Source organism: Lemur catta, chromosome 12 (genome assembly GCF_020740605.2).
Source record: "Lemur catta isolate mLemCat1 chromosome 12, mLemCat1.pri, whole genome shotgun sequence".
Taxonomy (NCBI): domain Eukaryota; kingdom Metazoa; phylum Chordata; class Mammalia; order Primates; family Lemuridae; genus Lemur; species Lemur catta.
Window position 1 is genome coordinate 8,028,743 of NC_059139.1, and position 144,179 is coordinate 8,172,921.

The window sequence follows — 144,179 nt, forward strand, 5'->3', positions numbered from 1 at the left end:
TCCAATTTTTAGTGGGCTTTGAGTTTCTGGGTTTATGCCTTGGCCGCTGAAGTAAATAAATATAATTTGTGCCTTACTTTGATATAGTGCTTCAGTGTTTCAAAGTATTTTTTGTTTAGTTAAAAAGAATATAGTTATAATGTACTTATAATAATTAAAAATTTATAAAAAGAATATACTTCATAAACTAGGAAGTGACTTTTGTTATTCTTGATGACAATTCTTCTTGCAGTTATCTTTTGGAAAAGGCAACTATACTTTGGCACTGAGAAAAAACAAGTTTCCTCCTTACTGTTTTTGTCAGGGAAAACCTATTCTCTAATGTGGTGGATCTACCCTAAATTCTTAAAATGTCCCGTTGATCATCTTCCCAAATATGGCATACAAGTATTTCCCTAATTACAGTTCTTATGCCTCCTGAGATAGACAAAAATATTCTATCCCTAATTTAATTTAACCAGTATTGCTTAGACCCTGTCATGTATGGGCAACATCTTTAATAAATAGAGATAAAAATGAAATAATAATACTAACATATGTTGTATTCTTAATAAGTTGTAGACTTCGTGTATTCAGGACTTAATAAATGTTATCTTATTTACTCTCACTAAAATATATGGGCAATAAGAACTTTACTGATGAGATAAGGAGGGGTAAAAGAATTAAAGAATTTCAAAGGGCAAGCAGTCCTTAAATGGTTAATTGAGTCTAATTGCTATTCTCCACTATTCTAATGAAGCATTCCTTGACCTGTTCCTGAAATTCATTGAATCCACACAAATCTGAATGCCTCACTCTTGCAAGCTCACATTTTAATGAGTTGCCCCAAGAATCAGAAGAGATGATGTATGCAAACTGGCTCCCATGTATGGGTAAGAAGTAGCATTGACTTTGGCATTCCATTGGCTTCTCCCTTGGAAATAACAAAGGAAGAAAAGGTGTTAGAACATCTGCCCAAGATTACTTTCCCTTTTGAGGAACTTAAGGAGAGCAAAGCAAGCCAGATTGCCTTTCTTGTAAGTGCTGGTTCTGCTCATCTACGATGGTTCCAAATGGATGCATTCTATCACTCAGTCTCAATTGGAAAGTTGTGCAAAACTCTGGGAAAATCAAAAGAACATTAAAACGTCAAATAGAGCTAGTGAAAAAAAGGAAAGCATTCATTCTGAATATTTGCCATCTGAGAGCAAATTTTCAGCAAAATCTCTCATTTCTTTTTTGTCTTGGCAAAACACTGGTTGCATTGCAGCAAGAAACTGGCTAAACCAGTGCTTTGAAAGACATTACTCAGGAAATGTATAAATAAATATGTGCACATGTTTTCTTCCTCAGACATCATAGCTTGGGCATTAGGCACTAAAATTATACCATTTACAAGCTGAATCATCAATGGGCATTCACAATAGCAAAGCATTTTAAATATTCTAAGGTACTATGAGTGTGTTAGATGAGCAATTTGATCAAAATTAAAGAAATAAATCTATATCAAGATCCTTTTCCTAGCCTACAGACTGAGAGGTACTCATCCACAATAACTCTAAAAACAAATTTTTAAGAGTTTAAATAATTTGCTTCTTTATAGCCCTCACATTAACAAAAATATATCTGATTAATGCAACTGATGTATTAACTCTTTTATTATTTATTCTATCTTTAGAACAATTTACGTATATAAGTTTAAACATGAGGATCACCATGCCTCATTTGATTTGTAATTTAAGAGCTTATTCTTAAATTCAACAAACTATTTTTACTTATTGGTATGTGTTTAGTATTATGTTAGACCCTGGGAATACAGAGAATGACAAGAAAAGATATCTAAACTAAAAAATGCTTGAATTGTAGTGGGAGAGAGAGAGATGGAAATCAACATGCATAAAAACCTGTTGTAGGTGTATGTCAAACAGACAGACTGTGATAATCTCTATTTTAAATTAAGTGTGTTTATTCCTGATTTCAAACTATATTACAAAGCTATAGTAATGGAAACAGTATAATACTGGCATAAAAAAAGACACATAGACCAATGTAACAGAATGGAGAGCCCAGAAATGAACTCCTATTAATTTTCAGCTGGATTGCTAAGAATATGTAATGGGGAAAGGATAGTCTCTTCAATAAATTGTGTTGGGAAAACTGTATATTCACATGTAGGAGAATGAAATTGGATCCTTATCTTACACTACGCACGAAATCAGCTCAAAATGGATTGAAGACTAAGGACATGAAACTGTAAAACTCCTAGAAGAAAACATAAGGAAAAAGTTCCATTACATTGGTGTTGGCCATGATTTTTTGGATATGACCCCATAAACACAGGCAACAAAACCAAAAATAAATAAGTTGGGTCACATCAAACTAAAATGTTTCAGTGCAGCAAAAGAAATAATTCACAAAATGACAAGGCAATTTATGGATTGGGAGAAAATATTTGCAAACATTATATCTGATAAGGAGTTAATATCCAAAATGTATAAGGAACCCATGTAACTCAATAGTTCTAAAAAATGGAAAAAGGATCGCAGCAGAAATGTTTTCTAAAGAAGACATACAAATGACCGATAGCTATGTGAAAAATTGTTCAATATCACTAATCATCAGGGAAATGCAAATCAAAACTTCAATGAGATATCACCTCACACTTGTTAGAATGGCTATCATAGAAAATGCAAAACATAATGTGTTGGAGAAGATGTGGAGAAAAGGGGACCAATGTACATTATTAATGGGAATTTAAATTGATATGGCTATTATGGCAAATAGTATGAAGGATCCTTAAAAAATTAAAAATAGAACTGACATAAGAACCAATAATCCCACTTATGGGTATACATCTAAAGGAAATGAAAGCAGTATCTTGAAGAGATATCTGTACTCCCATGCTCATTGCAGCATGGATAAAGAAATTGTGAGATATATAAATAAAATATTATTCAGACTTATAAAAGAACACAACATGGATGAAATTGGAGGATGTTAACTGAATTAAGCCAGGCACAGAAAGACAAATACTGCATGCGTTCACTCTTACGTGGAATCTAAAAATGTTTATCCCATAGAAGCAGAGAATATAATGATGGTTACCAGGGGGTTGGGGGCAGAGGATATGGGGAGATGTTGATCAAGGGGCACAAAGTTTCAGTTGTGTAGGATGAACAAATTCTAGAGATATAATGCACAGCATGGTGATTATAGTTAATAATACTGTGTTATATACTTGGAATTCACTAAGACAATAGGTCTTAAATGGTCTTATCAGACACACAAAAGTGAAAGATATGTGAGGAAATGGTTCTGTTAATTAGGTTGACTATAGTGATCATATAACAATGTACATGTATATCAAAACATCATGTTATATACCTTGAATATATATAATTTTTATTAAAACTTAAAATCAGAAAACTAATTTGAGTGTGTTTGGCCTTACAGTTATTTGTCACTTCATAAAAACAATCCATTGGAACAGGAATACACTTGGGTCACACATACTTTGTACAAAAGGGACTGACCACGTTTTAGGGGCTGGTCTTGATATGGAACCTATTCTGTGGTATCTAACTATGGTAAGCACAAGGCTGTTCAGGTTCACATCTAAAAGAGCATGATTATGAAGCATATAGAGTATGTATGAGTGGTGTTTAGGTAAACAGCATACCATTAACATGACTCTAGCAGCCACGCACTGCTAATATCTAGAGAAAGAGGACTGAGAACCCCTGTTTCACATCATCTTGAGCCAGGGAAAGTCCATTACATCACTCAATCTGCACTATTTGGTGTGTGTTGTATAGCAAAACTCGTTGTGGTGAAGTCTCCTCAAAGAATCATGGGAAGAACCTCCTCATCACGATGAAATAAAGAGATAATGGTGAGGGCATCTGCTATATAGTGGGGAAAAAATAATGCATAGTCTCTGAGCAATACAAGAAGTGAGAGGAGGGCCAATTCTAAGGAGAAAGGAAGTGGTCAGTTGTCTGCAGGAATTATGGGGGATTGAGTACAACTGTATACGGCTTTAGTTTGGTGAATTGTGAATATCACACATGTAATGTATGGTACCTGCATGGTACCTGCATAACAGTGAAACATGGCCATAGACAGTACCCTGTGCTCTCATGGACTGATTAGGACTCTTGACACAAATATTCAGAGCACAGAACTTGAAATTCTTTCCAGCATTTCTGTAGAGCCTTAAATCAGCTTCAGTACCACCAGGGGGCAGTAAAAACATGGGCAGACCAACCTCATTAAAAAAATAGTACATACTTTTCATTCAAAGAAATACTATGCTACTATTAAAAATGATGTGGTAGAACATATTAATTAAACAATGACCGTACCTAGAAGGTGATCATAAATTATTATTATATTAAAAAAGCAGGATATGAGAGAGTGTGAAGCGTGATCAGTTTTATTTTATTTATGTATTATACATCCACATATAACATCAGCATACATGCTCCAAACGGAGAGCAGACCTGATTTCTGTATGGGAGGGACATGTGTTCCTTTTGGTTTATTTTATTTTTGCTCATATACATTTCTAATGTTTTTACAATAAGTATATATTACATAGATCAGAAGAAAAATAGTAAACAACAACAACAGAAAGAATGCGTTCTTTTGTTTCGTTCTTCTGGTTTAGCGTCTTCCAAGAAAGGAAATCCACGATTACTCTCCCTTTACAGTACAGTGTCATTAGTGTCAGCAGCTAAACAAGTCCTAATGTAGCTGTTTCAAACTAATGCATGGAAATAGCCATCGTTTTCCCCTAGCTTTTCTTCAGTTTTACTCCTCAAGCCTGGTGCTGCTTACATCCCTTTATCCTCCCCACCCTGCCATGAAATCACATGAAACAATCCATGATGTTAAGTAACATTCAGTAGCCACTGAACAAAAGAGACTCCGAGAACCTGCCATAATCAGCAAACTCTTTCTTATTTTTCCCTCGGGAGTGCCGGTATCCTGTAACAACGAACATGCAGAGAGGCAGCCTCTGTGTGGCTCTGGGTATGCTATGCAGGCCCCAGCATATGAAGAAAGAATCCAGTATTTTAAGTGATAGTAAAGATGATGGGATATATTAAAAGATATTTAATTTCTCTTATGAGAAAGCAATGAAATTAAGAGGCCAAACTAAAGTGGAATAAAAGCGAGATTCCCTGTGGGCTAAAAACTAATGTAGATACAGGGATAATGCATTTGGTTTTCTTCTGTGTTTTAATTAAATCCAGCTCATCTTTATCCTCCATGGATCCCGAATTTTTTAAAAGTGAGGGTAAAACTTCCAAGTTTAGAAGGAAACACTAATTTTATAAGATATTAAACTATTTTTTTTTGCATTTTCTTAGTGTCACCACGTAACATTTTCTTCTGAAAAATAATGTCATTTTTTTAAAGACATGTAGATGCTTTTTAACTGACATATTAGGAATCGGTTTTGGAGAAGACAAATGATATCGTTTTTCTTCTACTTCTATGCTTATATAAATCTTTCTTTTCTTTGATTTCTATTCTTGGAGGAGTTTCTGGAAATAAAATTTCTCCAACTACTTATTGGTGGCATTTGAAGTATTTCAGAGATTCTATCTGGATTTTAATGAAGGCTGTGGAAATTATTCCCATATCAGGGAAGAAATGGAAAGAGCATTGTCTATAGCAATTGTGCAGGCCTCTGACTTTTCCTATCAATTCAAATATAAAATTAAATTTGGATTGTAGGTTATACCCTTTTACATTAAAGTGTTATATGCTACCTCCTTTCTTACATATGAGATTCACATATTCTTAATTTAAAGTTTCAAATGTATTCAATCAATATACTAGCTAATTAAGTCATGTAGATAATATATTAATAGAATAGTGGATAATCTCCCCCAACATAAGAAACAAATGTCACTGGAGAGCTTCTTTGAAAAGGGGGAAAGACCCTATGAGACAGCTGAAGACTCTAAGACTTCCAACAAAATGAAAGCTGCATTTAAAAGAAAATACTGAGTCCTACTTAATTTATTGAGGGTTCATTGCAACAGATGATTCACCTTCTCCAAGCCTGCTTTGTATAATATGTGGCGACAGGCTATCCAACGTAGCCATAAAACCTTCAAAACTGCTTCGCAGACCGAGCAGTTTTGACCAGACCAAGCACCCTTCATTAAAAGACAAACCTGTGCAGTTTTTCAGAACACATATATGTGAACACGAAGAACAGAACCAATTATTGAAGGTCCCCACGTCATCACATGTGTCTGCACTGAGAGCATCATTCTTAGCGGCTAACCGCATTGCTAAAGCTAAGAAGCCCTTTACTACTGGTGAAGAGTTGATCCTGCCTGCTGTGAACTTTTAGGAACTTTTAGGAGAGGCTGCAGTTCAAAAGGTGACACGTGTTCCTTTTTTGGCTAGCACCATAACTAGATGAAATCATGAATAGCAGAGGATATTGAGGCAGAATTGTTAGAGAAGATTAATGTGTCACCGTGGTAAGCAATCCAGATTGAGAAGTCTACCGACATCGACAAGGCAACAATGCTTATTTTTGTGATATATTTTGCATGAGGATAGGTTATGTGTACTTTTGTTGCCAACCAACATCACAACCGCAGAAGTTTTCAAGTCTTTGCATGATTATGTATCAGGAAAACTGAATTGGTCGTTTTGTGTGGGTATATGCACGGATAGAGCAGCTGCCATGACCGGGCAGCTTTCTGGTTTTCCACTACTCGGGTGAAGGAGGTCACTTCTGAATGTGAGTCTATGCACTGTGTCATCGTTACAGAAATGCTGGCTAGTCAAAAAATGTCACCTGGGGTAAACAGTGTTTTCCAGGGTGTGATTAAAATTATCAAACACATTAAAGTACATGCCCTTAATGCACCTCTGAGCAGCTCTGTGAGGAGATGGGCACAGAGCACACACGCCTTCTCTTACACACAGAAGTGAGGTGGCTTTCCTAAGGTAGACCCCCGGCCAGAAGTTTTGAGTTATAAGAGGGACTCCAGAGATTTCTTTTAGAAAAACAGTCACAACTGGCAGCACACTTCAGTACAGAATGGGTCGCAAAACTTGCTCACTTCTGTGACATATTCAACATGCTCAACAAACACAATCTGTAACTTCAGGGGAGAACAACAACTGTGTTCAAGTCAGCAGATGAAGTGGCTGCATTCAAAGCCAAACTGGAATTATAGGATGACAAGTGAACATTGGGATTTTTGACATGTTTCAAATATTAGCAGATATTTTGAAAGAGACTGAGCCAGGACCTTCTTTCTCCCAGCTGGTGCATGATTCCCTATCTCAGCTTTTAAAACAGTTTGAGCATTACTTCCCAACCACAAAAGACCCCTGAACGGGGAAGGAATGGATCTGTGACTCATTTGTGAATAAACCAGGCGAATCAACTTTGTCCATGCTAGAAGAGGACCAATTACTTGAGATTGGACATAATGGTGGCCTTAAAAGTATACTTGAACAACTTCAAATCTCCATACTTTCTGAATTAAAGTCAAGGCAGAATATCCTGAGATTGCCACAAAAGCACTGAAAAGCCTGATTCCATTTCCAGCTTCCTATCTTTGTGAAAAAGGGTTCTCTGAAGTGACAGCAACCAAAACCAGATTATGGAGTAGACTGAACATAGGCAACACGCTTCAGGTGTCCCTGTCTTCCATCACCCCCAGATGGGACTGCCTAGTTGCAGGAAAACAAGCTCAGGGCTCCCACTGATTCTGCATTGTGGCGAATTGTATAATTATTTCATTGTTATTATTACAATGTAATAATATTAATGTAATAATACCATGTAGTAATAATAAAAATAAAGTGTACAATAAATATAATGTGCTTGATTCATCCTGAAACCATCCCCCCACCCACCTCGTGGTCTGTGGAAAAATTGTCTTCCATGAAACCCGTCTCTGGTGCCAAAAAGGTTGGGGACTGCCGCTGTGCAACATCAGTGGAATAGCTCTACTGGAGACAGAAGAGCCACTTCCAAGATGGCTGGCAATTTGGAATTGAACTGGGACAACCAGGTCCATCATGGCCGGTGGCCAGGGCATTTAGCTCCTCTTCACATGGCCTGTTCCATACGAGCATCTCTATTAGCTGCTTGGACTTCCTCAAAGTCTGATGACTTTGTTTCAAGTGGGAACACCCCATCCAAGCCAGGAAGAAGTTGTGCCAACCTTTTTGACCATCCTCAGAAGTTGCATAGTGTCACTTCTGTTGTAGACACTGTAGTTGTAAGACCACTCAGATTCAAGGGGAAGGTATAGAGATTCCACTTCTCAATGGGATGAGAGTCAAATTCACTGTGCGGGAAGAGTAAGTGTGACAGTATTGTGGCCACCTTTAAAAAATATCACTTTCCACAATTGGTGTTGAAAATTCCTTATTTTGAGAGGTAATTGCTTTGTAGTTGCCAGTTTTGGAGCTGCCAGGTGGCCAGCAGGAAGTATGTGCACATAGAATTAAATAAGGGCTTTCGCCACCCATTCTGATTGAGCTTTAAATAAGGAAATGAATGCAGCAGTTGCCAAAGACAATCTAAGATTGACGATATGTTCATCGTGAGCATTCTGTTATAAAATCAAGTTCTCCCTGGGTGCACATCTAGCAGTATATATATTTTAAAAGCATCTAGTTGAAGGTTGCAAGTTTTTATGTTTTTAATAGTACATATGTTACTTCTTTGAGGAATATTCCTAGTGGACTATAAGAATTTTATTTCTTCAAATGTTACTTAAAATTACAAATTTCTTTTCAGGACAGCATTGAACTGATTTCAAATTGATTTCTTTATTCTCTGCTCAGCTCCTGACACGCTGCCTTGCACACCTGGTGCTTAATAATGTGATTCAATGATGAATCCCTATTATAAACCCTTCATGAATTCAAAATTTTTCATTCTATGATTTGAGCTACAGCATTTGACAAAAGTCTTTTCCCTTTATGTATTTAATAAATATTTATTGAGGATTCCCAAGGTCATAGTTTTTAATTACAGGCTTTGGGGGCAGAATAGAGAAAATCTAATAAATGCATGATCATTTTTTTAAAATTAAGGTCCAGGGCAGATGAGATAATTTAAATCTATTTATTCAACTTAACTATATACAAGGCTGAGCATAAATGCCATACCATTGGTCTTTGAGAGAAGGGACAGTGTGTTTACATCATTTCGGAATATAAAACGATTACGTGAATGATCAATTCAGCAAGCTCTGCCCCACAAAATGCCAAATATCTCCTACGAATATCCTTCTACCTTTATCTCAGGGAGGCTGTTCTGTTATTCTGGTCACAGTCATATTTTATGCATGTATTTTTAAATTCTGAAATACATTTTTAGAATATAAAATTAATATTGTGATCACTTAAAGAGGTTTAATTTTTCTTTCATTGATCTGTTAAAAATGAACTTGGGCAGCAAACTGAAACTAAGATTACTTATGAGAAAAGCTTTTGTGTATTTAAATAACCACTTTCCTCACTGTTTAATACAAAAATTTTCCCACATATCACATAGAGACCAGTCCTGCTTAGGCCACCAAGAGTGACATGACTGTTATAAATTATTCTTCCTTGAATGAATGATTTTCTAGAACATATATGTGGCTCAGTGTAGAGTATCAACCTGAAAGCAATACGGTTGCATTTCTTTAGCTATAGGTTAAATATTTCAACTTTCACCATATCAGTCAGACAATGAATCTTTTCTCCATTCCCCAAGTCAGATTTGTATTTTGAATTTAGAATGAAATTAAAGTGTCTACCTCACCCCTTCCCCCAAAGGGCACCTTCTTTAATTTGAAGAGGACGGATGGATGTGTGGCTAGTCTACCCTGAATCCTTGGCCTGTTGTGTCTTCCCTGTGTCTCTGGCCAGTGCCCACGTGCAGCAACTGGGCACATACACACTCTCCTCACCGTGAATGTGTCCTGGTCTCCTGGCTGCAGGGAGGGTGCTATGGGAGAGGGTATGGTACCTCAGTGGTATAAGGTGGGCAGATCATTTATTGTACCTCAGATAATATGCTAAAAAATATTTTCATTTCTCCCGCAAGGATATTCTTTTTCTTCTCCAACTAAAAAATATTAATAGACTATATTTCATTATTTATTTTTTAATTTTATTGTACTAAGTAAACATTATTGTGCATATCTGGGCAGTACAGGTATGGCTTTGGTACAATTCCGTGTTGTCCTTTAAATGGGCATTGCCTTTCTAATGGCCTCTAAATCTTTTGGTGGGAGAACATTTTTACAACTGGAGGTTAGGTGAGATTAATATTCTTTTACCTGTGTTGTAATTTCTCCTATTAATTCAAATATGCTATTTTTTTTTTCTTGCAACTCACTTGAATTGCTCTTTGGCTACAAGTAAATTTAAAATCGGTTTCATTTTGCAATGATCCACTTCAACCTGAGATGATAGGCTTAGAGCCTGGATTTTATAGTTTAACTAATTTGTTCATAAAATGTGTTAGTTACCGACACTTATTTTGTTGTTGCTGTATGTTGAATTGTCTACTGCTGTAGCAAACAATCTATGTGAACTAACAAGGTCTCCAGCCTTGGATGGAAACAAGGTCTTTGGAGAAATTTACCAGGTTAAAGAAATTGTTGTTAAAGTGATGATTAAATTGGAGGGCAGAGGGGATTGGTATCTTGACATTTGAGATGGAAAAAAATACAGATTCTCATAAAGTTTATCCTTTGTACTTAATAAATTATCATTATATTAAAAGTCACTGGTGAAACAGAGATTTGTTTATCCCGTTCTTCCTTTTCTGAGTCCATCTGTCCCTCTATGTTCCCTAATCCTACCATTGGATGAGCTAGTGAGCTCATTAGTTTGGTTTTCTTACTCTCTGACAATAATCATACAACACAAACATATACTCTGGATTCCTTAGTATCATCACATGCTATTTTGAAATAATTGGCAATAAATATACCAGACGTCTAAATTACTTCCTAACAATTTAAAATGGAAAAGGAAACTGTATTGACTTGCTGAACTTGTATAACTCCTGGAGATCGTTAGAATGAAATATTTGAAAACTATTAATTCACTGTTACCAGGTAACACCAGACAAAGTAAGTCATCTATCCCCAGAAGAACTGACCTAAAATCAAAAATTATACTTAAAATCCTACTCTTCTTTCCAAAGAGTAATTAATGTGGCAAAGTGTAACTTGGTATTTATTTTCATGCAAGCTGTTTTCCTTAAATTGCTTAGGGTTTTCTTATAGTTACAACTCTTAGAAAATATAACTAGTCATTTTATTTGTGTATAAATTCTGTGTAAATAACTTATTTAGATAATTTTCCAATTTCTAACTTTTAGGCAATAATTTCATTTTTTATTGTTATAAAAAACACCAAACAAACCAATAATATGGAAATTTTCCTACTACTTTCATCTTAGCCTTGCTCCCTTGTATGAGAAAGTAACTTGTTTGTGCTTAGGGAATATTGGTGAACAACAGTGGTCTCTTTTTCTCAGTCAAATCCATCAATAAGTTCTGTAAAAGATGCAGCCTAACCAATTACATCAACTAAGATTGTTATGAGGTGTGAAGCTGGAGGAAATGTTCAAATTTGATCAGAAACAGTCAAAAGCAAACATTATTGTAGGATATTATGGTTTCATCATTGTATTTCTAATCTGGAATTCAAATAGAAACTATAAAACACTGTAGCCCCAGCTACTTGGGAGGCTGAGGCAGGAGGATTGCTTAAGTTTTTGAATTTGAGGCTGTAGTGTACCAAGGTCGTGCCTGTGAATAACCACTGCACTCCAGCCTGGGCAACATAGCAAGACCCTATCTCTAAAAAAAAGAAAAAGAAAAGAATTAAAAGAAGAAACTACAAAACAATAGCAGAAAAAATATGGTCAATAGCATTGCTTTCTACTATGATATAGTATCTTTTTAGCATTGTTAAGTTTTCTTAAGAAATATTAAGTGGGTGAAATAAGGCTCCCAAAGGATGACTGAATGATTTTATCCTTTCTCAGGGTTTTGCATTGTCTCAAATTAGATATGAAACCAGGTAGTAAAATGAGTTTTGCAAGAAGGGGCTTGTGTTTTAGAGGAACATTGTAACATCTTTGAAGTAATGCCCTTCTTCATCCTGACTTAGGAGTCTTTTGAACTTGTTTTTTTTTTTTTTTACACACTTAAAATAAATATTAGCATACATAAGATTTGCACTTTAGCCACAGTTGCATTAATTAATTTTGTTTTATTCAGGTTTTTGAACACTGACTTTAATAATAAAAATATATTTCAATTTGACCCTCAATAGTGTAGATATTTTCTGTTTGCTTCCTTTTGGTTACTTTATGCCAGGTGTGGTTCAGAATGCTTCACATGTTAGCTCCTTTAATCCCAATCAGGGTTATGAGAAACAGACTGTGGCTGTCACCACATTAGGGATGAGGAAATAGACACAGAAGACTGTTTTCTTGCTTGTCCCTGGTCATGCAAGTCAGTGGCAAAAACAGGATTTGAATCTAGGCAGCCTGACTCTTTAATTCTAAATAAGGCCACTTCTCTAAGTGCAGAATAATTTAGCTATAATTTTTTAGTTCCCGTTACATGGCCAGGAAATGTAATTTCTCTGCAATTGTTCACTTAATCCTCCCAAATAAAATAAGGAAATTAACTTGCACTCTTTAAAGATGGGAAATCGTTGGCTCAAACTGCTGAATAACTTCTCTGCTTGCCAAAATTATGTTGTCCAGTGCCAAACCTAGAATAGAAATCTTTGGGTTAAGTTACTCTCAGGCCTTAGATACTTTAATCTTATTCCAGAAGTTTAGAATGTTACTATTATTTTCCGTTTTAAAAAGATACAGTGCAAGTGATAAAATTGAGATTATGGACAGACATCAGCAAGGAAAGAATGAAGGAGAAATGGAAACTATTATTGCAAACCACATGAAGAATACAATTTTGAGTAACTACAGATTGTTGCCAGGAAAAGCACATGCACAAAAATGAAAGCAGTGTATTGAATTCTTATAATTTTATGTTGCCTCTGCATCCATTTTGAATGCAGGTTTAACATTCTCATACCAGAAGGAGGGGCTCAGTCACCTTTGACACAGTGTCTAGTCCTGTACCACACCCACATGGCTCAAGCCCATGTCCAGAGATGAAAACTTAGAGGCATCTCTCCCACTCAGCTGAATGGGCTCCCACCTTCCTCTCATCTTGAAGGATTACCTGGTAATCTGACCAGACACTCTTTTCTAAGGGGTCTGAGCCCCTGGTCACCATGCCACAGTTGTGTTAGCCAATTTAGCAATAATGTTAAGAGAGTAGTAAGGAAGGCCAAAGTGGATCGCCTGTCACTAAACCTATGCTTCTGTGCCCGTGTTGTGTTATAGCGGCAATATTCCTTGAGATGATGAAGTTCAGTCACCCTTGCTATGATAGTACCCCATTTCCTTCTCTGCTATTCACAGGACACAAAAAGCTCCAACTCTTGGCAACCTGAATGTAGTTGTCTTGTAACTTTGCTTTGGTTCAATCACAGATATAACATTCAGACTTACAGTGGATTGCAGCAGGGTCCATTCAACCTGTAGACTTGGTGGGCTAAGTAGAAGCCATCTCATGATGGGCAGCTCTGGCTGTTTGGTGACTTGGTTTCCCATGTTCAAGGGCTCCATTTCGATAAGGCCCTATAGCACACCAGCCGTAGGTTTTCAACGGTGTCTAATCATTTGCTGCAGATGGTATGGCTAGTGATTCAGAAACTTAGGAGGCTGTGTTGTGACTTTCCCATAGGGCTTTGAATAAATACCACATAGCGTATCCTCCTACAATTGATACCTCCAATGCGGTGGTTCTCACCAGGGATGGTTTGCCATGTAGGGGACAATTGACGATGTCTGGAGGCACTTTTGGTTCTCACAACTTAGGAGGAGAGAGATACATTATAGGTATAGGCCAAGGAGGCCACTAACCACGTGACAATGCTTAGGACAGACCACTCATAACTAAGAATTAGCCATCCTGGAATGTCAATAGTGCCAAGGCTGAAAAACTCTGCTCTTACACCATAAGGAACTCCAGTTTTTATGACTAAAGTCAAGTGCTGCTTTAACTCTGGACAAATCTGGACTGTGGCAGAGACCTTTCTGCTCTGGGTCCCACATAAAGCCGGCACCCCTTTGTGCCAACTGAGTGAGATAGAGCACTATCCCCAGGTTTCGGATTTTCTACCTTCCTAACCCCAAGAGGCCTGCCACGTACTGTGATTCCTTCTTTGTGGTGGGAGTTGCATGAATCAGCAATGACTGAACCTTTATTTCAGGTAAACAGTTAATTTTCTCTCAAAAGTTATATAACAAGAAAAAGGTATTTTAAATATTCCTACATATGTATCCTTTTTGACACTCTTCATTACTTTATGTTGACTCACATTTCCTTCTGGTATCATTTTCCTTCTGCCTGAAAAGCTTTCTTTGACATTATGTATAAAATAAGTATGCTGAAAATGAATTATCTGAATTTTTGTTTATTTAAATATGCTTTTAATTTGCCTTAATTATTGAAGGAGGTTTTTCTCTGCATATATAAATTTAAGTTAAAATTTTTAGCACTTTAAATATATTTAATATTCTTTTGGCTTGACTTTTTCTGATAAAAAGTTCATAGTAATTATTGTCTTTGTTTATTTAGCTGGATATGTGTCTGTTTTTCTTCTGGATGACTTTAAGTTTTTATCTCTTGTTTAATTTTTTTTAGGCATTTAAAATAATGTTTTAGGCAATTAAAAAAATTAGTAGCCTAAAGCCATTGTGGAGAACATGATGGCTATGGACAAGAACAAAAGTGACCCAGTGAGGATACTGAACTCCCCAACATTAAAAAATTCAATCAAACAAATATTCAAACCTATAATTGCACTTTTCCTGCTGTAAAGACAGACTTGAATCTGAAGATCAAGAAGTCGTATCACGTGGCAGGAGATAAGGGTAGGGGGCGAGAAGACAGAAACAAACCTGTCAAAAAAAAGACATGTCTTGGTTAGATTATAAGGAATTCGAATATTGGGGGAATATTTTCTCCACATACTAAATACTATAAGTTATGAAAGCAAAATAATAATATAAAGAAAACTAGAATTTCATAGTAGGAAGGTTGAATGGAGTATAAATGCAATATTTCTCCATTTATCATAGCAGGGGGCTGATCACTAAATCACGCCTAAAATTAAAGCTTCTAATCTCTTAATTTTTTTGTAATTTTTTAACTGTAAAGAGATCCTCTAGTAACTAATATTCTGCTTGATTAAAACCAAGAAACTATTAATTATGAGATGTGCCACTATTTTATATGCCACAAACAAAGAAAATAAAGGCCACAAATAAACCATCACATCTTCTTAAGAGTCCTTGATTGCAAGAGGCATTCTGATTTCAAAGAGTTTAACATGTGAAAAATCAAAAGTCTTGAATTGATGTAAAAATTCTTTTGGAGAAGAAGCATTTAACCAAAGTTCAAAAATTCCTATAGTTTCATGTTAATATCTACATATTATGTTATATTTAAGTAACCTTAAATGTAAGTTCCTTAAGATGACATTGTATAATGCTATTTATATATATATTCATATATGTCTATGTTAGATATTTATCTTTCTCTCTCTCTATCCATTCATCCATTTATTTATCTCCACATATATCTCTACAATAGAAAGATGTGTGTTAATTGTCTCCATCACATAGTAACTAATTTTATCTTGCACGGTTGTATTTAGTGCATATTTATGGGTGTGTATAGCGTTTTTATTTCTTTTGTTCTTTTATCTTCTCCTTAATATTTTTGTAATGGATAGCTACCAAATTTGCAAAAACATCATTATTCTTAGCAAAATTGCTTTATGTAAAGAAATAACAAAGCCAAAAGATGTCTTGTCATTTTTCTCACTAGGCATTGTTTCATTATCTACCAATTGGAAAGATTTGTTCTGATTTGAATGAGTGTGACCCCCTGGATATCTAGTTTGGTGTCCAGGCAATTAATTTCTTTACCTTTTTTTTTGCTTCATAAAATTGTGAGATACACACACACACTCACTTTTTTTTCTCACTGTTCTGTATCTGGAAAATCACTGTGGAGCAATTCTCAGAAAGCTGCAAAGAAGTAGCTGAATATAAAGTATAGCGTAGTGTTTTCAAGCTGCTGAAATGCTGGTGGACATTTTTATTGGTTTATTTTCTTGCTGATAGATTGAGTTGCTCAGTCATAAGGCAGATCATAAGGGTCTCTGATTCGGACTAGTCAATTCACTGCCTCAGAGAAATACCTGTCATGCGAATGATATCATTGATAGATGACTTATGACATAATCATTCTATGAGTAATAACCAAATTTTAATCACGAGTAAATAAACCAATGATCAGGTAATTCTTGGTCTACAGTTAACATTAAATTTGAGCCAAACCAAGAGGGGCATGGAGTAGAAGCATAGAATTCTAGTGTTGCCACTTATTAAAAATGTGTTACTGGGAACAAATTTAATTTCTCAATACCTCAATCTTTTTTATTTATAAAGAATTATTGTTGTGAAGAATAAATGAGAAAATGTATGAAAGCATTAGCAACATTGTTTTTCCATATATATTTATTTACTTAAGCGCTGGGTATATGAACTTCTGTCTAAATGAATCTAAAGAAAGATAATGTTCTCCATTAACTGAAGTAGCACAATGAACAAGGAAAGGCAATAAAACTACCTCAGGACTGGCAGGATTATTACGAGAAGCAGGGGACTGCAGTAATGTCCCCCACATGAGAAAGATGGAGCTGCAGAAGGAGCATGGACTGACAGCACTCACTCTCTTGGGGACACAGTCTCCACCAGTCCTGTGGAATTTATACCCCCCAAGCTGCCAATTTAGGACCTGCTCAGAACTGTGGGACCCTGGTGATCTGGAGATTGCACTCACAAAAACAACCAGATCAGAAATAGTATGCTCCACAATTATCTTCAAATATGAAATTCCCCTTAATAATTGCTTGTATACAAACACTAACATGTAACATAGACAACAAGCACAGGAAATTTAATTCAGAAAGAAAAGTGCAAGGAGAAAGTATCATGGAAAATGGAAGTAAGCATATTTATAATTCACAAATTGATAATGGAAAGAATATTACCTAAAACAGAACCGAATCTGTGAAACAAAAGCAGGATAATTGGATAGGAAATCTAGGCAACAATGATGGAAGGAGAAATGAAACAACAATTATATAGCTGCAACTCGGAGACTTCATTTTTCCCACTAATCTTCACATGTGTGATTAAAAACAATCACATAGTTTTGCACTTGTTGAATATGGTGTTGTTTTACTAATAAATTAAGTTTGTGGCAGGTGATACAGAGAGATCTGGACACAAATTCTAGACTACACTTATATGCCATATGAGTCTGAGGGATTACTCTCTCCATACAACTTCAACTTCCTCATTTGAATATTGTTAAAAAATAGTAACTCAGTGGGGAACATTGAAAATTAATCAGCTAATTCAGCTTATATCATAGTAAGACGTTAACTTTAATGTAATGTTAATTTTAACGTTTACTAATTGACAGTGTCTAGCCTTGAAATAGGCATTCTAAATTAGTTATCTTGTGATTATTTATTTTTTTTATTTTTATTTATTTATTTTTTTTTTGAGACAGAGTCTTGCTTTGTTGCCCAGGCTAGAGTGAGTGCCGTGGCATCTGCCTAGCTCACAGCAACCTCAAACTCCTGGGCTTAAGCGATCCTCCTGCCTCAGCCTCCCGAGTAGCTGGGACTACAGGCATGCGCCACCATGCCCGGCTAATTTTTTCTATATATATTTTTAGTTGTCCAGATAATTTTTATTTCTATTTTTAGTAGAGACAGGGTCTCACTCAGGCTGGTCTTGAACTCCTGAGCTCGAGCAATCCACCGGCCTCGGCCTCCCAGAGGGCTAGGATTACAGGTGTGAGCCACCGAGCCCGGCCTATTTATTATTTTGATAAAGAATTAACTCCTTCCTTTATGTGTAGGGTGTGTGTGTGAGTGTGTGTGTTTACTAATCGTGAAGGCATTTTGCCCTTATGAAGGAAAATAAAATAATTAATATCAAGTTTAAAATCTCTGACCAACACCCTCTTCCAGCCAAGCTAGTGTATCTTTCAGAGGTTTCACAAGTCATTTTTGATTACATGACAAAACCGTCCAGGTAGAATATTGTTCAAACAGTTGTACTATAGTTCCTTGTATTAATATATGTGGCTTTGTTTTCACATTACGCGCCTACCTCCTAGCAGAGAGACTGGTGAATATAGGTGCTAAGTCAGGTTGATTTAATTAATAAATAAAAAATCTTAAGGGATATTGTATAAGTTCCTTCCATAATCGGAAAGATGCTGATTTATTTTTATTTTTTCAGTTGATATTTGGAATTTTACATATTTCTTGGGTATCAAAATAGATTAGAATGTATTCCTAGAAGCAGTAATTACTACACCATCATTTCATATTTCTGCAGTTTTGTCACTGGTTCCTTCTCATTTGGCCTCTCAATCGAGAGCTGAGTGTGCTAGGGCTGGCTTACAGAACTGTCATCAAGTCCTGAAGATTGGTCCCTGACTGTGCCAGGGAGAGGATTGCTGGCCCTGAGTTGCCTTTGGGGTGCTCTAGCAGGGTTGATGTACCTCCTGGGTTATGCAGCTGTGGTAGCTCTGCTCTCCATTTGGGTTTGGCAGGGAATGTGCCACCTTTCACTGGTTTCCCGGCCTTTTTGCATGTGGTCCCTGCCCCTGTCCTCTCTTTACTGTCTTCCCTCCTTTCAGCTTTGCAGCACTTCTCAGTGGGGTCCCTGGATACCTCTGCTGTCTCTCTCCGAGGTCCACACCCAAACCTTGACTGTCTTCTGCTCTCCTCAGCCCAACCCTCTACTCTTCAGCCAGAACAGTCCGGCAAGCTATGTCTCTAGTCAGCCATCTTGGCCTGTTTTCCACAGAGATATTTTGGAATTCCACAATAGTTCATGGGATAGCAGTATTTATTGAATTATATCAACCATTATCACAATCATGGAAACTAAAGTTTTATGTTAAACATTGCATACTTTAAATATGATTATACAAATATAAGAAAAAAAGTTACTGTTTGTGTCTTACCTTTTAAAATGGAATTATAAATCCTTTCCTTATTAAAAGGATAAATTAAAGAACTAAAGAACTAAAGATATTGGAGCTAGGTTTATATAACTTATATATAAAATAGTTTTTATAACTACTTATAAGTCAGGAGCAGTAGGTGACACAAATCATGCTTTGTACCAAATTAAAAATAGCATCATGTCTACAGGTACAACCAATAGTCAATTCATGCATGTTTTTAGTCTGCTAAGTATGTATAATATGTATATATTTAACAAATTATTACCTTATAGAAAAAAGTTTTTGAATGTTAAATTATTATCAAAATAATAAGATCTTAGGCATAAAGTTTAATTAATTTATTTATTTTTGAGTAGAAGGAAAGAGAAGTTTACTAATTTGCCAGCAAAAAAATAATAATAAACATTAAAAATTAAAAAAATCTTAGGGAAATTTTAAACACACTCTAAACAATAATTTAATATTTGCAGCATTATAATTATGTTATATATTTGAATTTAATAAACACATATAATTATAATTATATATTGAATAAATGCTAAGCTATGTATTCAAATACAATCTTGGGATGATTGGAATCATGGAATAAATACATAAGAATTTCCAACTGTAAATTCATTGAGTTTAATCTGCTTCCTTAATTCACTTAAAACAACGTAAAGCACATAAGCCTTGGGGATCCAATGATGAATCAAATCCAGACACAGCTCTTGTGGATTTCAAGGAGCAAGTATGTAATTTGTGAGAGTGCTTTGGCCCCACAATAAAATATACTGTTATTTTTACATATCAAGAAAAAAATTCTCAACTCTCAATGGAATGGACACGTGAAACATGTGTGACGTCACACATATGTAGCATAATGTTCTACATGCAAAAGATACATAAAATTATGGACCATGCATATCTCTACTTAACTAACATTTTGTCAGACTAAGTGAAAATATTTACCATATTGAGTTTGAGGCTGAAAAGTAAGGGAAATGCATAGATCTGTAGTATCAAGATTAAATTGCATAAGTACTCGTGATGCAACTGAATACATAAATGATAACAAGTAGTTAGAACCTGATTATATGCCTTGGTATCACTAATCCAGGCTATAGGATATAGAGATAACATCAACTTTTGGAAAACCTTTCATTTTCAATACTCTGCAAACTAATTATCACATAAATTTTGAAAGAAATCCCTATGGCCCTCCTTAAAATATTTCTGGGTTTTCAAAAGTGAGGGTTTTGCCAAGGTTCTCATCCCTCAGTATGCCTAATTAGCTCTCCTTGTGCATTGAGGCCTACAAAGCTCTTTTAAGATTCAAAGCTAAAGATAGAAACTTAATTTCAAATGATATCAAAACCTGTTCTGATAGCACTGTGGTTCTCAATATAAAATGGAATGCTTGAGAATCTGTAGTCAAATTATCGTGTTAAATCATAGGCACCTGTCAATGTTTCAGCTTTTTAAAAACACTTTTATTGCAAGTTATTGAGATTATGGCAGCTAACTCTGAATTTCCATTTTCATATAAGTATGAAAATTAAAAGCTTAAGTCAAATACTTTATACAAAATGGTGTTGGTTTGTTTTTATTGGATATAAATATTATTGTGTGTCTTATACCCAATTGTGTGCCTGTATTTTACTTAAAGCATTTTACTTTAATGCATCTGAAAAAAAATATATGTATACACAAAAGTTGAAACTATTTATATAGAAGCGGCTCTAAAAAAATCCCATCTCTGATTATGCGGTGGAATCAAATCTGTCCTTGACTCTAAAGGAATCTTGTCCTTTTACCTAGTAGCATTCATTTTTGATTAGCAAACAGCTATTAACACATTTGTAGATTCTTTTAATTTCAGAAATAAAATATTGCTTGGGACATACTTATACTAAAAATTCTTCTTTGTTTATCTTAAGTTCTAATTTAAATGGAATCCTGTGATTTTTTTTTTTCCTAAATCTGACAATCTTACTTATAGTAGAGAAACTTGGGAGGCTTGGAAAGAAACCTAAATATTCCTCCACCAAATATTTGTATATACCAAATAATTATATAAAACTTAATAAATGCCAGGCACTATTCCAATCATTTTGCATATTTTTCTAGTAAATTTCTTGCACTTCTAATCTTATTTTGTTTTTACTTCTCAGAAGATCCAAGGTAACACAGAGAATCTTTTTGTCTAAGTGGTCTAGAATGTTGCTGTTAACAGATCTAAAGTTAGTTATCCTTTATATGCTATGAATTGATTACAGATCTATGCTCATGACTTGAAACCTTTAGATACTCCTGTCTTGGAAGCTAGTGATGTTTTTATTGTTTTAAATCATTTTTCCCTGTGATAATGATTTCTCAACATGGGAAATAAATGGGATTTAACAAAACATATTTCCACTTGACTTGGATATTCTAGTAATTTATATATTACATATCATATATCTCGATATTTATATCATGAGATATGCATCTCCTCACTTCCAAAATCATCTCTGATGTAAAATAAAGAGCGAGGCAGAATACCTGGCAAAGGCAAAAACAGCAACCAGGTTTCCTCAACTTTGCTTGGGTATCCATAGACTTCCAGCACTAGGGGGCAGTAAGGGGGTGTTATTCATGTCTAAAAAGACTCAAAGCAATTTAAAGGAAGAGATTTTACCAGCAGGTGGTCAAGAGAGCTATTTTGATGAGGCTTAGTTTCATTATTATTTGATGCCATATAGTGTTGAAAACTTTCTTAAAAGTTTGAAAAAATTAAAAGTACTCTTCTGAACTGTTCTATCATTTGGAATTCTGTAGTTTCATTTGTTAATTAAAAAATAAAGCATTAATAAATTTGAAGCCTTGAACTAGGACATTTTCTTTAATTTTTGACCAAGAATTAACATAAAGTCCCTGTTTGCTTTCAAAAAAATCATCTTTTTAAAGTAATATAGTTATTTCGATAATATAACGTTCTGAAAAAGACAAAATTATTGAGACAGAGAACAGATCTGATTTTCAGGGGATAAAAGTAGAGGGAAGAGAAACTTTGAGGGTAATGAAATTGGTCTGCATTCTGATGTGAGGGTGAGTATACAACTAAAGTTTTGTCGAAACCGGTAGAGTATACACTAGAAAGGATAATTTTACTGAATAAATGTTAAAAAATAAGTAGATGCTTACATGCTTTTATTGTCCAGCCATTTTGTATATTTTGATATTTATTGAACTATTGCTACTGGATCATTGAAGAATTTTCTGACCATTGAAGCATGGTTTCTACATACCTCTGTATGTAACAAAAATATGAGAATTTAATACTCATGAAACAAGATATAATACAGCAATACAAAATAGTGTTTGAAATACCTAAATGATTATTTTTATAAGATGAAATTATTAAAAGAAAGAAAACTTGAAAATAATCATACAGAACTCCTGGAAATAAAAATATAATGTTTAAAAATAAATAATTCTTCACTAACACTCACTGTATTGCTGGTTATACATTGAAATATTACTGCTAATTTAATGAAGAATTTTTTGATAATTGAATAACACTTCCTAAGTATCACTTTATGTAACAAGTATTTATAAAAAGGATTTGGGTTGGTAAGCTGTAGACTTGGTCAGAGGTCATGGTAAATTCACTCCATAGGTTTGACACCACAAATCAAAGGTAGGTGGAATTACTATGGAAGGTAGTTCTTGCCTAAAGTATAAAGCATATTAAAAACTTCATAGCCATGACATAGAATACAAAAGTATGGGATATTTCATTCTTCAAAAATAAGATGGAATAATATAAAAAGGATTTTGAAAAATTTCAAGATTATTTATATGAGAAAATATTACTAAAATATAAGCAAGAAAACTGAAATATATTTACACAATAATCCCTGGCTGTGTAAATTTAATATTTGAAATAAATATAATGTGTTATATGGATTAAATAATAAAGATAAACACTTTTTGAAGAGACATTCAGTGAATTGGAAGACAGATATGAAGAAATAGCTCAATGGTATATTGAAATATAACGAGAAAAAATAAGAGAGATCAAGTACGTTGTAAAGGAGATGGATAAGATTCAAAATATATTCCAAAATTAATAATTCAGAGTACATGGGTGTGTTCTACTCACTGGGGCTGTTAACGGTTATTCCAGTTCTACTTCTGAGATCCTGGTAAAATTTGCTTCCATTGACTTACTTTTGCTCACTATATGGGAAAAATTGAGTACTTTTATTTCCAGCTAAGACAGAGTGTGTTGCATAAAAACAATTTCCAATTGAGAACAAGAAACAAAGCTGAATGTTAGCTGTAGGTTTCTCATATATGGCTTTCATCGTGTTGCAGTACATTCTTCTATCTCTAATTTGTTGTGAGTTTTCATCATGAAGTGATGTGGAATTTTATCAAACAGTATTTTCCTGCATTCATTTAGGTGATCATATAGTTTTTGTATTGTTATTAAGTATGAAATGTCTGATTTCCTTAAGTACTGTGTTTGACAGTTGTTATCTATGACATTTTACTTTGACACTTCTTATTTTATGTTATCCTTTCAAATGCATGGTTTGGCTTGTGATTATCTTTCACATTTTTTTAGAGCAATTTTTGTGAAACCATGGATAAGTCGAAAGTTTGCGTTATTTTTGAATATGAGTATTCTGCCATGGAGCCAATGCAGTGCAGATAGCTCAAAATATCAATGAACTGTTTGAGAAGAATGTGGCTAATTAATGCATAGTACCTCAATGGTTTGAGAAGTTCCATTCTAGTGATTTTAATCTTGAAAATGAACCATGCAGGTGACCTAAGACTGAGGTGGATAATGATGAGCTGTAAGCTGTAGTGGAAGCAAATCTATTTCAACCTATATGTGAATTAGCAGCAAGGTTTGATGTTACTACTCCAACAATATTGGACCATTTAAAACAAATCAGCAAGGTAAAGAAGCTGGATTGATGGGTACTGCATGAATTAAGAGAGCGTCAGAAGAGTAATGGTCTTGAAGCTTGCCTATCTTTGCTGTCATGCCATAAAGGTGAACCATTTCTGCACCATCTTGTTATACATGATGAAAAATTGGTTCTTTTTGACAATTGCCAGCGTTTGGCACAATGGTTGGATAGAATTTAGCAAGAAAATGACAAGACTCTCTGAGGTACGCTAACTTGGGAAGTTCTTTTAAAAAGGAAATTTTTCAGGCTATTAACTTATCAAAAAAAACCAACCCACAACAAAACAAAAACAAATAGAAAAAAAGTATAGATGTATCAGTATGCACAAGAGTAAAAATACATTAAAACATCTAGTTTTGTCATAATGATATTGACCTCATGCTACTCAAGGTGTAGATAATGCACTATTTCTGGTCCTGAAAATCTCCATTAAACTAGATATACAGAAACTAGAAAATTTTAGAAATTGTATAGAAATTTGATATTATTTTGATTATTTTATTTTATAAAAGTATCTTGCTGGACAGACTGAAAAATATTTTTAAAAAAGAAACAGTATTTCACCAAATATATATTGAGAAGTATGGTCTAGCTTATAAAACTACTAAAATCATTAAGTTAGAATATGTGAAGAGTTACCAATGTAATATATTTTACAAGTAAGCCATTCAAAAATATTTGCGACTCATATTCTCATATTACTGTGGTAATATTAAGAGCCTTGAGAATCCAATTTCTGTAAATAGAGAAACACTAGATAATTACTAGTCAAGTAAGAACTCCCAAAGCGTATTGAAGATAGGTTTATATAATCTTTAAATTTTCTTCCAATTCTATGTACCAAAAGATCACATCTAAGTAGTATTTCTGCTTATTTTTGTTAAATTTCTTTCTGAGTGATATAATTTTTCCCTTAAGTGACTTTGATTCATGTATATGGTGAGTGCATATTTAAGGTTCAGTAACAGCATACAAATTGATTTTTATTTTGTTTTATTATTAGTAGTAGTAGCAGTAGTAGTAATAGTAGTAGTATTTTTGCAAGTCAGGGCATTTGTGGTTTAACAACATTTCTGTGAGTTCTCATTATGAGGAACCAATTGTTTTTACTTTTCTAATGAGAAAACTCAGGTGAAATTGTTAGTTAGCTTGATTTGTAACAGAGACACCTGTTCACCAGGAATAAGAATCTGCGCAGGTCAGGAACCCAATTATTTTCACACTTTCTTGTTCAGAACTGTCAGACAATGAAAATTTATGACCTCTAATAAGAAGCATACCTTTAACCAATGTTTGACAGAAATAATTTTTAACAGGTTTCATCTTTGGTTTATTGTTTTCCAGAGGCTTGTATCTTCTCATTGCATGCTACTAATTTTATTTCATATTGCCATTGTTGCTTCAAACTTGAATATATTTATATTTTCTTAAAGTTTGAAAATGAATCCAGCTGGTTCTTGCCCTCTGTCCCAGGAATAATAATGAAATATGTAACGGAGCAGTGCTTTTTATGGACTCAAAGGGATATCTTTCCTGATTAAAAATTAAAGTTAGCAGTAAAAATTGTTTCTTTTTAAGTAAAATAATATTTTTATATTTTAGTTCTCAGTCATACTAGGTCCATTATCCATTATAAATAGGCTACCATGTAGTAATCGAAGTAACAGTGAGGTTTAGAGGGATAAATTTATGTCACATGTTCTACAGAGGGTCAAGTTGTACAGGAAAGTGAAGTTTTTGATATGGTCTTATTAATCAAGACATGTTTATGGGCATCCACTGTATGCACAGCACTGTGGAAGGCAAACTGGAGGATATAAAGTTATTAAAGCCATCATCAACCATCCAATTTGCAAAATAAGAAACATTTTTATTCAAATGAAAATGAATCATGCTGAGAGTCTCCTAGGACTATGCATAGAAAATGAACAGTATCAGAATTGGTAGAAGAGAGAAATCAAGGTGAGGATGGTTAGGAAAGTCTTTGTAGGTGATAAGGATTTGAAGAAAGAGAAAAATTTATAAAGTGAAGAATTTTTAGTTAAATGAAACATTTGGGATGGCTGTATCAAAAAAAGGAATGACTAACATAGTGGGATAAAAGCAAGGGTCCTTCCTTGGTGATATAGATATACATATAGATGGCTGAAGATCCTAATTTTTCATTCAATCACCTACTTTTTCTGTATAAATTCACTGTAGCTCTGAAATTAAGCAAACTACATACAAATAAAAACATGTCAATAAAAAGTATCAAATTTAGTCTTTTAAATTACCAGTTTAACTTCAAATTTTGATTGATACAATTGGTCAGGATCACAAAAATACCTATGACATATTGAGTATTTACTGGAAGCTTTCAGCAATGTCTTATCTGATGGCACTCAACTCTTCAGGTTTAATGTTGTTATATCTACTATGAACTTTCCTCCTTTTTATATATTTTATGAAGGTGGGATCAGTTTGCACATGGCCACCAAGGGTAGGTTTTTTAAATAGTTTTCAATATACTAAGTACTTTTTTAAAGTAGCTTTATTGATATATAATTAACATATCATAAAGTATCCTCATTTGAAATATATAATTCAATGGCTTTTAGTAATCATCACCATAATCTAATTTTCAAACATTTCTATTACCCCTATGTGAAATCCTATACCCTCTGGATTTATTTTTCCTTTTTTTTTTTTTTTAACCAACCCTCCCAGCTGTAAGCAGCCATGAATCTGCTTTCTATGTTCATGGATTTTTCTATTCTGGACATTTTATGTAAATGAAATCATGTAATAAATTATCTTTTATGACTGGCTTCTTTTGCATAGCACAATGTTTTCAAGGTTCATCCATGTTGCAGCATGTATCGGCACTTCATTTCTTGCTATTGCCAAATAATATTTTATGGTTTGGATGTACCACATTTTGTTTATCCATTCATCAGATAATGAACATTTGGATTGTTTCCACTTCTTAGCTGTTATGAATAATGCTGTGGATGAACTTTGAGAACATTATACTAAGGGAAACAAGTCAGTCACAGAATGACAAATACTGTGTAATTTCCTGAGGTGTCTATAATAGTAACAATCATAAAATTGAAGAGTGGAATAGTGGTTATCAGGGGCTGCTGAGAGGAGGAAATGGGCAGTTTCTAATTAACGGGCATAAAGTTTCAGTTGAGCAAGATGAATTACCTTTAGAGATTTGCTGTCCATAATTGTACCTATAGTCAGCAATAATGTGAACTTAAAATTTGTTAAAAGCATAGATTTCTTGTTAAAGGCTCTTACCAAAATAAAACATTTTTAATAAAAGAAAGCATATGTCCATACAAACACTTTTACATAAATTTTCATCACTACTAAATATTTTTTGACACAATATTCTAGAACAGTGACAGAGTCAATACTGGTGAGATTGTGGAGTTGAGGGAAATTGTTAAAGAAAAGGCTGATGAGAAAATCCCTGAAAAACCTAGAAGAAATTTGCTCCTATGTATTCTTGCACTGAGATTTTCAGCTGCACTGAGAAATAATGGTTTGGAGAAAACAGATTCCAAAAAATATACTAATATGTATCATTAAATCTTAGGTCATAGATAAGACATTTATTTTTCATCGAGAATAATGCCATAAAATTTTCCTTTTATGAGAGAGAAAATTACTCAATGACTTAAAATGTATTGTGACATTGTGGTGAATATGATTGTTAGAACTTATCATTTGAAGTCACCAGAAGAGTACTATGTCATTTTTTTTTAAGTCTTGCTAACAAATTATACAAAAAATAATATCCAGATGAATGTAAGTTCACAGTATCCATTTATATTTACAAACTATAATTCCCTAGATCTTTCATGCTGTTGTGCTAGATTTTTTAATATGAAACATGCAAGAATATTTATCTATTTCAGATCTTCCCAAGAGTAAAACCAGATAACAAAATTAAGGGTTTCCAAATATGTGGAATACATTGAGTTATGTACATGGATATGATATGCAATAAAGCATCACATCTGATGAAGGGCTCTCATAATTACGGCCTTATGAATCAAGTACAATAAAACTGCCCAAGTCTCCTGAATTATGAGGCTAGCTCTTTCACTAAAAAGTGCTGTTTTTTGCTCTAAAGTCACAAATTATATTTTTATTTCTTAACTTGAAAGTTGTCTTATTTGCCATGGGCTTAGTAATTTTCTGGATTTCTTATAAATTTCTACAATATAATGTCACATAGACCATTTATAAAATTTTATAACCAGATATATTTAATATGTTTAATACTTCTATATATGCTACATCACATTTAGTTTAATTATCAAAGAATTTAGCTATACAGCTTTGCTTTGGGTTCTATTTATGAGTTGTTCTTCATGAGATATATTGTGGAAAGGTAACACATGTACATTCATTTATGCATCATTTGTTAATTTTGATGCCAACATTGTGACATTATTGGCAATGCCAACATTTTTAATGGCTCCAGGGCATAGGTTTCTATAAAACTTAAGCCCTATGTTCCCAGTTTGCAATCTGATACACAAGTCAAAAATATAATAATGAGCACCTCACACAGGTTGTGATTCTATGCTGTAAATATTCCAATTATCAGGCTTATAAATGTGAATAAATGCATGAAGAGGGCAAAACATTTTGCTTATCTTTGGAAATCACTATATGAGATTTTGGCTGCATATTTTCCTACTACATCATTTTTGGATATGTTTAACATATTTTACATTTCCTCTCTATTTATTGATACGATAAGGCCAAGAAAGTCTCTAAGTAGAGTTCTGAGAGGATAAAGGATCCAAACTTGGATTCAAATTTTACGATAGATAAGAAGTGGGAAAAATGCATAGATGAGTCATTGGAGAAGTGAGAATTTATGTATATATTAACATAATTCATAATCTGTCAGAAATTCATCTTTTAGTCTTGTAGAAGAGCCAAAAATTCTGTTTGAATTCTCATCCACTCCTCAGCTTTGCATCCTTCTTGGTTTTTCTCCCTGCAAATAATTCAATAATTTTAATATTTAATATTAAGTCTTCAAAATGGTCACATTGAAATTCCAGTCACTTGTGGGCAAAGAATTAGGGTGAATCTTTCATTTTCCAAAGAGCTGTTCATGCAATTGGTGCTATTAGAAATTTCGCTCCTGTGAAAGCTTTCACTTGGTGTTGTGATAATACTTTAGAAGTACAACCTTTTAAACGTGGTCTTCTTTACTGCCAGGCAAATATAGCTCCAAGAGCATTTATTTATCAGAGGTATGACTCAAATTCAATTAACAAAATTGTGGTTTTTGCTTTTTTTGGAACCATAATAATATCGATTTTAATGTTTATAGCATTTATGTTACTTAACAATATTTTAAAGTTGTTTTAACTCATAAAAAATTTAGAGAAAAATAAACTATATTTGGGGTCTGGTGCCCTGGGTTCAAGTTGGTCTCCAGTACTAATAACTCTGTAACTTTTGGTAAGCCATTTGAGTTCTCAGAGTGAATGTTGCCTGGTTTATCAAATGAAATTAAAATGACCTTTGACTTTCTCTCATGACTTCAAATTGGATAACAAAAAATAGTTAATGCACACACATAGTACATAGGAAGTTTACAGAATTCATTACAGTGGAATTATAATTAAAGTCATAATTCTTCTCTGAAGTCATGTGTCCATTAGAATTTACTGATCACATAATATAATTTTAACAACTTTCTAGATGCTTTAGGGTATTAAACATGAAGCACATACATTTGTGTGCATTTGCAGGCACACAACACATACACGCTCTATGATAACTGCCATGAAGCAATTTACAACCCAGTTATAGGTAAAAGATGAACATTTGTATAGAACCCCTATGAAATCTTATATATTTAAATGTTAACTTGGGTAGCACACCTAGAATACATGCACTGTGAAATTTCTAGGTAAAGGAAATTTATGTGAATAGTAGAATGTCCCAGTAGAATGCCTTTGAATAACAGAGTGATTTAGGTTTGAAATTCAACTTGGGCCTCTCTATACTTACCTCCCACCAACACCTCCTTGCTTTCTGATCTGCAAGCTCTCTAATCTCAAGGTTACTCTTGCCTGGACCATCTTCTCTCTGCCTCAAATACTCTTTCTAAAGAGAGTCACATTACTCGCTTCCTCCCATCATTCAGATCTCTGTCCCTATGTCTGTTGTGCACGGTACCTTCCTAGTCCATCTTAGATAAAGTAACTGTTTTGCCCTGAACCAGCTCCCTCTCTGATCCTTACTCTCTTCCATGTCCTAGCACCGATCACTCACTTCGTACGCCCTATGTAGTGGTTTAAGCATTTGAGGTAGTGCTATGACCTGATCAAGTTTCTGAGAGACAGAAGAGTTAAATGAATTCCCAGGGTGACATATTTCATGGAAGAGCCAGCATTTAAACCCATTCAGACAGACTCCAGATTTTTTAAAATTTGTCTAGCTTTTGTAGCTGATGTCAGTGGACACAGAGTGGACTTGACCTACTCTCACCCACAAGCAGACATTCCTAACTTCACATTACATTTATGTAAGTAATATCAGTTCTGAGCTAATATTTCCAGTTCTTTGAAACTGATGTTTGGGAAGAACAGCTCAAATTTTTGTCTCATATTTCAACCTTTTCTGTGTTTCTCTATATTGAATTCCTCAAACCTGTCACTTTAGAAGAGTAAGTAGAAAATGGTGACACTTGAAAGAAGCAACTGTGGAGCCAGAAACCAGGGTGAAAATTTCTGATGTTCTACTTAGGAAGAGCAACTTGGGAAATTCACTTAGGCTCTGGGCCTAAATTTCATCTGTAACAGAATATCAAATCTATTGCATTGCTGTGAGGGTACAGTACGTTGATATATGTAAGTACTTAGAACAGTCAGGTCTGTCCTAAGCACTATACGCTAGCTAGTGTAACAATAAGCATGTATTGCTTTCAACTATGTATCTGACATATTTTTAAAATTGTTATTATTTGGAGGTATTTTAAAATTACATAAAAATGGCAAAGATAGTAAAGAGATTCTCTGTATGCCCATCACCAACTTCCCTTAGTGTTAACATCTCACACAACCATGATTCTTTTATTGGAGAATGGTATTTAGAGAATAACATCTGAGTGCAATTGTTCTTGTTGCTTTTTAAGTATCACTGCTTGTAAGCCTTCTCGGCAGACAGTTAGGATATACATGTGTGTATACTAACACCTATAGGCAGCATGTCTGTATTTATTCTTATATTTGTCTATATGTGTATATGTCTGTGTCTATCTACCTATCATCATCATCATCTATCATCTATCCATCTAAAGATTAGCATTATTTCATGCTACTCTCTTACTCTAGTATTAGAGTTTTACAAGAGGCACTATGCATATATTTTTGTTACTTAAATAAAAGTGAATTTAAAACTCTTCCTTAAAATATTTTTTGCTCCAAACTTTGCTATTTTGTAGATTTGACTATGAATAATGTGGTTTCAAGACCACATAAAATCCCACTGCATTATGAACAAGAGTATGGACATTCCTCAAAAAATTAAAAATAGAACCATCATGTGATTCAACAATCCCACTACTGAGTATATATCCAAAGGGAATGAACTCAGTATGTGAAAGAGATATCTGCACTACCATGTTTATTGTAGCACTATCACAATAGTCAAGATATGGAATCAACCCTAAGTGTCCATGAATGAATGGCTAAAAATAAATGTGGTATATATACACCATACGATACTATTCAGCCATAAAAATGAATACAATCTTACTATTTGTGACAACATAGATGAACCTAGAAGACATTATGGTAAGTGGAATAAACCAAACACTGAAAGATAAATACTGCATGATCTCACTGATATATGGAATCTACGAAAATTGACATTATAGAAGCAGAGAGTAGAACAGTGATTACCAGAGTCCAAGGAGAGGAGTGGGGAGGGAGATATGCTGAGAAGTTGGTCAACAGGTGCAAAGCTACAGTTAGATACGAGGAATAAGTTCTGGTGTTCTACTGCACAGTAGAGTGACCATGGTTAATAATAATGTACTGTATATGTCAAATAGCTAGGAGAGAAAATTTTTAACGTTCTTACAACAAAGAAATAACAAGGGTGCTAATTGTGGTGATTTGATTATTATACAATGTATACATATATTGAAACATCACACACATACTGTACCCCATAAATATCTACAAATATTTTGTGTCAGTTAAAACAAAATAAAAATTTTTTTAAATCCCACTGTCATAAAAATAGTGCTTTTCTCATTTTTAATAACAACTTTTGTTAACAAAGTGCTATACTAAAATATACACGTGGAAAAACATACACACACATATGTATCTACAGTTGACTCTTGACCAATATAGGGTTGAACTGTATGGATCCACTGATATGTGGATTTTCGTCTGCCTTTGCTACTCCTGAGAGCAAGATGAAACTTTCCTCTTCCTCCTCCTTCTCAGTCAACTCAATGTGAAGACAACAAAGATGAAGACCTTTATATTGATCCATTTCCACTTAATGAATAGTAAATATATTTTTTCTTCATTATGATTTTCTTAATAACATTTGCTTGTCTCCATCTTACTTCATTGTAAGAATACAGCATATGATAAATATCTAACATATAAAATATGTTTTAATCAATTGTTTAGGTTTTTAGTAGTTACATTTTGGGGGAGTCAAAAGTTATAGACAAATTTTCAATTTTGCGGGGAGTTTGGTATTCCTAACACCCCATTCTTTAAGGTTTAAATAAATTTTTGTATAAAGTGTATAGAATATCAAATATTGTTCTGAATTTCTTTGATGAGTCATGAGCACTATAAGATTTTCTTTGATAGTCTATGAGCATTTTAAACTCATTTTGCTGTAGCATCCAAATTACACAGAAAAGGGAAAACATTTCAGAAAATTTTAGTTACTTTAATGACACCAATAGCACTGAGAATACTGAAGCCCTAATATTCCTAGCCTCAGCTTGAGGCAGTGGTTCCACACTGCCAGATAGGCCAGACTTCAGGCTGCTGCCCAACTTCCACTATTGCATGGATTTTTTCAGAGAGATGCTTGGCATTGTCTCTGCCCTGAGCCCTTAGCCCTGGTTTAGAGATTTTGCCTGGGGGAGAAGCAGGCCATAAAATAGATAGTTCCTAATCTTTTCTCTAATGAACTGACTTCATTTGCAACAAAGTTTGGGGAAGTTCAAGCTTAATGTGCTCTTATGAATAGGAGAATTTGTGGTATAAGACAAGAAGGAGGAGATTCCAAATAGGGACTAAGCTATAGGCTGGTCAGATTGTAGAAGAAAATTGAGGGATAAAACACCATGGAGGAGCCCTCCTAAGGTCAGGAAAAATGTCAAACCTGACCTCAGAAACTTTTTCTTCGAAGGAGCCAGACTTTGATTACATTGCTTTGCAGAGGAATTTATGCTCCAGGACATTGTTGAAAACAATGGAGCAATCAGCTGGCAATTATTCGAGTTTAGTAGCTGGATGTGGTCAGGTAAAGAGAAGAAGAAAGCCCTACTGAAGCCATTGTCATAAAAGGTGACTGTAGGTATTTCCAAAGCTGAGCTTCCCTCAGGAGTAAAGCTTAACATTTTGGGGAAAAAAAATAGACTTTGCTAAAATAATACAGACAGTCACTAAACAAATAAGCCAATGACAATAACGTGCTTGGGAGAAAGAAGGAGTAATCAGAGTTTTTACATTATATTATCTAAGACTGTGGTCCCCAACCCCAGGGCCGATGCCTGGTACCTGTCTGTGGTGTGTGAGGAACGAGGCTGTGCATCACTGTCTGAGCTCCGCACAACCCCCTGCCCCAGGCCCCCCAGGGCCCACTCCTAGTCTGTGGAAAAATTGTCTTTCATGAAACTTAGGAGCTAGGTCTCACAGCAGGAGGTAGGCGGCGTGTGAGCAAGCAAAGCTTCATCTGTATTTACAGCCACTCCCCATCGCTTGAATCACCACCTGAGCTCCACCCCCTGCCCAGTGGAAAATCATCTTCCATGAAACTGGTCCCTGGTGCCAACAAGGTTAGGGACCACTGATAAGATGTTTAGTTTCCAGTAAAAATCTGGAGGCGTGCAAAAAATCAGAAATGTATGGCCTTTTCCTATGCACTAGGAAAAAAAAAAGCAAGCAACAAAAACTGCCTGTGAAAGTGAACAGATGTCAAATTTATTGGGAAAAGACTTTAAAGAGGTCATTAAATACATGTTCACAAAACTAAAGAAAACTGTGATTAAAGGGTAAAGAAAGTTCTGATGACGATGTTTCATTGGACACAGAATATCAATAAAGAGAGAGATTTCATAAAAATAATGCTAAATGGAAATTTTAGAGTTCAAATGTAAAATAGCTAGAATGAAAAATTCAGCAGAGGAGTCAAAAATATTTAAACTGGCAAAGAATACAAAAACTTGAAGTTGAGTCAACAGAGATTATGCAAGCCGAAAAATAAAGAGAAAAAGAAGGAAGAAAAATGAAATAACCTCAGAGAAATGTGGGACATCATTAAGCACATCAACATAAATGTAATGGTAGTTCCAGAGAGAGAGGGGAGAAAGAAAAAAGCAGAAAAATATTCAAATAAGTGATGCCTGAAAATACCCTCCATACATTGAAAAAACAATAAGCTACACACCTACAAACTCAACAAACATCAAGGAGGATATATGTAAAGGCATTCACAAACACATGCATCACAGTAAACATGTTGAATGTCAAATACGAGGAGGTAATCTTGAAAGCAGCAAAAGAAAAATGACACATCACTTACAAGTGTGCCTGCGGTGGACTGAATGTTCATGTCCCCCCAAAAGTTATATGTTCAAACTCTAAACTTAAAGGTAACAGTACTAAGAATTAGGGCTCTAGGGGGTTACTAGGTCATGAGGGTGGATACCCTCATAAATGAGATTTGTTTCCTTATAAAAGAGACTACAGAGAGCTACCTTATGCTGACATCTCAGCATAAACAACGGAATTCTAAATAACATATTTAATATGCTCATAAAATAAAAACATAAGCAAAAACAAAGCAAAACAACTGTTAACTGAGGATTCTATATCCCTCAAAGCTCATGTTTAAAAATAAAAGGTTAAATACAGTTTTCAAGATAAACAAAAGCTAGGAGAGGTGTTTGCTTTTTTTTTGTTTGTTTGTTTCTAGAAGACTCATCTAACAAGAAATACTAAAATAAGTTCTTCAGCCTGAATGAATTTAACACCTGTTGATAATTTGAATTCACACCAGTAAACATAAATATGTAATTATATGTCAGTATGAAAGCATATTTTCCCCTTGCTTTTCCTAAGTGATTTAAACAATTGTATATGCACTTTTTATATTTTAAAGCATATGTGTCTGCTTTTAAATAAGGTAAGACAAGCAAGGAGAAAATATTGTATATAAAATGTACTGTTGTGCTTACAACTAGTAGAAATGTAATATTTGTGTAATATATGTGTTACATAGGTATATATATTATATATACACACACATATACCACTAACATAACAAATGAAGTGGATTAGAGCAAAGCTGTATCAGTTGAAGGAAATGACCACAGATGGCAAAGTAATAATTTTTACAAGGTTTTGTTAGATTTGTAGCATTCGTGGGTGTAATATGCATAACGATAATACTGAGGATGAAGATGGCTGACCAGAGTATCCTCATAGAGGATGGTAAGAGACCCAGTGAGAACTTTTTTTGAAGGAAAGATTAAGTTTTAGCAATATATTAGAATGAAGAATGAAAAGTCAGTCCTCAGGCTAAAATAAGTTATGTAACTATAGAGTTTTGGCAGGTGAGAAAAGACCTTACCAGCTACTGAGTGCTATGATTACAGAAGAGAAAGGTCAGGTGTGGCTATTTTGGGTTCCAGAAACTTGCCATGACAATTTAGTGATTATAGAGAGAAAAGGACAAGGAATTAAACCTTGTGAGATCCTCTTGTTATAATTATATGGTTTACATAATTAAGATTTAATACACATTAGGTAAAGAATATTAGGGGGACAAAGGGATTAGTCAAAGTGTCTTACTTATAAACATAATTGAAATATTTGAAATGAATTTTTTAAATAAATAATTTTTATTTATAGCAGCACAATTCACAATTGCAAAGATGTGGAAACAAACCAAGTGCCCCATCAACGCATGAGTGGATTAACAAACTGTGGTATATGTATATCAGAGCATACTACTCAGCCATAAAAATATGGGGAACTAGTGCCTCTTGTATTTTCCTGCATGGAGCTAGAGCCCATTCTTCTAAGTGAAGTATCACAAAAACAGAAAAACAAACACCACATGTACTCACCATTAAATTAGTACTAATGGATTAATACTTATGTGCATATATGAAAGTAAAATCCACTGGGGATTGGGCAGGTGGGAAGGGGGTGGGAGGGGGATGGAAGGGATGGGCAAATTCACACCTAATGGGTGAGGTGTGCACTGTCTGGGAGATGGGCATGCTTGGAGCTTTGACTCAGGTGGTGCAAAGGCAATTTATGTGACCAAAGCATTTGTACCCACATAATACTCTGAAATTAAAAATAAATAAATAAATAAATCCTTTTTAGATTATACAAAAAATCATTTATTTTCTTCTGGTTATGATTTCACTACTAGTGGCATTTCTTAATCAGTCAATTATAGCCATGTAATTTTTGTATGTATCAATACTTAAAAACTCTTTGACAAAAGATTATCATCAATACTATAAAAATGTTTAAATAATTCTAAAATTACATTTTTGAATCATGTCTTTGTTGGAAGGAATATACTTCATATGATAGATGTATTAACTCATGGAAAATAGAATCATTATAGAGAGGATAAAATTTGGCATAGAAGTAAAAGAGAGTTGTTTCTACAATTTTAAGGACAATAAAATAATGCTCTAGTACCTGAAAATGACTAGCAACTGATGACATTTTTCATGCACAAGTATTTACCACAGCATTTTTTCATAAAACATGTGTAGACCTGAAGTATCCTGGAGGAAGAAGGAGATACTACCACTTCAATAATTATTTATTAGTGCACTTTGAATCCCACAAAGATCAATTTACATTCAAGTAAACCTATGAATTTGTCCTCCTATCAATAGAGGTTATTTGAAGCAAGATAATTCCTCTTTCAAAAAGTCAAGTAATAATTTTAGCATTAGAATTCTTACCTAAGAACTTTTGCAGAATATTGCAAAGCAGGTTAGAAAGATGAAAAATATCAGTTTGCTTCACTTTCGATTGCTTTGCTATCCTAAAGTGTCATACATAGAAAACACATGATTATTTTCTGTGTGTTGGGTAAGATAATGATACTTATAATTTGATACAGTTAAAGATTTTTTAGACTTTTTATCTTTTGAAATCTAAATGATCTTAGCTGTTTCACTAATTAGCTGTGTGACATAAGACAAACATTTTAGTCTTAGGTAGGGGTTAGCACTTTCTTCTTATCCTTGTCAGTTGTGAACAGTATAATTATAAAATTGGCATGGTGGAGAAGGAAAAACAGCAACTGGGTATAATTTGAGGAAAGTAATTTATGCTGGGTTGCTTAAAGTGGGGTGAAAAAAGACACAAGATACATAATGACACATATATGTGAAATATGCAGGGCTAAAAATATTATTTGTTGTGGTATAAAATAGTATAATTGAAACCTATTTTCTGTTTATAAGAACAGAAGGGAAGATTGAAATATATATCATATCCCATATGGTATAAGATGCAGGCTATTTAAATAAAAATATTATATCTAAAGACAGTTAATCTCTATCCTATAGAAATGACTTTCTATATTTTTATATATTTACATGGATAAATTTAAAAATAACAAAAACCTTAATTGGTGTTTGAAGCTTTTTTTTTGTATTGTCTATTATATCTATGCTAATTTTGCTTAGGGCATTGGTGATGTAGCATCGTCATTCTTCTTTTTTTGTCATTCTTCCTATTGTAAGGAAACTAATAAATTTTATATTTTTGAGTTCTTTAAAAACTGACTACATACTAATTATTACACTTTGTTAAAATGGATCTGGTACACCTGCACAATATTTTGTATTCCTTTGCTACTATCTGCCTATCTCTATTTACATCTACTTGTTAACAATATAACAATTAACACTTGTTAATCAATATAACAAGTGTTATGTTGATTAGTATTATTAAATAGTTTAAATGTAAAGAAAAGCACAAAGTGAATAATCAGGATGCAAACAGCCATGTAACCCCCACTCAGATTGGCTAAGGTTGAGTTCCCTGGAAGCAGATGTGAGAGCAGGCATTTGAGTGCATGCAGTTATTGAGGAAGTTGCTCGTAAGGGAAATCTCAGAGGGAGGGAGTGCAGCCTAAGAGGAGGTTAAACGGGGACATAGTCTCCAGAAAAGTTTAGGCATGGCTGCATCGATAGGAAAAGGGTCCTATCCTAAATTACAGCACAGTGTTTTCCTGTTTGAAGTAGGGTGCTTGGTCACGAATACAGGGGAACAGCCCTACCAGGGTTTTCCTGGTCAGGTGGCTTCTTTCAGGTAAAAGCAGGTTTCTGGAGAAGAGATGTAGCTGGGAGCAATAGGAAGCCAATATTCACAGCAACTGAGTAACAAGTGGGCCAGGACTCGGGCAGGGCACCATAGCGTCCTCCGTTTCCCTCCCACAGCTGAAAGAGAAATCAAAACCTCTCTGCTCGTAGTTCTACATGTCAGAATGTGCCGGTATCCCCTCCTGTTACAGACACCCAGTCTACCTCAAAGACAGGGTGCGTAGAGACTTCCCAGACGTAACTCACCACATATATCAGGATTCTGCTGTAATCATTTTTTTATCCAGATCATCATAATCATCAACAAAAACTGCTGGAACACCAACTACTTTGGTGTCTAAGTAAACAAGAAAGTTTTCTATCTCCTAGAGAAAAAAAACTTTTCAACTTTGGGCAGTATTCCCTCCAAGACTGTACCCTTAAACATGGCCCTTCAAGAAACGAATACACATAATATAACCTCATGTATGATGAGAGAAATTCAAATCTGATTAATCATTTCATTTTTGGAGTGTTACCTAGTCCAGTCTTGACTCACAGGAAAAGTTAGCCAATGTGTATCCCTAGAACTCCATAAAGTTATTTCAGGTTTTTCAGTTGGATTTAATATGGTGATCAACCCCCAGCCCTGCCTTCTCTCGCACCATGAAGTTAGTCCTTAGTGCAGAATATCATTGTGTCCTGAATATAGGGTCTATTTATAGATCTTTCCAGCTTGCTTGTGCTGAGCTGGCTAACAGGTAACATACCTGAAATATTTAGGTACTTATGAGCATTAAGCTATGCACCATTGCCCATAAATTCTGTCAACATTTGCACAAATTCCACTTCATTACCCTCCTCTATCATAGTCATAAGAATGTAAGAATGACAATCACTTTACTTATTCATTTCTGCACTATGCCTACATTTCAACTATCTTCCTAGTGAAGATATCTTTTTGAGTGAAAATGGCCATCCAATATTTCACTAATGGAAATGCATTTCATTTTAGCCATCAAAATATAATAATAAATAGAACATATTAATGAACATAGATATTTTATAAGACATTTTTAACATGCAGAGATATAGATAAAGGTATAGCTGTAGACATATCTCAATAAATTCTTACAAATTTATAAAATTAATTTTTATTATTGTGAGTATCCACAATCAACAAGATGTTGAAATGGATGCAGTATAATAAAAGTCCTACTCAAAACATTAATTGTAAATAAGTGTAAATAAGTTGGATTTTCTCCCTGAAAATCAATTACATATATACATTTATATATCTATAGTAGTAGGTATATAAAGAGCCTATACTAACAATAACTTAATTCCATAATACAATAAGGAAATGAGTTAAAACTAAGATTAATAATTTTGTTCAGAAATATTTATGGAATTCATGGCAGTCTTTTTATTGTATCATAAAAATTCCCCACAAATTATATAAACAACCCTAAAAAGAAAACAAAACTTTCTTGCAGAGAAAATAAAAAATTTCCAGAATTAGAGAATTATCCATTCAATTATTCTATAAAACAATAGAAAATGTTATACATCAGTTAAACTGATGTTTACAAACACCTTTGGCTTGCAAACTTCATAATATTATGATATCAATATGTTTGTTATTTTCATTATTTGTTATTTCAAGGATGGTAAAGTTATATTTATTTTAATTTTTAGTTTATACATTTCTGTTATATCTACAGAAAACGTGTACTTTATACTCAAAAACCAAAAAAAGTATTAAAACAATATATTTGTATTTATATTCTTGCTTCCTCAATTAAAAACAAGCATGAGATTAATAAATTGTTTTCTTTCTTATTTCTCTAACATCTGTTTTCCACACTTTGACTCTGCAAGAGCACAATGTAGCATCAATATTCTTTTCTTCTGTCATTGAATGTGCAAGAAAAATACTGCAAAATGACTGTAGCTTCTCTGTCTCCCTCTCACATAAGCCAGGGCTCACCTGCAGGTCTCTGACCTCATCCATGTCTCCCATGACAGAGCAGAGAGAAGCACCTCGGGCCTGGATTGAGAGTTCGAGCCTGGCAAGGTCCCTGCCTCAACCTAGTGGACTCCAGTGCTGTGGGTCACTGGGCACAGATTGCCTGCCTTGAACTCTGTTATCTGCTACACCCCTTCTGCTTAACATCTCTGAAATTGCTCACCCTTCTGTCCTCCCTGACATAAAATCTTAAATGCTGCCACTGAAATGTGCAGTGAAATCTTCTAGGGATACATAGCTGAAAGCAAAATAAACGAAATTGAAAATAGACAAAAAATGATATTGACACTCTTTTTTAGTTAAGTTAACATAATATAAATGCCCAATTATCATGACAATTTTAAAAATAAGCTAAAATATGTATTTAACCTCAGAAATAATTTTTATACCTATATTTTAATAATTTTGACTATTATGTATCTCTCTGTCCTTTTTCCGTGTAAAATTCTAGAGTTTTTTTTTATTGGTGCACCATCAAGACAGAAAATTTATAATCCAAGTAGGATTAGCAGGCATTGTCTTAACATCTTTTGTCAGAAAGATCTGTTTAATTTTTTAGCTTAAGAAAAAGAGACTTCATAAAGTATCTCTCACAATTGTAATTTAGAATAATAATGATGTCAAGGAGTGTGCACAGAAATGGGATAAGTTCATTTTTGGAGGGAAGCACATGGAAGAGGGGAAATTAAGGTTGCTAGAGAGAAACAGCCACATAGTATTGGGAAAAATACCTAAGAGACAGTGAGTTAAAATCATGCCATGTACTTTTTTTTAATTTCTGCATAGTATGGGGGTGCAAATGTTTAGGTTACATGCCCTTGCCCACCTCCACCCCCGCCGAGTCAGAGCTTCAAGCGTGTCCATCTCCCAGACGGTGTGCATCACGCTCATTATCTAGTTTTATATCGAGCATTTAAAACACTGTAGAAAGTTATTCTAACATTATTTTATTGGTTCTGATGGAGGATCGGAATCTTATTATCTCTGAATACCTCAAGTAAGAGCAAGCATTATCCATACCAACTGCAAAATCACAATCTGAATTCATAAATATGGGAAGAAACTCAATAGTTCTTAGTATTTGAAACAACTTTACTCCCAATTTGTCCAGCAAGTGTTAGGGAACAATAAAAATAACTAAATTGTTCTCCTTATTAGATCCTTGAAGACATTAGATTTATAAATCAATTACTTCCTATTCGCCAGAACATTTATTTCTACCACTGAAGACACTATTTTTAATGTGGTGTGAAAGTGAACTGGATTATTAAATGACACAGTGTAAATTAATCAAGGTTTTCAGGACCTATGTCACCACACTGATTTGTTTATGCCTCATTTTGTCTGTCTGGCCTCATCTTCAACTAAACTTATACACACACACACACACACACACACACAACACAATTTGTTGAGTTGGAAAATAAACACTGAATTAATTAGATACTTTTGAGAATCATACTACTTTGTTATTTAGTATTTTGTTTCCAGTGTAGTCAGGTATGCTATTCTGTGTCAGACAATCAAATGAAGCATTGTATTGAAACAGAAAAAATTAAAAGGTTTAAAGTCAAAGTGTACCACATTTGAATTTTTGAATTTTTAAATGCACTACTCTTATTTTCAATCTGCATGGAGTAATCTGATTATAAAAGTACATTAAAATAGAGATTCCTTTTTATGGTCAATGGAAATATATAGACAAAGACAGTGTGTACTGGGCAAGAGCAGAGAGCAGATTCACCGCCTTGACATTTTGTCTGTTATATGGTTAATATTTTCAACAAATTAAGACTAAATATAAAAACATTTTGAAAGTCAACTTTAACTGTAAGTGCTAGCATAATGGGTCAGCACAGGCATAATTTTTATGCAGGCAGAGAGCTCTAAGATGACGGCTGTCAGGACCATGAAAGCCCAAAGATCTCTTTACACGTAATATAGTCTCACTTGTCTAACTTTAGATCTAAGTTGTGCATAGAAGCTAGAAACTCATATCCATCCTAATCAACATAATGAGTTTCTTTTACAAGGACATGTTTGAAAAAGGACAAATATTTTTCCTATACTACCCTCTATTTTTCTGCTTACCTAAGCCAGGTTATTTTTCTTTACGTTACAGGTGTGAGCATAGACTCTGTTTTCTTTGCCATAGAGAATGAGGCATTATCTACATATTTCCTATATAATGTATGCGAGAGGGAAAATACAATTTTCTCTGCCATCTTCTGATTTCACAAAAATCACTCAAGATTATGTTAAATTGTGGGACAACCCTATTTAGTGTAAAATAAAAATATATTTTTTTAAATACAGCCTTTGGCTAGGTAAACACTGTGAAGATTTTAGGTTAAAGACTAAACTTTGTGATATGAATTCTGGTTTTTCTAAAGCTAAATATTTGGACTCTAACTGGTTATCAGTGTACATGGATTTTCCTAAGAGCTGAAGCTGAGAGGAATGAAGCAGAGAGCCTGACATCAGGAACAGCTTTGGGAGCAGGGGCAAGAGCTGCCTTGAAGATAACTGGATGACACACACAGATACCTGGCCAAAATTCCCGAGAGAATGGTTCTCACAAAAGATGAGCTTTGTTTCTAGAAGTGCCTGGAAATGAGCTGAGGCCAGGAGCAGAGAGAGGTAAACTAGTCAAGCATTCAGGAGTGATATTTAGGTCAGAATCCCTGGCAGCTTGCATTGCAGTCTTCTAGAAAAAGAAAATCTTACATCCCCTGCAGGTGTGGGCATGGCAGGACACCTTCTCCGCTATGAGTAGCATCCTCTCCTTCCTACCTAGGGTCTCTGCAGTTGACTGCCCTGGGGGAGAAGCAGCTAATGCTGTAAGAGATGTGGCTTACTCAGCTCTAAAGCCTGTGTGAAAACCTCCCCTCCATGCATTGAGGCCCTTCTATGTGCCAAAGGATCCTTTATGCACTGTCTTAAATTGAGCAAGGTGTGAGGATCTCTGTGAGAACTGATGTACAATTACACATGGATCAATTTCTAAACAAAATGCTATTATAAAGGAAGAAACCTGCATGCATGGTAGGATAATCTACAAATACTTCTGCATGTGACATAACACTTATTACAAAATTAGAGAGACAAATGAAAAATTAATTATTTTATAATGCTAAAATATATACATTTTATATTTTATCATTTAAATAATAAAGCAGCTCATTTAGGTTTATTTATCAATAATAAGTACCTGGGTATCTAATTTATTATTACCAGTAGTGTATATTAAAATTATAGCAATTTATAAACCTACAGTTAACTGTGTGTTAAAGTATGGTTCAGGTTCAATAAAAATCCAGTTTAATTACTGCCTCAGTGTTGGTAATAAGAAGCAAGAAATGCACTCCAGTGAATCATATAGCAATTTAAAAAGCTATTCAGTTTATACAAAACCAGGTTCTTCATTTGTACCATTTTAAATATTAAAAGTATCATTAAAACACATTAGAAACTTTATTCTTAAAGCAATATTACTGTAGGACTCTTCATTCATATTTATTCACACCCAATATAATCAACAATGCTATTTTCCAAAATCACTTAGTAGGCAAAACAAATTCGCACGTCCATTCAAATAAGCAAGGGTAGACAAGAAGGGCTGAGGGGGAGAAGGAGCATGTTGCAGTTCACAAAGGAATGAGCTTAAGTTTCCAGCTGGGAGTTTCTTTAAATTTATGGCCATGAACCACAAGTGGACCCTTCACACTACTCAGCAAATATGCTTCTTTTCTTCATGTCATTATGTTCTATACTTTCTCTTTTCACAAGCCTCCAGCATCTCTCCCCCTTGTCCTTGCATTTAGCTGCCCTTCTCTCATTCCCTCTTCTCCAAGTAAATTGAAGTTATCAGATAATAGACTTCTTAGATTCCCCCCACCACAACTCCTAGCCCCCCACAAGCATCTGCATCCATGTATTCTACCTGCGGGCCTGACACCGTAGACCTACGCCTTCCAGTACAGTCTCCACTCAACACATGTGGCTGTGCCGCATAGGAACTGTGGCTGGCCCAAAGTGAGATGTGCTGTAAGTATAAAATCCATGGTGGATTCAAAAACAGTATAAAGAATTGAATGTAAACTATTTCATTCAGTTTGTTACATTGATCAAGAAGCCATCCATCAAAAATGAGACAGATATAAAGTCTTACCCAGATAGACAAAAACTGAGGGAATTCATCACCACTAAACTGTTCCTATAAGAAATGCTTAAGGGAGTCCTACATCTGAAGGAAAAGGACAATATTTGCCAGCATGAAAACAGACAAAAATATAAAACTTACTAGTAGAGCACACACAAAGAAAAACATTTTGGATATATTGGGTTAAATAACATAGTAGGATGAATTTCACTTCCTTTTTACCATTTTTTTTAGGTGTGGCTCTTAGAAAATTTAAACTTACCGTGCTGCTCACATTGTAATTCTATTAGACAGCACTTCTGCTAGAATTCCAAAATTGTACAAGATTTTTTAAGAAGATTTTTGTTAAACACATGGCACCAGCACATTTCCCATCTCCTACATTGCCATTTTTGTTTTCTCTTCTCTCCTTTATCTTCTCCAATGGCATGTAGATATGTTATAATCCTGTCTTTAGAAAGATATTCACACAACTCTTTTTCCCTTGCCAATTAATGTCCCGTTTCTCTAGTGTCTTTTTCAGCCAAACTTTTCAAGAGTATCCAGAATTCTCAGTGCTCTCATTCTTTCTTTTTTCATTACCTCTTAGACCTACTCCTATTTGGCGTTGCCTCCCTCTTTCCACCCGCATTTCCCAACAAAAACACTGACAACAAACTGCTTTTCTTAAGGTCACTATTGACTCTCATATGGTACAAATCTAGTGGTCAATTCCAAGTGTTCATCTTTCTGGACATAGCATCAGCCTTGCAGAGCTCTCTTGCCGTCCTGACACAGTCCCTTCACTGAGACTCTGGGGCATCACATGCACTTGGCTTCCCTCTGACCTCCGCCCTTACTCCTTCTCAGTCTCTGTTTCTGGAATATTCTTCTCTCCCTGAGCATTTATCTTTGTTTTAGTCTTTTCTTTATGCTTATTTTCTTGGTCATCTCATGAAACCGTAAGAATTCTCAACTTTTATCTTCAGGCAGACCTCTACGAGATCTTCAGATTAATATATGCACGTGACTATTAGTTCTCTTTTTATGTTTCTGATTAGTTAATCAAACTTAGTACTTCTAAAACTGATATTCTGACCTCCCTGACTCCAAAACTGCTCCAATGGCAGTTTTCCTCATCTCAGTTGATGGAAACTTGTTTCCTGGTTCTGAGACTAAAAATTTTGGGAGCATCGTTTTTAAGTTCACAGCCCCCCCTTACTCCTCATATTCTATTAGGCAGGAAATCTTTTCTCTAATATCAAAATACAATAAAAATTCCAGCCACTTCTCACTAACCCCATTGCTGTCGCCAGGAATGTATAATACATCTCTGGCCCCAATTCTTATATGGCCCTTTGACTGTACTCTCTGGTCCTTTTGCTCACTGCAGTGTGTTCTAGGCTTGGAAACTAGAGTGATCCTTTTGGAACACAAATTAGATCATGTCACCCCTCTACTTAAAGCCCTGCTATGGTTCTCCATTACACGAAGGTAAAAGTGAAAGTGCTTGCAATGGTCCGCTTGTGAGACGCTATGTAATCATCTCCCACAATTTTCTCTCCGTACTCCTTTTCTATGATACTAAACTTTCATCTTTCTAAATTGGCTGAAGCTACACCTCTCTCCTTTGCATTCCTTGAAAAAATTATTTATGTTTTAATAGTTGGCACTGGGTGTTTGATCTGCCCAAAATTTTGCCCTCTGGTTATAACATAAGGATAACACCGTTACCTACCTCAAGGCATTGCTCCAGTGTCAACTCCCTGGGGGGCCACTGAGCAAATTAATCAGAATCCCCTCGCCATCCCATGTCTATGTCCCACTCCTTTTTAGTAAACTATTCTTTCAAATATGGAAAACTTGATCTTTCAAAATTCAAATATGTTCGTTAAAGCATTTAATCAATCATTTGTTCATTCCCTACTTTTCCACGATCAGTGACAAGATTTCTTTTTTGCTTGACTGCCAACTTTCTCCCAGTGAGCTAAAATAAATAATGGATATTTTCAGTCATGAGATTTCTTTGAACTTCTCAGGGAAAAACCTGAGGCATGGGAGAAAAGGGGAAAGAAAAATCGGGGATTTAATTGACAATGACATGTGAAGAGAGAATGAAGATTGATTACACTATAGGAAGGCTTCTATTGGATTTTGTATTTTCTTTGTTAACTGAAATGCCAGAAGCAAAGCCTATATCTCCCTGGTGGATGTTGCACTAGATACTGAGCTGCAGACACTCTGGACGTAAAGACCCTGGCCGAAATCAGAGAGGATTTTATTTCCTGTTACATTAAAAGGAAAATAGATTATATTAAGGAAGTTATTAAAACATGAAAAATAAAAAAAATATAAATGAGAAGAAAAGCAGCCTCAATCAGGAAGCATTGTTCACTCTGTCTGTGATTAGCAAAAGTAACCTTTAGAGCATTTTGTGTTTCATTAGTGGGGATGTCTAGAATCTATAAATAACACTCATAACTTGCTTTTTCCCTTTCTTTCTATCCCATTGGTTTTAATTAAAACATTCTTATCTTCTGTGGTACAGATTGTTGGTTTGTGGTTTGTTTGTTCATTTAAAACTATTCTATCTCCTTCTAAGTCTACAGTAGAAGTGAATTAAGCATCATGTAGTGATTTTCTTGAACCACAGCCAGGATAAGAGTAATTTCTATGTAATTCCTTTAAATTCAGTTGCACTAGCCATGCTGGGCTCTCAGGAACCCATTCTATTTGATCAGATCAGAGATTGTATCAAAAACATGTTCATAAATTTCTCTAAATCTAAATTCAGTAAGTTAATCATTTTTTGGAATTACTTACTATTTAAAAAGTTGACTGTATCAGCTCTTCCTATACTGGAATAAGTTTTAAAAGCCATAAAATGGTAGACTTAGATTACTCTATTTCATTTGATCATTTTTGTTGTTGATCTAAAACTTTTCAGGCAAGGCTTAATCCATCTTCAATCTCATCTGTATATTGTACATGTACTTAGTATTTTTTTCATCTATTTTATGGACCATTGTGAATATGGAGAATAGGATTTCAAATACACCCTGGCCATTGTGTGTCTTTGTCAGACTACTAAGCAGAATAGAGCTGTCCTACGGTAACTCACAATGCTATCTATTCCAGCATTAGCTGTAGCAGTTTTGGTTTGGATGGTCTTTAAATCTACATCACAATTATGCTTCTACAGATAATCACAATTGAAATTAATTGTAGCTTGAAAATAATTTCTATTATAATAATAGTCTACATCAGCAATTTCTTTGAAACATGAAACCAATAATAATTTATATAATTACATTTATTTCAGTCTAAATGGAGATATTTATTATTAGGCTGAATAAGAAGACTTCTTTGCCTATGTTTTCACACGTTTTTAGAATAAAATAAATGGTATAAATGTTGGCTACATGGTCAAAATTATAAGTGGACATTTGTTATTTTGTGCTTTTTATTTTAATGATTCAACTATCAAGATGCAGGTATATTGTGAACAAGAGTGGACAGTTTAAAAATAGATAAAATGAAAATATTATATATATAGGAAAGTTTCTCAGTAGGATCAATTTATGTAGCTCTCAGGATGGCATCAATCATCACTAAGTTTCTCATATCCCTTTTGGTATCTCTTTACATATGTCATAGATGAATACAGATTTGTATATACAGCCACATTCTGGATAGTAAGAAATTAAATAGTTTTAATGATAGAAAAATATTCTACGCAGTTTCATTTTTATAATGATTTTTTAAATTATAAAAGTAATAATTTACTATAATTAAAATTACACAGGGCTATGAAATTTAATCTGCATTAATTTTACTGCTAATATTTCACCTTTTTGACAATGCAGTGCACTTTATTCTGGCATTTCATGTCAATATATATTATAGAAATGTGTAACATATGTTTTTATAACACTAAGATCTTATTTATTACAACTTTGAGTCTAGGATTTTCTTGTTTACCAAATCCCTTCTGATCCTGAATTTATATGAACATGTTCCTATTTTCTCTTAACAGTTTTTAAGTTTACTCTCCTAAATTTAACCCAATCTGAAGTTTTACTTGGTATGATGTGCAATTTGAATTTTCTTAAACATATGCCATCTAATATATGTTTCCCAATATAATATTTTAAACATTTTCAAATAAAAAATGAAGAAATTTATGTAACCTACTATTTTATAATTAAAATTTTATTGGATTGCTTTTCAGACACTTAATTTATTGATATCTCTATCTATGCATGAACACATTTCATTTTGCAATGAGTTTCAAAGTATGTTGCAGATATTAATAAATTTTCCCCTAAATGCTTTGGCATGCATATTACCAACTAGAGTCTGCTATAAAAATACAGCTTTTAAGAAAAGATTACAAACAATGAAATGCACAAATATGAAATATACATATTAAATGTAGTTATTTCAATATTCCCGACTGAAAGTTATATCTCTGGGTCTGGTTATACTGTCTGCTTTATCTTTTGAAAACATTTTTTTTTCTTGCTGTTTGTGTGTGTTCTATTTTCCGTTGAAAGCCAGACACTATTTGTAGAAGAATGCTAGGAATTGAGCTAAATGATAGTTATACACAGAAATCGGCACACCTATACACCTGTTAAGCTGTCAGTGTGAGGAATTCAACCTTTTCAGAAGTTGAACTAGATTTGGATTTTGGTTTTGTTGTTATCTTCAGTATTCCACAGATTTCAAATTCTCCTTGTGATTTTAATTAAAGGTAGGCTGATGTTACTTTGGGCTTATTGTGATGCTTAAATGGGATGCTTAGATCTTTTTTCTGAGTCCCTGATCCATCCCCCATTTTCATAAGTCCCTGAGCACTTGTACTGAAGTGGGATCTTGTCTATATTCTTGCCCCTTCTCAGCAGCCAGCTGCTCTTGCTGGTTATTCTGGGATAGGCTCTTCAGCAGAAATAGTAAAAGATGCAGTTCTACTGCCTGGACCAGTAGAACTTTGCACCTGGGCCTCAAGAGTGGGGCTTTTTCATCATCCATTGTCCTGCCCCTCACCTGGCAGACAATTTATGCTTTGTACTTAGGGGAGTTTTCCATCACTCTGACAGCTGCAGCAGACCCTCATTCTGGATTAGCTCAGGATGTTGTGGCCAAGAGGGTTTCATACCATTTACTTCTAGGTAGAATACATTTATTTCTGTATTCCACCAAAGGAAATGCATCTTATCCCAATTGTTATATATTAAAAGTAATGATATGATTTCTATGACTAGAGAGAATTAAAAAAAAAAAACATTTAACAGACACTATTGAAATCTTTACCTTTAAGTTTCTTAAGGACATATTTTTTTTTTTTTTTGAGTCAGAGTCTCACTCTCTTGCCTGGGCTAGAGTGCCATGGAGTCAGCTTAGCTCACAGCTTAGCTCACAGCAACCTCAAACTCCTGGGCTTAAGTGATTCTCCTGCCTCAGCCTCCCAGGTACCTGGGACTACAGGCATGCACCACCATGTCCAGCTAATTTTTTCTATTTTTAGTTGTTTGGCTAATTTCTTTCTATTTATAGTAGAGACGGGGTCTTGCTCTTGCTCAGGCTGGTCTTGAACTCCTGAGCTCAAACTATCCACCCACCTCGGCCTCCCAGAGTGCTAGGATTATAGGCGTGAGCCACTGCACCCGGCCTAAGGACATATTTAAACGTTACATTTAAAATTTGCCATAATGTCTTTTAATTAATGGAAAATATATCATTGGATTAAAGATAGTTTGTAATGCTATGTTCAAATACATACAATTTATTATAAATAAATATTTCTTCCTTCTGAATCAAATGTTCTTGTACCAATTTTAATTTTTGAATAGTTTTAAGAAAATATTTAGAGTTATGATTTACCTTCCCAAATGAAACTTTTGGATAGTCATGATGCTATCAAATTTACCAGGTTTTATATTTGTGGATTTCTTCCTTTTTTTTTTTTGTATAAGAAAAAATAATGATCATCTTATTTCACTGATTGATCTATATGTATATGTGCACAGATGCACATATACATACACAAACTCATGCACTTATGTTTACTTTCAAGAATCAAATTATAGAAATTATTTAAATTACAATTTTCTCCAGTATGCACTTCTTTTTGCTGTATATTTAATACATGTGGATAAGTTGTGGACATTAATAACAAATCAGATGTGTCATGATCCTATGATGTTTAAGAGTGCCTGTCTGAAATAGACTCTGTACCTCACTGACTCCCTTCAGAGATTTTTTTCATTAATTGTTATCTGACAATTTCTCCCCAAATCATATAGCAGTAAAGCCTCTCTTTTCATCTTTCACCATCATGCAAAACTGAATTTCCTTTTCTACTACTGAAATCCAGTAACTACTGATACTGATGCTAAGAATCAGAAGCTAAGGTATTTTTATAGCAGATCTCACTGACCCTGTCTCTGATACTATAGATGAGCAGTACAAAAAGTAGAAGGAAAAGTCTTTCTCAAAAATTTTCTGGTTGGGACCTTGAAGACAGAATATCTACTATCCAGGCTGTAATCTATTGTATCTTTTTGAATAATAATACATAAGTTATACTTTACCTTGCTTTGTTTTTGTTATGTGTTCAGAATGGCAATCTGAGGTCAGAAACAGCCTGCAGCTTGACAATGGATGTTTAGGTCAGCTGAATGACGAGATGAATACCTGGCAAATCTCTCAGAGTCAGTAAACCATTGAGGAGAGAAAAGGATTCTTGTCCTACTTCAAGTAGCTGTCAGGCACGTGGCCAATCTTGAACACTGAGAAAGCTCTCAGGATTCTTAGCTACCGTGCACCCACTAAATAACATAAAGAGAGAGCTCAACTGTAAGCAGTGTCAGGAGGCTAGACTAAGGCCAGTATTCCAGATTTCTAGAAATGTGCTTAGTTCTGGCTCTTTCTAGAAGACTGGCCACTGAAATTACTGCCACATTTTTGTGAAACGGCCTCCTGTCAGTAACACTGGGAAAATTCCTCAGCTATTATGGGAGAGTTCTGCTAATTCATTTGCTTGCCATTAATAATCTCATAACATTGGAAACAAGTATTCTATCTCATAGAAGTTCAAGTCTTTAAAACTTTGGACCCACCAATATTTAATGTTATTTAAAAGAAATGATTTCTTGATATTAAAAGCCATGAAGTCTTCACGTATGAGATCCTCTAAAAACTCAGTGCTGTTTCTTTACTCTCAGACACCTTCCCTACCTTTTTGAGATTTTAATTATTACCAATATTATTGGTTCTAATTGCATTTGTAAATGGTTAGAATAAACTAAAATAATGCCAGTCAGGAATGCTTAAAACAGAACAAAGCAAGCAACACCTTTAACTCTTATAAATCATCCACTACTTATAAACCAACTACAAATGCTAGCAGTGTCAGACACAATTTGAGGAACAAAAAGTAATACAAGAGATTTATCACCAGATTCCTTAATTGCTTCTTATAAAAAGAAAAATTATATTCTACATTCAGACTCTTGAAATAAAGACATTGAAAGTCATTGCATGTATTGTTACTTTATTATTGGATATTAATTTTCATGTGGATGTTATGAGTTTATTTCCTATTACACATAACTGATGAGTGACTTTATTAGTTAGTTAAAAGACAAGTTATGTCTCATTTATTTACATAGCTAGTTAGATTTTTTTGACTAATTAAACGTACAGCTCTATTGTCAGATATAGTTGCAATCATAAAAATAAGTAAATTTTATAAATACTATACTCTAGAAAAGATTTGTTTTCTGTTTGTAAAGTTAACTAAGCCTTTTTAGCATGTGTCACAACTGCTTCCAGGAGATGTGTCCAGATAAAAGCATCTCAAAATAACCCCATTTGTCTTTTCAGGTTTAATGCAAGAGCCAGGTCTTAACTTTATATGTAAACAGGTCACTGCTGAATGTTACTTAAATACAAAAACTAGACACCTTCTTCACTACCAAGGTGATAGGTTGATATCAGCCATGTAAATTAGTCTGTTGTAATTCTCAAAATAACAACATTATCAGCTGAGGCTACACAAAATCTATCTGGATTAGACAAAATATCCATCCCTTCTTGGGAAACTGAGATTTCAAAGTTTTTTTTTTTTTTTTTTAATAATGGCATCACTAGTAGTGGAATAATTGCCCTGTACAGTCAAAACATTTTGATTCGAAGGAATATTAGCTGAAAAAGTTCAATAAATTTTCCAGGATAATCTAGATTTCAAAGTCAAATTTAACTTTTTTTTTTGTGAGAGATATCCTTAAAAGTTGGAGAAATAACTGGTTAAATTTTATCTTGTTGATCTATTTGTCTTCCAATGCTATATTTTTAAAGCTAAATTGGTACTTTTATTTTATTTTATTTTATTTTATTTTATTTTATTTTATTTTAGAGACAGAGTCTCGCTCTGTTGCCCAGGCTAGAGTGCCGTGGTATCAGCCTAGCTCACAGCAAACTCAAACTCCTGGGCTCAAGCAATCCTCCTGCCTCAGCCTCCCGAGTAGCTAGGACTACAGGCATGTGCCACCATGCCCAGGTAATTTTTTCTATATATTTTTAGCTGTCCCAATCATTTCTTTCTATTTTTAGTAGAGACGGGATCTCGCTCTTGCTCAGACTGGTCTCAAACTCCTGACCTCAAGCGATCCTCCTGCCTCGGCCTCCCAGAGTGCTAGGATTACAAGCGTGAGCCTCTGTGCCCAGCCTAAATTGGTACTTTTAGTAAGATTTAAAATCTAAGCCAAAAACTATATCTAATGAGAAGCTACTTCTAATTGCATATGTTACAATGGTAGGCTTTAGACAAGTAGTGTTAATTTAATTGTCAACAGTGTTTCTCTACTTTTGCTCTGGTGCACTGGTTCCAATTCATAAGATCTGTGCAAAATAATCATTCTCACTCTGACCCAGATGAAAACTAGTTTTTGTCTTTAATGTCATCAGAAACATCTTTAACTTTCCTTTTCTTATGAAACAGCTCTTTAAAAAAACTTTCCACCTACTAATTAAACATATTCATATATATATACAAATTGAGTATTGCTCATCTGAAATGCTTGACATCAGAAGCATTTCTGATTTCAGATTTTATTTGATTTTAGAAAATTATGTATATATATAATGAGATATATCTTGGATATAGGACCCAAGTCTAAACATGGAATTCATTTATGTTCCATATACACTTTATACATATAGACTAAAGGTAATTTTATAAAATATTTTTAATAATTTTGTTCATTAAACAAAGTTTGTGTACATTGAAACATTAGAAAGCAGAGGTGTCAGATGTAGAATTTTTCACTTCTGATGTCATGTGGCATCAGTTTCAGACTTTGGAGCATTTCAGATTTCAAATTTTTCAGATTAGAGATTCTCAAACTACATGTGTGTGTGTATGTACATACATGTACACACATATTTGAATGTATATGGAATATGATAATATAAATAATGTGAATTATTAAATATATTAGGTGATTATACTCAAGTAATAAAAGCTAGTAAAAGACTTGCAAAAGGCTAAGCAGTTACTTTCTTAGCTATATTCCTATTATAGCATATTCAATCAGTTCCATCTATTATTTGTGTAATTGTAAGGCAATCATTATACAATCATATATCGCTTAATGATGGGGATACATTCTGAGAAATGTCTCTTAAAGGGATTTCATCCTCGTCAAACATGATAGAGTGTACTTACTCAAACCTAGATAATACAGCCTGCTACACACCTAAGCTATATAGTATAGCCTATGGATCCTAGACAACAAACCTGTGTAGTATGTTACTGTACTGAATACTGTAGGCAACTGTAACACAATGGTATTTGTGTATCTAAACATGTCTAAACATAGAGAAGGTATAGTAATAATCCAGTATTTTAATATTATATGACCACTGTCATATATGTAGTCCACTGTTGACTGAAAGGTCATTATGCAGCCCTTGATAGGTATTCCTTTTTGATTTGTATTTTCCTACTATCAAGTGTTAGATTTTCTTCATTGTTTTTAGTTCTTTGAAATGTCAACTATATTTATCGAGGTGCCATTTTGTTTTTACCATTTTTCTTTTTCTTTTTAGGGATTTATTGTACTTTCAAAATCTGATTCTAAACTGTCTAGCTCTAGAAAATTCGCAGGTATTCTTAAGTTTGACTTCTTAAACTCACTTCCATTCTTTCCATTTTTTTCATTCTCAGTGGTATTTTCTGGACAATTCATCGGTCTTTTTCTTTAGCAATTTTCTCTTCAACTTTTTCTAGGATATTTTTTCCTCACCCATTGAATTTGAAAATTTCAGGGATTATAATTTACTTCTCTGAACTTTTATAAAGGTTTGTTTATTCAAATATGTACGATAGTGTTTACAATATCTATTTTCACACACTATCAGTTTCCATTTCATTTCCTTAATTGTGTTACACATGCTAATTTATTTTATATTCCATATTTAATAATTCCAATAAGACTTTATATTTCTAATTGTTCTGTTTGCTCTTACTTTGGTCTCTTGTTAATGTGCTTTATTACTTTATGGGTCTTGTCTCATGTTGTATGTTCATTTGAAATTTAATTTTAAAATTATTTGAGGGATGATTAGAGGCAATTTCTTTGAAATGGAGACAAAAGAGTTTTGTTTAAGTAGTGTACTAGAATGAATCTCATTAACTACATTCTTAGTTTTTTTGTTTTGTTTTAAATTTTGCAGTGAGTGAATCATTTGGATCCAAACCTGCATGAGAATTGGCTTGTGGTCACTGATACCCAGAGGAGACAGATACTTGCTCTTTCTAGTACCAAGGCCGTGTCAGATGAAATGTATTAAGGATTTTTATTTGGGTGTCTATGTGTGAATATGTGTTGGGGGGAGGTATGTAGAGGTGTAGGAGTATTTCTATCCCACCCAAACTGAGTGTTGAATGTCTTCATGAAGGAGACTATGATCTGGCATCCCTGGCTGAGAGGGTCCTTTAACTTCTGTGACATGGTGAAAAAGAACAGACTTAGCAAATTCCTCCAGGGCAACAGTCAGCTTTATCTTGCTTGTTTCTCTTGATTTATACCCTTCACTATTATATATTTATTTATTTACTTATTTATTTATTTGTGTTCTGCCTCTAAATATTATTCTTAATTTATTGGCCATGCCACCATTGTTAATGAGATTTAAAATTTTATAAAGCTATTTCTTTTCCTGAATTTTCTTTTACAAAAGTTTGTTTTAATAGATTTAGGGGGTAAAAGTGCTTTTTGTTACAAGAATGAATTGTATAGTGCTGAAGTCAGGACTTTTAGTGTACCTGTCACCAGAATACTGTACCTTGCACCCAACAGGTAATTTTTGTTCCTTCACCCAGCTCCTATCCTCCCCCTTCTTAGTTATCAATGTCAGTTATATCACCTTGTATGACCATATATAACCACTGTTTGCTACAACTTATAAGAGAGAACATGTGGTATAATTTTTTCCATTCCAAGTTTCTGCAAAAGACATTATTTCATTCCTCTTTATGGGTGTAATACTCCATGAAGTGTGTGAGTGTGTGTGTGTGTGTATACATACCACATTTTCCTTTTATTTTTTATTTTTTTTGTTTCAGCATATTATGGGGGTACAAAAGTTTAGGTTATGTATATTTTCCTTGCCCCGCCCCCGAGTCAGAGCTTCAAGCGTGCCCATTCCCCAGACAGTGCACATCACACTCATTATGTAGATATACACCCATCCCCTCCCCTGCCCACATCTGCACGACACCTGATTAGTGTATTCCCAAATGTGCTCTTAGGCGATGATCAGTGAAACCAATTTGATGGTGAGTACATGTGGTGCTTATTTTTCCATTCTTGGGATACTTCACTTAGTAGAATGGGTTCCAACATACCACATTTTCTTAAAGATCACTCATCAGATGATAGGCACTTAGGTTGATTCTGTATCTTTGCAATTGTAGATTGTGCTGTGATCAACATTTGGGCACAGGTTGTCTTTTTGATATAATGACTTCTCTTCCTTTGGGTAGATACCCAGCAGTGGGATTGCTGAATCAAATGATAGATCTGTTCTTATTTCTTTGAAGAATCTTCATACTGTTTTCCATAGAGGTTGTACATTTACATTCTTACCAACAGTGTATAAGTGTCCCCTTTTCACCACATCCTCACCCAAATTTATTATTTTCTGACATTTTAATAATTTGGTAAATTTAGGAAATACAGTGGGATGAATTGTCTTTCTTGTTTTATTCCATGAATTACCAAAGAGCTCTGTCTCCCTTATTATAAACCTACATGGAATTAATTTCAAAGTGTAGGTATGTGTTAATTTATTAAACAAGATAAATTAGGGTAACTTTTTTAAAGAGATTGGACACTTGAAATTTTATAAAAAGCAGAAATTAAAAAATGAAAGCAGCAATGAAATACTTTTACATTCAATACTAGGAAAGGTCAAATAGTATTCTGAAAGTATTGTGTTGCTATGACCACATTTTCTTGAACAATTTAACTCTTATTTTTATCTCTTTTGCCTGTTATTTTAGAAGTGATATATTTATTTATCCACTTATGCTAGAAGTGGTCTGGCAACTTTGTTAGTAAAATACAATTATATTACATACATGGATATTTTAGTTCTCAGAATTTTAAAGTAAATAAATCTTTTCAAGTTTGTCTAAATATATCTTTTCATCCAAGTCATATTTACCTCAAAGAAAATTCTCCTTTTAAAGACCATCACTTTAAAAATTCTATAAATGCCCTTGTTTATTTTGGGGGTAGGGGAGGTGATTGTGGCTACTTCATTCTCCTCACCTTTAAAGCTTAACCTTGATAAGCCTTGAATCAGTAACAGAGAATTGATTTCATATAGAACACCACCTGGCACTATGTTTCTAAAATTTAACACAGTTTTCTACCCAAAATATTGTTTTATTTTTATAAAATTCCAACCGAGTGTGCACAATGTTGAATATGTTGTTTCTAATAGCACTTTATAAAATACAATGTAACATTGGTCATTCCTTCCTGTGGGTACGACAGAGAGAATAATGCACCCTCAGAACCGGAGAAGGTAACATGGACACCAGGACGACATAGTCTCTGCATCACACTGATAATATGATATGGAAATCTAGTGTTGTAACAATCTAAATTTTTGAGTATTTAAACAATATAGCTGCTTTAGAAGATTTTGACATGTCTTTAGTTAGCGTATTGTGTATGTGTGTGTGTGAATGTGCATATGAGAGTGAAAATGCCAATTACATAAAACATACCTTGGAGGTTGTATATTTTGGTTATTGTTTTAATACTATTCATTCCAGCTGTGTGTGCATAGCTGGTTTTATCTGTTTGGTGGCATGGTTTTTTTGAAAATACTCCATAGGAAGATGCAGAATGTGATATATAATTTTTGACATCTGTTAAATGGCCATGGCCTTGAATCTCGTACCAGTTCAGCTGCCTCTCACACCTGGGTTTTCCTCTTGTAATATGTGCACCAACAGTAAGGCTTTCTCCTTCTGCTTAATTCTGAGAAATAAACTATTTATTTGCAAAGCATTTATCCTTTTTTTTTTTTTTAAAAAAAAAGCATTAAAACATAGCTTCCTGCTGACTTCATTGCTGACTTTCTCATTCTGAAAATGGATCAATTGGATGTGATGTTAATATATTGAAAAAGAAAAGATTGTTTTCTTTGTGATAAACTGCTACTTACTGGAAGACACTTCTCAAATGATAAATAGCTCTTTTGGATGATTTACTTTCAAAAGACCTGTGTATCCTACATTTTAAGTCATGGTACTTCCAAATTATTTTCTGGATTAAAAAACACAATTTGATAACTATGATTTCTCTCAAAGTACCAACATCTTTTAAGATGCGGCATATTGTAAGACAAGTCTGCAGCAGAGAGTGAGTCAAATGAACCAAATCTAATTAATACTGATAGGATAGTAAATTTTATTATACTATTTATTGACTCCTCACATTTGCTACAAGTGATAACCAGGCTTTAGCTGTGTCATACAGCATCATGCCTATAGTAAGTTTCTGAATCTCTACTGCAATAAAAGAGACCTCATTAGCATTCTGTGGTGAAATTACGTATCACCTGCGGACTAGTCAGCTGCTGTGGAGCAGGAAAGAGAATAAAACTATGACTAATTAAGGAAACAGTAAATCCTTGACATTTTACATCCAAGCTTCTTTTAACAATCAAGGTGTCCTTACAAAGTATAATCAAGTACATATTTCATCAAATTTTGCTTTCAAGTGGATTTTTATTATTGTTTTATGAGATTGACATGTGAAAAAGCATTAGCCAAGTGCTGTCAGTTCTGATTATTCAACCTTTTGAAGAAAATTGACCAAACTTTTGATTCATTTATTTAATTGTTAGTAAATGAATTTCCTTGGTCTATGTGTGTGTGTGTGTGTGTGTTTGTGTGTGTATGTGTGTGTGTAAACATTTGCTAGAAATAGTAGCAAAATGGTAGGTGTAATTTTTTTTTGTTTTGTTTTGTTTTTGAGACAGAGTCTCGCTTTGTTGCCTGGGCTAGAGTGAGTGCCGTGGCATCCGCCTAGCTCACAGCAACCTCAGACTCCTGGGCTTAAGCGATCCTACTGCCTCAGCCTCCCGAGTAAGTAGGTGTAATTTAATAGAAGATTAAATCTATATATTTGTATTCTGGAGATAGAACAGATAATCTCTCTGAATCAAGGACCAGCTATCAGGAAGATGCTAATGTTGGTCTACTTTCAGGTTGATTTGAAAAGAGAGAGACAAAAAGGGACAGTGAAAGAAGAGAAAAGAGAGTAAAGGAGGGAGAGTGGAAGGGTGAGTAATGAGACAGAGTAGGGACAAGAGAAGAGGTGAGTGGGGTGAGCAGCATTCTTGCTGCCAGCCAGGATTTGGAGGCTGGACTTGCTCATTTCACCCACCAGTGCCGTCACCACCTTCTGGCTGACCTTGATTTAGTCACGTAATTTCTATGGACCTCACTGCAAAATGGAAGTATTGGCAGTTAATTACTATTTGATAGCTGTGATATTTTATTATGCTAACACAGTAAATGCTACTTAAATGTCTTTATTATTAATAGTAATGAGATTATTCTCTATCATTTTGCTGTCGGGAAGATTCAATGAGTAAGCATGTATCAAATGCTTACTGTCTTAGTGAGTTCCGGCTGCTATGACAAATATACCACAGACTGGGTGGCTTGAACAGACATTTACTTCTCACGGTTCTGGAGGGTGGGCGTCCAAGATCAAGGTGCAGCAGACCCAGTACATGGAGGGGTCCTGCTACTTGGTTTGCAGATGGCCGTCTTCAAACTGTGTTCTCACGTGGTCGAGAACAGAGAGAGAGAGAGAGAGAAGCTCTCGCTAATCTCTTCTTTATAAGAGCACTAATCCCATTCGTGAAGGTTCTGCTCTCATGAGGTACTCATCTTCCAAGGGCCCCACAGCCTAATACCATCCCCTTGGGAATTTCAAGATGTTGATTGGATTTTGACAAGCTAAGTTGCCTACAACATTTTTCTATAACATCACTCTACATGCTGTTTGCATGGAATTTTGTGATTAAAACTAAAAAAAAAAAAAAGGATTGTAATTGAATATTTTAGAAGTTCTTTTGAAAGAGAAGAGACATTTCACTATCTGCTGTCACCTACATTTCTAAGTAATAGAGAGCAAATTGTACATTCTGCATATGGCCTACTAGCTACACAACAGTTTCCCAAGTTTGACATGGGAATATTAGGGGCATATACTTTAAAAAAAAATCAAATTCATAGGATTTGCTTCCTCAAACATCAATACAGAATTTTAAAAAGTTGTCAGTAGAAAAAATCACAACTATAGGACACCATAATGCTTCAAATATATCCAGTTTAATTACGCCAATATTCATGGGAAGAAAAATCTTTTCCTTAGCAATGTTATTTTACTTCGGCAGTAACAAAAATGTTGTCATAGCAGAAAGGCAGTACAACTTTTCGTTTTATGTATTGAACGATAGCTCCAACACATTTCTTGAAAATTTCTAGTGTTTCTAAGCTCAGAATTAATATCATTCATTTATGTTCTGATTAAAACATATACAAAGGGATAGGGAATAAAATAAGACTAGAATTTATATTCAGAGAGAAATTTATATGAAGGTAAAATCTATTATAAGGAAGAAAAAGAGTGACCTTGCCTGGGGAAACAACCAAACAAAAATTGCTACTAGCTTGGTTCTTTTGTTATGTGCCCAAACACTACATTAGACAAAAGTGTTTTCAGAATTATTCAGAAGCCTAGAATAACATTAAATATTTTCAGAGGGGATTTGCATTTCCTTCTGCCATGTACCTCTCAGGGACACTAGCAGTCTGTGGTCTCCTAACCACAATTTCAGGTGCCGAGATTTGAGGTTGGAAGTAGAGTTGGTTCACCCTTATTTCTGAGGTACAGCTTTTCAGGGTCCTAACCCAAATCTAGGCTTTTAGCAGAGCCCCACATTGGTTGACTATTAATTTGAACTTTTGTCCAACTAATCCCAGCAAATTCTCAAACATGCTGCTCATATTCATAGGGTCTCAGCCACCTATTTCAGAACTGAAAAGAATTCCCTTTGGATTTCCATCTCCTGCCGGAGCGTGGCCTGGTAATCTTCACAGCCTTGTAAGCCCCAAGTCATGTTTACACTTTGTCTGTGGTTCTTGGCAGGAGGGTTTTCTGAATTCTCTAGTTAACTTTACTGGGGAAAAATGTTTCCAAATTTTCTATAATTTTAAATAATATGCTATTTCTTAGGCTGAATATATTTTTCTTTGAATTTCAAAGCTCATGAGTAAAGGTCAGGCAAGTCAAGCTTACCCACACCAAATCAGCAAAGAAAACTACTGGTGCATTTTTTACTCATTGTACTTGCATGGTAAGTATTATGATTCTAAGGACAATAATTAGAACAATATTAAACTACAAAAAGAAATACCAGTCACCAGTCGAGAAGATTTCATGACAAGAAAACTACAACTCAGGAAAAAATATTTATGCATTCATTCATGTGTTCATTTACTCAGCAAATTTTTATTGAGTGCATTTCCTATGGTGCATTAGGCACCAAGACGGGCATTGGGGATTTACATGACAACAAGACTGATATGGGCTCTTTCCCTCTCTTACATGGCTTAAAATCTTTTATGTGGTGAAATGTGTATTATCATGAATAAACAATCATCAGTGATGGATTTTCTATTTTTAAATTTAAGTCAGCCTTAGAAATAATTTAGTCAAATTTCCTCTTCTTACTGAAAAGGAAAATGTAGAGTAAATTCTTTTGAATCTGCAAAGATCCCAAAGGTAGTTGGTGGATGAACATAGGTCAAAATTCTTTCTTCCAGCTCTCAGAAGGGTCCCTTTGTTATATCACAATGCTATAATCAACTGAGTGCTTTGTATCATATTTGCAAATACATTTTAGACATTAGAAATAATGATACCGGCTCTGAATTCATAAAGACTGGAATGCCATTTTTGCTTATGCAACTTCAGAAAGTAATAGTAATTTAAAAATACAACATTTAGACTAAGTTGGTCCACTGTGGTTAATCTAGTGTACTCATACACAATTAAATTTGAAAATGATTGTACTAAACATGTGTGAGCACTTGAAACATAATATATATTTTAAATATTGCCTATAAATCTGTTGCAGTTTTTCTTAAAGGTTTATTTCCTAGACCACTCAGGTCTGCTAGCACTCTGCCATTATTCTTATTATTTTAGTTATTATAATAAAATGATAATTTTATATCTGTTTCCATAATGAATTAGCAATTTATGGCATTTAAAGAATCTAATATAATTAACATATATATAGCATGCAATTGAAATGTCATGTGTATGTAACTATAATCTATGATATTTTTTCACAGTGCTTCTTTGATAAATCACTAAGTTCTATTAGCATAGTTTGAGCTAAAATTTTATTGTTTTTCCTTTCAAATAAAGAATTTAAACATTTAATTACAAATGATCATTTTACAGTATTTAAGGGAAATAAAACTTAAGCAATTTATCTATAAAACCAAAGTCATTTTTTATTTTAACAGTATTTGCAGAAGGTTCATATAACAAATTGTACTTTGAATCAAAGTTTGCCATTCCTTGCAGTGAAGAAATTTTCAGTATTTTTACAGAAATTAACAACTCGTATTATCAGGGAAGGAATAAAATAAAGTTTTACAGTGACTGGAAAAGAAATGTTACGTTGTTGGAACAATAAGAACTCCCACTATTCAGCAGCAGAATCATCTCCCTAGTACATATTTAAGTGAGGAGTTGTAATGATGTATACATTTTATTTCATGAAAATGTTCATTGTTTGCTAAAATATAGTAAAACAACTGATTCTCATTTCTAACAAGAGAATGTAGAAGTTGCAATTCTTGTCCAGCATTCATACATTCACATTCTAGGAAGCATATTAAAAAAGGTAAGGGTCCAAAATTAACTGGAAGAATTGAAAAAAACTCTAAATTTAACTGGCTTTTATGCCAGGGTGATAGCTGCTAAGAACATTTTAAACAGCAAGAGAGATAAATGCTCTTTGAATTGCAATCCCTAGTGAAATCTGCAAGAAGAAAGTGTAGTTCCTATTATAAAAATAAAATGAAAGCAAAGTCTTTGTTTCCCAGAATACAATATTGGAAGAGCAAAATGAAATAAATGGAAACTAGGATTTTAGCTCAAAATACAAAATTTATGTGAGTAGCTGTAAGAAATTATTTATATTTTTACTTTGTACACATCAATAAGTAATCTACTCTTTGCTCACATCCTCATGACCTTCATTTATCTTGGAAAAAAATGTTTTTTTCTAGTGACTTTATTATGGAAACAATAAAAGAAAATATTACAATGTCATACTTGATGAAAAAATTCGAAACACGCATTATTGAGAATTCTCATTTTCTAAATTTCTCTTAAGCCACTTGGGATTTCTAGCAGCTCCGTCTCTTTCTGTTTGTTCTCTTTTGGCATATCCAGAAACCTGTGAGCAATTCTTAGAGAAACTTTTTTCTGTACACACATCAAAGTGGCGACTTTTTAATGATTCCTAAGCTAGAGAATGCCAGATAGTTTATTCTTTCTTTGTGAAACTATAAAAAGAGAGCAGGGGATATTTCATTTCTTTTCTTAATTGGCTTCCCAAGTTCCCAGGGTAAGCAAAAGAAATTATGTACAAAAAATGAAGATTGTCAAAGGTTGCTTGTTGTGGTACAGACTTTTTTACTTTCTGAAATGTATTTATAAGTGTATTATGCTGCATATAGCTTTAGGTAACAATGAATAGAACCATGAAATTTTTTATAAAAAGTACAGTAATTTAAGTAAAAGTTATTATGGTAGAGCACAAAATAAGAGAATGTTCCTGGAGGAGTGATTCTTAGTTTTTGAGGTGTTGGTTTTCTTCTTTTAAAATGAAGCATTGTAAACCTAATTAACCTAGTTTGTGTATAGGATTTGCTGATTTACTTTGGGTATTATCTGACAAAGCTACCTCATTTTGATTGATTGTATTCCTTAGCTATCTATTATTTTTTTGTCACTAAGGAGAGGATGTGGGTATGTGTGTTTAGGTAGAGCTAATTATAATCAGGGAAAGGGAGCCCCTTCCAAGTAACATAGTTTTCATTAAAAATTTATCCTGTGCTCTGAATTATTTTTAAACAATGAAGAGGCAGAACAGTGAAGCACAGAGAATTAACATTGGAGTCTTGAGTGTGAATTTCAGATGTAGCAACTAGTACACAGGTAATCTAGGACAATTTACTTAAATTCACCTTTTTACCTCTCAGTAAATATGATTGAACCATAGAAAGTACAATATAAAGTCCAGTGTCTGGTGCATAGATTGTTGCTTCTCAATAAAGGGTAGCAACTATTATTAATGACAAAATAGACTGTTAATAAATGTAGCAGTTATACCTTGTCCTGATAGTGCTGCATAACAAACCACACACATAGGGCCTTAAAACAAGCAACATGAGCCTAGGGTTCTGCTAATCTGGACTAGACTTGGCTCTTTCAGCTGGTCTTACTCATTGTCTGTGACCCCTGGAGATAGACTAGTTAGAGTGGCTTCAGGGGGGAAAACCTAAATTTTGCTCCACATGATCTCTCATCAGCAGGCTAGCCCGTCTTATTCTCATGGTGGAGACCAAATTCCAAAAAACTAAGGTGATTTGCATAAAGCTTTAGGAGTCCAGATGAGAAGCCAGTGATATAGGCACCAAAGTGACAAATTTGTCATTCCTGAGCAACAGTGTGGTGCTAATAAAGAGGTGAACTTTGCTACCATCCTCCAAAATCATAACAATTAGAGTTATTTCTTAAAGTATAAAATCTGCAAATCTGAATGCAGTCTTTTGTTCTATTGTTATAATTACAGCTCTTCAATCTTTCTTCCAAAAAACCTTGGTGCAAAATGTGATTTGGAATTCAGATATTTTTGAGATTTTAGAAAGGAGACACTATTCAGGTATTATAAATTATATAACAGAAGCAGTAGAGTTGAAGGCAGAGCTCCATACTCAAGAACATTAACGTTTCTTAACTTAAACATGTGAATATTCACACAAAATATCACACACATAAATTGTAACATGTTGCTTCCTGTCCATTCAGACTAGGTTAAAAAAATCTTTCGGTTTTCAGAGAATTTTGATTTATATCATTATAAATAAGGAATTATACAACTATCTTATGATTATTATTGTCAACATTTTTAAGTAAAACATATTTCGGAGCTTTTAACTTATTGTTTTAAATTAAACTGTTTATTTTCTGCCTGACATGGAGGCAGAAAAGTTATCTAGGTATTTCTTGTACTATCTTTTGTATTTAATGAAGTGCATTGATTCTTGGATCCCATGACTTCCTTTATTTTTCTTTTTCTCAGTTTTGCTAAAGAATATGCTGGAACAGTTTTACTTACAAATAGATATGTGGGGGTAAATTTCAGTGCTTTTTCAAAAACAAAAATATGTTTAATTTTTTGTATACCTAATTCATAATTTGGTTGGCTAAGAAATTCCACATTCAAAATCATTTTTCCTTAGAACTTTGAAGATATTGCTATATTGACCCAGTGTTGCTGATGGGTTCTTTGATGACAATCTGTTTTTTATTTCTTTGCCAATAAGTGAATCATTCTTTTGAAAGCCCTTAGTATCTTCTCTTCATCTTTTAGTCTTTGAAATTTCAACATGATGTTCCAAGGTGATAGTCCTTTCTTTGTTTATCCTGTTTGCTACCTGGCAGACTTTCATTACCAATCCTTTTATCTCGTTTTTAAGCTCTGGATCTTTTCCACATTAATCTTTTGTTTTCATTCATCATCTATATTTTCTGTTGCCTCTTTTCTAATCTAATAGATTTTGTCCTCCTGGTATAATCCTATATGTTTCTTAACATTTTACACATCTTTTTAAATTTTATGTTTTTTCCTTTCCATTATGGAAGAGTCTTTTAATGTTATCATTTTTGTTTAATTTCAGCATTCTTAAAAAGCAAACAAACTTGTTCTTATCATGTTTGACTTGTTTACATGACCCTATTATTTTTTTAGGGATACAGTATCCTCTCACATATCTCTGTGTATACAAATTAAAGTATTTTGAAAGTTGGCTCCTCTTCCCTTAATTATGCCTGTTTTTTTTTCAGTATTGATTTTTTTGTTTCTTAATCTTGAGTTTTCTCTTTTAGGTTGGGCATTTTAGCACAATGTCTTATGATTTGTATTCTTGTTCATCATTGGTAAGACCACTGTCTGCTACCAGGCATCTATTGTGATGCTCAGATCTTCACGTTCCACACTCAGTATGTTTATGCTCTGTTAAAGTTCTTCAAATGATGCTTGATTGCATTTATAAAGATAAATGAGTAGGGATGAAAAGACTTACTACAAATAGTGCAATGGAACAAGATACAGTCCCTCACACTGCAATCGCTCCCATGGCCACAATTGCTATTTATCATCTCTTTCCTCTACCATCCATTCAAAATTCTCCTATTCCTTAGCCAGCAGTTCTACTGGACCCATGGGGGTGGCGGGAGTGGCTGGGTCTCCACCTAGCTGCTCAATGTCACGGTGATGGTGCCTGGGGCCAGCTGGAGCTCCTCATGGGGGGTGATGGTAGCTAAGGCAGCAGCAGCATAGGGGCTGCTCAGGGCTCTCCGGGATCTAGGCTCAGCTCCTGCTACTGATCTAGCTGAAACTTCTATTGTTTTAAACCATGCAATTTGTGGTACTTTGAAACTAATGCTTAGGAAGCGAATATAGAGGCTTTTGGACTTTCTGACCAGACTCTGAATGCATGGTTGTTTGACCAACACTGTTATTCTTTTCCATCAGCACTGCAAAGACATTTAACAGTAATAAACCCATATGCCACTGCTTATAATTAACATTGCCCCTATGAAGATACTGCATGAATCAATACATCCTTTTCTACCTATATCCCATCCCACATTCCCATAGGTGAGAATTTCTGTAACTGCATGTTACAGCACACTGAAGTGTATCTCTGCCCTCTGAGCACCAGTGTGTTAGTCAGAGTTCTCCAGAGAAATAGAACCAATACAATTTGCATGTATATAGCTCTATTATCTCTATCTTTCTATATCTATCTATCTATCATGTGTCTATCTACCTATAAATTTATTTTAAGGAATTGGCCCACATGATTGTGGGGCTGGCAAGAGTCCACATTATGCATAGTAGACTGGAAGGCTGAAGAACCAGTGAAGACTTAGGTTGCAGCTCTTATCTAAAGAAAGTCTGAAGACACGATTTCTTCTTTCTTAGGGGTCCTCAGTTTTGTTCTCTTAAGATTTTGAACTGATTGGATGAGGCCCATCTACCTTATAGGGTGTAATCTTCTTCACTCAAATTCTATTGATTAAAATGTTAATTTCATCTAAAAAATGCCTTCACAGTGATATTTGGAATTTGGACTGGCATTTGGCCAAATATATGGGTACTGTGGGACAGCCAAGTTGACTCATAAAATTAACCATCACCACTAGCAATAGGGTTCTTTTTGCTACGCGGGTGGAAGTTTTCTAATACCAGGACCCATCTTTCTAGATACCAATGTGTTACTTAAATAATACTAAGTAAGTCAAAATATAGTAGACTGGTTATACTTAATAATCACTTTACTAAAAGTTTCAGAAAAGACTTTTAACGTTCATTTTTAACTTTTAATTCATATGCGATGAATCAGAAAATCAAAAAAATAGTTCAGTTAAATATTATTGATCTTGGAAAAGAACTCACAGCTGTTTATTTTATTCCTCATTTCACAGATGAGGAAACTTTGATGAAGAAGAAGGTAAGCTTTAAATAGCTGATTGTTAGTTTTTATCAGAACTTTCTCATTGTTCAGACGTTTTCCCAACATAACAATGGATGGCTCATTACTGGAGACTTACGGCTAGGTGTGCTTTGTTTTACACTTGTGTTATATTTGTTCTGGTACATATTACAGTTGAAATATATGCATAGCTCATAAGAGATGTTTTAAAAATTCTCTGACTGATTCTAATGATTTCCTTAGGATACTTTTCTTGTTTTAGCTCCCTCCATTGATTGAAAATTACTGAATTACATCATGGAATTTTTTTAAATATCACAAATCATAATTGATGGAAAGCCTTTGTTTCTATCATCCTAAGTAAATGTGAACACTGTTCCAGGTGATTTTCACAACATAAGACATTTGACAAAGATGTACTGAGCCCTTAATTTACATTTGACAAAAAGAGAGATATTGATTGTTTAAAGCATTGATCTTATCAAAAAATGAACAAGAAAAAGATAGTATTATTTACAATAATAAGAAGAAAATAAAATAATAATTAGTCTTATAATTGTATAACTAATGAAAGAACAGTCTTTAAAATAAGTGCATAGTCATACAATCACTTGGGTGATAGTAAGTTGAAATAAAATGATTCTTGTGAAATTTTAAATAATATAAATATGATAATACTGTTAATTAACTTTGAAATAACATGCAGTATAGGAAAAATGCATTTAAGCCATCAGTTGCACATTGAGGATTTTATTTTGCAGATGTGATGGGAGAAAACAAAAAAGTGTTATTTGTTATTGACTTAAATATCAATGTAAGGTCAGGCTAACTAAAGGTGCTCACATTTGAAGCAAAATAATTTTAGCTTATTACAGTAGTAATAGAATATTACCTCACCAATGAGGAGGGTAAAATATATATTATGTCAAAAATATCAGTGAGGATAAAAAAGATCAAAAGGTGATATAAAAAATAGAACTTAATTGTATGACTATTAAAGCTAATGACTTTATACTAGAGGGGACTTATCACATTATACAGGGTAATAAACCACAGACTTGAAAGGAAGCTATTCTCTTGTATTTTCTCTCCTTATCTATGCCATGAAAGATTGCATTCTAATAGGATTTTCTTGTTGATGAGGTAGCAAAGGAGAAAGTGCTGCATAAAGTCTGAAGATAGATCAGTGCATGTCCAGTTAGTCGATCTGCATCTGTACGGCCTCCCTTTGACTTTTTATGTGGCCATCCTGACCTCAAACAGATGTGTTTTTGCTGATCCTTCTTTTGTTGCTCTTGGTTGTCTGATGCTCAGGACTTTTTCTCTGCCATTTCTTTATACCCCTCTAACACGGGGCGCACATAATCACAGAGATCCCTCTGGGTATTTTTGGTTTCTAATCTGTTACTTCAGTTTGGGCAGAGCCTTGTTCTTCGATATCCTATTTACAGCTGCCTAGGGACTGTCATTGTCTGAATGTCACAAGGTCACCAGCAATTCAAAGTTTTTATACCAACTCTACCACACAGGCTTAATATCATCCTTTAAATCTGATAGACTGGAAATCTTACAGGCATTTTCAGGATTCCCTCTTTTTCTTCCCTTATTTGCTCTATCACATATTCTTGTTTTTTCCTTCAAAGTTTCTTGAGTGTGTGGATTTTTCTTTATTTCACAATCGCTATGAAGTCAATTCTATGCTCCTAAAGTAAGTGACTATTTGAGTTATTCATTTAACACTGAGAGTATATAATTTTTAAAGTATATACACATAATCTCCTAAGATGCAGAACTATTTTCTGGGAATTAGGAAAATATTGATATTAACAAATGCAAATAATATACATGAATGACAATGTAACCTATAATATATTGTTCATAAATAGTTTTAATAGAAAAATTTTCAATCCTGGTCCATAGGTAGGCATTTTTATTGAATGACAAGAATGCCTTGGCAACTGTCTTTCTGTCTAATACAAAGTGGCACTATTTATACATGAACCTAATCAAACTTTTCTGGATTTAAACCATCTTCTTTTCACTTCACCAGAGCAGAAACACAAAGAGATATGATCTCATGTGATGATTCTTGGGGAAAAGAAATAAAGTCAAGAGGCAGCATTATTTTTATTCAGAGTATACAAAAGGAAATAAATCTCTGTATGGAATTTTTAAAGCTTACTATAAAAAATGAGTAAAAGAAAATCCTCTCATCTTTCCATTGTAGATGAAAGTCCTTTGTGTCTTTTTCTTTCTGTGTACTTGTGTTGTTTAAAAAAATGTGCATGTTACTGGATAATTAATTTAGTATCTTAATTTTTCTAATTTATCATGTAATTTCCCATCCATTAACTAACCCTCATAAACAGAATTTAGTGCACTGCTTATAATAAATTGTGTTCCATAATTTAATTGATCTTGTTAATATTTTTATATTTGGGTTGTTTTCAATTTTGCAATATTGTTTAAAAGGTTTATTTCTATAATTATATGTTATTAATATTATACCTACTATATTAAGGATAATAATGGTATAATTATAGTAATTATAATATTGTTTACTATTTTTATTGAGCACATACTGTGTCCCAGTATGTGTATAAGTATAGTAAATATATTGACTCAATACATATTTAGACTCTGTGAGTTAGAGATTACTGTCACCCACATTTTAGAGGTGAAGGAACTGAGGTGCTAAATGGTTACATAACTCATCCAAAGACAGTTTATTAAAAGCACTATTGAAAGTAACAATGCCGGGAATTGTTTTTAATTTTCTTCTGAAATAGTTATTATTATAATTTTTATTTGTAAACAAGTGACAACATAGCATATATTTCAACCTTTGAAGCATAACTATTAAACAGAAAATTAACAACTCATTTGCATCATTAATTGAGATAGATGAAGCTTTTAAAAATCAATTCACAAATCTATTTTACTGTAATTTAATTACTTCTAAAATCAGACTGCATTTAGAATCTATTCTATTTCTTTGTATTTTAATTTCTAACTTATTTTATTTTAAAATATATGTATAAATGTTTGTAATATAAATTAATAGACAGAAACAGAAAACATTTTGTTTTAGCAATATTTCTCAATCTTTGAACTTCTTCTGAGAGTTATGTGCCCTAAATCACATAGTAATCTATCACTAATGACATCATTTTTAAAGATGTATTGATTGACCATTAAATAAGGTCTTCCTTTCAATTCAGTTGAGATCAAATGGTCTTGCAAATAATTTCTCTACACATTTGTGGCATTAGAGGGTTTATTTTACTTGAATTATGAAAAATAATCCCCATCAAAACTTTTTGGCTGAAGCTCTAATCCTCAAAACAGAAGCAAAATTATATATACATTCTTTCAGAAATAGTCTTATCCATGACAGCCAGGATAGTTTTTTGGGAGGGAGAGGGCACAGGGAAGAAAAGATAAGAAAAGCCAGCTCCTTTCCACATCCGCTGGTTTTTGGGATATGGGACATCAGAGGTGTGACTGTAAATACCCTCTGACCTTATGTAGTTAGAGGCTTGAAGGAAAAGGAGGTGAATACCAGATAAGCAGCTCCACCCACATGGGCAGCTGACACAGAAAAGTGCTATGGGACCAGGAAAAAGGAGACCCGCCAATTATCTTTGCTGAAACGTACGTGAGTATAGAGTGCTGGAGCTAGTGGGCAAGGGTGGCCCACAGCAGAGGCAGAGGTTGGAGTTCAGGGTGCTGAAAGAGAGGAAGATGAAGGATGTGGTGAGTGCCCCAGTGGGCACTAGCCAGGCCAAAACAAGACTGGGCTCTGGGTTACAGCAGCTAACACTGCAGCCTCGAGGACCAAGAGGGCAAACACACTCTGGGGCGTGAAAGACATGACTCTGGGAACAAATGCCTGGGAGATACAAGAACTAGAACAAAGTCAGGTGGGCTTCCTGCTTGATCCAGTGCCACTGACAAAGGGAGGAGGAGGCTGGAGGACTAATTCTTTTTCCATAAAAATTGACACTTTCCTAAAGATTACCTTTAAATAATCTTACAAGACTAACTTAAAACTTACCTGGATACTTATTTATCTTGTTTTCCTATAATGAGTAAGAATCAGCTCAGAGGAAAAACCAGAGTAGTCAAAGATAATAGTAAGTCTATTTTTTCCTAGACATCTGTTCTGTAGTGAGAGTTAAATTTGCAACTCTCTGTTATATGATATCTGAAAGTTTGCATTTTATTAACTTAACATTTGTGTACGTCCAGTGGTACTTGCTATGTTCATGGGGGCAAATATCCTTTGGGAAAACAATAGCCAACATTCTTTTTATCACTGACTATGTGCCACAGACTAGTCTAGCACATGCATTATCTTTTCAAATTCTTAGAGCAACCCTTCAAAATCATTCTTTAGCTGTTGCAAATAAGAAAAATAAGGAACAGAGGATTTAAGCTTTTTAACAGAGGGAGCAATCAGGATTCTACACTGAGGTGTCTGAATCTAGAAGCTGATTTCTTAATCAATATGTTGCACTTATATCCCCGGATTTAAAATTACATAGTTCAGTTGTGGGTGGAAAATATGGAAACAAGAAAATAAAATGTTGAAAAGTAATTACCACTGTTATCCTGTTTTTTTAAAAAGAAAGAGAGCATTGCATTGATTGGTTGCTTTCCTTTCCTCACCCAAGGTATTTTATCAAAAAACAGCTCAGCTGGCTGGATATGTAGAAGTCAGTTCCAAAATATATTTCTTCCTATTCACAGGAAGCTACTTATGATGCTTTACTGCTAGTAAAAATTGGTCTCAAACAACCAGTCAGCCAGAAAATATCCTTCTTCCTTTTTAGCCAGAGACTGAGGTATAGAGTATTGATTCTTCCATACAATTCAACTAAATCTTATAATCTAATGTTACGTGATATAACAAAACTTAAAGATTTCTTCTGTATATACAACTATTGGGGCTCATAAGGTTACATCAAAGTCATTATCATTAATACTTATGGTAAGATGTACTCCTGCAATACTATAATACTCATGCAGTGGTTTGCAGGGTAATTATCAGTGTGGACTGGTCGTTTTCTCTTTCACAACAATTAATGGTGCATGAGGCCAGCAGCTCTGACCTTCCACAGACAACTGCAGGAGTGGAGTCTTTCTTCCTCTGAGGGCTCCACAAGGGGAATTGGGGTGTGAGGGGAAGAAAAAGAAAATAAAACAAAGGAAAACAAGAAAACATGAGATATCCTCTTCCTACAATCCTCTGTTCGGTTTCAGAAATAGTTTGTCCTCAGTCTGGGTCTTCTGTCTTTCTCTACTCTGTTAAACTTGTTTATTCAGGGTAAAGATTCAGGGTCCCAAGACCCCTGCTGAGTTTTAGAATTAAATTCTGGCAGAAAAATCAGATCCTTTTGAAAACACACAGCAGCGAGTGTACCTTGTTCTATGATATCCACATTTTTTATAAGGAACTACATTTCAAGACCTATGGTACATCTAAAAGCTCTGTTGCTAATGTTGAAACTATAGTTTAAAGTTATTCTGAGTTTAAACATATAATTAAAATTGTTACAAATAATGTTGTATTAGAGATATCATCTATTTCCTACTAAAAAGTAAAATTTCAGATAAAAGAACCTTGAAATGTTCAGGCAAAGCTTAATTTCCATTTTTTAAAACATTATTGATTGTTAAATTTAATGTTATACTTCAAATATTGACTTTGTTGATACTCAAGGACCCCTGTTTATTGGAAAGATCTTTCAATTCTTGACTTTCAGTGCCTCGTGAGCAGCAATGAGCAGAGTCCAAGAACTCTAGTGATTTTTGGAAGGACCAGACCCTTCTTCCCCAACAATATGCACTCCTCACCCGTTTTCTGTCTGAAGGCTACTAGGGTTAGTCTCATTATGGCTATTAACTCGGCTTATTTCAGTCACCAAAGAAGCCCTGGACCACCAGGTTGGCCCAACCCTGGCCCTCGTACCACTTAATAGAATCTCCTTGGTGACAGAATCCCTCCCCTCCCCATTTCCCATCCTTCTGCCAACTCCTCAGATCCTCTTCATTGCTCATGGGAACTCCTTGTCTGTTAGCAGCAACATTTCCAGAAGATTCCCTTCTTCTCTGCATGTGCCCTTCACTTTCTAGCTCTACCAGGAAACCAGATTCTATGCAAGGAGCTCGTGACCCTGGCAGCCTTCTCCAGTGTGACCTTTTTCTCTCCCGTATATCATATAACTTTGGCCTGGAGGTGAGCTGTCCTCCCTGCGCATTGCAGCCACTTCCAGTTAATTTACGCCTCCCCTTTCTCAAAACACCAGCTTCGAATTTAGTAATATCAAATTATACCACGTACGATTCTACTTCTTGCAGCTATGCAACAAAGTCTTATCGCCATCCTGCACTTCTTGAACATTTATCTTCTGACACACGGTCGCGTTAGCACTATCCCTGCCTGTCGCACTACCAGGGGATTTCAATGTCCTGAGCATCTCAGAATCTAGATTTTCTCTCTGCCAATACTCCAGTCATTGACCCTACCTCAGCCCTTCACTGCCGAGGTCATTAATGATACTTGTACCCCTCATAAAGAAGTAGCCACAAAGAAGTTATGCGAGCTTCTACCACCACACCTTTTTACTATCTGCATTTGTGCCTACATTCATATCCTTACTGTCAGGATAAACTGCCCTCTTACAGACCAATGTCCCTGCCACTGCCCTCACACCCATTCTCCCCACCTCAGCATGCACACAGTGCTCATGGTGCTATCTCCTCTCTTCTCCATCATCAGTTTTTCTTCTCTACTAGACAATTTCAATCCGCATGTGATCGCTAGTGTTAGAGTAGGCAGGGTAGTTAGAGTTGACCAGCAAAAGGGGAAACAAGTGAGCTGAGTACATAAAAAAAGACAAAGGAATCTTTCGTGGGACTTCTGAGTGAGAAAAAGGGAGACAAGCACGCTGAGGACAGAAAGACAAGAGACCCAAGTACATCAAGGAGGAAGTTCAGGCGGAGACAAACACGCCATTGGACCCTTCCTCACTAGGTGAAAACCATAAAAGCCCAGAGAGAAAAAGCGTATGAGGCCAGATTTCTTTCACCTGACCAAAGTTAAATTTAGATTGTGAAGAAAAGTATTTTTTAATATTTATAAAACATGGCTGAATCTCAAGAGCATTGTGTTGAATAAAGGAAACCAGTTATAGAACACATCATACTCCATCATTGCATTTACATAAATTAATAAATGAAAGCAAAACGGCAACAGCCTGCAGAACAGTGCTTGCCAGGGGGCAGCTGTGAGGGAGGAGACTGACTACCAAGTGTCAGAAGTGGACTTTCTGGAAGAAGGAAATGCCCTATATCTTGACTGTGGTGGTTATTTCATCTGGTCAGCAATCTTGTTTGCTCTCGGTTCTTGGTCGAGGAATGACCATATACACACACCAAAAACAAGGCAAGTGAGAAACGAAGTTTATTGAAGAAAGGCAAGATATGTTTACAGAACAGGGGCAAGAGCAGAAGCAAAAGCAAGGTACACTGGCTACAGATGACAAATGGATGCCCCTGTCTTAACAAAAGAGCTTTGGTAATGGTCTGGAGTCTTGTTTTATACTGTCTGGAGTAATATACTCTAAATTAAAACTACAGTGAGTTATCATCTGACCCCAGTTAGTGTAGCTTTTATGAAAAAGACAGACAATATCAAATGTTAGTGAGCATGTGGACAAAGGGGAACTTTTATGTGCTATTGGTGGGAATGTAAGTTAGTGTAACCACTCTGGAGAATAGTATGGAGGTTTTCGAAAAAACTAAAAATAGACCTACCATATGGCTCAGCAATCCCACTGCTAGGTATACCTAAAAGAAAGGAAATCAGTATATCAAACACATATCTGCACTCCATGTTTATTACACTAGTCGCAATAGCCAAGTTTTGGAATCAACCTAAATGTCCATTAATGGATGAATGGATAAAGAAATTGTGGTACATATATACTATGGAATGTTATATAGCCATAAAAAAGAATGCAGTCCTGCCACTTGCAGCAACATAGATGGAACTGGAGAACATTATGTTTACATTTCTATTTTAATTTCTATTTTAACATTTTAATTTACATTTCGATGATGACTAATGATGTTGAACAATTTTTCTTATATATGTTGGCCATTTGTATGTCTTCTTTTAAGAACTATCTATCCAGATCTGATCTTGATCATTTTTAATCAGATTATTTGATTTTTTTCTTATTGAGTTGTTGGAGCTCCTTATATATTCTAGTTATTAATCCCTTGTCAAATGAGTAGTTTATAAATATTTTCTCCCATTCTGGGGGTTTTCTCTTCACGTCATTGTTTTCTTTGCTGTGCCGATGAAATAAGCCAAGAACACAAAGACAAATCTTGCATGTTCTGACTCATATGTGGGAATTAAATATTAAAACAATTGATCTCATGGAGACAGACAGTAGCATGATGGTTCTCAGAGGATAGGAAGGATAGTGGGGAGGGGGATAAAGTAGGGATGGTTAATGAGTACAAAAATAAGTTGAGACAGTTATATAGAATGAACAGTATTCTATTGCACAAAAAAAGTGACTATAATCAACATTAAGTTAGGGTATACTTTAAAATAACTAAAAGAGTAGAATTGGAATGTTTCTAACACAAAGAAATGGTAAATGCTTGAGATGAAATATAACTCAATTATCCAAATTTGATTAATACACATTGCATGCCTGTATCAAAACATCACATGCATCCTACAAATATTTACATATATTATGTACCCATAATAATTAATTTTTTAAAAGAATATTAAGGGAGAGAAAATCAGAAGCAAACCATATAGACTATTTTAATTTATGTTAAAAGTAAATATATATCAATGTGTGTAGATACATCTACAGTATATAATTTCACACAATTATGACAATAGTAATTTTTTTCTTGGTAGTACTGTTAGGGTGACCTTTATTTTATACAAATTTAGTTTGTATTGTCTTCATGTTAGTTAGCATAACCTTCTAAACTTTCTAAATAGCTGACATCATTTTATCTCACATAGGAAGTTTTTTTGACTTCCTTTGGAATACAGTAATATCCAACTTAAACCATTTGGAAGAATATATGGCATTGTGATTCAAGCAATATGATAGGACCAGAAACATATCCCTCAGTGAACTGAGGCCTGTGCCTTAAGTTAGAGCAACACAAAATTTTTAAACCTCAGAATTTGTCATTCTAGAATGAAACACCAAAACACTATGTAGTTCTGACTACCTGTGGATTAAGACAGGAAAGAGAGTGAGTGTTAACTCTGTCAAAAGCATGGGAATTTATTTTCCCTAACTTCAGTCCTCCTTCTGTTGCTAGTAGACATAGTTCTTCAGCTCCCACTTGAACTCAGTGGGGGTCTCTGACTTTGAGGCTTACTTGTGGTTATAAAATACCTTAAGCTCTTCGTATAAAAGGGATATTTGTGCAAAATACTAATAAGCATTATAATTATAAATGGTCTCATCACTAAGGTATTCGCTGACATCAGAAACTGGGAAATAAGCAGTTTAAATATAAAACTGTCAAAAACATTTAGTTTGGGAAGTATTTTAGGAAGGTTGATGAAAAGGCATTGGTTGGAAATGTTGTTATCCTAGTTCTATTTAACAATCATGTAAGAAATTAGGCAATGACTCAAAGCAAGCAAAAAGATAAGAATGGTAATTTAGAGCAGTATTGACCCAAGGGATTGGAATTGAATGACAAAATTCTATTCCAGGTAAAAGAAAGTGTAATTAAATTGATTTTCATGGAGACACATGGCAGATGGATTTTAGTGAAGATCATTATTGACATATTACATTTGGAAAAAAACACAATTGAATTAATATATTCCTCCACATTATTATTATTGATGATGTTAATTTGTTTGCTTTTCAAAGATGGTACATACATGCTGAATGTCTGCCATTTAATTTTCTTATAACTACAAAAATATTTGCACTACTGATATTTATGAGCATTATGTGATCTGATGTAATAGTTGCCATGAGATAAAACTGTCAATGCTCACATTTTTTCCAATGTATAATTGCTCTTAAAGGGTTTTATTCTTTGTTTTAGAAAATGTTAACAGAACCTCAAAGTGACAATATTCCCTTTATTTTTAAATAAGATGAAGGGCATGTTCTGATTGCCCATGAGCTCTTCTCTCTGAATTTATTGACATTTTAAATTCAAATGTCAAACTTAATAGTGACATCGGAGAATATTTTCATAATGAATTGAATAGATGAACTTTTAAAAGAAGATTATGGACAGTGGATTAATAAAACACAAGAACTTGAGGATGACTTTGGATAACATAGTTTTGTACAAAATTATCATTAAAATAAATTCTTTTTTTAACATAGAGAGTAACTTATTCTATTCTCAATCCGACTCAAATATATTTTCTTTAAAGTGATGTGGCTGCCTGAGATCACTGTTATTTATTGATAGGTGAGGAAAAAACATCCTAACTCCTCAAATATTTCAAAGAGGATCAGGATTTTTATGCACATTTATGCCTAGGGATATGCTTCTCAAACTTTAATGTGTATACAAATAGCCTGTGAATCCTTTGTCTGAATCATTAAGTCTCAGTTGAGCCCCAAGTTTCTGCATTTCTAGCAAGCTCCCAGCTGAGATTGCTGCTGCCGATTTACAGACCATGTTTGGAGTAGCACAGCCCCGTAGTGGATAAAACCCAGCTATCTATGTTGAACAGAATTATCACCAGATGTGAAGAAACATGGCAGCAAAAGGTTACTATGAAAGTAGAAAGCAAATTATTTTATTTATTTATTTATTATTAACATTGTTATTAAAACAGAAAGCAAGTTAGAAAGTAGCTTGTAGTCAGAGGGCAGGTTTTGCAGATAAAGTTGACAAAAGTGATCCACTTAATGGTCAGACTAAATATTTTACTGTTTTTAGCTATAATTTATTATTAATTGATGTTATTTTGCCCTGTGTCCCTGTAGAACAATGTCATTGGTAAAAATAAACACTGTTCAAAATTTCTGAATGGATAGATTCTTCTTATTGCTTATAAAGTTCATATATTTAGATGTGAAAATATATGAGGCCTCCATTCTACACCTGCCAGGAATAAGCTGGGTGATGGTAGACAAAAATTTAATGTTTTTTTTTTCCTGGAAATTAGAAAAAAAAAATAGATTACATGTAAGTTTTTTAAAAAAAAGGTAGGTCAAATGCATCTTTTAAAATTGTACCAGTACCAACAAATGTATTAATGAGTATCTTCAACATTTAAAAATATGTTATGGAAATCAATCATTAAAACCAAAAATAGGTTGTGGTAACCAATCATTAAAAGAAATTTTAAAATGTCTTTAAATGTACACAAAATGTACCAAAATGGTAATATTTTGGATGCCAGTAGTCAAATACTATGAGATATATATGTGTGTATATGTGCATGTGTATATGTGTGTGCATATGTATATGTGTGTGTGTGTGTGTATGTACAAAACATAGTAGAAAGCCTCAAGAACAGGGTAGATCAAACAGAAGAAAGAATCTCAGGGATTGAAGATAACACTTTCCAATTAGATAAGTCAGTCACAGAGACAGAGCAGAGAAATAAGAGAAAAGAGCAAAGCCTACAAGAAACATGGGATTTTATGAAGAAGCCTAAGGTGAGAGTTATAGGCATCCCTGAGGGTGAAGAAGAAAATACACAAGGGTTCATAAGCTATTTGAAGATACAATGAAGGAAAATTTCCCAGGCCTTGCTAAAAATCTAGATATCCAGGTGCAAGAAGCTCAAAGGACTCCTGGGAGATTCATTGCAAACACGAAGACACCATGACATGTAGTCATCAGACTGACCAAAATATCCACTAAAGAGGCCCTTTCTATGAGCTATAAGGCAAAAGAGACTGTATTTACATATATATGAGAAGGTAGATTGTTTTAAAGTGGAAGAGAAAAAAGTCATTCATAAAGAGACAGCATAGTAGAGTTGTTAAACGTGTCCACTAATTTTGTGGCCTTGGGTAAATTATTTAACTTCTGTCTTTCAATTTTCTCATCTATATAACAGGCATAAATATACCTGCCTCACAGTATTGTTCAGAGTATTATTACATGTAAAAAAAATAAGAGCAATGCCTGGAAGATAGTAAGTTCTTAGTAAATGTCAGTGTCTTAGTTTATTCAGGCTACTATAACAAAATACCATAGACAGGGTAGATTATAATCAACAGAAACTTATTTATCACAGTCTGGTGGCTGGGAAGTTCAAGATCAAGGTGCCAACAGATCCAGTGTGTTTCTGGTTCATAGATGACACCTTCTTGCTCTGTTCTCTCATGGTCAAACGGGTAAGGAAGCTCTTTGGGGCCTCTTTTATAGGGGCACTAATCCCATTCACGAGGGCTCTGCCCACAGGACCTAATCACCTCTCAAAGGCTTTGTCTCCTAGTACTATTTCCTTTGAGGTTAGGATTTAAACATACAAATTTTGAAGGGGCACATATATTCAGATTATAGCATTTAGCTATTAATCTAAATTTTGCCAAAGTTAAAAACTTCTTTGTGAAGGATCTGTATTTCTAAATGATATTTGGGAATGTCTGCTAGGATATTTTATAAGCTCTTTAAAATCAATATGTCCAAATCTGTACTTATCAGGTTCAGTATTAATACTCTCTCTGTTGACTGTCAACTCTTCCCCTTTACCAAGTAGGCCATAAAGAAAACCTTTAACTAAGCAAAATTGAGTTTATTAGACCTAATGTAGTAATGTGGTAAGACCACTTTGGCAGAAACTCAATACAATCTCCAAATGAAGAAATTGGGGGAAAACACTGATATTGATTGAAAAGTGGGAAGTTAATTGGGATTGGACAAAGTTCATGACATGATAATTTGGGATTTACAGATACAGACAGCTGGAGGGTGGTTAAAGTAAGTCACAATAAATAAACAGATGTCTTATAAGGGAGCTCTTTGCATAGGTGGGCAATCTATTGTCCAGAAAGTGAGAAATGCTGTCTCAGAAGAAATACTATACCTATAAATTAATTTTCATGAACTTTATGGAGCAAACAATGAAAATGTTTGTGGGTTATACCTTTATATACCTGAGAGTCTCATTGATGGAGTGGTTAAGTCATGTTGATACAGGTTGTGTCAGTTTTCAGGTCTAATGATGGGTGGAGATGATTTTAATTTTCATGTGCAAAGTTCTCATACTTCCATAATTGTAATGCCTGAAATTCACATGTCTACATCCTAGGTAACAAGAACAAAACATATAAAAATTATTGTCTTTTCCTCATTCATATGCCTAGTTTAGCTATCTCCCAGCTATATTTTGAACACTATATCCTGCCTATCCATGTTGTCAGATTTCATGTCTGGACTATCAAAATGTCTTTTTAACTTTTTTTTTTCCATTTCAGCACTCACTTTCCTTCAAACAACATCTATGCTATCTGTAGAAGGTAATTCTAGTATTATCACTCTACTGCTTAATACTCCTTGTCTATGGGATAAAACACATTCTATTTGTAAAGAAATAAAAGACCCTTTATAACTTGTCTGGGTAGCTAGTTTTGTAGGTTTAACTCCTTCCACACTCATGTAGTTACCCAGCACTATAAACATATTTTTATTTTTATTTTTTTGCTTTCATACCTCTGTTCCTAATTCTATTCCTAGTGATCTAGGTTATCTTCCCTTATGTGCTCAGGACAATAACTTGGAAATAACCATATTGTACAAATAGTAATGCCCAAATAAACCATTTGTGTACCATGGGATTTTTATTGAGTGGAAGCTTAGAGTTGGCTGTTACTGGACAGAAAAATTAGATGACACTGTAGCCCTATTTATCCATTTAAAAAATAATTTTAATAGAAGTTAGGGTGGTAGCGATAATTTCCATTCGCCTCTGGGCCATGTCTGAAGGACTTGGGTCACACTGGGAGAGGCTTGGGTGTGGAGGGCAATGGGGAACTACGGGAATGAACCATCTTCAGGAATAGTCTGCTGGTGAATGCAGTATCTACCTCTGAGATAAATTTATGGAATTCCAGGTATTGAATTCCAACATCTTCATACAGATATTGATATCCTGGGCCACTGTCACATGGGGATGGCCATGGTGTAGGCCGGGGTGATAGCAACTGTAATGGGGACATATGTGTAATATTTTCAGATTCAGAGCTGTCTCTCTATGAACCTATCTCCCGTAATGTTTCTGCCCATCCAACAATCATTAAAAGGATTGAAAAAGGCTTTTTTTCTGCTCTTGATGTGAAGGGGATTCCCAGACAGACATCTGTGTGAAAGGTAGTCTATTTGTACCAGCTGATGAAGCCTGATGAGTTCTTCTTCAGTAGACTGTCGTTCTATTAAGAAAGGTCATTCAGTGTCACATTATTATTGATAATACATTCCCTAGAAATTAGTATGTGCTTGATAAATATTTGCTAAAGACTGGAAGGAAGGGAGAAAGGAAGGAGGAGAGAGAGGAACACACAGAAGGAGGCAGAGAAGAAAAAAGGGAAGAAGGAAGAGAGGAAGGAAAGAAGTGTTGGAGGGTAGGAGAGGAAGAAAATGAAATTGAAGAGAAGGGATGCAGGAAGGGAGTTGGCACAAAGAGCAGCTGCATTCCTGTATTTCATATATAAAAACATCTGTACCATCATATATGATAACTTGTATATTTTAACCCCTTCACTATTTTGAACTGAAATAGGTTCAAAATATGTAAAAGGTATTTTTGTGAGAAAAATCTCAGATAGAATACTGTATTTTATTTTATTTACTATACACTGTTAAAGATTATATATATTATAATTTTTAGGCAAGAATGATTTAAAAAAGAGTAACTACATAAGGAAAAATTATGTATGTGCATATCATTAAAGTTAAAATAAAATAGAACATTTAAAAACTAAGTTGTTAAAAATAAGTCAGGAAATCTCACTGGTCTTCTTTTTTGTTGTTTATTTCCTTCATTTCGATGGCAGTAATAGCAAAATCTATTCTAGTCTTATCCCTTCACATTGGGAGAAAGTAAAGTTTTTATTATTGCAAAGACTTAGAATAAAGTAAAACAATTTCTAACCTTTTAAATAATTTCTCTAAGATTGATGTATTTGATTAATAAAGCCACTCTTGATCTGTAATTTTCATGGTCCTGTTGGGAGGCTTGCTTGATGCAAAAGGGACCATTTTGGAAATTATAAATCCTCCATTTCTTTCTCTTTTCATATATATTGAGTTAGTAGCCATCCATTGAAAACACTTCTTATTAGGGTCATTGTCTACAATGTCCACTATTTTTGGTAAATGCCCATATCTCTAAATGATATTACTGAAGTAAAAGGAAAGATGAAGTTCTCTAGCTTCAAATCACCCGCAACTCAGTGACTTTAGTTTCTTAGGGTTTCTCAATATTTTGAGCTGAATAACTTTTAGTTTATGGGGGCTGATCTGTGCATTGCATGATGTTTAGTATTATCCACTCATTAGATGCCAGTTAGGGCCTTCCCCCAGTGTGACCATAAAAAACGTCCCCTGGTACTGCCACATATTCCTTTGGGGGGTAAATATACTCCCAGTGAACCACTGAAAGGCAGTTTATATATCTGTTAGAATAGCAGTAACATATTTTTTAACTGTGTATCAGGATACTCATTTTTCAATGGCAAGATCAAACACATATTTTTGAAAAAATCTTTTTTGTAGTTTGCAATGTTGCATATTAATTTTGCCTTTCCCTTGTATCTTTCTGTATAAAAATATAATTATATTTTATGCCTCTTGTTGGGGCATTTAGGTATCAGGTGTTGATATGAAACATAAATTTTTGAGAATAAAATAATTTGACTACGATGAAAAACCATAGCTCTAAACACTGACTGGAATTTATAAACTAGTTTTGTAAAGTTGCATTGGCATGTAGCCTTTAAGCTTGGTAAAGAGTAATTGAGCATCTTGTATACAGAGTAGTGAAAAGAAACATTTGGTACCTCGGTATTGTATCTTATGATGGACACTTCAAGCATATGATATCCCGGCTTCTGTTTGTAAAGTTAGAATGGCATCATAGTCACTTTCGTAATGAAAACCTCAATGACGATCCTCTTTCTTTCATTCTGGATAGCTCATATGAAATGATGCTCAATTCAATTGAAAGTAACTGTAGCAAATTTCAACTTTCAGAAGATAAAGTGATTTTGTGACTCTTTAATTGTTCCTCATGGAGAAAATAAAAGTCATCAAAGTCAGATTAATTGGTTTGTGTATTTTTTCCCTAAAGCTTAGTTTTCCTTTTATCCCTCACCCATTGTTAAATTCTGCTTTAATTCTCTATCTCCTAAGTAACATCACAATTATGAATATGTTACACTTGAGATCATCTGTAATCTGAGGCATTAATTAATGTGATGCTCACCCTGAATTTCCTCTTGCTGAGATAAAAGTAAATTTCTGTGTAGCTTTAAGTAGAAACTTGAGGTTGGAACCCACACAGGTCCTTTAATTGAGTGAAATGAAGACAGGTTAATCCAGAGGTTCTCTAGGTGTTGTTTCCCACCTGCAGCATGAGCTGCTAGATATTTATTAGAAATGAAATTTCTTAGGCTCCACTACAGACCTACTGGATCAGACTCTGGGGATGGGGCTCAGGAATCTATTTTATGCAGCCTTCTGACTGGTAATGATGACTACATTTGAGAACCAGTAGGCTTGTGCACCTGTATTTTCATGCTGTCAGTGGAACAGGGATTCAGAGTTTGCAAAAATCACATTTGCTTCAAAGTGAGCTCAGATTACTCATGTCTTTCTAAATTAGCATGAAGTAGAGAAAATTTGGTTAAAATATATCCACTGTATAAAAAGTTTTTATACAGTGGATAAAGTCTTCATTATGTTCTATATGGAAATGTGTAATTCATGCTAGTTCTATCATTTTTCTTCTTATAATATTTATTTATGGGTATAATCAGAGAGAAAAGTAGGTCATTTTTTTTTTTACTTCCTGGAAACCACCTTAGAGAGAGATGGGTAGGATTGGGGTTTCACAGCTTGCAATAGGACCACATTAATGAACTGTGGTTTGAACTTTGTGCTGTGATCAGTTCTATTTGATGTCATATCATCCTTGTCTGACGATTTCTGAGCTCCTAATACAGGTCAGTTTAGATCGATATTAGGAGAAGCTATTTGGAACTATGGACAAAACAAGAATGATTCTGAGTTTGGTTCATTCCCTCTTTAAATCTACACACTACTGTTTAATAATGCAGACATACTAGTATCAGGACGTTGAAAATACTGCTCCCAGTATAATTGTAAACTTGATGACACTGCATATACAGCAAACATATATGATTTAGAAAGCCAACTGCACTGTATATGAAATATATAAATTGTCATTAGAGACATTTTATGGGGATTATAATTCAAAATTTGGTGCTTGGACACATATAAATTCTTACCACAATATTTTTGTTCATTTTTCACTTATATTCATTAAAAGAAGAAAACATTTTTTTCTGCATGTAATGCAGCCCTCCAAACTATCAGATTTCACTTCTAGCATCAGGATAGAAAACAGGGAAAAGCTGTCTATATTTAGGGATTTTAATAATGGGCTCAGAGGCCAAGTGCCAACTGAAGCAGCAATAATATAAAATACATTATTCATAATGACTTTCTGAAAACCACTTTATTTTGTTGAATTGTGGAAACATCAAGTTTTATATTCATGATACTTCTCACGTAAGGAAAATATGACTGCTACAGTTCATTTTTATAATGTTGTATGATTATAAAGCAACGGTTACTAGCATTAAAGTTGATGTAACAAAAAGAGCATGCAAAGGGGTGTTACTGGATTTAGAAAAGGCTCTGTATATTCCAATATATTGTATTGCCTTAACCATTTCTGCAACTGTGCATGTAATTGTTTTCAGAGTCAGCAGTAAAACTTCATTTATTTTTCTTATTATATTAAATATTTTCACTTTATTAAAGTAGTAGATCCTAATTTTTGAAATGTAGAACATCCACAAAAGCATAAATAAATAGTTAAAAATTACCTGTGTTTTGATAGATGGAAATAATAGCTGTCAACATATTCATCTATGTCCTACCATACAGTATTTTGCTATCCACTTTTATTAATATGGCCTATATAAGATATATGTGTATGTGTGTATTTGTGTGCATATGTGTATACATATACATTTTAAATTTGGATCATGGTACTTATATATCCTGCTCATATTAATATTTTAAACATCTTTAAATATATTTAAAAAATATAACTGCATAAGCCAATGTATGGTCATATATAACTAGACTCAGGTTGATTCTAAGATTTTTCTAGTGTAGCTATTGAGGTGCACATTCATAAACATTCATCTTTGTGTATATCTCATAATGTTTTTGAGATATTTGCTATCAGGAAAATTTGGGAGCCAGGTAGCATGAACTTTTTGGTATTCTAGAACATGTTGTCACATTACATTTTGAAAAATGCAGTAAACTCTGCCAAGTGATAACCCAAGATCTCTTCTCAACTATCTTGCACTAATTTCCTCAGAGTAAATTTCAAATGTTCTCATCACAAAAAGATAAGTATTTGAGGTGATGAACATGTTTATTAGCATAAATTAATTTTTCCACATTGTATTTATGAATTACATCTTTTTGTAACCCATAAATATATACAGCTATAATTTGTCCATTTAGAATTTGAAAAATAACAGTTGTAAATTGTATTAAAAAATTAAATAGAACTAAAGACACACACATAAGTGCAAATAAGTACATGAAATATGAAGAAGGTTGATGGAGTCTATCAGTGTTAGTTTCCTGATTGCAATATTGTACTATAGCTCTTTAGTATGTTACCATTGAGGAGACTGGGTGAAGCATATATACGGTCTCTGTATCATTTCTTTAACTGCATGTGAATCTTAATTTTCTCTAACAAGTGTAAAAAAAAAAAGAAACAGTTAAAGCTTTCTTTGTATACCTCCGTGATCCAATTCTCATTCTTAACCAGGTTTCTGAATTGAGTGCTTATCCTTTCATGCGTTTATATTTATTTTACATCGGAGTGTATACATTAACAATGTATAGTGTTGATCTGTATTTTTTTCAACTCGACATACATGAAAACAGAGTATCATGCAGCCTTCATTTTCAATTTTACTGAACATTATGTTTGCTATATTCATGTATTTACTTGCATGGTATTCAATTATTGATTAATTATACAGGTATATACCAAACACCCATATACACACACAATTTATATATCTGTTTAGTTTGCTGCTAATTTTTAAAAATATTCCAAATGATGTTTCTTAAAAAAATCTGGATTTTACTCCTGCAGAAATCAATGATTCGCAAAGTGTCAATAATTACATTTATGAGGTTATAGTTGACTTTATATAATGTCCAGGCCTATTTTAGCCCCCAAATTTTCAGTATAAACATAATATCTGCCAACATAATTCTTGAGCATCCTTTGTATCTACTACATTGTGGAACACTGACATCTTACACATTTATTCAACAGAAAAGCAGAGACTGACTCCTGTGTATCAACATCTAAAATGGAATTTCATTTAAAAGCATGAAACTATGATACTTTGATTTAAGAGTCAGCCAGGGCAGCACCAGGACTACTAAATTGCCAGAATTTAATAATGCAGTTGTTGAAACTGCTGTTATAGAAGAACAGATCTAATCATTTCTGGTGATCCTAGTCTTCCTCGAGAGACCAGCATGCAGGAAATATCCACTCACTCAAGTGAAGAGATAGCTATTGAGGTAAACTACCTAGAGAACTATTCTTATAAAAGTGCACACTACATTAAGTACAGCTCTGGCCATAAACAATTCTGAAATTGGAAAGAAGATTGAAGTGCAAGCTTGACCACATTCTCTGGTATTATTAGGTAAGCTGAGGTTGAGCTAATGCTATTTAACGCTCGTCCTTAAAAATCATGCATGTAATATGCAATGCATGGGAGAGGGAGCCCCTGTGCCCTGTTCAGCTTGCCCAGGTAGAAAAGCTAGTTTAAATGATGGGAGAAAGATACCCATTGCTGCTAGAAACCTGACACCAACCAGGCCTGGAGAAAGTGAGTGAGTATAGGTATTCTGCTTTCTTTAGTTAAATGGATACTCAACTTCTTTCAAAGGCAAGTACACTGTTCCCTGGGATATCACCTTCTCACTGGTTATGATAGTAAACAATTATAGGTCAATGAAAACTCAAATCCAGAATTAGATGTTCAAATTATATTTAGCTGGAATTTCTTTTTTAACCTTGGAAACAATTAGCTGTAATTTTCTTAATGTATATTTCATGTTCAGTAGTATCCCCAGGTGTTTGAAGACCCAGGAAAAAAAAAACCTACCCAAATTTTCATATGTTCCTTCATCTAGCTTCTGAGACAAAGATCTTACACATCTAATAAATTATTCTTCATAAGTAAAATTAAGTAAATTTCTGAAACTAGTTTTCAAAGAATGTCTAAGAGAAGTTAGCAGTTGTGCTTTGTTAAAATACATTTTGGAAATAATGTTGAATATCATAAACAAACCCTGACACTCGATTGCTTAACATCTACAAGTTTATTTACTTATGCATACAGATTTCCTACTGAATACAGAGTTCCCTTCCAAATGATGAATCAGTTTGTTCTGTCTTGGCTATACCATTTCAAGATTTACTTCAGCCTAGAAATAACACATGACACTAGAGTTAATAGCCATAGGTTGCAGTTAATCCTGTGGCCTTGCCTAAATTCAAGGGAGCTGAGAAAAGTGGTCTTTCCATATACCTATAATAGAGAGAAAAGTTGGATATCATGACAATTTCAACCATTTTCTGGACATCAAATATTTGGTTAACTTTCCCCCCTACAGGCAGCCAGAGCACATCCACACACCCTCTTCAAGGAAGACATCCCAGAAGTTCATCCAGTCCACTCAGTCCAGTTCATAATCTAAGATTCCTGGGCCACTGGCTATAGCCTCCATCATATCTGAATGTAACAACTTTTGGTGTGCATATATAGTAATTAAAAAGACAAGCTAATGCCCCTTGAACACACATACACAAACACACACAACACATGCATAAACACATATACACATACATATTGTATTTTGAACAGAAATCAAGCTGTCAAGAGACATTCTTACCTTACAGGTATTTGAGTTCCTTGTTTTTTGACCCATTGCTCTGTAATAGCATTGCAAATTACACTTATTTTTCAACATAAATAAGAACTTTGGCAGGTAAACTTTGTAGATAATATGAAAATGTAAGTAATTGTCAGTAGAATACATTTTTAAGAAGACTTGTGGATAAATAATCAACTGGGTAATAATCAGCTTGATTGTTTTCCTAGAATTTAGCAAAGGAAATCACAGATAGTCTCCCTAGGGTTTTCTCCAGTTTGACCTCCCCACGCAGCTACACTTGTGGAATGGAAAAGAGAGCATGCATGTGCTGCCACTGCTTTGAGATCGTTGTCACTAAATAACCTCACTGTGAATAAGCTGGATTGAGATTCAAGAAGCTTTTTATCTCGCAAAGACAAGTTCTACAGCAGTAGACCTCTGAATATGATTTTGGTCAGTAGAGTTTAATGTCTGCATTAAAAGTATTAGTGATTGATTACTAACATGTATTCAAATGTCCCTGGGCAGATTAGAATGCTGACTTAAGAAATTGATGGAGACCAGATGTCTCAAGGGAGCAAAGCTTGAGCAGTACTGAAACGTGAAATCCTGGCAACATGACTGTAAGGTTTTGCCCTATGCATATTTTAATATTTCATCATAAAAATAATTTGAGATGCTTTTGGGAGAGAGAATTTTATAGATCAGGGAACATAAAACAGTGGAATTTAGCTTACATTTTGTAACACTGCTTAAAGAGAAAAATTAAAAGGTCTTGAAGGTAATTTAATAAATTCTCTAATTTTATTAGAAGCTTCAGGTGTGTTATGGAATGAATTATGTGTCTCCTCAAAATTCATATGTTGTTGGATTAATAAACTGTGGTATAGGTATACCATGGAGTACTTACTACTCAACCACAAGTAACAATGGTGAACTAACACATCTTGTGTTATCCTGGATGGAGCTGGAGCCCATTCTTCTAAGTGAAATTCCACAAGAATGGAAAAACAAGCATCACATGTATTCACCAATAAATTGATACTAATTGATCAACACTTACGTGTACATATGGAAGTAATATTCATAGGGTGTGGGGCAGGTGGTGGAGGGAGGAAGATTTGGGTAAATACACACCTAATAGGTGCAGTATGCACTGTCTGGGGTTTGGGCATGATTGTAGCTCCAACTTGGGTGGGGCAAAGGCAATATATGTAACCAAAGTGTACCCCCATAATATTCTGAAATAATAATAAAAAAGAAACTCTAAATCCTAGTACCTCAGAATGTGACTATATGGAGATAAGGTGTTTAAAGAGATGATTAGGGTTAAGTGAGATTATAAGGGTGGGCCCCTAATCCAATATGACTGGTGTCCTTATAAGAGGAGGAAGAGACACCTGGGATGCTGGTGCACAGAGGGAAGGCCAAGTGAGGACACAGAGACGGCACCATCTGCAACCCCAGGAGAGAGGCCTTAGGAAAAACTAACTTTGCTGACCCCTTGATCTTGGACTTCCAGATTCCAGAATTGTGAAAAAATAAATTTCTGCTGTTTAAGCCATCCACTTTGTGAAATGTTGCTATGGCAGCCCTAGAAAATTAATACAAGGGACTTTATGTTTCCCTAAAACTTCTAACAATTGGCTTCAATTTCGTTTACTCTATATAGACATGCTTTCAGAGTTTCAAAGTCCCTAAGAATTTTTTAATTCCTTCCATAAAATATGTCAATCTTTTGATTATGGCATATTTTTCTTTACTTACTGAAGCAATAATTTTTTATTATACCTAATTCTGTTTCCACATTCCAGAGCTGGTTATATACAGCAAGTCTTAGTATTATAAGTGAAAAATTCCTTGCCAGTACCCTTCTCCAAGCTTATCTTCAGGTTTCTTAATGAAAGAGAGGATTTCAATTCTTTTCTTTGTTGTGCTTCATAGATTTCAATTAGGTGAAATAGTGGCTTTGACAGAAATACTGGCATCTCTTTTTTTTTTTTTGGTAAAAATAAGTATAATTTTAAAACATATAGCTTGTTAAATGTGTTAATGTTTGACCTCTTTGCCATCATCATTGCAAGGAAGACAATTACAATGAAGTCACCTAAATGTAGAATTATTTTATATTGTGCGTCCCTTACTGGAGAGGATTTAAGGAAAGACAGCATAGTGGCAAAGCATTACTATAGATAACTGATTTTTAAAAAAGGTTTATATTTGATAGTTTGCAATGGATCTCCTTCCCAGAAAGTGAAAACCAGTTAAGGTTGGTTATTATAGTTTTAATCATAAGCCTCTCCAGCATTCAATATATGTCTATTTTGTATATATAATTCTCATGTTTCTGTATCCCTTAACCTTATCCCATACATTTCGCTACAAACCTCATATTGAAGCTGCTATCCGTGAGTTTGCCTTCTTTTTCCAAATGATGAAATTCCTCAGGGAGTCTCTGAAGAGTGGTGACACTTTTCATGATGTCGCTGTTGCTGTTAACACTCATGACATTTTACTCCTCCAGAAAACTGCAATTCTGTGCCTGTGGAGAGATTTGACTCTCGAATTTCAGTCATCTCTGGAGGACAAAGTAATCTCGACCTAGAAGTACATGTTTTCAAATATTTTGAGTCCAGTTCATTCTGTATGGAAAGAACAAATCCACAAATGTTTTCCCCACTTGGTGAGACAAGAGAAAAATGCAGGATAATCGCAACAATATTGTTTGGATGCAATAATAATGATAATTATAATAACTTCTTTCTTTTTCATATGGGAGGAAGCATTTTCTTACTGTAAAATCATTTTAGATGATTTTAATGATAATTCATAACTTCATCAAACATATTAAATAATACTCTGTTGTAGACATGGAATATATTTTAATTATTTTTACATTATCAAAATATTCTTTCAAATTTATGTATTACATCATGGATGTTTCACATTTGCATTTATAAATTATAGAATTACATTTTATTAAAATTATGTCTTTTTACACTGATGTTTTTTAATAAAAACAATCCTTTTCTAAGAACCACTTTCCTATATACTTTGATAAATGTTATTCTAAAAAGCATTTTATCATCTACTCAATAAAATATAGGCTAGTAAAAGTAAAAATCAACTTTTCAGAAAGCTAAAAAGTTACATATATTTCGTAGTCACACTTTTTTTTACTAAGAAATTTATAACTGTTAAGAATTTCAAAAATCTTATCAGATTTACATTGGTCTAAAGTTACAATATGAAAAGGATTTTCTATCAATGCTTTGAATATACCATAAACATGTTTTATTTCTTTAAGTTTTTAGGTGATCCTGTGTAAAATGCAACCTAAATCTAAGACCAGAATCATCATATTTTCTAACTGCATGGTCACAAACAAACAATACAAAAATTTTATAAAAATCTGATTTGTATGAACCAATACAAATAAAAACCTAAGCAAGCCAATAAACATTTTAAAAAATACCTAGTGGACATCCAGCATCATGCTGAAATTGCTATTGAATTCAGAAAGCATAGAAATTTAGATTCTTTACTTAATGTATTAATAATCTGGGATACATATCTATTTGATTGTTTAGCAGATATGTATAAGTGATATATATATCAGAATATATTAAATATGTAATCATAGTTTATATATACTTTAATATAAATCAAATAATTTCTTGCTTTTATCTAAATTTAGCACCAATAATGACCTTGTCTGTGAATACATAAGGAATGAGGTAACTAGAACCGATTGGGCCCTCATAAAATATTTTTTATGTGTTTTAAAAAATGTGATGGAAACAGAAGCATAGGAAGAAAGAAAGATAAGTTGATATCTGCAAAAGCCAACAAATTAAAACAAATATGAATGGGTTTGAGGGGAAAACGGTTGATAAAAGCATTAAGAAAGGTGGCATGGCATATGATTTGGGTATCCTCTGTCTCTCCAGATACATTCTCCACCTTCCCTGTCTTCCTCTGACCCCTGAGTACCGCATGACCTGGGCCCGTGCTTTCTGGCCTGTGCCACTGGGGCACCATTGAGATAGGACCTAGGAAGAGGTTTATAACGTCCTGCCTACCCCTTGCTCCACTAAAGTTTGCAGAGACTGTGCTTCTGCACGTAAGAATTTAGCTCCTTCTAGGCTACTTCTCCCTCAGAATTACAGCAGTTACTGGTTTCTACTAGACTGCTCTCTTCCTAATCACCTACACCTATGGCTGCTAATGATTCCCTGCTTTGGCTGGTTTCCAGAAGCACCATCATCTCTGGTTAATTTCGTTAATCTTGCCCATACCTCTGTAAACAGTCCTTTATTACTTTTTGAATTGCTATTTTACATGTGTCATCTGCTTTTCTTTAATATGAAATTTAACATGACGATTGGTACTAGAGTGGCCCCAAGGTGGGGGGGGGCACTTCACAAAATTAGATTATGGGATACGAATGCTCATTTGATAAATCCTCAGAAAATCTCCATGCTGAAGGAAATTGAGATTTAATAAAATGTGGCATAGAGTGGTATGTCATAGTCACACAAATTATCACTGATGGTGCCCCAGGATACAACGCAAGTGGAGACAAGACATTGAGAGACACGTGTACATGGCACTCAGTGGCTATGGTAAAAAGGTTGATTCTTGCCTGTGTTATGTGCTGACTGTTGACTGTTTTAGAGGGTATACATAAAGAGCAGTAATAAGAGAAACCTTTGAATTCCTATCTCAAGGTGCAGGTTGACCTGTATCAGGCTACCTTTATGGCACATACAGCTTCAGGGCTTACATGGATGAAGACTGATCACGAGGATTGATTGTCAGGGTTGCAGAGTTGCAAGCAAATAAATATTCAGTGAGACACTGGTTGACAAGGAATTGGCAATCTTTCAAAAGCAACACATATATGGAAATACAGAAGCAAGACAGGCATAAGGAAGAACTGAAATGCAATGCATTGTTACAGAGATTTCAGCTGATCTTATGGGGAACTCTGAAGCTAGCATGATCCTTCTGAGAAGTCCTGAATAGAGGACTTTTACCCCATATCAAACAGCCACTGGACGCACACTCTCCCTGGGAAGGGTCATTTTTCAGCTGATAATGTCACTGCATATACAAACTATCCCAAAATTTAGAAGCTTAACTAAAAAATGATTATTTTAATGATCCTATTCATTGCTTGGTGATTCTGATTTTGGTCTCACATGAAATCACTTACGTGGTTTCATTAGCTGGTCATTTCCTTGTGTCCAGGACTCAGCTGCATTTCTGCTGTTTTCCTCTTTGTGTCTGGGTCGGGATCCAAAACAGAATTTCAATAGAGAATATTCCAACAATTAAAAAGAAAAAAGCCCACTTAACGCCTAGCCTTGGAAATCACAGAATCTCTTCCACCATATACTATTGGTCAAAGCAGATCACAGAGACACTTTAGTTCAAGGGGAGATAAAAATAGGTTCCATTTTTTTACAATAAGAGTGGCAAATTCTCATTCCAAAAGGCAGGCAGGATAGGGGATGAAGTTGTGGCCATCTTTAGAAACAGCCTATGGCAGGCTATGACCTTGTATGAGGCAGCTTTCTTTGTTTGATGGGAACTCCTTAAGAGGGACTCATCTGTGAGCCATAGAAGACAAAGCTTCCTGCAGTTGGGACAATGAATGTCTTGATGTTGAAGGGATCAAGGCAGTGTACCAGAGCATCCACTTTACTACTTCGACTACCCCTCATTTACTCCAAGTTCTTTACTGGTTGGATCCCAGCAACTCCCAGACGGAAAAGTGCAAAGCATGATCTCCTTGGAAGAGAGTTTATACACTTGACACCATTTTTGGCATGAGTGTGGAGAACATATGGGGATATAGTCTTAGGGTGCCAGACTAAAGAAGACAGAAGATAAGATTCAATATTTCTGAATTTATCACTATGAATATACACATAGGGTTAGGGATTTGATAACTTAAAGGATGTTAACAGTCTGTCAGATTGTTTTAAGTGAAGCCTGTAGTCAGGGCTTGTCAAAACATATCTCTAGGTCCCACCCTCAGAATTACTGATTAATACAACATGAATCAGAATTCTGGGTACATCTTAGCTGGATTTTCTGCTCAGACTGTTCAATGCCTCCCCCTTTGAGATGTGGTCCTTATCTTGAACTTGGGATGCTTTTTCAAGCATATCCAGGAAGAGTTTAACTCCTTTAGAAAGTGAGGTTTAGATACCAGAACTTCCTTGGTATAAAGTATAAGAAGGAGTTTGAAGGCTGAGAGAGAGATGGGGTTGATGGAATAAATCTGTTGTTTATAATCTTCTCAGTCAATTCCTACCCATACCCTAATCCAAAAGACCAAGAAGATAACCTCTTTACAAAAGAATTCAGTAATATTTTTATGAGGGGCACGTTCTATATTTGAATATTTCTGCTGTGGATGACTTTTTCACTCCAGAATTCATAGCTGGAGAATTAGGGGTTAGATGCGTGGCAACGCTTTATTGATCACAAAGACCCAGGTATTGAAGCGTCAGCAGCATAATGAGATAATAGATATTTATAAGCTAAACAGTCATCAATATGAGTAATCCTGGCCTGTTTCCCAATTCCCAGGTCTAAAGCAATTTAAAAAACAATACAGTAAATTGGTTGAGGGAGGAATATGAATCCTTTGTCAAAAATATAGTATCGAATACATATTGCAGCTTTCCCTCCAAACTTTTCCCACAGAGACTCTTACCTGTTTCCCAAGGAAAATGTGAATTGGGTAAAGGAAAATTCCCCAAACTTCCACAGTCATGTGAAATACTCAATTTAAATTTGTAATAAAATAACATTGGAGACATTTAGTGCTTAAGAAGGTGGGGTAATAAATGTATTCACAGCCCTGGTTACATTCCTAGGATGGTCAGTGTGTTTTTCCAGACAATGTGCACAGTGGAAACAGATACACTTAATTTTTAAAAGAATCCGCTTTTGAGTCCCTGACTCATGAAGGCTATTACTCATGGAGGTCCAAGGAGCCCCTATAACTAACCATCCAACTCTTGGCTTGAAAAACATACATTTAAAACTATATCATAGTTTTAAAGAAATTGAAAAAAATAGCACTATCATCAAAAACTTGAAACATTCAGCGATGGTGATTTTTTTTCTATATCCCTAGTTAATGCATCTGGTTGGCTATGTAAAGCTATGTAAAGCCTGGATCAACATTGGAGAAAACATTAATAATCAGGTTTTAATGTTAATTACAGATGCTTTTCCAGATGTACTATTTTAACTGGAGTGAATCAGTGCCAGCTCTGGCCCCTGGAATACAATTATTGCCCTAGAAAACTTTTTATTTTTTGTATTTTCTTCAATTAAGAAAACTAGAACCAATTGCCTTCCTCTAGTAGAGACAGCAGCATATCTAGGCTTTCTTGGATCAAGACTATAGTAGTCTCTTTAGCTCTCCCATAGTAGTCCAGAGATTTTGATCAGCTTGGCATCTTACAAAACACAACAATTGTTCACATCCTTGATGAGGTTAAGCTAACAGGATTGTTAAAAAGAATTAGCTATGTTTAGTAGTTGCATTCTATTTTTTAAAGAGCATATGTTCCTTTAAAGCAGTAGGCCCACAAACACAAGTGATACATGTAAGCATGAAAAACAGATCCCTACGTATAATGTATCTACAGCATCTCTGCTTGTCCTCGAACCACATCTATGGCCTCAAAGGCTATTTGCCATGTCTAGTTAACAGAGAAGAAAGATATGTGGGCTTTCCCAATATGCTTATACCAGCCAGAAGTGGTCCCCATTAAGGAGAAGACCAGAAAAAGCAGTGGTAAGGAAAATTATTCTCTTGGATAGCACCATTGGAAAATACATTTGACTGTTTAATTTTGGTAGAAGTATAGAAAGCCAGAGATCATAAGTCATAGTTATTGAATTGGCCAGCTGGTCACAGGGCCACTAAAGGCCCACTCAGGGCATCCACAAAAGAGGTGATCTCAATATACATGTCAGTAAGTGAGGTCTTCCTATGAATTAAAGTGAGCTTTGTTCCCAAGGTAACTTGCGCTTATTCAATGGGCTCATGTACAAAGAGGTTGGGGGCATAAGGTATGAGGTACTAGTGTGTTAAACAAAATTTATTTTATGTAATCAAGACTGATTTGGCCACTGAACCTGATGAAAAACCAAAATTCCAAAATCAGAGGTCTATGCTGGTACATGTTGGGTTGAATAAGTAAATAAATATTCCAGAGCCCAAGAGATATATGGACATAGTTATTATTTTATTGACTAGATTTTCCATGGCTAGGCTTATATTATTAAGAGCTGAGTTGTCCCTTTCTATTTGTTGCTCATCATGCCAATGAAATAATAAAGAAAGATGTCACTGTGTTAGCCAAGGTAATTGATCTCAATTACCAAGGGAAATTTAGATAGCTGCTGCTGAATGGATACAATTCGAGAGACATACTTGGGTGCCCCACAGATTTACCATATTCAGTAGTAATAGACAATGGGAAATTGGGAAAAGATAGGAATGCTAATAACCTAGATCTGTTAGTTTGGTTCATCCGACCAGGTTAAAAAAAGAAAGAAAAAATGAAAGAAAACAGCTGAGGTAGTAGAAGATATTCAGAGGAAAATAGATTAGGTGTTATCCAATTTGACCTTCTTAACCTCTACAGATAGAGATTCCGTGGCAGCTCCTCTATAGTAATTAAGTGTGTGCTATACTATTCTCTCCTTTTTCAAGTACCCTATATGAAGAATGTTAGTCGTATGCTTTATAATCACTGGAAGGATTCGTGCATCTTTGGTACTTAAAGTGTTTGTGATATATTCAAGCTTAGAGAATTACAGTTGGTGATTCAAATTAGAGTTTCACAATTTATTTCACTATGGTGATTCTACACTGAGCTATGTGAGAAAAGTGTGTTCTTTTTGTAAATATTGTAAATTGTTCATTTGAATTGGATTTATATTAATAATTTTAATATACTGAATTCACAAGGATTACTCAAATCCTTTATAATATTTTGCCACTTAAACATTTAATCTTTTCCAGTTTGGCTTTGAAAAACTTTAAATGACTATCAAATAGATAACATTCAAAAACCCTTTTTAAAATGATTAATGAAATTGCATTAACTAAGTCTTAAATATGACTGAGGACTTAGTGTGTTCAACTACAGTTGATAGAACATTAATCAGATTTCCCTAGGAAACGTCCTAGAAATATAAATAGAATGATATAATTTGTATGTCAAATAAAAATATGTTTTAAAATTTGTTATTGCAGTAAGCTAACATTAATTTTAAATCCAGGACAGTAATAGTCATCTTTTTCATGTGGAGAAAGCCCCTGGATATTAAGATATTGCATCAGTTTTCCAGATATCCATGCATGTTGTTTTTTACATGCAGAAGAAAAATAGAAACTTATGACTGTAGTTTAAAAGACCCCATGATGTAGAGTTCACTACATTTCTACATTTATCAGCATTCTTGTTCTCTTGACATCCAATCCAGTATCTTGTCATCTTGGACCCCAGTGGTGGCAGTTCCCTTTTCCTGGTGGGTTTTACCTTCATAATTCAAATGACCCAATCCTTCCTTTTATTTAGGTCTCAACCTAAAAATCATCTTCTAAGAGAGGCTTCCCTGGACAGTAGGTTGAAGCACTTCCCAAGCACTCTCTCAGTGTGGTGATGTTTTCAACTTCTATGAGAATACCAACCACTGGGTAATCTTCACTGTTTGGTTTTTAGTTATTGTATGCATATATCTCTCTCTATTGGAAGATAAATTTTGTGAGAGGTAGGCCCTTGTCTGCCTGTTTCAGGGCTTTATTTCTAAAAGTTACCTCTTTGATCCTGGAGAATGATATCTGCAGAATTAATAGTTGTTAACTAAAGTTAACCTCTCCCTTCCCTTTCCCCTTTATTCGCATCTGTCTTCTGACTCTGAAGTCTGGTATCTAAGCCAGGAAGATATACCATGTCAAGTTTTACAATATAAACATTAGATGATGCTATTAAATCAGGAGGCTAATCTTCAGCCCACAAAAGGAAAGAATCATTCAGGCAATCAGGATGTAGAGATAAACAAGCTTAACGTTGTCTCAGGCATCATGGTGTTTAAAACCTCTGCTGGAAGACTAACATTAAACCACTGTAGAACTACTGAGTATCTATCTCTTTTTCCTTTTGTGGGTCTACCAATACACTTACTACAGGAATTTCATTATTTAATCTCTAAAATATAAGTAATTAAATGCAAATTTGCTCTAATACTGTACAAAGCACAATAAAATAGGCGAGTATATCTTTTACTCTTCAAAACACACGTGATTATTGCACGTGTGTTGTAACAGAGACATTCATGCTCTCCTACTGTCCTTATAAATTTTTGTGATCTTATATAGTGATAGGCCATGCACAATTTAATTCTACAGAACTTAGTTCCTGGAAAAGAATAAAACTTCAAGCCAAATATTATTTACATTGGCGATAAGATCCAGGAAAGCATGAGGCAGTCATTTCAATAATCGAGTGCTTTGTCCTTTGTCATCCACTGAAACCCTTATTATATTGGAAGTTTCTGTAGGTATTTTTTATATACACCTTCGCAGATCAATTTTTCCTCTTTTGATAATGTCACCTATTCATTTCTCAAACGTAAACATGACGGTTGTGTTTAGTATTTTAATGACTAAATTATTAATAAAAACCAACACTTTCAAATAATACATGATTACTAATTATACACAGGAGAGTGTTGGAAGTGATGGGAGTCAAAGCACTCCTCCTTCTTCCCTTATGAATTTTAGCTATTTTGAAGGACGTAGGCAGCAAAGTCAGATTTAGTCATGAGATAGGGAAATCCATCCATTACCCCACAGGCTCCTGGTGAACTCTGTTGGAGGATGCATCTTAGTCCTGAAGATGAACTGAGTCACCCAAATAGGTCACCGTTTCCTTTTCTGCCTGTCCAATCTATGTTTTAGGGCCTGTCCAGGTGAACCCATAAAATTCCAGTAGTTTGTGGTGTATTTATTTGTAGTCTGTAGTCTGTCCACATCTTGTAGAGGGCAGGAGGTGTGTGTGTGTGTGTGTGTGTGTGTGTGTGTGTGTGTGTTTGGTTATAACAGAGATCAAAACAAAGAAACAAGGACTAAGTCAGAAAAATTCTTTCGGTTTTCTCTTCCAGCCCCTGATGAAGGTGGCACAGTGGGTGTCAGATCCTCAACTTTTGAATCAGCTAAAAAGCACAAGTGTGCACAAAAGAACGAGAAGAATCACTCCAGGAGATGTCCATAGTATGAATAGAGTCAACTTAAATCACAGGAATAAAGGAGACCTATCCCACAATTGTAATTATGGGTTTTTGCCTGGTTTTCACCAGGCCTCACTTAAGCTATAAAATACTTTTTTCTTAAAAAATGTTATACTGTCTTTATCTTTCAACACCAAACATCATGGGAAAAAATGTCAAAATGTGAATCTTTTTTGGTTGATGAATGTAGAAACAACAAAAACGTGAATATACTTCTGTGTGAAAAATATGGTTGAATTCATAATTTTCTTGAGAATAGGGTATAGGGTTAATTATAACATTCATGCATAAGGGTCAATATAAAGTCCCATCTTCCAATATTTTAATGATTATTTTTATTTCTATCATTTTGTGTTTTTCCCCTCCAAGCACATTGGTTATAACATTAAATTTTTTAATACAAATATCAGTGGAATATTGAATCATTATTCGTGTCAAATCATGTCATCTATTACAAATCAGTAATGTTTTGCTTATCATGAAAGATGTGTTGGTTTTTGGAAATGGCAGATGTCATTAAAATTTTATTGCCAAGTAAAAGCTTGATGCGAGTAGAGAAAACTTTCTTATTATGTGTAAGGTTGAAACGCTTTTGAGTCTTGCATATATCTTAGGCTTTTGCTTTGTTGGTAAGATAGGATATCCACTGGTAACATGACATGACTTTCTATTTAGGCATCAACTGGCCTCTGTTATACTTCCTAAAATATCTTAAGCTATGAAAGATGAAAATATGATTAATTTCAAAGCCATCCTTCTGTTAACTTCTCAAGATTTAGAGGCAGGGTAGGAAAGCCAAATACTTTAAGGACTTGGCAGAACTTTAATTCTTTTATGTTTTAATATTTTTTATTTTTTAATACAGACAGAGAAGATACAATTATTACAATTTGACAAGAAGGAGTTTATTTGTGGCTTTGCTTCACTTTTGGGTATTTTCACCTGCATAAATGAGATACATATTTCAATTCAAGGCTCTACAGGCACCATTAGGTATTTTACTGAAACAACAACACCTGCAACAGCATAAACAGACATAGGACTTTACTCAAACTGCCACTCTATAAAAAGGTTAAAGTCAGAAAATGATGTGAACTTTCTAATACTTGTGGATGAGCTGCTGCTGTAGGCTGGAGTCAATAGTGGTAAATCTCTGTAAATTTCTGGGCAGACTGAAGATTTCAGTTATTGGAAATTACTGCAGGATGTGTTCTTAAGGTCATTTTTAAATGTAATGTTATGTTTTGTATTTTTAGTGTTTCATTTTATGCTTTTTGTTATATGAACTACTTTTTCTTTGCTTACTTTTGTGTGCATGTTTTACTTCTGATCAAAGAGCCATAGTGTCAATTTTTAGTTATTATACTGTTTACACCTTATGGAAATACACAAAAACCAACCAAATGAGAACAAGCAAAGGCTATTTATTTTTTATTTGCTATAGCAAGGGAGTTTGCTGCTGTCACTTGCATTTAGCAAAGACTCCAAGGAAGCAGAGGAGTGAGAAAGCTTTATAGTGCAGACAGGGGAGGCCTTAGATGTGCTCTGGTTGGAGGCTGTTGGCCTGGGGAAGCTTGTAGGGATTACCCACAAGCAGGACATTTCGTATGATTGGTTAGGGGTGCATATTTTGTTTCTCTGGTTGATTCTATTTGGAAGCAGAGGCAAAAATTATGGAAGTTGTCAGTTATTAATCAAGTCCTGGCCATTTTTGGCCAATTGTTACAGAAGTTATTATTTAGCTTCCTGGGTTGTCACTAGAGATAGCAATCTGGCTTCTTGCAGGTCTGACTTATGTAAAGGTGGTTTCCTGGGTTGTTTACTATAGATGAGAGCTTGACTCCTGGGCAGGTTGCTGCATGTGTGGGTCAAAGTTCTATTTCTATTAGTAAATAAGGTCTAGCCATTGTCTATTTGTATATTCAATCTCTCATCCTTCAAGCTTTGTTTCCAACCCGTGAGATTCTCCACTCTCTGATCGTTGGTGATTACTACAGACTCATTGCTGCCATTGCATTCCTTACTTACCTTGCCTTGATGTCCTCCCTCACCTCAGGCGTATGCATTTTGTGGTTTTTCTTTATAAAACGCTCCTTGCCAAAATATTTACATGGCTCATTTGCATTCTTTTATGCGGTCTCTGCTCAAATATTACTTCTTCAGTAAGATTCTTCTCTGATCAGCCTGCCCAAACCATATCCTATCAGACTCATTCTGCTCCATTTACCTGTGTCCTTCTTGTAGTGAACATCATGACTATGCTTCAGCTGTTCATTTTTTGTTTATTGTTCATCTCCCTCACTAGAATCTAAACTACGTGATGGGTATTGTCTGTCTTGTTCACTGCTATATCCCTTCTTCTTAGAATAGTAAAATGTACATAGAAATTGGCCATATATTATTAGGTAAATACATTTGAATACCTGTGCTCCTCGATTTAATAAATTTAAGCAATGATTTTTCATCTGCCACATGAACTATAAAAATCTTACCTCATTTTTGTTTCCCTACTTATCCTCTCCTATGTCCTCTCACAATTTTAATTGGTTTTATTACCTTTAGTTTTTCTAGACGTAAAGTTTTCATGCCACAATTATCCTTAATTTAATTTTAAAATCAGAAAACATCAATAAAATACTGCCAATTAAAAACATCCATCCATGAATTTAAGAAAAAAAAGAAAAATCATTAATGTGAGGCTTATTTAGCTCACCCCTACCCACCCCAAACCCACTGTAAAAGGAAATATATAAAAATTTAATTACATAAAAATAATTCTGGCAAAAGTATCATAAGCAAATAAAAGGCAACAGGGATATAACATTTACAAAACATGTAACAGGCAAAAAGATAACTTCTCTACTATATATGGAGTTTTTACCAATCAATAATGGAAGAGCTATTGGCTCAGTTAAGAAAAATGATCAAAGATCTGAACAGACAGTTCAAAGGAAAGGAACTACAAATTGCACTTAGTAAACCTCTCAAATAAGATAGATGTGTCTAGTGGCAAAGATTCAGAATTTTTATAACCCACTATGTCTGCAAAGGTGTAAGGAACTGAAAACTGTCGTAAAATGCTGGTGGGAATGTAAATTGGCAAAAGCTCTGAGAAGAACAAAGTGGCAAACTATATGAAATCCAAAATGTGCATACTCTTAAATTCTACTTCTCAGAATTTAGTACACTGACATACTAGTGCTCTTGGAAAATGATCCATCTGTATACAAGTTCATTTATTACAGCATTGCCTGAAATGTAGAATGCTAGAAATTATCTAAATTATTACTAAATTTGAAGCTATGTATATCATATATTTATGCATATCATATATTATATACTTATATATGATGTATGCATATGTCATGTGATATATACTGTCACATACTAATTGCTTTATACATGTGTATTGACTGAATAAACAATTACTCTCCCCATTCAGTTGGCAATCTAACCTAAAAAAGTGATCTAAAATGTAGCCACATATTTACTGAAAATCAATATCCATTGCAATATTATTGGCCATAGCAAACTATTGATATGGTCTAATATCCTACAATATGAGAATTAATTTTTAGTAAGCTTTTAACATAGGCACATAAACAGATATGCAAAGTGAAGTGTTTTAGAGACATTGGAAAACACGTATTGTATAACGTTATCTATATTGTAACAAAGGTATGACTGAAACTGCACAAGTGCACAGAAAGATACATTGGGATGAAATCCATAAACATATCTAGGATCATAGAGAAATGGATGCCAAGTTCTCTCTAAGCTTTTCTAATATAAGAATATCATGTATTTAAAATTGTTACTAAGGAAGCAAACACCATTAATTAAAATAGTCTGAGGGTAAATAAATAAGGTTTCTGCTTTTCCTTTTTTTTAAATGAAAGTGATAAAACCACTTGATAAAATCCCTGCAAGGTTTAATTTTCTATGCCCTTTTGGAATTATTTTATGACCATAAACTGCTTTTTTATGCTTCATATATACCTCATAAATTTGTTCTCTTAGTGCTGAGAGAAACAAAAGTTCTAAACTGGATGGAGCAGCCTAATTCTATCACCCTTGGTAAAAATAGTAACTGAACCAAGCCAAAATTTATTGTAGGAGTTAAATAAAAATCTTATGTTCTTTAAATCACCATGTCTCCATGTGTTTTCAGTAGAAGTCTAACTCATAAGATAACTTATGAGAAACATATCTGAAATATCACATACCACAGAGTTACAATTAGATTAAATTGCACATTGATGTCTCATATTTACGTATATGCACATATTATAGATATGTACCTATATTTATATATATATATATATATATATAATCTGAAGTTAAGAAATCTGTTGCACTTCATTTAAAAATAGTGTAACTGCCATGGAAAACAGTGGGGAGTTTCCTTAAAAAATTAAGCATAGAACTAACATATGATCCAACAATCCCACATCTGGATATAAATACAAAAATTTGAAAGCAGGATCTCAAAGATATATCTGCACTCTACTGCTCAGTGCCACATTATTCACAATAGCCAATATATGCAAACAACCCAATGTCCATTGACAGATTAATGCATAAAGAATGTGTGTATAAACATACCGAATATTGTTCAGCCTTTAATAAAAGGAAACCTACCATTTAGGACAACATGGATAGACCTGTAAAACTAATTATGCTAAGTGAAATAAGTCAATCTCAGGTGAACAAATACTACATGATTCCAGTTATATGAGATATTCAGAATAGTCAAATCTGTAGAAGCAGAAAACAGAATAGTTGCTGCCAAGGGTGAAGGAGAGCAGAAAATGAAGAGTTGTTCAATGGGTATAAAGTTACAGTCATAGAAGATGAACAATTTCTAGAGATCTGCTGTGCAATTAGTTCCTATAGTGAACGCAGTATTGTGCATTTATAGAGAAGACAGATTTCATGTAAAGTATTCACAGCACAAAAACAAAGCAAAACCAGACCGAATGTACACAAGGAAACCTTTGTTGTGGTGATGGTAATGTGTCCACACACATCAAATTGTATATGTTGGATAGGTGAGGTTTTTTGTATACCAATTAGATCTCAATAAATGTGTAAACAAATTTGCATAATTAAAACATTCCCCAAATTATTTTATCATAGTATTTTGTATAAATTTATGTCTGTGATGGCACACCAAAATTACTCAAGGGTATTTGAATGCATATCATTTCTCACTTAGCCACTCAGAGAAGCAGTGTGCTGCATGGGTTGGACACAAGCTCTGGAGCCAGATGGCTTGGGATTGAAGCGTGGCCCCACTGGACCCAGTCATGTCACTTCCTTTTGCCTCAGTGGTCTCATTTTGTTTCAAGAGGAGGATACATTTATTGAGGGCCAACAGTGTGCAGGCACTACTCTTGTTCTTTTGTGTATGCCTTCCTTTTGTAAAAACTGTTTTAATTAATATTATTTTTGACACATAATAATTGTATATATGTATTGGGTACAATAGGATGTTTTGATTTACATATACATTGTGAAATTAAATCAAGCTAATTAACATATCCATCACCTCACTTTGAAATGCACAAGCTCTGTGGTCCATGCTGGTCCTCAGATACACCCTTTCCTCCAACCTCTGACTTTTGTTCACCTGCTGGGCTTTCTGTGCACTCTACTCTCTTATTGGGCTGATTTCTGCAACCCCTGGCCTGCTGGCGCTGATGTTTCTCTGAGCCACATCCAATGTGTGACACTAGCCTAGGCTGACCTCCCTGCAGGCTGTGTCATTTTGTCTCCACCCTGTACTCATTATCTATGCTCTGAAATGGAAGGGAATAAAAGTTATTTTGAATTTACTATTCCTTTCCCCCACACAATAATGCAACAACTACCTGCCCACAATTCTGGAGCCAGGAGAAGGGGGATTGTCACACACACCTCCATCAATCCTCTTTTATATCCCATAATATAGTGGTTTAGAAGAAGAAGTTTTCTTTTACCTTTCACTCTGTGGCCCCTCCACTTTATCAAGTTTAGTGGTGAAGATGTGAGAGGGTGAGGGGAGAGAGAAGCTGTCATACTAACAACACGTACACATAAGAACGGAGCCTATCCATTGTGCACAGTTCACATCTTATGGATAAAGTCACTGCTTACCCCTCATTATCTTGCCCAGCTAAAGTTGATATGTATCAGTCCTGTCCTCATGTGTCAAATGAAATCATTAGTTCTATAACTCTGCATGCTGTCCCTCAGTTAATCTCTCCAATTGATTGAGAAATTCATAAATAAGTTGAAGTATGAGAAATAGAATGTCTATTTAAATGTCAGTTATCAATGTTCCAATCAGATTTTCACTTTCTCAGTGAAGATTTATTTACCTACCTCTGCCAAATACAGTTGCACTTAAGATTGTGGTCAAAGAGTAAAGCTTCCTCTTGCTCTGTTCCCTCATTAGATGGTAATTCCCTTAATTGGGAGTTTTCACCTTAAGTCCTGCATTTTCAGTTCCTTGCACGGTCACTGATACATAGCACATATTCTAAAAATGCCTGATGAATGTTTGTTTAATGAAGTGATGAAAGTTAAATCAAATTCTTGAATTTAGTAAGAAACCCCTTGCTCCCCCAAATAACTTTTGGATGATTAAATTTTGTTAACACTTTCAGAGGAATTGTTGTGTTCAAAAAATTAACATGAAGACTGAAATCAATGGCAGACAAAGGTTGCCTGGTGTTCATCCTCCCCACAAAAAGGGACCAAAGCAACAGATAAACAACTATATTTTGACTGGAGCAACTGAGAACGTGTGCTGGAGAGGACCAGGGAAGCAAAGACGTCCCTGTGGGGTACGGAAGCCCCAGATGGGACCACAGAGTGGGGCGTGAGGCATCCTGCCTCGGCCACAGTTCCCACGCCAGGATGGGGTGAGAGCCAGCAGAGACCTCTCCTTACAGGCAACAGATGAGATGGAGACTCTCAGTGGTCCCATCACCACCACAGGGGCCAGCAGTCATTGCCACAGGAAGATCCCCCAGTCCTCACAGGCCCCAATTCAGTGAGGGTTATTTGCAGGGGTCTTAAGGGCCATATGGCCCTAGAGTAGGGACCCCGTTGGCACACCCCACCCCAACGACCTGAGCACTATGATACGGTGTCATTTTGAAATCAGACCTGCTGTAGCTGGAGTGCCTCCTACTCTGGGAGCCAGCAGCCACCAACCCCCTCTATCCCTGAGACCCCACTGTCAGTCCACTACATTCACAAAGGTGCCTCCAGAACCAAATCCTGGCTGCCTAGAGCCTAGGTCTGCAGAAAGGACCAAAACCCCAAAGTCTGAATCCAGGAAGCACCTCATCCCTCAGGGACACAGGGGGGCCTGCACAGTGGGGGAGCCCCATTCACCCTCCTGGCCAGGGTGTGCTCACTCCCAGAAGGACAGCCAACCCAGAGGTGGCCCTGCTGCTTTGGAGATAGCCCCACACAGAGGCCTGGGCCCGTGTGCCTGTCCCTGGCCTGACAGCAGGCTTGAAGGCCACCCCACCTCCTAGGAGAAAGCCCCGCACTGCTACCTGGCTAGAACCTTGTACACTGTTAGCGGTTCGAAGTCAGTGCAGCCAGTATGAAAAACAGTATGGAGGTTCATTAAAACATTAAAAAAATAGAAGTGTCTTAGGATCTAGCAATTCCACTACTGGGTATATATTTAAAGAAGTAAGATCAATTTGTCAAAGAGATATCTGCACTCTCATTTCTATTGAAGCACTATTTGCAATATCCAATATTTGGATCAGCCCAAGTGTCCTACAGATAAATGGATAAAGAAAATGTGGCATATATACACAACTGAATACTAATTAGCCATAAAAAAGGAAATTCTGTCATTTATGACAACATGGATATACATGGAGGACATTGTGTTAAGCAAAATAAGCCAGACACAGAAAAAAAAATAAAAAACATGATCTCACTCATATTTGAAATCTGAACAAAAAGAAGAGTTGATATCACAGAAGCAGATAGTAGGACAGTGGTAGTCAGTGGATACAAAGTTATAATTAAGTGGAAAATAAGATCTGGTGTTCTACTGCACAGTAGTGTGATGATGCTTAACAATAAGGTACTGTATAATAAAAATAGCTAGAACAGAGGCTTTAAATGTTCTCGCCAGAAAGAAATGATAAATACATGAAGTGATGGATATGATAAACATCACAATTTGCTCCTTATATACATATGATCAACATAATCTGTATTGAAACATCAAATTCTACCCCATAAATATACAAAATTTGTATATATCCTATATATAAAATAAATATATATATAAAATAAATAAATAAAACTTTGCAGGCCATGATGCTATGGGTTACATGAGAACCCATAGTAGAAATCTTGAATCAATAATATCGCCATGCTTGTCTGGAAATAAGCATGTAAACATGCCCTTTCTCTTTTTAGACTAATCTCTAGAGTTTTAGTCGTGGGAACATAAAATATGAAGCACTGTATCCGCTTTGCTGTCGGCTTTACTTATTGAAAAACAGCTCCTACTGCAAATGACACTGACACACTGGTTTTTTATGATATTCATTTCCTTATACTTGGCAATTATGAATAACCTTTGAAGGAAAAATAAAGGCCTTATAGTTTGACAAATCATGTGTACCATTTCAGAAATTTCTCTTAAGTTGAAATAACAAGTAAATATCACTTACACCTACAGATTTAGAATTCTCTGCCAAAAAATAAATGATAAAAGGAATTTGCTCCTGTGTTTGAATCACAGATTATTTTATGAAGTATTTCTTAAGAACAGTAGAATTTACGGCCCTGAATTGCCTTAAGATTTTAGATACTTGAGAGTTTGCTATGCCTCAGCCATCAGTTTTATTTCTTACAGAAACAGTTGTTCAAATATTTCAAATTGATCAAATGACTTTGAAAAAATGCAAACCATCCTACTGGTGCGACTAAAGCTAATAACCATGCTTTAGGTCACCGGGAAATTGAAAAATTCAAGTCGGAAAAAGAATACAATGACAAAAAGAGATCGCTGGTCTATTTTGTACATTAGACTGAAGCTGAAAAGGACATTAAAGGGAACCACATCCCACTGTTATTTTAAAACACTCAGTATTTTATAATTCCAAATGGGTACCCAAAATAGATTTTTTTTCAAGCTTAACATAGAGGGAAAAAGACAAATTTAATAGATAAGGTAAAGAAAAAACATCTGATATGTCAGAAACACAAATAGTTTTAGAAAATTGACAGAGTACCAAATAAAGACCCGTAATAGAAATGTGTCCGTCAAACATATGATATAGAAAGAAATCCATTCCACTGACTTTCCAATTTTGTTCTTTATCAGGCTTATCCTCAGGTTTACTTGGATACAATACAGTATCTCTTTCTCAGGAGCTCCTGTACAGCCCATAGTTAAAAATACAAAGAAGCTGTAAAAACATACTTTATTGGTACAAAGGGAGAGATCTCAGTTATTTCAGCCCCAGACACAGGGGATAAAAGATTCTTAAGTCCTTGATGTAAGACAGATATTTAGGTGACTAAAATTGTCAGTTTCAAACCATTAGACCTGAAACCAGTTTACTTATAAACGTTGTGCTTGTAAGTATTTTTAGAATGGCACACAATGCCCAGCGCATGGCCCGTTAGCCAATATACTATAATTTAGGAATTGCAAAGAGAGAAAATGATCCATCTATTAGTGTATTGCTATATACACTGACAAATTTGTATGAGTAGAATCTATACATCATACTTTTACATATTTGCCCAAGCAACTGATTTTCTCTCTCTCTCAATCACTGTGGGTACTTTCCTTCAGACATCTTAAATATTTTGTCACTGGAGGGTGAAAATTAAAAAATGCAAACTCCACTGGTAACTTGCTAAAATGATAAAGACCATTTACTATAGGTTTATCTGAATATTTTAACCCACACTTATCCTTATAAAATATAATATTGAATATGTTATTTAAGAATACACTAGTAGTATATATTGGCAAAATGAGTTTATGCATATCTCCCTAACATTTTCTGTTTATGTGTGTGTGTGTGTGTGTGTGTGTGAGAGAGAGAGAGAGAGAGAGAGAGAGAGAGAGAGAAAGATAGTCAGGAAAAGAGAGATGTGTACTAATATCTCTATGTCTTAATGGTTTGTAGAATAATATGTTATAGTCAAGGAATTGCAAAAGACAAATGACAAAAGAAGTATTTGACACTATTTACTATAAAACTTTTGACGTAATAACAATTTCTTTAATCCATGAAGTAATTTTATGACATTTATATGTATATATTTCCATCTGCAGGTATAGATTTGTAAATAACATGATACTAAGTATGAGAAACTCTAACGTGTATCAGACCAGACTTATTCACCTTTAGTTCCATGGATATGCATTAATAGCATGCCAGTGTAATGATAGAGCATACGTTATCCCAGACTCCTGAGTTGAAATATGAGCTGTGCTCCACGCTCCCTCTGCAGAGTGAATTACCAAGCCTCTCTGTGCTACAACTTCCTGATCCGTAAAATGGTGTTAATAACAGTGTCCATAGGGTTGTTGTGAGAACTGAAGGAATTGGTATATGAAAAGTGCTTTGATGATTATCTGGCTCAGATGTTCTATTAGCTATAATAATGACAATAAAATAATAATTACAAAGATAAAATATATTTATTTTAATGATGATGGTTATTATTATTGATTTTGACTTTAAAAGATGAACTGATAATTTATCAAACTAAATATACATAATCAGTGTAGAAGGACTAATATTGTTAAAATTTTCTAATGCTAAACACATATGAAATTAAAACCGATTTCTTTACCAAAATGCCATATTCATTCATATACTGATTTTTCATTTGGTTTTCTCACTAGAAATGTTATATGAAGTTATCTCCAAGTCACTAAAGTATATTGGAAAATACATTTAGTTACTCAGTTCCATTTCTGGGTCTTTCTTCATAAATGAGATTATCTACATCCCTGGCCATAAATGTTGTCTATATTCTGGTAATTTCTAAATTACATATCCAACCAAGAATGCTGCTGAATATCTATATAGACGATAGATAGGTAGATGATAGCCAGCTAGCTAGCTAGATACATGACAGACGGTTGCTTTGGATGCACCTAAAAGCTATTATATTCAAAACTGAACTGATTATCTTCTTCCACTCACAATGTGCTCCTCTTGTTTCCCCCTGTGAGTGAACGGCACCACACTTCTGCCCTGTCCTGGAATTCAGTTCTCAGTTTCCTGGAAAGCTTCCCTCAGTTTCCACTGATATTTCCATGATTTAAAGGATGATTGTCTCTCAGCCGGCGTGCTGAAATGTTATAATATTGAACAATTACAATGTGCTATGGACCATTTAAATTATATATCTTATTAATTCTCAGAAAAATAAAAGTCTTATGAAAAAGATATGATGATTATACTGATTTATAATTGAGGAAACTGAGACACAGAAAATTTAAGTAATAGTTCTAGGTCACACAGTTAGAAGGTGGTAGACAAAATCAAAATTATCTAATAACACTTACAAGGTGGTTATTGATGCCAGTGGTAACTCACTGCTGTGTGTTGCTAAGCTAATGTCCTTGCCTCTGGCAAGCTTCTCTCATCCGCCCAAGACTGAGCTGAGTCTCAGAACTCTGGACTTTAAAATTCTGAATTCATCCAAGTGTTTTAAATGCATGGATATTCTTCCTGGATCTTCTTCTCTCCCTAATACTATATGGTCTGTGAAGGGGAGGACCGCATGGGTGTGTTTATCATGGCATCTTCAGTGCTGGTTATAGTATCTGGCACATGGTGGGGGATCAGTAACTTTTGTTAAAATAGTGAATCACTTTAGGTTACCCATATCCCTTTTCATGGTGATTTATCAAATTCCCACCGCATTTTCCATAACTATAACACCAATTCATTAAAAATAGCTGTTAAATGTATAGTAAATGTATGCAGAGTTCGTGGATATAATATTGAAATAGAAGTCTAACATAAAATGGCTCCAGATATCTTTGTACAGATATCAGGGGAATGACCTTTTATCATAGGCCTGAGGTTAATTCATGGGAATACTCTGTTGTTATCTTTAGTCCCTCCTTTTGGATTTTATCGCTAATATTATCAGGCCAGATTTCTGTTTTAAAAAATAGATATTCTTGCTTTGCAAAAGTGTTTTTTTTCTCTTTTTTAAAACCTATTACAAATTATTTGGCTCTTAAGAAAACTTTCAACATACTCTGATTGCCACACTGGAAAAGGGAAATGGCACTCTGTTATTCCTGGGCATTAAAACTTTCAGGATAAAATTGTAGTTGGGAAGATTTTATATACATATTAATACACACACACGTTTTCTTTTGAAACCAATATCCTGTATTCTGGAGCAGAAACTTACCTGACAGTTCATTCTTCATAGCAAATCATTTTTCACCTATCAAATATTGGTATTCAACAAATATTGTTATGCATTGTCCTAGATATTATATATTTATGTAAAATTTATACCAGTTTCTTTCTACATAAATATTACAGCTTCTTTGAGGAAATAATATTTTATTTTTAAAGTGTATCCAGGAAGTAAAATGAGGCAAGAAAATGGGGTGAGATTCTTCCAAGAAGAGTGAACCACAGGGGCCAAGGCACTGAGGCAAGGAAGGGACCAGTGAGAAAGGTAACCTTGGAGAGAAGAGCAAGGGCTGGAAGAGGCTACACTGAGTATTTTGGATCACAGAGAGAATAAAATAGGAGGTCATTAATGGGCTTCTGGAAAAGAAAAAAGAACATGATCTGACTTATATTTTAAGGAAAATCTGGTCATGTTTTGAGAACAGGTTGAGAGAAGCAATAGCAAGAACAGAAGTGAGGAGACAAGTTCAAGTGTCTTCATGTGATATTATGCTTGTCTGGGTTAGGATGGTGGTGAGAGAAAACAGAAGAAGTGAAATTACTTCAGGAATCAGTTAGTTGCATCATCAATAAAACTGAGGATGAGATTAGACAGGAGGAATAGTGAAGAAGAGGATGGTGTGAAGAATGCATTGAATAATAATAATAGGATGGATCATAATTCCTTTTATTAATATTGAGAACTCTTTGGATTTGGAGTAAATTAGACATAAGAAATGAACTGCTGAATTTCTGAGTGAAATTAGACATCCAGGTAGATGTGTCAATCTAGCTTTCAAAAGTGTGTGCCTGTGCGTGTGTGTGTGTGCTCTATGTGTGCAAATATACATACACTTACACACACAGTGCAGGCAGTAAAATACGGCATTTCAAAGCATGGGAATTGGTAAGGTTACCCAGAGATAGAATTTAGAGGAAGAATTTTTGAAAGATTAAATTTCCATGAAATTGGGGAAATTAGGATTGAAATTAGGTCTATGTGTTAATATTAAAGAAAAAAAAACAATGTCTCTAAAAGGCATGAAGGATCAACTATGTTGAAAACATCTGCAGTTCAGGAAAGGTGTGGACTTAAAACTTCCCATTGCCTAATGGGTCTTAGTCATAACATTAGCAATAACCAATTTTCTATATATTAAATCTGCAGGCCAAATTAGACTTGGTCGCAGAGTGAAGGGAATGTGGGAGTGAGAACAGGTATCATGAGAACATGAATGTTTTGAGAAATGTGACGGAGTTAAGAGTGGACCAGTTACATGGACAGAGCGCAGGGTACAGTGAGGTACTATACTGTGTTTTCAGGTAGAGGTACATGATCCCAGAAAGGGAGATGGTGAAAATGCAGGGAAATAATGGGACAAAGAAAGTTCTTGAGAAAATGAAAGGGCCTGGGTTCCAAAATGCATATGGAGGAATGAATGGTCGTGAGCAGGAGGAGGACAGACACCTAAGTGGGTGCAGTTTTACCCTGTACTTTCTTATTCATTATTTTCTCTGAAAATATCTCATATTGTGCCATAACTTTCTCTAATTATGCCTTTTTTATTGCACAAGCATGCTTGCACAAATGTAGGATGCTGTGTATTCTTTTTTTCTGACATGGTATCCTATAAATTGGTAGAAAAGTTGACAGAAAACTTCATCATTTTTTGCTTCCTTCATTCCACAATATATGGTTTTAGCAAACATGGTCATATTTTAGAAGAGGAAATATATTAATATGTGTTCATGACTTATCAATTATAAATGTTAATATACAACATTTTTTCTAATTTTTTATATGCTTAATGTTGTAAAATTCTTCATTTATCTTGAGGGACGTAAAAAGATTCTGTATTTAATTTGACCCTAAAACATAGTATTTTTGTTTTGTAAATAATTTAATTACTATTAAATATATACAAGGTTTTATGAGTCCCTTATCTTTAAAGAATTACAGAACACAAAGTACATTTTTAAAAAGTTCTGTAATGCCCAGAATACCATGCAAGTTAATAAATATTTGTTGTGATTAGGCTACCCAGATTTGTTGAAGATGGACATATGAAGTTCAGAATGTTCAAATTCATAACATTCAGAGCCAATTATCAGATACAGTGCAGCTTGAACAAAATTGAGGATGGGTATTTGTAGATATATGTGACTTTCATTCCCAAGAGAGTACACTGTGTTTCTTGACATGAGTGAAAAAGCTTCTTACAGCTGCATGGGTGTTTCACTGCACAGCAAGATGAGGTGGAAAGTACTGTTGAACTGTGGAAAGGCTGAAGAAATGCTCTTCTTGGAGACCAATCTCACTTATAAAATATGAATGCCTTCCTTCATTTCTTTCTTCATTCACTCATTAATTCTACAATTCTTTTGAGATTTTAATGCATACCAAGAATTAAGTTAGCTGTTCTCAGCTGGGTAAGTATTCACAGAATCCTTCAACATGAAAATCGAGGTGTGAGAAAGACAAGCCACAATCCCAAACAATAGCACTGGCTCATGGAACGCAAAGTGCAGTGAGTGACCTGAGAGGAGAATTGTGTAAAAAATATTTTTGGCTGCCTCCTGCTCTTGCAATGGGCATTTTTTCCCAAAGAGCCATGTGGTTCTTTCCAAATGGAAAAAATCAATATAAATATGGATCATTATTCACTCTATCCATGTGTAAGTCTAATTCTTTATCTGTTTGAAAAAGAGATGAGACAGAGAGAGAGAGAGAGAAAGAGAGAGAAACTGAGAGAGAGAAAGTAAACAAACTGGGGAAGCTTGGCTCAGCTTTGCCTGCTTCTTCTTTGCCCTTGGGGAGCAGGCTGCCCAGCCTTTCTGCCACCGCCATTTTCATGAGGTGCGTCTGGCATTTCTAGGACTGTGGGAAAGGTAATAACTTGTCCGTCATCTTCCATTCTTTGTATCATTTTATGATTTGTTTAGAATCTGGGAATGGGAGCCGGGTGCTGCTCTTTGATCCCTCCCCAGAATTTCCCCAAACAACTTCTGTATCCTCCTGGTTATTGTCAGTCAGCTGAAACCTGAAAATAAAAAAATGTACCGTCTAAGAATTTGAAGAATTTTCTCAAGAATTTTCTAGCAGTGATTTAGGGAAGAAAATGGACAGGATAGGTACAATTAGCTGACATATACATATACATACACATACACACACGTATGCATGTATATATATATTATATACACACATATACACACATACACATATAATTATATAATGTCTATTAGTGAATAAAAAAATGGAGAAAATATGACTTATCATGGAAAAAGTTAGTGACTGCAAAATGTATTCTAAGAAGAAGGACTTTTTAAATTTTTATGTTTAATTGATACATAATATTTATATGTATTTATGGGGTACACATGATATTTTATTGTATGCATAGACTGTAATGATCAAGTCAGGGTATTCAGGGTGTCCATTATCTCAAGTATTTATCACTTCTATGCATTGGAAACATTTTGAGTCTTCTCTTCCAGCTGTTTTGAAACATATAGGACATTGTTGTTAACTAGAGTCACCTACTCTACTATCAAACATTAGAACTTATTACTTTAAAAGTGCTAATTAGATGCTGAGAAGTACGTGGCGATGCCTCAACCATATGCTTGTTCTCCGTGCCAAGGGCCCCTTCCATGCTTTTCAAGGAGACTGCCAACTTCCTGTCCTTTCATACAACACGATAGAGGACATTTTTTTATGTTACAAACTTTTGAGGCATTAAAGATTTTAAACAAAACATGAACTACCTGAGATAAAATGACATTTAGAATAAGCTGAAGACATATTTGCTAGAATATATTATAGAAAAGGAGTCATGGAGAGCAAAATAAAATTAGGGGATTTAATATTATTTACAGGGAAAAATAAAACCCCTACCAAATGTATTCTTTACATTAAAAAATCAGTAGCAATAATGGGGACAAATTTGATAATGTCACAGAGGAGTCAGAGGAAGCAAATAGATACAGATGAGTTTTAAGAAGATGACTCTTCTGGATGTAGACACTAGAAATACAAAATGCCCATTATTGATGTGTCTGAACAACAAATCAGGAAAACTGAACAAAATATTCAGAATAAATATAAGAACATTTTCTATAATAAAAGAAAAACTGAATAGGTGGATTGAAAACAGTCATTTCAGTGACTTCAAAAACATTAATAATGATCAAAAAGACTGAGACAGTTTCTGGTAAACTCACTGATCTTCAAGTTTAAAGAAGGAAACCTGCAAGCACCGAGGAAAGAGAACAGGGGTCACTTAAAAAGGGAAATAAAAAGATGATTTTATATTTCTCAGCAACTCTAGATGACAGGTGAAAACAGAGGAACCTGTACAATGCATGAAAAAGAAATGAATAGAACTCAACAATCCTGTGACCAGTTGGCATGTCAACCATTGTACAATACAAAATGAAGATAATTTTGACAAATCTAAGGCTTCAAGAAGTAAAGCAGTCACTAACTGAATGTTAAAATACATACTGGTGAATAATGTCCATTTCACCAGAATTATATCTAAATAACCATAAAAATACAAATATAAAACAAGGTTTTGCTATATTTAAAAAAACACAGATATTTAACACATTGACTGTCAAGCTAGGAATAACGTAACTTTTCCCTGGGGCCATGGTGTTTCATCAAAACAAAATTATCCTTTATAATTTGCTATTTTTCATTGTTTTCTGTGTGAGAGTTATATGCAATACAATCCACATTTTTAGAATTAAATTGTTAATATTGTAACAATAAGAACATCAACAAGTCATATTTTCAGGAACCAACTGCAGGGTTTTGCTTCACGTGGCCCCAGGCTCAAACCTAGCCTGAGTTAAATACAACTCACACGGCAGTCAATATGTTAAGATGAATAATAATATAACTCCAATACACTGATTCAGAATGCATCCATACATTACACACAGTCTGTTTAGATAAGAAAATGACTAGTTAGGAACATGTATTCATTCATCCATTCATTTCTAAATTTAATTGAATGCTTACAGTGTGTCAATACCTCCCTAGATGCTGAGGATACTGCAGAGAAGAAAAAAACAATTCCTCACTAACAGAGTTTACATTCTAGAGAGGTAGACATAAAGTGAAAACGATTAGGTAAATATATAATATGTTAGAAGATAATTGATGTTATATTGAACAAAAGGGCAGAGAAGGACCACAGGGATTAACTTATACATCATCTTTTTTATTTGACTGACGTTGCAATTATAAATTGGGTGTTGAGTGAAGACCTACGTAAGAAAAAAGGTTTTATCTAAGCAGATAGGTATGTATGGCCTCCTGTCCCACTTGGGGACAGGTCATGTAGATTTCACCTGGAATCATTATTCTTCTGAAAATAGCTGAGATTCTGGTGGGGAGGAAGGGAAGAATCAGAAAGCATATAGGGAAAGAGCAGCTCTGCACAGAAAGCAAAATTTTACATTTACTTTCAGTTTTGATGGCCGCCGGCTGAGGCAACTCTTTGTTGATTCTGAACAAATTCAAGCATCATAATGCAAGAGAGTATCACCTCAGCCGCAGGCCTCTTTACCTTTGCACCAGAACTTTGCTGTTGACCCTAAGGCAGGAGGAGCCACAGGACTGACTGATTTCTATGTACAATGATGAATTCTGGGTGAGTTAATGCCCCGTAAGGCAAAACATTGATAAATAAAAGGTGAGCAATGGTGAATACACTTTTTTCTTCTACCTCCCAACATGTTTTTCTTAGATCATTTGTGCTGCTATAATAAAATACCACACACTAGGTAATTTATAAAAACAGAAATTTATTTCTCACAATTCTGGAGGCTGGGAAGCCCAAGGCCAATCCCAAGCATGTTTGATGTCTGGTGAGGGCTGGCTCTCTTTGCTTCCAAGGTGGCACCTTTTTGCTGCAACCTCAAATGGCAAAAGGTGGAAAGACAAAAACAGGGGGTGAACCCTATGCGAAGCCTCTTTTATAATGGCCTTAATCCTTTCTCCAAGGCCCCATCTCTTAACACTGTTGCATAAGAATCAAGTTTCAACATTAATTTTGAAGGGGACATAAACATTCAAGCCACGGCAAGGCTATATTGGCAAACAATCATTTGTTGACATGGCTTCTTAGAGGAAGGTTCTGCAAGATGGAAAAACCATCAGTGCTTGATGTCTCACCCCCACTTTCCAATTCTGAAGAATTTAAACAAGTGAATTATATGATTATAGTTGCATATCTATAAGGTAATTCTTGAAGCTTTGTGTAAATAAATGGAAGGGGTGATGGTACTGGGAGCAGGGAGATTCCATAGGAAGTTCCTGCAGAGAAGTAGGCATGAAATAATACACTGAATTGAGTTTGGAAGAATGGGAAAGACTTTGCAGATATTTAAGGAACAGAATTGTTAGAAAATGTTGATGTAATGGAAAGTAAGAAAAATGGGTGGTTTTCTAGTAACACTATGGGAATTTTGGCTGAAGTTGATGGGAATGTTGTCAGAGTATCATCTTAATGTGTTTTTTATGATGAGAACAATTTCTACTACTCAAAAAGTGTTTGTCATAAGGAATCGTAAGGAAGGAAGGAAGGAAGAAAGAGAGGAAGGGAAGGAAGAAGGAAGAAAGAGATGGAGGGAAGGAAAAAGGAAGGAAGACTGGCCAGGCTCTGGATAGATTGAACTGGACTGGGAAAAGGCACTGAATGAGCTATATTATCTATGTGAGCTTGTATCTCAGAAATGAGTTCTTGGATAAAGAGAATAATTTGAAAATCACCAGCCGTGGGAATAGATGCAATTTCCACAGATACCCTAGAGTTTAAATACAGAAAAGTGGAGACAAATACTTAAGAGGAAAGGATAAGAAGATGAACCTGTTTAAAGAAACAGAAATAAGAGAATATACAGGGGAGGGGAAAAGACCAACAGGGAGTGATTTGATGGAAACCACGAAAGGAAAAATAATACCATCCAACCTATTGCATTAATGGGCTTTCTTTCTCATTCCATGGGAAATTTAGTGAATAACTTAAAAATGCCCATTCCCTGTCTATCCACATCACACATTAATGATGCTGCTGCAGATTTTATAAACAAAATGAAGGCAAGATACAGCTATTCTGCTCATCAGCAAACCTAAAAATCACGCTGTATTTGCTGCTTTTTTCTCTTTCTTGCCTCCTTTGGCAATGAAGGAATCAACAATCCTTCCATTTACTTTCTTTTTTTAATCAATCTCTTATTCTCCGGAAGTTTCATCCTCTTGCAATTTTATCTGTACTGCATAATCATTCTCTCCCATTAAATATACATTCTGTAACAAATAAAGATAAATAAATATATGCTAATAGTTAGAATTTCCTTTTTTGCCAAAATATTCCAGACTTACAGTGGTTTAAAAAATAGAATACAGTATTTTTCTTACAAATCAAGAAGTCTAGAGATGGACCATTACTGTCTGGTATAATTTTGCATACCAGGACCATTGGCTCTGAAATTCTTTTGGATATTACTTAACTTGTGTATCCTTGTGATCACAAGATGCATCATGGAGCTCCAGAAATCATTTTTATGTACAAAGTATAAAGAAGGGTAAAGATTGGATCCAGAAAACTAAACCTCTCTGGTGGAATTGTTAGGAGGATTCGATGCATAACATTTTTAAACCATTTGCAACAGTGAGGAGTAAATACCACATAGAATAGTAAACAAATTAAAAACAACAACATACAAACAAACATAGAAGCAGCAGTCTCTCCTTCACTTAGCTTTTAAAATCATTTCTGTGGCTCCATTTCTCTTCTCTTTCAGAGTAACGTCAAAACTAATTGCATACTTCTCTTCATTCCGTCACCTCTATTTTCTCTGTTTACCTTATTGAAATCTAATTTGTATCCTAATCATTAAATCAAAATTGTTTTACCAAGGTTTCTGATGGGCATATTTCCCTCCTCATTTGCTGGACCCGTCATTAGTAGTATTTGGCAGAAGTGATCATGTTCTCCTTTGAAATAAACGGGTCTTGGTTTCCTTGATACCACAACATCCTTCCACCTAGCAAGGCACTTCTTTGTAATCTTCTGTGATTCTATATTTGACTTTTAATTATAGTTTTTGAACTTTTTGTTCCTGTGCTCATTCAGTTCTCTCTCTGCAAGTTCATATATAACCTCCAAGATAAACCTCAAATCTGTATAATTCTTTATATCTTCACTATACTACATACACTAACATGTTGATGAGAATTTAAACTTGCCATTCTTTATACACTTACCTCACGCTAAATGTTGTAGATGCAAGGGCTTCATGTATGTTCCCTGAATATGGTTAATTCTTTGTAATCCAGGACCTCTCCTTTTTCCATTCGCCTTCTTTTTAATACTCAACCTTAACTCCAATGTGCTTGATACCCTCTTTTCTTCATTTCTAATTAGCATCCGATTTGTTTCCTCACAGTATGTGTCACAATTTTATTTGTGTATTTCTCCCTATTACCTGCTCTAGACTTCAGGCTCCATGAGACTATCATTGCCTAAATTCTAATTTGACCTCAGATAACAAATGCAGATGTGATTTTCCTAGAGTCACGATGCTAGTTAAAGGCAGTGGTGGGCTAAGTGAAAGTCTGCTAATGCTCATTTGTCACTTTCCTTACTTTTTCCTCTCTATCCAAAAGTATTGAATATTTAGGGGAGTAGACATCACAAGGTATCAATGGATTATTCCATCTCTTCCAAATTCGACATCAGAACATTTAGATTTCCACAGGTAGACCTATCTGTAACCTCCAACACCTAGGGAGAGGAGGTGATAATATCATTTTCAAGAAACACATAAAACCTTCTCATTTTTATCCAGCATGTTTACCCCTAGCTGTATTGCATTTCCCATTTGAGTTTATTCACATGCAGCCTCTCAAAACAAACCCCCCTACACTCACAACCCTGATTGTATTTTAAATTTGATTTATTCTTCCATAACAACTTTTGAAATGTCAAGTCCCTATAGGAACATTTTATAAACAAGTAGTTATGGGAAAGTAAAACTCTCACCTTCCCAATTTTATGTTCATAGATATTCTTTATGTTCTACAACTTTATTTATTTTGTATAAGAAAAAGAAAAGCTATTGTAAATGTTTAAAGATAATAATACAGAAAAATAAAAAAACCACTATCTTTTATTTATATACTTGTATTATTTTTTGTGTTGACTCTGAAAAATAAAAGAGAATATTTTCATTTAAAAAGTGAGTATATTTAGATGATATTGTGACCATTGAGGTAATAATCCAAAGAATTATTTAAATATCTGATTTTACAGAAAAATATGTATTTTTTTACTGCCTAACTTTTTACCATAATGTTCCGTTATGTGAATCTTAGGGTTATAATGTTAGATCTTATGAATTCCATAGAGACTGTCATTTGAATTTCATGATTATTTAATGAGTATTTAAATTTAATTTTATATATTAAATTCTTCCAGTTTTAATACAACCAACAAAAGAAAAAAAATAGCATGGGAACCTCTGTTTTTTAATAGAAATTTTTGTGAGTTAATAGCAGTGCTTATTTATGACAAAAGTCACTATATTCCTATACACCTTGGTTGTCATGAAACTTTGCTGTTATTGCCAAGAATTAAGGGCCTCTTATACAATGCAACACTGCTGTCCACTAGAAAAGGTAGTTATTTATTATAAAATTTGAAGCTTGGATATATTTTGTGCTCACCCTCAAAGACATTAGTTTGAATGTGACCAAAGTGATATAAAAGATTATTTTCAGTACTAAAGAAAAATTTAATGATGATATCATTGTCATCATCATTTGAGCCTCTGTACCTGGCCATTACCATGGATATTTTATATGTGACAGTTTTTCATCTGTTATTTCTTATTTAATTTAATTTGGGATGGATATTTATAGCATACAAGAAGCAACAATACACTGAAAATCATCTAAGCCATTTGTATTATGCTAGGCAGAAGCCATTTTTGGAATTGTGTATACACAGAAAGAAGAATGTATATTCTGGGCAGCTAACATACACAAAAAGAACAAAAGACAAAGCTTCTCAAAGATGTTCCAATGTCTCAATCCAGCACATAATTGTCTTTGAATGTCTTCTCAAAGTTTCTAGATGGAATGTCTATTATTCTGTAAACTAATGTATTATTCTTTGAGGAAATTTTGATTTTCTTGAGTTAGATAATTTTAAATTTCTGTTCTTGGCAACCAAAAGACCCCTAACAAAGTGAAAAAGGTTGTCAAATACTTTGTCAGGATATTTTAAAAAGTCCCTGTAAATGAATTACATATAAAAAAGTACCTTTGTAAAGAAACAGATAAAAACAGGAATGAGAAACATTGTGACTATAAAACAAAACAATAAAACAGGATGTGTAAAACATAATTTTTAAAGAATATATTTTTAAAATGTAAAATTTCAAATCAGATAAACATAATAAGATATTTGAGACTGGTTATGATTGAAGTTAATTAAAATTGGTGTACTTCAAGTTGAAATACAGACATAAAAGAAAAGACCAAGGTTGAGACTGTAGAGTATAAAAGTATGTGTTTGTGATCTCAGGATATGAAATAAAATTTTTGAATAATGGTATTTTAAGGTATGTATTCTAATATAATCTTGCTTATTTTATAAATAATAAAATTAAAATCCCTTAATATGACAATACTATTAATATTACTTTAGACAAATCAATATTTAGCATCAAATATTGAATTTTAATAATGGAAAATCTTTTGAAAAAAAATTAGTCTTTTTTCTGATGCAATGACCGCCAAACTCTACTTCAATGATAAATTCAATCAATATCTAGCGCAAATGTACATTGGCAAGGCAATGTCTAACTAGTTTTTCCATAAGAGTGTTACATTATTTAAAACTGAGGGTCATGTAAACCTTCAGTCTTTGTCAAGTCATTTCAGCTACAAGGATTAATTAGGAAGTTATTGAGGAAGCAGTTGATGTGCTATAATATCCATCTGCAAAATCTACAGTGTCATCCTTTAGACAGGAAATGAAAAATACATAGATATAAATTTCAAATTTTGTTGGCTTTGTTTTGTCATAATTTAAGACAGAGACTTTTTAAATATTAATGATAGTTTCTCCTCAAGCCTACTTTGACATGATCCTTGAAAGACTATAATGCCATAAAATTCCTTTAGACAGTAGGTAATGTATCAATTATTCATACGACTATTGTATTGCAGATGAATGTAAAGGGCACAATAACACTCTTAATAATGCCAAGTGGAAATTCATTTCTTGTAATTGAAGAGTTATATAAAAATATTTAACCAGTAGCTGATATTTTTGTGATATACAAATATATGATTTCTTTTTAAACTTCTGCTTTCTATTCTTTATTGGAATGTTTCTGTTTAATTATGAATTTAGCATAGATTGTTGAAATTTCTTAGAAGTCCACAAAAACACTAGTGTCTTAGTCAATATGTAAAACAAAAATTTGATATAAAAGAATTTTATTTCAAATTAATATTCATAATTGGAATGCCTTTCACAAATCTCAAAGACAATGAGGTCTTTCAGTGATGTATTGGATAACACAATGGTTACTTACATCAGTCAGGAGTACTACTTCTGAATACTGCTAAAATCTTCAACAAAGTTTTAGCCAAAAAGATATAGATATTTTTATCCTATAAGAAAGATAAAGGAGGTGATTATGTCTGTCCTGATTTAGAGAATCTTTTACTATGAAAGATTAAGTAGGATATGTAGACTATATTGACCAACATATTCAACTATTTCCTTAGATAACTATATTTCAGTTAGCCCAATTGATTTCTCTCTTTGCCTTCTCCCTGTTCCACTTATATTTCTATCAAATTAAGATTTCATGGTCTATTATTTCAGTATCTTTATTTCTATTTCCAGAAAGAATTTTACTCATCTCCTTCTGACAAAACTATAATTGAGTAAGAAGCTATGTCATCTAAATCTCTATAAAAACAGCTAAGCATTAGAGATATTAGAGATGAGACTAGCATTTGAGCTATCTAGTATCACTGCCAACTCATATTCAGCAACATCAACAAAATATATATAATTGAGTATGTTTCATATTGAACTTTCCTAATCAATATCTTTGGAAGGTAGGTCAGCTACACAATCGGTTAGGATCAGTGCAAAATGAAAATGTAGGTCAATTCCTCTGGATGAAGTCCTAGCCAGAGCAATTAGGGAAGAAAAAAAAGATTAAGCATATCCAAATCTGGAAAGTGGAGGTCAAGATACCACTTTTTGCTGATATGATCTTATATCTAGAAATCCCCAAATATTCCACCAAGAGACTCCTGGAATTGATAAATAATTTCAACAAAGTCTCGGGGTATGAAATCAATGTACACAAATTGGTAGTATTCCTATACAACAACAATAGTCAAGCTGAGAATCCAATCAAAGACTCAACAACATTCACAATAGCTAAAAAGAAAAGAAAAGAACTAGGAATATACTTAACCAAGGAGGTGAAAGATCTCCACAACGAGAACTACGACACACTGAAGAAAGAAATTGCTGATGATACAAACAAATGGAAAAACATATCTTGTTCATGGATCAGTAGAACAACATTGTTAAAATGCCCATACTACCCAAGGTGATTTACAGATTCAATGCAATCTCCATCAAAATACCAATGTTGTATTTCACAGATCTAGAAAAAATAATTCTATGCTTTGTTTGGAACCAGAAAAAAGCCCAAATAGCCAAAGCTATCTTAAGCAAAAGGAACAAATCTGGAGGCAGCACATTAACAGATTTCAAACTATACTACAAGGCTATAGTAACCAAAACAGCATAGTATTGGCACAAAAATAGAGACATAGACCTAGGAACAGAAGAGAAAACTCAGAAATAAAACCATTCACATACAGCCAACTGATCTTTGACAAAGCAAACAGCAGTATATACTGGAAAAAAGAATCCCTATTCAATAAGTGGTGCTGGAAAAATTGGATAGCCGCATGGAGAAAAATGAAACACGATCCATATCTCTCACCACTCACAAAAATTAAGTCAAGATGGATCACAGACTTAAATGTAAGGCATGAAACCATAAGAATACTAGAAGAAAATGTGGTAAAACTTCTTCTATATATCAGGCTAGGCAAAGAATTTATGAAGACCCCCCCTCAATGGCAATCACAGGAACAACAAAAATAAATAAATGTGACTTGATTAAATAAAAAAGCTTCTGCACAGCCAAGGAAATAATCAACAGAGAAAATAGACAACCTACAGAATGGGAGAAAATATTTGCAAGATATACATACTATAAACGGCTAATGACCAGAAATTACAAAGAACTCAAGCAAATCAGCAAGAAAAAATCAGACAACCCCATCAAAAAGTGGGCAAAAGACATGAAAAGAAGCTTTTCAAAAGAAGATAAACTAATAGCCAATAAACATATGAAAAAATGCTCAATGTCACTAATCATTAGGAAAATGCAAATTAAAGCCATAGAGATATCACCTTGCCCCTGTTAGAATGGCTTTTATTAAAACGTCCCAAAAAATAAAAAATAAAATAGATACCAGCATGGATGCAGAGAGAAACGAGTGCTTCTACATTGTTTATGGGACTGCAAATTAGTACAACTTCTATGGAAAAGAGTGTGGAGGTACCTCAAAAAACTGAAAGTTGACCTACCATTTGATCTAGCAATACTACTACTGGGTATTTACCCAAAGGAAGTCATTTTATCAAAAGACACCTGCACTTGAATGTTTACTATAGCACAATTCACAATTGCAAAGATGTGGAAGCAACCCAAGTACCCATCAATTCATGAGTGGATTAACAAAATGTGATATATGTATGCTATAAAATACTACTCAGCCATGAAACAGGATGAATTAAGGTCTTTTGCAACAATTTGGATGGAACTGGAGACCATTATTTGAAGTGGAGTATCAAAAGAATGCAAAAACCAACACCACATGTACTCATTGTTAAACTGGAACTAACCAATGAGTACACATGTGTGCAGAGGGAAGTAAAACTCAATGGAAATCAAATGGAGGGAGAGGGAAGAGAGGAGGGGATGGGTGATAACCTTCTTAATGCGTACGATGAATACTATCTGGTTATGGGCACACTTATAACCATGACTCATGCATTATAAAAGTTATCCATGTAACCCAAAATATTTGTACCCCTGTAATAGTTCAAAAAAGGAAAGAATGTGATGCAAAAATATTAATAAAATAAAATAAAAAAAGAAAACGTAGGTCAAAACTTTTTGTGTTCTAACAGCTGAAAAAAGTGCTTAGAGGAATTTAAATCAAATGTAATAATTACATACAAAATAATGTAATTGCAAATTGAAAAAATATAATTTTATATCTATATAATACCTTATTAATGTAATATCTTTATTGAACAAATATTTTTCTGGCCACCTTTTTTGAATATTTATTAGCTCATTAAATTTAAATATTAAACAATTGTATTTTCAACTGATATAACTAAAAATGATGTTAGTTGCTCTTTGAAAATATAAGGTTGTAAATCATTTTTGATAACTTTTAATTTTTAAGAGAACTCTTCCATTGATGCAACTCTAATTGAAGCTGTTAGGATATTTTGGGCATAGTTTCTTTTAGTCAAGAACCTCAAGTGGAGAGAGTATGAGTAGTAAAATTTATATAATAGCAACAAAAAGCTAACAAACAATAACAATAAATTTGAAAACCTCATACCAACCTGCAAACAGTAAGTATTTTAAATGCCTGTCTGTGTATGCTTCTGTTTTTGACTACATTCATCAAAAAACCCAGATACTCTCTGAGCTCCACTTTTTACATTGCATTGGCATAGTTTGAAATGCAAATATATTTATACCACAATAAAATGAAGTATGTATCAAATGGAGTAAAGATTTCCATTTTTGTTCTTTCAAAATTTATGAGGGTACTACCATTTATGAAAATTGTTACATATGAGTGGTTACATCAAAAAATTTTTGATCACTTTTTTCTGTTAAAAATTGGTGACATTTGTGAAAGGTTAAACATATCAGACATATTCAATTTTACTGTTTGAGGAGAGACGTTTTTTACTATGTCACTTCCTACAGAGTCAAAGAGAATCATGAGCAAAAGAAGAGGTGAAAGTCCTCTTAGGAATGTTATCTGAAATAATTGAAGGAGGACATGATGTCTAAATAAATATTTCATTGTATTTCTCATTAAGGCACATTGCGTGCATTGGATTATTCCAATTAGATTTTGTTTCCATTTGGATAGACACAGTGCTGGTATCAATAATGTGCATATTCTCCAGGGAAAGAGAACAACAAAAGATAATGATTTTCTACTGTCAGGTGAATCACTGCAGTGTGGCAAGCAGATTACTTTTGTGAAAGACACTTTCCTTTTGAGGAAAAAAGTATATTTCTTACAGCAATAAACTTTTCTTTCTTTTTCTTCTATACCCATTTTATTCTTTCCTTCTGAAATGCAATTTTAATGTTTTATTTTCAACCTGGAAAAATACGTTTCAAAAGACATTCTTATTTCAACTCTTATATATTTAAGAAATAACATAACTCATTTTCTGTTATTTATACCTCCAACAGCAATGAAGACTAATTTTGAGCATTAAAATCTGGTTTTTTTTCCCCATTCATTTGTCTCTCATTTAAGCTCAGTTGTCACACTTTAGTTTTCACAGTTGAATGGACACATCACTAGGTTTAAACAATTGGTCTTCAGCATGTTAATTGGAGACCATACTTCCAGGGATATAAAAGAATCTACTCAATTATAACTTATGGTTGCTCCCTAGACACTTTGGGATCTTTTTTTTTTTTTTTTTTTTTCAAAGGTTCAGCAAAGTAGAAATTGAGTGAGAATTTTCGGTGGACTTCGGTTACACCAAAGGGGCAAGGAGAAATCTGTGTGGAACCCACATTATTCACTTGAACCCATTGCTATTCCTTTGTTCAGCTAGAGTTTAAACAAGCAGATACAGAGACTCTGGTCTGAGAAGAGTATGGAGATTAGGAGTTCAAAACCCTCAGGGATGAAGGTCCGGGTCCCAACTCCAGATAGGCTATGGGTGGTAAGCAGAGGTAGCTGCTGATTGAGAGAGACTATAGAATGGTTAGTGGAAGGGGAAGAAAATGAGTGCCAACTTTGCACCAGTTAGTCTCCCTCCCCTAAGTTTTCCCTCAGGAAAAAATGCAAGCCGTAATCCTGGAGGCTTCCCTGCAAATGTCCCTGAGGATGTATTTGAGTTCCGTAAGTGGTCAACTGTGGTAGACAAGAGACACAACATCACGCTCTCCAGTCAAGGAAATTCTTGCTGCCTTCTGCACTCTCTCTTCCTTCCTTCATTTGCTCGTCTAATCTCACATCAATACCATGGTATCTTATTAGCGTAATATTAAAATAAGATGTGATATTTAGTAATAGGAGTCTTCAGAAATCCTCTCTTTAAGATTATCTTGGCTATTTTTTTCCCATTATATTTTCACACATGCTTTAGAGACAGTTTGTGAATTTATATATACACACTAAAACAAACAAACTCTGAGGGCATATTTTGGGGAGTGGTTGCAGGTTTGCTTGAATCTCTAAGAATAGTTTGGAAGAAAAGTTGTCTTCTAAACCACAGTTATGTGTAGGCCTCACAGACCTATTTATTCATTATTTAATTTCTATCAATAGCATGTTGTGTTTTTCATCATAGAGATCATGCATCTTGTTTGTCAGATATATTCCAAGGGAATTAACATTTTGATATGATTGTAAGTGGTATCATTTATATTTTCTTTGTTACTTGTTGAGATTTAGAAATACATTTGTTTATTTTGTATTGATCTTATATCTTCCAATATACTTAAATGTATTTATTAGTCACCCTGCACACTCACCCACCATCATCACTACCACCACCATAATAGTAATATTCTGGATTCTGGAATTATGTTATTAAGAGGGACTTAAATCACACATTTCGAGAGCATATTATATTATGTGAACATGGCAGCAATATAATTTTTAATAGTCTTCTATACAAATGGCTGTAGTTCCGAAATGGGAATCCTGTTACCAGGTAGGTAAATGTGATGATTACTAATCTATACAATTAGCAAATGTGGACAATGTAAATATCCAAATAAAATTTATATCCCAAATTCTTTAATGTCAAAAATATTCGGAGAAGAAATAAGGCATGGCTATTTCCTATGTCCTTGAGAGAAAAATGCTTTCATTCACCACTAATATTTGAAATATACTATTTATCACTAGTATCAAAGTAGAGAGTAGAGTTGTGAGGTGGAATTTGTGTTTTGATAAGAAGCAAACAACAAAACAACCTTTTGATGTATGTGCATCTGTCTTTGTGTGTTTTGTTCTGCTACAATAGAATACCTAAGACTGGGTAATTTACAATGAACAGAAATTTATTGGGCACAGTTTGAGAGGCTGGGAAGTTCAACGTCAAGGTGCTGGTACCTGTGAGGGCCTACTTGTTGCATCATCACATGGTAGAAGGTGAGAAGGCGAGAGAGCAAGGGGAGGATGAACCTGCCCTTTAGAAAGGAACCAATCTACCAATGACAGTTCTACTCTCATTGCCTACTCACCTCTTAGACATCCACCTCTTAATACTATTAAATGGCAATTAAATGGAGTGAGATGATAGATATCCTCCAAGTCAGTGAGTCACTGTATAAAAATTGAATGTATGCAAGATTTTCACCAATTGGAGAATATTTAATCTAATCAGAGTTCAATTTCATTTTTGCAGAGAGCAACACATATATGAAAACCATACTCACCATTAGAATGGGCAGCTATTATATAGTTAATGGTCCAAAAAGTAAAAGTACTAGACAAGAAAAGCTTTCATTCTTTATAAGAGATGGGGAAATATTTCTCACAAGAATCCTTCAGAGCCAGTGAAAAATAAACCATAAACTCTTAAATACTACAGAGATGCCAAAGAAAGAAAAGAAATTCCTCTAGGCAATTCATCATACACAGTAGATTGTGACAAAGAAATCAATGAGAAATAAATGAACGTAAATTCACTATGGGATTCAGAATATTATGTCAAACTATATGTATAGATCATAATTCACAAATTAAAGAATCACCAGCACCCTCATTTGTCTTTCAAAACATAATAAAAATATGAGTCAAATGTATTATATTTTAGATGACTAAAATATTTAAAAGACACAGATTACCTTTAATACATGTAACAAATGTTAGTGATTTTTGACAAAGTGGACAATGATAAGGTCATATATCAAGTTGAATATAATGGATAGGCCATTTCATGAAGAGTGGAATATGCAGGTGCACAGAAAAATGATCCTACACATGACAATTTCAGTTAATAAAATGACAGTAGGATATAATTTTATAGGAATTAGGTAGAAAATAAGGTTTTATCTATAAAACCATACAGGCTATGACAAGAAGTGTAACAAATAATTGAGATTCTTTTTTGTATAAAATATATTAGGAACCTTGAAAGGGGAAAATACAAGAGATAATGTTTGTAATCATAATGCATTCATTTTCTTCACCTAGAAATTTAATACCATGTATAGAATGATGTATGCTCCCAACTTCAATCACATTTATTTTGAGTAATATTCCAGTACAATATTACAAACTTTAAATATACTATGGCTTTCAACATATAACAAAAGTGATACAAGTCTAATGAATTAGGACAAAGAGCTGTAAAAAAGTGATAATTAAATGAAAGAATCTAAAAGGATTGTACTAAAAGTGAGAAGGCATACAACAATAAGATCCGTTAACAAATTACTTCCTCTAGGAAAACTAAGCTTTAATTACAGAATAGGAGAGTGTATCTTCATTTAAATGTATTTGTCACCTTAGCAGTCTGTTGAGAGAATGTGTTTGCATGGATTTTTGTGGCTCCTTTACTCCTTTTCTACAGCAGAAAGTTGTGCGTGTGTGCGTGTGTGTGTGTGTGTGTGTCTGTGTGTCTGTGTGTTAATCTAGATTTCTGGAGAAAAAGAGTAATACTAAGTTTAAAGAAAAAATTCTGTCAGTTATAGAATTATTAACAAAAGGTAGGACACAGAAGGCAAAATGAAAGAATAAAGCTATATATAAAAATTTCATAAGTACCATATTAGGAAATGCAAAGAGACTGAGTTATCAGAATTATTCAGTAATTTTCAAACATAAAAACATGTATTTACTACAGTAACATTCAGCTTATTCTTTAAATGAAACAAACAAGTGATAGTCATTTCTAGACTAGTTCATGGCAACTCCAGAAAGAAATTTTATGACCTATTCCAAAAAAGAAATTAAATGGAATTAAATACATTTAATTTCTTTTTTGTCAATTTCTATAAATCTTATAGATTACATTATACAGCACTATCAGATTGATAGAAGTAATCTAACTCATGTAAAAAAACTTAAATGGTTTAGATTTTAATGTTACATAATTTTTAACTTTGAAAAAGAAAATATCTATTATAGAATTTTAAATATAATTTGAATTAAATGATTGTTATCATTTTATTTTTTTCTCCTGAGATGTTCCAAAATGCACTGGTTGGGGGAGGGGGGAAGCCCATAAAATGCATATAGATGTGAAATAAAAAATTTTGTACTAGTTTCCAATTTAATAAATATGGCCACATGCTAGCAAACTTTTGCAGTTTAGAATCCACAAATATAGAATCTAAATAACAAGCCTAAATATCTGGTAGTTACATTGAGGGCTCCAGTTTATCATTTAAACAAATGAAAATTAAAATACTATAGGATGAGGATAGAATGAGTTTATTTTTGTAAAGTTAAAGTATTTCCAATAAGCAGTAAGCAGAGAGTAAGTGTTTGCATGTTTGCTTTTTTTTTTTTTTTTGGTTGTTGTTAGTGTTATAATACTAGGAATCCAGAAAAGATGTTTAACAGCATGAATTCCTCGAGTCCTCTATAGTGTTATAGTGTTGCCAGTTTAATAATTCTGCAAATCGGCAAAGAAAGCAAATTCAACTGCTCTAAGCTTCCTTAGGATATCCATGATAATTGGTAATGCTCACCGTCAATCTGTAAGAGCAGAATACATTACCCGACATGTGCTGCACTTAGTATCATCCAGCTACAATTTTTTAACATCTAAAACTCTATTGATATACACACAAACTTCATTCCACATTGCACACACAGTGTAAATTCCTACCTATCCAAATGGTGAATATTTGTATCTTCAATGTTCTTCAAAATCTTTGAAAGAAATATTTAGCCAAGGAGGCTAGCCTCACTATTTTAGCCAAGGTAAAAAAAATCTAAGTTATAATTCTGATGTAACCCCCCCTTATTCTCAACCAATCTAAAATAGTATTTATATATAATTTGTTATTTTAACTTGAAAGGAAATAATTTCTGATAGCCTTTTTCATTTGCAGAGTCTCAGTTTACTGCAAGTCTAAAAGAAACTTGAATCAAATAGCAAGCTCATTTTCATAAATAATCAGAGATTTAAAAGAAGTTATATAACTATGGATAGAGAAAACTCGTTAAGTAACCAGAAAATGATCCAGATGTGGTTCTTGTTCTTAAGCAGGTGCATGGTAAGCGATCCTGGACAGATAGTTACCTCACTAGAGCTGTCAGCTTTAGAGTAAGTCATGTAGAAAGCTATATTTGGACCATGGAAAATTGTGTAATCACTACAGAAGCCACTTTGGTTTTCTATCTTGATTTGTTGGTCCATAAGCATTTTGACTTGAACAGGATATTTGAATAAATTCAAGAAGAATATTAAGAAAGCTGTTTTCCACTTCCATTAGATGTGGGTTTACCCCCATATCCCCTGACCGAAAAAAAACTTAACCAGCATATAAATTTATATAAATCCTAGGATCTATATTCACATAGAAAATGTAATTGAATAAATAATAAACCAAAATTAAATGTTTAATAACAAAAAAGAAAGCTATTTTCTCATTATAAAACATAAATTATTTCTCTATGAAGTAAACTGTATTGTAAAATGTGAATATTGGATTGTGCTGTAATAGGGGTGCACAGAGTTCATTTGTTGCATGTTCATTTTTTAAACCAGTCACTTATCTTTATCATGCAATGTTGTGTTAAATACAATTGGATATTTTTCTAAGCAAGAAATAAGCAAATTAACAGCAGTAATTTAAAAAATATTTAATTCACAGTCTGACTGAGTCTCATCAATTCTTGTCTACAATTCAAAATTATTTTAAAAACAACTTAATATTTTGTTGTCTGTATTGAAAATTGAGTATTCAGTGGAGACGTTACTAAATTGCCAAAATCTAATTAGGAAATGCATATAACTTGCATAACTTGTGCTATGTTTGTAAATGTTGTTTATTGCAAATATTAACTAGAACATGCAAAATGTGTTATTACTGTACCTTCTCTGCTATTCATTTCCTACTCGTTTCTTCTACTTTCATTAATAGTCATGCAAACATATGTAAGTCTATTATAACAAGTTCTAGAGAAATTTAGTGACTATATTTTATTATATGAGGGCAATTTGTATTCTTCTATTCTTTGTTTAATACATTCAGTGCCCAGAAAATGATAGCTATTGTATTAAATTGTGTGGTGAATGTATAAGTGAAATAATGAATTGATGAAACATAGGATTTTTTTTTCTATTTATTTGAACCCCCTAGTGTTTTGCTCCTCATTCACTAAAATTTCTGATTAGGTATAGCTTGTGTGTACATCCTTAATATATATCAAGTACCACCAATGTTTCTTCTAATATTAAATGGTCAGCATATGGATTATAATGGTCTTAAGTATTTCATTGACTAAAAATAAAAGGAGTATCATAAGGAGTGTATGTGGCTCACAAAACTACTTCAAGCCACAATATTGTGTAACTAAAACCACTTGTTTTAAAAAAAGAACTGCCTTGTTCTCAAAAACACTGAAGGTTTTAAAAGGCAATAGAAAAATGTAGATTGTTAACATTTTTTGTCTTAAGGAACAAAGTGTGAAAAGGCTTTCACATTTCCTTTCTTTTAATGCCTGTTTTCTATTAGCAGGTAAAGTAAGTAAAATTTATTGAGCACCTCTACGTGTTTCCAACTTACAACCACCCTCTGAGGTAAGTGCATGCCTCATGTGTCTAAAAAGGGAGTATTTTAAGCTCCTTAATTTAACACTTTAGAATCCATGATGTGCCATTAAAAGTATTAATAACAGCTTGACAATGTATTAAAGACTTTCATTTTAGTGTCCTTATATCTTACTGACCTGGGAAAATATCAATTCTGGTTTCACATACTTGTTTACAATCTTTACATGTTTGAGAATTGCTCTCACTATGATAAGATTCACGGCCCTGACCCTGGGTTGGAACCTGCGTACTGCCAAGTGATCCTGCCATTCTCCCTTGCCGGAGTTCTATCCACTCAAAGTTTTAACGTTAAAAGTTCGCTAAACTTTTCTCCAAAGATAAATGTCTCTCTTTCTGCTTTATGTATGGCTCTGCACTCAGACTACATATAAATGGGAAAAAAACATACAAATTTATTGTGCAGTCTCTTTGTGTCCATGGTGATAACAGATGGATTTGCATGGTGGCCGTGAAACTCCCGGTGGCCAGGGGAACTCTCAGGTTGAGTTTAGAAGTCAGGGCAGAGAGAAGTTTTGCCCTCTGAGTCCACACTCTGGCATCTAGTCTATCTGAGCTCTCCAGATCAGCCTGACCACTGAGATCCATAACTTGGGAGGAATAGGACCTCTCTTGATATAACTCAAAACCTGATTCCCATTACATATACTGCTTCTTTCACCGGTGGTTGGAACTTTTAGGAAAGGAGAGAGGCAAGATTATTGGGGACCCTTCCTTTAATAGTCACCAAGTCCTTTTAAATATTTCTATAAGGACCAAAGTTAAGAGCATCTGGTTAAACAAACAAAATATTTCAATAAATAAAAATATAGAATCTTCCTTATTGCCTTCGAATATATAAATATGTTATTTATTACATGCAATAGAATATAATTGACACTAGAAATTGATCACCATTCAGAGGAGCTTCCTTGTAATTTTTGTTTATTTTTGCTTTTTCTGTGTTGCTTTACTGCTGATAGTTGGGACTGGGAATCATTTTACATGTGAGATGGCTTGAGATGCATTAAGCAGCTATTGTTTGAGTCTTAAAAAGCTCCCTTTTGAAAAAATGTGTATGAGAAAGGGGCAAAGAATTCTGAGCGATTCTATGTTGAAAACATGCATAAAAGATATTAGAAAAGATCTGATAAATCTGGGTTTCTGTCCCACTTGTGAATTTTTCTTAAAAAAGAGGTAATGCCTTTGGAATTATTATTTTTTATTTAAATAAGAGAATAAAAGCAAGGGCATTTTGATCCTCATTTTTAAAGGCTCATTAGTGTCTTACTGTGGAAGCCCCACTCCACATCACATCAAACAGAGAGCATGCACATCTTTCACTTAATTTTAGTGCCAGTATAATTTTCTTTCAGGTCTCACAATTTCATAGGATTTTGAGAAGTTATTGGTCCTGAGGCATTGTTACTAAAATGTTTAATGGGTAAAACTGGCCCCAGATCAAAACCATGGAGTCCTCAGGACAGTGGGGCTATTTTGGGGAGATATTCTTTCATTTCCTTGGAGATTCCATTGGATGTCTAAAATGGCTTGTGAATATCTCCATGGGGTGAGTAATTGTGAGGTTCTGGGTATAAGAAAACCTATTGGAGATAACTACTAATTCTACACCAAATATTTCACTGGTATGTAGGAAGGACCCTGACTCTACTGTAGCACATAACACAGATTCTGCTTTCAGTGTCAGGAAGTTAAAAGACTATCTGAGCACTGATGGATGTACATTTTTATCTTGGATCTATCCATAATGTACCTGAAACATATTTTCTCATAACATTTTATCTACCTCCATAGTATCTACCAGTGACTTTAAGTATATTTCTTTCTCATTTGAGAATTTGCACTTTTGAAACATCATCTGTTTATAAGTACTATGACATATGTGAATTTATCCATGCCAATTCTAAAATTAAATTTAGAGTATTTAGACATTGGTTGATTTACACATTAAGTTTAAATTTCTAATTTAGTAAGAATTGTACTTCAAACTAGAATATATATATTCTTCCAATAAGCTACTAAGGATATTTTGCTTCTATCTATGTATTCATTTCTCTAGTGTGTCCCTAAATGAGTTTATTAGGTAATAATAAAATAACACAAAAATTAAAATATATTTTAAAATATATGAGCAATAAAACAAAACAGAGTTAATTCTATTTAATTGATATTTTCAATGATCACTTCTTAACTAATATTTTTTGTATTTCTTGCTTTTCATAATTCTACATTCCATTGGTTTTCTTCTCATTCATTTACTTTCTTAAAAACTGTTCCTTTCCTTTGCAATTTTCTCTTCCTCACCCAAAAATATTATAAAACATATTTAGTCCTCAACTCACGTCTACTATTTGTACCTTGTTATTTAAAAATCTCATTTATGCTGATGGCTTTGTCCTATTGCTTTAAGTTTGTGTGTCTATATCTGGCCTTTCTCCTGAGTTCTAATAGACTGCTTATCTGTAGGTTATCTTCTCATTGGATGCCCTTCAATCAACTTGAATCCATCTTTCCTCCAAACCTACTATTCCTCTGGACTTGACGATTTTCATTTTTGAAGGGAGTATTTCCCTATATCCCAAGCATATATTTTTGTGGCTACCCTTGACTCCTTTCTAGTTCTCATTTTCTACTCATTCATGTACCGACTTACTGAGTTCTTTTCATTCCTTCTGAAATTGGTCCTGTATTATTAAACATCTGTACATTTTCCACATCCCTCAGGAATCCATGTGACTCCCAGTTTATCTGAAAGTTGGTAACTGTCCTCTGTAATAGATTAACTAAATGTATATTTTTATATTTTTCCTTTTGTTCAGTCACATTTAACTTTGCAAATTTGCCGATCACTAAGTAAATATATATTGTAATATTTACTGCATTTTAGTCTGCTATTAAATATTGTTTCAACATTTTGTTATGACTTTCCTGATACCTAACACATGTTCCTACAGCACCTTTTCTAATACTTCCCACTCTTCTTCAAACTGTCTATTTAACCATGATCTAGACTTTCTGTAGGGATCGGTGGTATCTAAATAGTCTTTGAAATCCATTTGATTAAGCAAATTCTTTTTAAAACAAATACTCATGCCTAGTACTATGCTATGTATTGAAAATGCAAAAATTAATAAATACAGAACTGGTGTTTTCTCTATGTATTTCAAACTCTCTTCCTTTGGCATTATATATTTCTTTGTTTTTTCTTTTTTTATTTCAGCATATTATGGGGGCACAAATATTTAGGTTACATATATTGCCCTTGTCCCACCTGAGTCAGAGCTTCAAGCATGTCCATCCCCCATATGGTGCACACCACACTCATTAGGTGTGAATATACCCAACTCTTCCTCCCCTCCCACCTGCCCGACACCCAATGAATGTTATTACTATATGTGCACTTAAGTGTTGATCAGTTAAAACCAGTTTGATGGTGAGTATATGTGGTGCTTGTTTTTCCATTCTTGGGATACTTCACTTAGTAGAATGGGCTCCAGCTCTATCCAGGATAACATAAGAGGTGCTAGATCACCACTGTTCTTTGTAGCTGAGTAGAACTCCGTGGTATACATATACCACATTTTATTAAGCCACTCTTAACTTGTGACTGCTGAAGGTTCCCTTTCAACCCCCTTTTCTTCTCCTCAGTGTTAATTAGAATTAAAGTTAGAAATCATGAGAAAACAGCAACTTTTACAAAATATCATGTTTTATTTTTATGGTAATCAGTGTGCATTAGTTTGGTTCAATGGGGAAGCTTTGGTATGATTATGATTATCTCTTTGTATCTTATGACAATCTACTGTAAGTGCTATAGTGAAAAATTGATGCAAATTGTAAATTGTTCTCTAGTATGGCTTCCATGGTAATGAAACTCATACATATGAATTTTAGTCTTTTCATTTGCAATCAGTCTAGGAAAGGTGTTTGAGGAAAGCCTTTTTGGGGGGAAAAGCATCAGTCCCATCTTTATCAGAAGCCTGAGTACCAATTAGTAAGTGATTGAATTGTAACATTGAGAAGCGTTAAATCAATTAAATTTGTCCTCTCTAGTGTTGTGGTTTGAAGGCTTAAATTTTGGGAAGAGGAGGAGAATAGGTTAAAACAACAGATATATGAGGTATTTTGACAAATATTTTTCTATGAAGAAAAGTAAGAATTTATATGCCATAAGTTACCAACCCATTTCTCTACATAGTAGCCGTGGACAGACTGTTGGTAGAAATCCGGACACTGAGGACACTTCCAGTGAGCTCTCAAAAGGAAGTGAAGAATATGCCACTGGGAACTGCAGGAAGGGGCATCTTTGCCATGTGTTGGCAGAAATCTAAGCAAAATTGTTTCCTGTAGAGGCCATTAATGTGGAAAACAGAACTTTGTTGTCTACCTAAGGACATTTCAAAGGTAAGGGTTGAAGCTGCGGGCTTATTTCTTCTTGATGCTTATAATACAATTTGAGAGAAAAGAGAGAATTTGAGAGAAGAGTTGGTAAACAGAAAAAAGGCAGAGCTTGGTAATTTTGGAAATTCTCAGCCTCTCCAGATGGCAAAGGAAGCTAAAATTTAGACATGGCTTCCAATAGCATTTAGGAAATAGGGGCAAGAGAAAAAGCCAGAGTTTTCACTGTACATACTCTTGTTAAAACTTCAGGAAGATGGAAAGATGAGCATAGCACTCAGTTACATAAAGGACCATTTTAAGGGATTAAGGGTGTGCCTTACAGATTTCTCAGTCAACCATAGAGCTTCTAGTAAGCCTACCCAGGGTGTCCTCGGCCTTGTCAGCAGAAGCCCAAGAAAGAAGAATTTATCTCAAAACAATCTGTGGGTGTGGCTTTTGTCTAATGGAGCGAACCCCAGGAAATCTTTTCAGGACATCCACAAAATGTTTGAGAGGTATTTCAGCAAAATACTGCCAACTTGGACTGAAAAAGACAGACAGAATGCAAAATGAAAGGATATTGTTATATCCCCAAAATTCTGCTGGCTGACAGCAGGAAAAATAAAATACTCAGCTGCAAACGCTTGTTACCTTTCATGAAAAAGAGGGCAGGACTAACAGCTCATAGAGTGGAGCACAGAGCAACTGAAAACTATTTCCAGGCACTAAGACCCAGTCAAGGAACTCTCAGTATTTACCCAGCTGGGTTTCAGCACGGCTATTGACTAGGGATTACTTTGTGCCTTCATTTTCTCCATTTTTAAATGAGAATGTCTACAACCATAATTCTATGCCTGTGCCATTATTATATTCCGAGTGTGAATGACAGAAAACTAGTTGGGTTAGCTTTACAGATTCTCAGAGCAAAATAAACTATACTCAAGGAGCCTCATCCACATCTGGGGCTGATTTAGATGATGGCTTTCTGGATTTTGATCAGATGTTGTAATAAGATTAGACTCTTGGGCACTCGAGAGAGGGGTGAATGTAATCTGCATGTAGGAGGAATGTGAATCATGGGGGCACAGAGGTCTCAGTGTGATGGACAGGCCCTGGGGTGCATTCCATGATCCTCAATCACAATGTTCTTGCCCTTTCTTGATCCCCTCCGCTTAAGTATAAATGGGATCTGTGACTTGCTTCTAAGAAACAAATAACAGGAAAGGTGGAACTAGGTGAGGCAGGCACCTGTAATCCCAACTACACTGGAGGATGAGATGGGAAGATTGAGGCCAGGAGTTCAAGGCTGCAGTGAGCTATGATGGTGCTACTCCATACTGGGACAGAGCAAGACCCCATCTCAAAAAAAAAAAAAAAAAAAAAGGTGTGATATGTGATTGTGATTACCTGAAACTGACTTGAACCTGACTGTATTATGTAAGATTATAATTTATCTTGCCAGGAGATTCTGTCTCTCTCTTGGAGGTTTTAAGAACCAAACTCTCATATTGCGAGCTGACATATGGAGGAAGCCACACAGCAAGTAGCTAAGGACAGCCTCTGATTGACAGCCAGTGAGACACCAAGGACCTCCATTCAGCAGCTGGTATGTTTTGATGTCTGCATACTCCCCCACCGCCCCAAAAGATGTATGTTGAAATCCTAACCACCAACGTGATAATATTAGGAGATAAGGACTTTGGGAGGTGATTAGATCATAAAGGCAGAACCCTCAGGAATGGAATTAGTGCCCTTGTAAGAGAGGCCTCAGACAGATTACTTACCCCTTCTGCCATTTGAGGACACAGGGAGAAGGTGCCATCCGTGAACAAGAAAACGGGTCCACACCAGGCACCAAATCTATCAGCAACTTGATCTCCAACTTATCAGCTTCTGTATTTATAAGAAATAAACTTCTGTTGTTTATAAGCTACCTAGTTTGTGGTATTTTGTTATAGTACCTCAAATAGGTTATGAAAGCAGCCCACGGAGACTGTTTTACATTCTGTCAAAAACCCTGTGAGTTTGCAAATAGCTCCTTCCCCAGTCAAGCCTGAGATAAGACCACAGCGCTGGGGATACCTTGATCACAGCTTTGAGAGACCTGAAGCAGAGGACCGGGATAAGCTAGGCAGGACTCCTGATCCACAGAAACTATGAGATAATGAATGATTTTAAACTGCTATGTTGTGATAATATGTGCCAAAAGATACAATTATGACAAATTTGGTTTAAAGATCTTAATTGGTTTTTATTTGCAATTCTAGAATGAGGAAACGCCTCATACTATAGTAATGAGCAGAGGAGGGTCTTTTCAAAGCAATTGGTCTTTTCAAAGTTACTTTTCTTACAAAAGTTAAAGAAGAGGAAACTTATTTATCATGCCAGCTAAAACTGACTTCTTTAGGGATTTGGCTATTACCTCTCTTTCTTCCAATTTCCTGGGAGGTCAGAAAAAGATCTTAGTTTCGGCTTGGTGATGCAGACCTTCAGCATGAGTAGTTTGTTGGATCCAGCCCAGGACCTCAGTCCAAACCACTGGCCTCCTGTAAATTTTATTTAACATAAGCTACGCAGTGATAAATAAGTAATGCATAATGCTAGTATAATTATATAGTACAATTATACTTATGAGATATCATGGATGTGACCACTAGTTATTAATGAAAGCCTTAAGTGTCTTTTGTGTATCTAAGATAATCAGGCTGCTGATAACGTATATATTAATAATAACACTTAATATGTTTCAGTCATCATTATAAGCAATTAACGTACATTACCTGATTTAATCTTTTAAAAATCCCATTGTATAAACAAAAGTATTGATATGCAGAGAAGTTGAGAAGTTTGCCCAAAGTCACATGGCTAGGGAATTTTGTGTCACTTTTTTCTACATAATATTGATCTAATATTCATTCTAGTTTGGTGGGCTACTCATAATTTTTTATAGTTTAAACTTTATCCTGTCACAGATTTCAAGTCATAGAGAAATCATGAGCCAATACTTCCAACTTTAAATCTGTGAATACGTGAATATTTCAGCATAAAGTTATAGGAAGAAAGCCTTAACAATGCTCAGCATATACCCAAGTGTTGCAGAAACTAGGATAGAATGAAGAGTAAATCCCAGGCATATAGTAACTGATAACAATAAATCCCACATATTGATGTATTGGCATTAGCAGAATCGGTTAAAGCCTTGAGCTCGCTCCACCCAGAAGGTAGGGAAGTATGTTAGATTCAGTCATTAGAGTGGAGCGGAAGCATAAATACAAATTAGTATTAAAATCAGTCTTTATATGCATTATAAAGTCTGCAGAAATATAAAAATCTGTTCAGAGTTGAGCAAAAATAGTTGCAGAAAGCATATACCGAATATGTACTTTCTAAAAGCGTAATTTGGGCTTCATGCTTTGCTTTGCCCACAAAGGAACAACATGTGATAGATATGATATCTTGGACCAAGTGGTGCTTCCAGGGCTCTCAGCTATTTGGCTCACTCACAATTAAATTTGTGGTGAACGATATTCCTGCTAGACTGTGGATGTTTCCCACCTGGGCTTTTCCTAACTGTTTATGATTAATAAACTTCAGAAACCAATGGTCATGGAATGAATATGACATTTAACGTAAAATCAACCTAGATGGGAGTCAGTGACCCAGATAACACCAACATGCTGACATTGCATGTTAGTTTATTGCCATAAAATTCTTTTCTTGACACATCCAGGATATTATGAGATATCACCTATATTATACAGATGGCCTCAAGGCACACTGAGAAGAAAAATGTGTGCATACATACAGGACATATTTTTACTTTCTCATTAATCATCTAGGATTTGGTGAAAATTTCCAGGAAAGCAATGTGGTAGATGGATAGATTTAGTTTTTAGTTACAATAATAACACATTTCAAATATAGAGAATAATATTTTTCAAAATGCCTCTATGACCACAAATACAATATTGCAGATTTTAACATGTTTCACCTTAGAATTAGTGTTTTTAATGATAACTTTATAGATTCAATAGACCATTGATATTTTCCATTCTCTCTCTCTCCCTCCCAAGAGGTAGTAGTAACCATTAAATGTATAGATATCCTCCCTATTTGTTTTTATACATTCAATATATTAATTTTCATCAATAAATAATTGTTGCATTTTAGTGGTATTATATATGTTAGGAAGTTATAGGCAAACAAGTATATGGTGTGAGCATCTTGGACTGTCTCTCCAAAATGTAATCTGATATATAAAAAATAGAAAAAAAAATGTTTATTTCTAGTAGCTGCAAGAGGTA

At 34.4% G+C, this 144,179-nt stretch overlaps 1 non-coding gene across 1 annotated transcript; it reads right to left on the bottom strand.

The window, feature by feature from the left end:
* Nucleotides 1-116,858: 116,858 nt before the first annotated feature.
* On the bottom strand, nt 116,859-116,984 carry LOC123648744. The gene has a single exon (XR_006738759.1). It is a non-coding gene; the product is annotated as a U6atac minor spliceosomal RNA (small nuclear RNA).
* Between the last annotated feature and the right edge of the window lie 27,195 nt (nt 116,985-144,179).